The sequence below is a fragment of the Mustelus asterias genome, chromosome 8 (assembly GCF_964213995.1).
Source record: "Mustelus asterias chromosome 8, sMusAst1.hap1.1, whole genome shotgun sequence".
NCBI classification, from domain to species: Eukaryota; Metazoa; Chordata; class Chondrichthyes; order Carcharhiniformes; family Triakidae; genus Mustelus; species Mustelus asterias.
This window is the reverse complement of record NC_135808.1, coordinates 67844844-67989022: the sequence shown is the minus strand read 5'-3', so window position 1 is coordinate 67989022 and position 144179 is coordinate 67844844. Positions and strand designations below refer to the sequence as shown.

At 45.4% G+C, this 144179-nt stretch overlaps 1 protein-coding gene across 1 annotated transcript; it reads left to right on the top strand.

Moving 5' to 3' along the window:
* The first annotated feature begins 37682 nt into the window (after positions 1–37682).
* Positions 37683–99746, top strand: LOC144497218 (regulator of G-protein signaling 8-like). Its single transcript, XM_078218130.1, has 7 exons — positions 37683–37839; positions 48479–49047; positions 72752–72840; positions 86851–86961; positions 92443–92504; positions 97728–97894; positions 98956–99746. The coding sequence occupies exons 2-7, from the start codon at positions 48931–48933 to the stop codon at positions 99154–99156; spliced, it is 747 nt and encodes a 248-aa protein (XP_078074256.1). The 5' UTR covers positions 37683–37839; positions 48479–48930; the 3' UTR covers positions 99157–99746.
* The last annotated feature ends 44433 nt before the right edge of the window (positions 99747–144179 follow it).

The window sequence follows — 144179 nt, the reverse complement described above, 5'->3', positions numbered from 1 at the left end:
ATTGATTGATTAGGTACCTTGAGTACATATAAAGAGACACTTAACAGTGTGTGCTGCAGGAGCTTGAGTGATCATCAACACCTAGAACATTATTGTAATTTGGTAAGTTTCTTTTCACGATATTAATTTTCTTTACATAATATGAGTTTAATGAGAAGCAATGGGACACTGGGCATTGGTTAGGGAGGAGATAGACATTTATAATATTACATCCTAGAAATAAATCTAGTATTAAATAAAATAATTGCATCTGGCTTCCTACTTCATCATCTGACTTCAGAATGAATTAACATGGTAGCAGAGGATGATTGCCTCAAGGTGAAGATTGGAAACTAAGAATTTACTTTTGAGATAGAAAATTGTAATCTGAGTTACAATTTGTGAAGATTGGCTGAGATCACATGTAAATTCAAGGGATGATTACTTACTGATGTTCTCTGAACCTTGACCTTATGACCAGTGGAATTGGATATGTGGGCAGAGGTTACAGCATTACCAAAGAGAAAACAAAGTATGGCCTTAGTATTAAGATAAAGGCAAAATATAGTGGGTGCTGGAATCTGAAACAAAAAACAAAAAATGCTGGAAAATTTCAGCAGGTCTGACAGCATCTGTGAAGAGAGAATAGAGTCAACGTTTACTCGAAACGTTGGCTCTATTCTCTCTCCACAGAAGCTGTCAGACCTGCTGAAATTTTCCAGCATTTTCTGTTTTTGTGTTGATGGCCTTAGCATTGGTGCTTCCTAAGAAAAGTAAAATCAGAAGCAAAGGGTGGGATTTTCCAGCTGCAAGTGCCCCAAGACTGGAAGTTCCCGCTTGAGATCATTGGACCTTTAAATGTTCGGTTGAATGTTCTGTCCCACCTATTATGATTCCCATGGTGGATGGAAACAGAAAATCTCACCTAGAGTATTTTCTGCGCTGGATGCCTGACAGTTGGACACTGAGGAAGGTTTGGTTCTTCCAGTAGGTTTCATGGGTGAAATTTAGAAGAAAGATGATCTATTTGATGCCATGGAGGCACGATCAGACTTTGATAGGTTTTGAGGGATAGACTTGTCATTCTATAGAGGAATATATTGCAGAAATTCAATTGGCAATTTCTTATTCAGTGCTCACATTGAAATTACTGGATTGTGCTCTAGCTCCCTGTCTCAACTGTTGTTCAATTGTTAGAAAAGGCAGCCTTTTGGATCACATGTCTGCTGCTTGGAAAACAAACCTGAACAAGCAGTCATTTTCGGCAGCCTGGATTGTGTAAGTGGGACATTCAGTGGCGTCACAAAGGATGCAGGTTTCAGGAGAGTTTCAGACAAAAGGAATGAGGGAAAATAGCATTTTTAGCAGATCCAGCAGACAAACAGGCTTGGAGCAGTAATAATAGAACCAGGAATGGCCAGGGAACAGTTATCAAGTGCTTCAGATGTGTCTCAAAATGTCATTACGCAATGAGCTTCCACAGAGCAAAACAGAAAGATATTCAAATGATGCATGACACAAAGGCCCATAACGTCCAAACCGAATCCCGACTTGCATGTGCGTCACACATGCATGATGCACTATCAATCAAGCAAAGACTAGTTTGTATGCTAGAACAAATAGACTTTTATTCGCAAAAGACTTGGAGCACACCCATGCCGATGAACTGGTCCAGAGACTGAGGCAGGGGGGGGTGGGGAGCGGTCACCTCTATACCTGGACCGGGGGGGAGGAGTCTCAGGCAAGGCCGGCAGGGGCATGTCCAGGCATGTCACACACACACACACACACACACACACCGGCAATAAGCTACAGTGGTTTACCACAATGCACATCGGGACAATACGGAAGTCCTGACACACTGACATGCGCGATGAAAGTGCACCAAGTTCAAACCTCCGCTAGCGTTGTAAGGATTGAAGCTCTGTGCTGAAGTCCCTCAGAAAAGCGCTAATTTTGCTTACTTGCCCCGATGATAGGTGAGTATTTCTGCTTATTTATCTGCACCTTTTTCTTTCTGTTCTAGCTGCAGCAAGTAGAGGCAGCAGACATTCTTTTGATGGGTTAATGTTTTTGTAAATGTGTTCAAAATGTATGTAATGCACAGAAAGTGAAATAAAGATTAATTTTTTTACATTTGTCATGACATACTGTTAATTCAGTTTTAAGCAGTGTTGTTTATTCCAGTTTTCAGAGTCTCCCTGATGTATTGTTGATCCTTAGAAGCCTCTTAAGATATAGGGTGAAATGAGTTCTCCCTTTACTATGGGAAGTATGCAACTTGGCTATTTCAAATGCTTCAGGAAAGTGCATTCCTTAAGATGACATATGCAAGCCTCCTGTAAGCTGGTGTGAACTATCTCTCTGATAGGTATTGCAGGATTCAGTTCAGACTGGAAATCTGAAGTCCAGTTCCACTACTGCTGGATATCACACTTTTAGCTTGGCTTCTTAAATAATTGAGGCTTCGATGTAGGCGCAGAGATCATGAGAGAAGAATCAGGCTGCATGTAAAATGTACAATTAATGTGTCCTCCCCCTCCCTCCCTCCCTTACCTCCTTGTTTACAGAGACAACAGAGCCATTATGTTAAAGTTTTTTTTAAAATATTGATCGCTGTGTTAAAGAGGAAAAATATATTTTATTGCAAGAAATTTGAAAAGATGAAGCAATTTAATGAAATGTCCGAGTGCAGCTGCTGAAGTAAAACGTTTAGTTAAATGTTAATATGGTATCAAAATGTTGTACTTATAAGGTTTCTGGTGATGCATGTTTTCCATTAAACTTTGCAAAATTCTACTAATGTTTTTTATTGAAACATTACAGCAAAATATTTAAATTTGAAATTATATAAATGCTTTCTTGAAATATCAAAACACAACAGTTAAATATGAGATAGTTATAAATGAAGTAAACAAGGCAGAAGAATACTAATGATAAACACATGGTGGCTTCGATTCTCCACAGCCCAAAATGTGAACTCTCCTCATGTGATAAGATGTCCAAATCATGGTCCGAGAAGTTCTGACCTCTCTCCTGCCCGACTACATTTTCAGTTTCCATATTCTAAATTAAAACATGTGCACACTTATAAGCATGCCACACGTAAAGTTATATAATAATATAATGCAGATTTAAATAGTAGTTTCACAGATTTAAAACAAGTGATAAACCTATGTTAATTTATACATTTTAAATAATATCATCTTCAATTATAAAAATAAAAATTATGGTTTAAATGAGCCAATAATAATAGGATTAGCTACTTAAAAGCAGTAGCAAAAGAAAACCTGAAAAAGAATTCGACACCCAAAAGAGAAAATGCTTGAAATGTCAGCTCTTTTCTCTCCTTACAGATGCTGCCTGATCTGCTGAGATTTTCCAGCATTTTCTCTTTTGATTTCAGATTCCAGCATCCGCAGTAATTTGCTTTTATAAAGAATTCGACATACCTTTATAATAGCAGGGAATCCTTTTGATCCCTCTGTCCTAACTTTAAAACTGTTGTTTCAAAGCCAGACCTTAATGGGTCCAATCTGGCCCTGTGGAGGCGTGGCTAAAGTCCTCCTGAGCTGTGCTGGGACCGGCGGACATTGTCCTGCTGAAGGGCCAAAGGCTGCTGCTCCCATCAGGAGTTGGATCTGTGATTTTTCAGCACAGGTAAGTTTGCAACAAATTCAACTATTTTTGGCGGCCCATGGCTTTCCGCCCGCTGCTCGTCAGAAGTTATGGACCAATGAATTTGGAAGTTGAAGGTGATAATAATGATCAGCCTGAGGGAGTTGTCCTTGTCACTAGAAGCTTTAGATGGGAATGAGTGTATTAGCACTGATGTAGTCTCTAGTCAGGTACCTGGCAGCTGAACGAGCTTTCCATGAAAAAGGCACAAATTAAACTGGACATGAACCATGATGAAGCAATTATTTTTGGAAAGTCAGTGGACCTGCACTTCACCCAATCAGGGCATTACTGCATTCTCTTAACAAAACCTGACATTTCTAATCTGAATGTGAAAGAAGGGTTAATGGCACCAGGTGATCAGAATCCAAGAAGGAGCAAAAAAAAATTGTCTTAAAGCTACCACAATGTATAAATAACTTACAATGTATAAACATTGCATGGTTCTTCAGCTGGGTAGAATGGCTCAGAGGCCCTTCTCTGATGGTGTGCTCTCCCAACGTGTTGGCAAATAAATGATCATTTTGTACTGGGTGTCCTGAGATTATTTTGTGCAATAATCTGTTCCACAACAGTTTCTTTAAATGCTTCTCCCTGTTTGTTTATGACCATACCTTTTTGTCTATTTATCCAATCATCCATTGCCAGTTCTCCCCTCATACCTATGTAATTGGCTTTGTTTATGTTTAAGATTCGTGTTTGTGATCGGAGTATGTCACTTTCAAACTTGGCATGGAATTCAATTATATCATGATCACTCATTCCCACTGGATCATTTGCTATGAGATAACTAGTTACTCCTGCTTCATTATACAATACATGATCTAAAGTAGCTTTATCCCTCGTTGGTTCCATATTGATCTAGGAAACTGTCCTGAGAACATTCTATAAACTTATCTTCTAGACCACCTTTGCTAATTTGATTATCCCAGTTGTGACGATGGTGTAACTTATGTATGAATGATATTAATCTGTAATTTCACCCCCTGGCCAAACATACACTGAACAGATCAAAAAGGACTTTTAAAGATAAGAAAAGACATTGACTAAAAATGGCTGCCACAAGTTGCCTGACATCTGGCATTGCAGTTGACCAGTTTTCTGGCCATGAAACAAAAGCACTGTTGGTCCAACATCAGATAAACAAATACTTTCTGAAATTTTTAGGATGAGAGGGAGGTCATGTAACAGAAGTAACTATTTTGAAACCTCTTTAATACAGCATGCAAGCTTCAAACAATGAAGTCGTATGGCAAATGGCCAATGGCGCAGTAGGAGCTCCCTTCTCTCTCAAGCTAAGACTATATCTCTTATAGTTTAAAGATCCAGCAAAGAGATACTGAATTTTCCATGAAAAGGAACTTCAGATTTTACAGACTAAGAAGAAATTGACTCCCGCAATTGCAGTTGCATGAGTTTCAACTCAATTCCTGGAATCTAAAGGAACTTGGAAAGATATCTACTGCAGCCACAGTGAGACAGCCAAGGACTCACAATTTCTTTACCTCAATTTGACTAAGTAAATAATTACCTACAACATAGCTTGTTAAATTTGCATATTTGTCTGTGTGTGAATATGGCTCATGAAAGTTCGAGAAGCACAGGTTTACCTTTTTAAATATTTTGCTATCTTTACCTGGATGGGGTTTGAACTCAGTAAAAACTAACCCATTTTCGTTTTAAACCTCAATAAAGCCTGTCAAACTTGTTTCCTTGCAATCATGATGTGGAGATGCCGGCGTTAGACTGGGGTAAGCACAGTAAGAAGTCTCACAACACCAGGTTAAAGTTCAACAGGTTTATTTGGTAGCACAAGCTTTCGGAGTGTCGCTCCTTCTTCAGGTGAGTGAGACTTCTTACTGTCCTTGCAATCAATACGTGAATGGTTAAACACAGATATTGGGAATCCCTCCATCCACAACCAAAACTGTTAAGGTCAGACTGGGGGTGGTAGGACAAGGGAGTCATATTTTACTCCTCCTCATGAAGATTAAAGTTTCCCAGAACTATTAGATTATTTCAAAGCGTCAAACAGAATGGTTAAAGAGGATGGGGACTCCTGATGGTAAAAATGACAAAAATACTCCAATAAATTTGTGGTTAATGCTCTGGCCGGCAGGATGACTATTGTTAGGGAGACAATAAATACTCCCACCAACATTTTCTTACTCTTGCTGCTCATAATCATCACCCACACTGATTCTATTTCCTGATCTTCTGAGCCAAGATCCTTCCCGCTTAAGTATTTTTGTCATTTTTACTATCAAGGTTCCCTTTCCATTCTAACCATTCTATTTGACTTTTTGAAATACTGTGTGCCTTGAAATATTTATTCCCTAATCTTAGTCATCATATAACCATGTCTCTGTAATGGTGATTAGATCTAAACTATTTTGTACCACTAGTTCATCTATCTTATTGTGAATGCTTCAGACTATTTTTATTACTATTCTTCTGCATGAGTCCGACTTAGTGATATACAAATACTATTAAACTCTCTGTCCCTTCCTGTTCCATTCTGCTTCTCTTTACTCGCATCACAATTCTATTCTGTTGCCTTGACTTTCCTCCTTGGATTTCTAAATCTCATTTTCCCCCAAGGTGTCCTTAACCCTGGCACCGGACAGGCGACACAACCTTCGGAGTACTTGGCCATGGCTACGGAGAACAATGTCTATTCTCCTGACTATACTGTCCCCTCCCCTATCTGCCACATTCCTTTTTACTCCCCACCGCCCACCCCTCCCACCTGACTGGCATCCTGCACCACTGTGCCATGGGCATAGAACAGTACAGCACAGGAACAGGCCCTCTCGCCCACAATATCTTCCCATTCACCCTGCAGTCCTTCCACACAGGTTTTGAGCACCTCATACCTGTTGGTCAAAGTCTAGGGCTGAGGCTCCTCCAGTCCTATGTTTTGGATCCCCATAGCTGCCTGACTCTCAGCCACAAGGGTGACACAGTGGTTAGCACTGCTGCCTCATAGCACCAGAGACCTGGGTTCGATTCCCGGTTTTCTTCACTGTCGAGTTTGCACATTTTCCCCCTGTCTACGTGGATTTCCTCTGGGTGCTCCAGTTTCCACCCACAGTCCAAAGATGTGCGGGTTAGGTGGATTGGCCATGCTAAATTTCCCTTTAGTTTCAGGGGAACTAGCTAGGGTAAATGCATGGGGTTGTGGGGATTGGGCCTGGGTGGGATTGTGGTCAGTGCAGACTCGGTGGGCCGAATGGCCTCCTTCTGCACTGTAGGATCCTATGATACACCCCCTGTCCCTGACGATTGGCAAATTCTGAAGTTCTACCTGAACTAAGGGGTGCGACTGCCTCCTGAAACACAGTGTCCAGGTATAGCTCTCCCTCTCCCTGCTGCTCCGCAAAGTCTGCAACTCTGAGGCCAAGTTGCAGATGCATGATGCTCAACCACAGACATGGTTGTCTGGGATTGTAATGCATTCCACAGATTCCCACATACTGCAGTCACAGCACATCACCACCTCTGTCATGTCTGTCTAACCTTGTTTGTTTAATTAGTCAAGGAGTTATTAATTTACAAAGCCAAAGTAGTAACAAGTCTCCTAGCTTGGAGGCAAACGAAGAACACTCACCAGCTACTGAAGGCTGAGAGAATATAAAAAACAGGAGTTCTTTCCCCATCTTGTACCAAATTCCTGACTTAGCACCCATTCCTTGTCACACTTTTGATTTGGTTTATTATTGTCATATGTATTAGTATACAGTGAAAAGTATTGTTTCTTCCACGCTATACAGACAAAGCATACCGTTCATAGAGAAGGAAAGGATGTAGTGCAGAACGTAGTGTTACAGTCATAGCTAGGGTGTAAAGAAAGACCAACTTAATGCGAGGTAGGTCCATTCAAAAGTCTGATGGCAGCAGGGAAGAAGCTGTTCTTGAGTCGGTTACTACATGATCTCAGACTCTGTACTCCCACGCCCACGTTGATTGGGTTACTGAACAGGACCTGATATGCCATAGTAACAATTTTAGAATTGCATCTGAGGTAGGTAATGGTTGCTTCTTAGCCCAAACCAGAGACTTGAGCAGATGGTCGAGCCGAGTACTTGGCACTCCCTCAGTGCTTATGTGTCAAAGGGTGTCAGATGAGTTGTCGAATCCAATGGCCTGACTACCAGTTAAGTGGATTTCAAAAACACTATGGAAGTCCTAGTGTTGTGCTCAAAATCCCACCCTCAACCAACACCCGCACAAGGCTAGCAAGTTTTAAATCTGACTTGCTGTTTGTGGAATCTTGTGTGTGTATTTATTATGCCACATTAATGACTGGACTTTAAAAAAGAACTATGGATTTGAACAATTCTCTTCATAACTAACTTCGATGCAAATACTCTCTTCCCTCAAAGAGGAGCCATTTTTAACTGCATTCAAATCGATGGACAAACAGACTTTCCCTTCAATAGCAGGTAGTGACTCAGAACGCATTGGTTCATTGATATTATCTGAAAAAACAATATATAATTTAGCTCCATTATGTATGTTTTATGGCATGGTGGCGTAGTGGTTAGCACTGCTGCCTCACTGCGCCAGGGACCCGGGTTCAATTCCCGGCTTGGGTCACTGTCTGTGCGGAGTCTGCACGTTCTTCCCGTGTCTGCGTGGGTTTCCTCCGGGTGCTCTGGTTTCCTCCCACTGTCCGAAAGATCTGCTGGTTAGGTGCATTGGCCATGCTAAATTTTCCCTCAGCGTACCCGAACAGGCGCCGGAATGTGGCGACTAGGGGATTTACATAGTAACTTCACTGCAGAGTTAATGTAAGCCTACTTGTGACATCAATAAATATACTTTAAGCTAAACTATTTGATGAAGATAATCGTGTCACGTCAGCTTAAGAGTATGAACCCTGGCAATGCTGACATGTGTGGCAGCCGCTCCTCGGTGGCAATCTATTCCGAGTTGCACATTCCTTGATTCTTTTTTTTCCCCTTCTTCCCTTGATGGAATTAGTTTTTTCTTCTGTACACCAGAGGTGATAGGACATGAAAAATGTAATTTTATAACTGGAGTTAACGTCAAGAGTGACTCAAATGGTATTTAACTGCGCTAGAAATAGTGGAATGTGACATTTAATGGAAGTGCAGTCAGTTGAAGTGTGAATACGTCTTTTCCAGTGCATTCCATTCGAGAGAAATGGTCACCCTAAAATCCTGGTTCTGAAATATTTTTGGAATTTTTTTTAAAAAAAAGAATCGCAAGAAGATACAGACATGAGAGAATGTCGATATGGCAAGAGATTTGGAAGAAAATGCTCGCTAGAGAAGGGAAGACTAAGGGGGATCTAATAGGAGCCTTCAAAAGATTAGGGAGGACAAGCAGTGAGAGACTAGCTTCATTGCGTTTCCAGATCTGTGAGTTGGCCATCATTCTTCTACCCAAATTCATTGGGAATCTTTCAGTGTCCAGCGGGAAGGAACAGGATTTCCAGAGGCAGTGGGTCACTGCTGGAAACTTGATCAGTAGATAGGAAGGGTTCAGGAGTTCACTACTATAGGGGAAGGTCAGAAAGCCCAGAGTAAGCAAGTGCTCAAGGTTTTCTTGTGGAACACTCTTGGTTCCTCCTGGCTCACAAAGAAACCAAAAAAAAATTTTAAATAACAAATGGACTGCATCCAGGCTGGATGTAACTTCCGCATCAAACATCATGGAGGTGATTCCCCCCAAAAACTTCAATGCCGAATTTGCATGAAAATGGCAGTAATTGTTTTTTAGTGGGATTTTCAGAATGAATCTCCCACACTCTGCACACTGCAGAGTGCCCCAGCGAGATTCGTGCTGAAAATCTGAGAGTGGGGCCTATTCCCGCTGGAGAGGCCGGCAGCATAGCGCTGAGTGGGCCACGGCACATGCGCCAATCTGTCAGCGCCAAGATCGGCGCATGTGCAGTGGCCTGCACTGCCGGCCTCCCGATCGCTGGCTAACCCCGCAACCCTGCATCACTGCTACTATAATCCCCCCATCCCCACCCGATCGCTGGCGTCCCAGACCTCACCAGGTCAGCCCCAATGTCTCCCCTGCCCCCCCCCCGCCAACCCGGTCTCCCCAGTCCTCCCATCCCCCACAGGAGAGCCACCTGTTCCCCATTAGTGGGGAGCTGTTGTAAACCCCGCTGGAGTGAACCATTCCTGGCAGGGGTGGGGGGAGACAGTAGCAAACCCAGAGACTTCAGCCCCAGGCCCGCTCATGAAATGGTCATGCCAATTTGAATATTTAAATCAGCTCTGCACCGATTTCCAGCTCGGAGCTGATTACTCAAAAAAGCTTGAAGCCGGAGATGCACAGAGGCCATGGCGCACAGTGGGGAGCCCTGTAAACGGCCTCCGCTGGTGTCTCCTGGCCTGTTGTGCTGCTAGAGCAGTGCAGCAGGCTGGGAGAATCGCCCCCGCCCCCCCCCCCATCTGCTTTGATTGTGGAGGCCGATTCATGAGCATCTGTTCCTGCAACACTTGGCACTGATGAATAGTGCAGGCCCGAGGTTGACTGGTGTTTTTTCCTTCTCTTTTCCACCATCTGGTCATTTCTTTTGTCCTCTGCCATTTCCATGCCTGTTCCTGATTGCTTGTCTCCAGACCAGCAGTGAGGACTTCCACTGTATTGACTCCGACCTGGGTCAAGTTGAAGTTTCGCTTACAGGTATCTTTTTATCGCAGACTTAAGCAACCTGCTGGTCTCGTGTAGGTAGCGAATGCACCATAGAGTATGTCTTTGGTGATGTGGCCATTATCCTTTTAACTCCCATTACTGAGCCAACAGACTTACCACTAACTCATGAGGACAAACATGCTGGGGATCCCTGCATGGTGGTGTACTTCCAGCTTTGGCACTGTGTCCTGCCAGGAGATGCCCAATATTTATCTGAGGCAGCAGAGGTGGAAGCATTGAGCTACTTTTCTTGGCTGCCTAAGTTGTCGATGTCTTGTCACTGTAAAGGAAGGTGTTGAGAGCACAAGCCTGCTACAGATGGAGCTTGGAATTTTTGGTTAGTTTGCTGTTGGTCCAGATTTGGCCTCTCAACTTTACATGATGTTTGTTACTTTGGCAACACTGGTGTTGATTTCAGCATCAAGGGGCAGGTTGCTGGTAATCATTGATCCGAGGGCGTGTGAAATTGTTGACTATCGCCAGGGTGATGGAAGGTGGGGTCTCTGCATTCTGGCCCATTACTTTGGCCTTTCTGATTCTGATTGTCAGTCCAAACTCTTTGCAGGCCTGGGAGAAGCAATTTACAAGATGTTGCTCGCGAGCTTCCGTATGAGATGTCGGCACAGCATCATGAGTAAGAAGCACCTCACAAACTAGGACATGCCCCACTCTGACCTTGGCGTACAGTGTTGCCAAGTTGAACAGTTTGCCTTTGGCTCTGATATACAGCTGGACACCTTCATCTGAGTCGCTGTAAGTGCACAGAGAATAATATATCAAAGACAGTTGATGCCAGAACACAGCCTGCTTTACCCTGCTGCTGATCTGGAATGCCTTTGCTGATGCTTCATTGTAACTGACGGAACTGAGCATGTCCTCCTGGAAAAATGATGCCCAGGTGTCCGGGTGGGCAATCTATTTCCCACAGCAGTTAAAGGGTCCGCCTCTGCTGACACGGTTGAAGACATTGAGTTCAATGAGGGTAGTGTAGAGCAGTCTGCATTGCTTGTGGCAATCCTCCTGCAACTGCTAATGTGAGTAAATCACGCCAACTGTCTATCTACCAGCTCCGAAGCTGCACTGAGACCCAGAGTAAATGTATAATGCCGGGGTCTGCAATCTGGATAGAGCAACACAAGCAAAGACCTTCCCCACAATACTCAACCAGGAGATGCGTCGATAAGTGTCGCAGTCACTGCGGTTCCTTTTTTTTTATACAAGGTGACATTTTTGCATCATGCATGTCTTGAAGCACAAAGCTTTCCTTCCAGGAGGCACGCAAAGGTTCACAGTGGCTTCACAGATCCCTCATACTTCACGTCTGCAACCTCCTCCAGCCCTACACCCAGCCCAAACCTATCAGTGCTGTCTAGAGCTCGTTTAATGAAACTCCCTTAAAATCCGTCTCTCTCTATTTCTCAAAGCCAATCTTTCTGTCACCCCCCCCCACCCCAAACTCTTCCACTGAGGCTTGGTCTCCATGCCAGTGTTGGGATCTTTTCTACATAACAATGCACGATATATATGTAAGTTAAAGTTGTCCACATCAAACTGAAAATCCTGTATCAGCCTTTTAAATGGAATGACGCTGCTGCATAGCCCAATGACCTCTCAGTTTCCTGTGTTCAGGAATGAGCGAAGGCCAAGAACTGGTCTCACAAACTCAACCTTTCGAGCATTGGTGAGGAGAGGCGAGGCAATGGTGGAATTCTATCCCATTGGGAGAAAGGGAAGTCAGAGGCACCAGTCCTGAACTGCACCCTTGGGATAACAATGTTCAATTGTGTTAGCAGCACTGACCGCGCGAGCGATTAAATTCTTGCCTCCCCAGCAGCCAAGCATTAAACCCTGTCGGAATTTGAAAAACAGGAAATCGCTAAGCACAAAAGAAATTTATTTTTGTAGTTGCGCGGGGAATAGGCTCACACGGCACCAGGTTTTACTTGACTGAATATAATGTTAATGAGCCTGATGGAAAGCAGCTTCTGATTATTAAAGTTGGAACTTATAGCCAGAGAATGGGGCTGCCTTCAGTTGATAAATGAGTTGCATGTATCTTTACCACAACCCTTCCATCGACTGAGTCAATGGACAACACCTCCATCCTGAGCAAGATCCATTGCTCTGATATGTGTTTCCTGAAGGTTACCCCATCTAGTGGCCCAAGTAAGAATTGATGAAACTCCCCCACTGAACCAGTGTGAAGGAACTGTCCTCAATATAAATATATGTTGGATTGGAGATCTCCAGAAAGCTTCTGGCCAAGTTCATACAGCCAATTGCATTTGCTGAAAAAATTTGGACATTTTTTCTTTCCCATTTCTTGATCAGTCTGTTTCTCTTCAGGCCACCAGCATTTTTTTTTTTCCTATCCTTCCTTCTCATCTTTTGTCAACCAGTGCCCTTCTGCAGTCTCCCCACCTTTGCCTTTTACCTCCTGTCATGGTCTATTCCACCCCTTTGATATCTCCTACCCTGATTCTCCATCGACCCCTTTGCTTTGCATCTAGTTCTACCCTTATTTTCCAATTTCCTGCCCAGTTTCAACTTCTTCCCTCTGTTGACTGCAACCCTGCTTCCAAATCCTTCCTTTATCGGTTTCTATCTTTGTCAGTCTCCTTTCTCTGTCCATTCCAGTCCTGTTTCAATGATCCCTGCCAACATTATCCATGATGTGGAGATGCCGGCGTTGGACTGGGGTAAACACAGTAAGAAGTCTCACAACACCAGGTTAAAGTCCAACAGGTTTACTTGGTAGCACAAGCCGCTAGCTTTCGGAGCGCTGCTCCTTCATCTGGTGTGTGGGATTTCAGTTCACGGACAGGGCATGTAAAAACACAAATTTACAAAATAGTGGTTGGAATGCGAGTCTTTACAGGCAATCAAGTCTTAAAGGTACAGACAATGTGAGAGGAGAGAGGGTTAAGCACAGGTTAAAGAGACAGTTAGTGAGATTTTGCAAACCCAGGCAAGTTGTGGGGGTTACAGATAGTGTGACATGAACCCAAGATCCCGGTTGAGGCCGTCCTCATGTGTGTGGAACTTGGCTATCAGTTTCTGCTCAGCGACTCTGCGCTGTCGTGTGTCGTGAGGCCGCCTTGGAGAACTCTTACCCATCCCACATGCTCTCATCCCACGTACTCCCCGCGCTGGAGATCTCTGCTGCCTCCCGAAGATGCACAAGGCAAACACACCCGGCCGTCCCATCGTATCGGGCAATGGGACCCTGTGCGAGAACCTCTCCGGCTGCGTTGAGGGCATCCTGAAACCCATTGTACAAAGAACCCCCAGCTTTTGTCGCAACACTACGGACTTCCTATAGAAACTCAGCACACATGGAGCAGTTGAACCAGGAGCACTCCTCGTCACAATGGATGTCTCAGCACTCTACACCAGCATCCCCCACGATTATGGCATTGCTACAACGGCCTCAGTACTCAAGGCCGACAACTGCCAGTTGCAATTTTACAACTCATCCACTTCATCCTGGACCACAATGTCTTCACCTTCAACAACCAGTTCTTCATCCAGACACACGGAACAACCATGGGGACCAAATTCACACTTCAATATGCCCACATCTTCATGCAAAGATTCAAACAAGACCTCTTCACTGCACAGGACCTTCAACCGATGCTATACACCAGATACATCGATGACATTTTCTTCCTTTGGACTCATGGTGAACAATCACTGAAACAACTCTATGATGACATCAACAAGTTCTATCCCATCATCAGACTCACCATGGACTACTCTCCGGAATCGGCTGCATTCTTGGACACATGCATCTCCATCAAGGACGGTCACCTCAGCACTTCACTGTACCGCAAGCCCACGGATAACCTCTCAATGCTCACTTCTCCAGCTTCCACCCTAAACACATTAAAGAAGCCATCCCCTACGGACAAGCCCTCTGAATACACAGGATCTGCTCAGATGAGGAGGATCGCAACAGACACTTCCAGACGCTGAAAGATGCCCGGATATGGCGCTCGACTCATCGATCGACAGTTCCAATGCGCCACAGCGAAAAACCGCACCGACCACCTCAGAAGACAAACACGGGACACGGTGGACAGAGTACCCTTCGTCGTCCAGTACTTCCCCGGAGCGGAGAAGCTACGACATCTTCTCCGAAGCCTTCAACATGTCATTGATGAAGACGAACATCTCGCCAAGGCCATTCCCACACCCCCACTTCTTGCCTTCAAACAACCGCACAACCTCAAACAGACCGTTGTCCGCAGCAAACTACCCAGCCTTCAGGAGAACAGTGACCACAACACCACACAACCCTGCCACAGCAACCTCTGCAAGACGTGCTGGATCATCGACACGGATGCCATCATCTCACATGAGAACACCATTCACCAGGTACACAGTACATACACTTGCAACTCGGCAAACGTTGTCTACCAGATACGCTGCAGAAAAGGATGTCCCAAGGCATGGTACATTGGGGAGACCATGCAGACACTACGACAACAGACGAATGAACACCGCTCAACAATCACCAGGCAAGGGTGTTCTCTTCCTGTTGGGGAACACTTCAGCGGTCACAGGCATTCGGCCTTTGATCTTCGGGTAAGCGTTCTCCAAGGTGGCCTTTACGACACATGACAACGCAGAGTCCCTGAGCAGAGACTGATAGCCAAGTTCCACACACATGAGGACGGCCTCACACTATCTGTAACCCCCACGACTTGCTTGGGCTTGCAAAATCTCACTAACTGTCTTGACTGGAGACAATACATAGAACATAGAACAGTACAGCACAGTACAGGCCCTTTGGTCCTCGATGTTGTGCCGAGCTTTGTCCGAAACCAAGATCAAGCTATCCCACTCCCTATCATTCTGGTTTGCTCCATGTGCCTATCCAATAACCGCTTGAAAGTTCCTAAAGTGTCCGACTCCACTGTCACAGCAGGCAGCCCATTCCACACCCCAACCACTCTCTGAGTAAAGAACCTACCTCGGACATCCCTCCTATATCTCCCACCATGAACCTTATAGTTATGCCCCCTAGTAAAAGCTACATCCACCCAAGGAAATAGTCTCTGAACGTCCACTCTATCTATCCCCTCATCATCTTATAAACCTCTATTAAGTCGCCTCTCATCCTCCTCCACTCTAAAGAGAAAAGCCCCAGCTCCCTCAAGCTTTCCTCATAAGACCTACCCTCCATACCAGGCAGCATCCTGGTAAATCTCCTCTGCACTCTCTCCAATGCTTCCACATCCTTATTATAGTGAGGTGACCAGAACTGCACACAATATTCTAAATGTGGTCTCACCAAGGTCCTGTACAGTTGCAGCATAACGCCACGGCTCTTAAACTCAAGCCCCCTGTTAATAAACGCTAAGATGTGGAGATGCCGGCGTTGGACTGGGGTAAACACAGTAAGAAGTTTAACAACACCAGGTTAAAGTCCAACAGATTTATTTGGTAGCAAAAGCCACACAAGCTTTCGGAGCTCTAAGCCCCTTCTTCAGGTGAGTGGGAATTCTGTTCACAAACAGAGCTTACAAAGACACAGACTCAATTTACATGAATAATGGTTGGAATGCGAATACTTACAACTAATCAAGTCTTTAAGAGACGAAACAATGTGAGTGGAGAGAGCATCAAGACAGGCTAAAAAGATGTGTATTGTCTCCAGACAAGACAGCCAGTGAAACTCTGCAGGTCCACGCAACTGTGGGAGTTACAAATAGTGTGACATGAACCCAATATCCCGGTTGAGGCCGTCCTCGTGTGTGCGGAACTTGGCTATCAGTTTCTGCTCAGCGACTCTGCGCTGTCGTGTGTCGCGAAGGCCGCCTTGGAGAACGCTTACCCGAATATCAGAGGCCAAATGATATTCGGGTAAGCGTTCTCCAAGGCGGCCTTCTCAACACACGACAGCGCAGAGTCGCTGAGCAGAAACTGATAGCCAAGTTCCGCACACACGAGGACGGCCTCAACCGGGATATTGGGTTCATGTCACACTATTTGTAACTCCCACAGTTGCGTGGACCTGCAGAGTTTCACTGGCTGTCTTGTCTGGAGACAATACACATCTTTTTAGCCTGTCTTGATGCTCTCTCCACTCACATTGTTTCGTCTCTTAAAGACTTGATTAGTTGTAAGTATTCGCATTCCAACCATTATTCATGTAAATTGAGTCTGTGTCTTTATAAGCTCTGTTTGTGAACAGAATTCCCACTCACCTGAAGAAGGGGCTTAGAGCTCCGAAAGCTTGTGTGGCTTTTGCTACCAAATAAACCTGTTGGACTTTAACCTGGTGTTGTTAAACTTCTTACTGAATAAACGCTAACACACTATAGGCCTTCTTCACGGCTCTATCCAATTGAGTGGCAACCTTCAGAGATCTGTGGCTATGAACCCAAGATCTCTCTGTTCCTCCACATTCCTCAGAACCCTGCCGTTGACCCTGTAATCCGCATTCAAATTTGTCCTACCAAAATACACATCTCTTTAACCTGTGCTTAACCCGCTCTCCCCTCATATTGTCTGTACCTTTAAGACTTGATTACCTGTAAAGACTCGCATTCCAACCATTACTTTGTAAATTGAGTTTGTGTCTTTATATGCCTTGTTTGTGAACTGAAATCCCACTCACCTGATGAAGGAGCAGCACTCCGAAAGCTGGTGGCTTGTGCTACCAAATAAACCTGTTGGACTTTAACGTGGTGTTGTGAGACTTCTTACAACATTATCCATGTCAGAGCTGTAGCTTAGTGGGTAGCACTTTCTGGCCTACAAGTCACTCCAGAACACAATATTTGGTTGATTTTTAATTAAGTTTATTTATTGTTGTCACAAGTAGGCTTACATTAACACTGCAATGAAGTTACTGTGAAAATCCCCTAGTCACCACACTCTGGCGCCTGTCAAGTACACTGAGGGAAAATTTAGCATGGCCAATGCACCTAATCAGCACATCTTTCAGACTGTGGGAGGAAACCAGAGCACCCGGAGGAAACCCGGGGAGAACAGGGAGAGACAGTGACCCAAGCTGGGAATCGAACCCGGGTCCCTAGTGCTGTGAGGCAACAGTGCCACTGTGCTGCCCCATTAGCCTCTATGATGGCCTTGGAAGCCACTCTATTTTATTCAAGAAGTCAGTTCAAGGGCAATTAGTCATGGGCAATATTGGCTCTGACAGTGATGCTCCCATTATGTGAATGAAGGAATGAATAAAAGAAAAGGAAGGGAGTTCCAAGATTTTGACCCAGTGGTGAATAGTAAGTGATTTGGAGGGGAATTTGCAGGTAGTGGGTTTCCCAAGCTCTTTTCCTTGTTTCTCTTAGGTAGTAGAGGGAGTGGGTTTGGAAGGTTTGAAGAATCCTTGCTGGGTTGCTGTGGTGTATCTTGTAGACAGTAGGCATTGCAGCCATGAGAAAGCAGTGATGGAGGGAACTAAAGGTTTAGGGTGGTCATGCTTTGTCCTGGATGGTGTAATGTTTTGAGTGTTGATGGAGCTGTATTATCTAGGCAAGTGGAGAGTATTCCATCACAGTTCTGACCTGTGCCCTGTAGATGGTGGACAGGCTTTGGGGAGTCAGGAGGTGAGTTACTCACTACAGAATTCCCAGCCTCTGACCTGCTTTTGTAACCTCCGTATTTATATGGCTGGTCCAGTTCAGTTTCTGGTCAATGGCAACCCCTAAGATGTGGATGGTGGGAATTCAGCAATGGATTAAATGTCAATGGGGTTGGGGGAGGTTCGGGGGGGGGGGGGGGCGGGGCAGAGGATGATTAGATTCTCTCGTTGCAGATGGTTATGGCCTGGCATTTGTGTGGCATAAATGTTACTTGGCATTTAACAGCCTGAATGTTATTGGGGTTATGCATGTGGGAACAGAGTGCTTCAGTTTCTGAGGAGCTGCAAATGGTACTGAACATTGAATCGTACTGAGCAATCATCTGTGAACATCCTCACTTCCAACCTAATAATAGAGATGGTTGGGCTAGGACAGTACCCTGAGGAACTCCTGCTGTGATATCCTGTTGCTGAAATGACTGACCCCCAACAACCACAACCATCCTCTTTTGTGCTAGGCATGACTCCAACTAGTGGAGAGATTTCCCCCTGATTCTCATTGCCTTCAATATTGCTCCTTGATGCCACATCCAGTCAAGTGCTGCCTCGGTATCAAGAGCAATCACTCTCGCTGACATCTTGAAACCTGCTCTTTTGCCAATGTTAGAACCAAACCTGCACTGAGATCAGAAGCTGAGTGGTTCTGATGGAACCCAAATTGAGCATCGGTGAGCAGGTTACTGTTGTATAATTACCATTTTATAGCACTTCAACAACACCCTCCATCATTTTGCTAATGGTTGACAGTAGACTGATGAGGTGGTAATTGGCCATATTGGATTTGTCCTGCTTTATGTTCACAGGTCATAGCTGAGCAATTATCGACATATTTGTGTAGATGCCAATGTTGCTGTTTTATTGGAACAACTTGGCTAAGGGCATGGCTAGTTCTGGAGCAGAGGTCTTCAGCCCTTTGCTGGGATGTTGTTGGAGCCCATGCCCTTTGCTGTATTCAGTGAGCCGGGTCGTGACTTGAAATGTGGAGTGAACCAAACCGACCGAAGACATTTGGGGTCCTCAGAAGGAGGCTGAGAAGGGTCAACCACCAAACACATCTCTCTGAATATGGTGGCAAATGTTTCCACCTTTTACTTTTGTTTTGAAATGTTGGACTTCTCCATCATTGATGGTGAGAATGTTTAATTATCCACCGCCATTCATCCCTCAATATGGCAGGAGTGCAGAGCTGTTACCTAATCAGTTGATTGTAGAATCACTTAGGTCCAATTTTGCTTTCTTCTTCCATTGTTTGACATGCAAGTAGTCCTGTGTTGTAGCATCACCAGTATCATAATAATGAAGGGGAAAAAAAACTCCGAGTTACATCTAGAAAAATTGTACTTTAAATAAAACTTGAGGTTTTTTTTCAGTAGACACAAATCACCAGCTGCTGCAGGGTGATTCCCTAAGAGACAATGGACCCCCAGCTTGTTACCAGGCCAGGTACTTCTAAAAGCATCCAGAAGCTAATCACCATCTCCAGTGGAGACAAAGGAACATAATGGCCATCCCATCAAGAGAGTTCATGTGTAATCATAGAAACCCTACAGTGCAGAAGGAGGCCATTCGGCCCATCGAGCCTGCACTGACAACAATTCCACCTAGGCTCTATCCCCGTAACCCCAAATATTTACCCCACTAATCCCTGTAACCTTCGCATCCCGGGAGACTAAGGGGCATAGCCAATGCACTTAACCCACACGCCTTTGGACTGTGGGAGGAAACCGGAGCAGCCAGAGGAAACTCGCGCAGAGACGGGGAGAATGTGCAGACTCCACACAGACAGTGACCCAAGCCAGGAATTGAGCCCAGGTCCCTGGACCTGAGCGACAACAAAGAACAAAGAAAAGTACAGCACAGGAACAGGCCCATCGGCCCTCCAAGCCTGCACCGATCATGATGCTTGCCTAAACTAAAACAGTGTGCACTTACAGGGCCCGATTTTACCATTTGGAGTCTAAGGGCCGGATCCGGGCGTAATGCAGATCCGAGCCCGGAATCCTCTTTGCAGCGCACCCATACGCTTTTTGCCGGCTCCGATCCGATCCGCGCAGTGGGCGGGGCTTAGCGCTGCCGGAACGATCGGAGCTCTGAACTGCGCATGTGCAGTTTGAAAAAAAATCTGAAGCAGCGCACCCGGGCACGAAAGAAAAAAACAGCAGAGAGAGCAGAGAGGGGGGGAGGATGGACTTGGGAGAATCTTGCAAACTGAAAATAATGCAGCATCTTCTTTGTGCTGCCTAATTATCTATGGGAAAGGTAATTAAACTACAGTGTCCTAATGAGCAATTAGTGACCTGTATAATACATTTGTGATCTGTAACTGGATTGTTGATGTCCCTGTAGCCATGAGCCAGGTGCTCAAATGTTCAGAGTCATGTGGTGAACTTGGAAGAATTGTCCCCGTGGTGGAACTTGGTTGGAAATAAGATTCAAGGAGATTACTAAATCTGGGAAATCAACCATAGTGAAAAGAAGTTTGTATTGGCAACTCTTCTCTCATTCCATGGCAGATGTGCCCCTACTTATGAATGTGATTTGCATGGGCAACGTTGGGTACAGCTAATCTGCCTCTGGAGCAGCCTTGGATCCTCTTTCATCTTATTTTCATCTGAACATTGCACAGAATTAGAGGAATTCCCTTTGGAAGATACTGTCAAAATTATAATCGCAGGAACTAAAAACCTGACAGTCAAAAATTTGGGAAAATATTTCAAAATATGGATGGGGATATATATTTTTTATATATAATTCCACCTGGCTCATGGCCAGGGACATCAATAATTCTGTGCAATGTTCAGATGAAAACAAGATGGAAGAAAGGATCCAAGGCTGCTCCAGAGGCAGATTAGCTGCACCCAACGTTGCCCATGCAAATCACATTCATAAGTAGGGGCACATCTGCCATGGAATGTGAAAGAAGAGTTGCCAATACAAACTTCTTTTCACTATGGTTGATTTCCCAGATTTAGTAATCTCCTTGAATCTTATTTCCAACCAATTCCACCACAGGGACAATTCTTCCAAGTTCACCACATGACTCTGAACATTTGAGCACCTGGTTCATGGCTACAGGGACACCAACAATCCAGTTACAGATCACAAATGTATTATACAGGTCACTAATTGCTCACTAGGACTCTGTAATTTAATTATCATTCCCATAGATAATTAGACAGCACAAAGAAGATGCTACATTATTTTCAGTTTGCAAGATTCTCCCAAGTCCATCCTGCCCCCATCCTCCTCCCCCCATCCCCGCCAACCAGATATCCATCTGAGCCCGCCCCCCTCCTCCGGCGGACGCCAGCGGAAGGCCAGGAAGGTCCTGCGGGGTCTCGAAGCACTGCAGGTCGGAAGGATGGTGGAGGGAGACCAGCGATCGAGGTAGGTTGGGGGTGTGCTCTGCCGAGGGGGGCCTGCCTCCCAGGGGGGTCTGATCCCGGGGAGGGGGGGGATCTGCCGTGGGGGCCTGCCTCCCAGGGGGGTCCGATCCCGGGGGTAGGGGTCTGCCGGGGGGTGGGGGCCTGCCTCCCAGGGGGGTCTGATCCGGGGGGGGGGGGATCTGCCGGGGTGGTTAGCGGGGGGGTCTGCGAAGGATGGTCAAGGAGGATGGGCTTCGGACGTTCCCCTGCAGAATAGAAATCCGCTTTGGATTTTTATTCTGCAGGTCGCTTACATCGCGGATCCGGAACGGACCAGAAGACGGTAAAGTGGGATTTGGCGGTAGAGTTGGGCGCACGGTTCATTAAGTCGATTTAAATGCATGCTAATGCATGACTTTACCACGATTTTGCACCCAAAAACGGGCGCAAACTTTTGGTAAAATTTGGCCCACAGAGTCCATAGCCTTCCATTCTCATCCTATTCATGTGTTTCTCTAGTTGCCCCTTAAATGACGCTATCGTACCTGCTCCCACCACCTCCCCAGGCAGCGCGTTCCAGACATTCACCACCATTTGTGTAAAAAAAAAACCTGCCTCACACATCTATCTAAACTTTTTCCCACGCACCTTAAACCTATGTCCCCTAGAACTTGACTTTTCTTCCCTAGGAAAGAGCACCTGACTATCCACTCTGTCCATGCCACTCATAATCTTGTAAACCTCAATCAGGTCACCCCCTCAACCTCCGTCATTCCAGTGAAAACAAACCGAGTTTATTCAACCGCTCCTCATAGCTAATACCCTCCAGAACAGACAACATCCTGGCAAACCTCTTCTGCAACCTCTCCAAAGCATCCACATCCTTCTGGTAGTGTGGCGACCAGAACTGTACACAACATTCTAAATGAGACCTAACTAAGGTTCTGCACAGCTGCAGCATGACCTGCCAATTTTTATACTCAATGCCCTGACCGATGAAGGCAAGCATGCCCTATGGTTTCTTGACTACCTTATCCACCTGCGTTGCCACTTTCAGTGACCTGTGGACATGTACGCCTAGATCTCTCTGCCTGTCAATACTCCTAAGGGCTCTACCATTTACTGTATAATTCTTACATGCATCGGACATGCACTGCTGACCACTGTGTCACCATGCTGCCCAAATGTAATGCCCAGATGGATTTTATGGATTTGCCTTTGCATTTGGAATATGCAAGGAATGGGTTAAATGCCAGCTGAAAGCTGGTTGTCTGTCTGTGTGTGCTTTGTGAGAACAAGTGCTGGAGGTTTCAACACAAGTACAAGCCAGTAAACGCACTCACAATACCTCTACAAATAGCCATCTTGCAGGAATAGCTCTCTCTGACTGTGGAAGCCAGCCAGGACCAGAACTGAAAGGAGAACTGGAAGCTTCTCCACCGAACTACAGAACACGGGAATCATAAAGCCAGCTATTCGCCTGCCGAAGTCAACTCGATTCTAACCTTGAAACTGACTGTTCCCCTACTGAAGTCAACTGTATTGGAACCTCAAATTGCAAAGGTCACAACACTCAATCATCTATTCCTCACGTGTCAAGGACTGTTCCGTATATTTCTTTTAAATTATTTACTTACTTAGAACTCAATTCTCCCTTCTAATCTGTATGAATGTATATGAATGTGTTTTACCATTTTCTTGACTTTAGTGCTTAATAAACTACTTCTATCCTTGACTCAAGGGAGCCTAGTTAAATTGGCTCCTTTCTCAAAACATAGATATTGGGACTGGGGTAAGGCATCTGCAAAAAGGATCCCTTTTAGATATAAATTTGTTACCAAAAGGGGGATGAATAAAAACGGGAGAGCCCAATTTGGGAGTATCGCAGCCGGATGGTGACAAATTGAGTAGTCTCATCCAGATCAACATTATTGGAAAAATTTACCTGGAGTGGGTTATGACGCCAAGTTGACACTTCATTTTAAGTATGTCTGATGCTGATCCTGGCATGTTCTCCGGCACTCCTCATTAAGGTAGGGTCCGTACCTGGGCTTGGGAGAGTGAAACCCAATGTGAAATCAGGGTGGAGATGTTTGAAGAAGCCTCCTCCTTGGTTATTTGTTTAATTGTCCATCACTCACAACTGAAGGACTGCAGAGTTTTGATCTAAGCTGTTGGTTGTGAGTTCAGTTTGTTCAGTAACAAAAAAATAATTCAGATTTTAAAGTCGGGGTCAAAAATTATACTCACCCTCAATAATTTAAATAGGAGGTGAAAACTGAACTGCTCTTCTTCCTTTTGTCTTGCTATGTGTCTCAGATGGTGAAGGACAAATAGGGTGACTGTGTGATAATTTCAGTCTGAATCTCTACAATTGAACAGTGCAATCGGTGGGCCTGAAAAAAATTGCACTCACAAGGTGAGGGTGTAAATGAGAGGGAAAAAATTCTTTGTGAGCATCAGTGCTCACTCTACCTCTGCCTCGTTTCGAGGACAGTTCTGGGAAATTCCTTCCTGGCTTTCTAAGTAATCACACAATTTCCATGACACATCAGCAACTTGAGTAACCCATTCAACCTGACACACATTTTCTTCTCTCTCAGGAATTTGTCAGATTCCTTTGTCAAAGGACTGAAGCAAATTCACACATCCACTAGAAACTCGCTCCAAAGCAAATCTTTTCCCAGCATCTAACTTGATCCTTTGCTTATCATTGCAGATCCGCTTCAAATCTTTTATCCAAATCTGAGAATGAGATTGTAGGAGCAAACTCTAGAATGATCTTTTTATGACTATAGATTTAGTATGTCAGTGCTCGAAAGATATTCAGACACAGAGTTCGCGAGTGATCCATCCTCTATTGCCTTCTTATGATAAGGAGAGGAGAACTGGAGAATTCCTAAGGCTCCTTCTGTCTGCTCTGCTCAATTGTGTACAGTTAGCCTTTTTACTAGGGCATTTCTTACAACTTCTAGTAAAGATAATTGTTCCTAGTCACGCACACCGATAAATTCTTTACATATGATACAAAGAGATAGGCCTGAGACAATAGCTGCTAAATCGCATCCCATCGGTAATGTCATAATCTTAGTGTTAGATGGATGGAATGTCCGTACAGCCAATGGTCAGTTAATCATGTCTTTATTACAGTTTTGATGCTGTTAACAAGGACATTCAGCTGTGTCCTGTTGATAGATATAGTGAAACGTCCACCTTTGTCTGCACTGTCTATTTCATGTATAGTAAGGAGTCTAACAACACCAGGTTAAAGTCCAACAGGTTTATTTGGTAGCAAACGCCACTAGCTTTCGGAGCACTGCTCCTTCGTCAGGTGAGCGGGAGATCTGCTCATAAACAGCAAACAGGGCATATAAAGACACAAACTCAATTTACAGAATAATGAAAAATGATTGGAATGCGAGTCTTCACAGCTAATCAAGTCTTAAAGGTGACAATGTGAGTGGAGAGAGCATTAGCACAGGTTAAAGGGAGAGTGTGTCAGGATTTTGACCCAGCGACAGCGCCTGTGGGATCATGCTGTTTACACTTCTTGCTGCCACATTTCTTACATTACAGCAGTGACTACTCTTCACGAGAACTCAGCAGTAGCATGCTTTCAGAGGTCCTGAGGTTGTGAAAGGCGCTACACAAATGCAAAATCCTTCCTTCTCTAAAACAGGAGGACTTGATAAACCAGACTTCTGCTAACTTAAGCTGATCTGAGGCAGGCCAATGCAGGAGTGCTACATCGCACCCATGCTCCCTTTGTGAGCAAAACCCTGCAAGATTTAACAAGAGTGGAAATTCTCATCCTGTGATTAAATCACTTTGTGGCTCTGTCCCAATCTGGCTCGGCTAGCAGTACATTTGGGGTGAGTGCCAGGAGTTTCCAGGATCAAGCTTTGATTGTGATTTCCATGCCCCTAAAAGGCAGCCAGCCTGCCAAGAATTCCTATTGCGGCTATTTTAGGTGAGGTGCAAGAGGACGACTAATACTGCTGGAACTGTGCTCAGTTAAGGAGCTTTCAGTTACGGAGGAAGAAAGCTTGGTGGAAAACTGGTTTAACAAATGTGCAAATGGAAGACAATCTGATGACAGTAACCCAGGAGCAGTGTGTAATACAAAGAACACTCTCGCACCTCAGCTCAACTATTTCATCTGATTGGAAAACATGTATCTCTCCAGGCACTTGCAAGCTGTGATGTTCCTCATTTTAATATATGCAAAATAAAACTACTTGGAAGCCTAACCCACACTCCTGCCGTTGTGTGGGCACAAAGCATGGGCAACGAGCCAAACAAGCTGTTCTTTTTTTTAATCAAAGGTCCGTGCGAAAGATGAATCCTGTTCTTCCCCAAGCAAGGCTTTTGTATAGATTGACTGACATATTGAAATTTAAAAAGGAAAATTGGAGACTCATTGCAATGAATGTGGGATCATTGATCCCAAATTCCATGAAGTCTCATGGCAACGGGTCGAACATGGGCAGGGAAACCTCCTGCCGATTCCCACTTGACTCCCATCAATCAACACTCCTCCCTATTGAACACACAACTGAGGGTAACAAGAGCACTTTCCGTCCAAGAGGAGCTTGGTCACATCATGACTGATAGAGTTAGCTGCATCCTGAAAGATGTATCTGTTAGGTGGAATCTGAGGGAACCCAGCAGGAGGGAAAATCCTACATGACACCCCCCCCCCCCCGCCCCCCAACCTCATCAATCAGTCCATCATAGCAAGTACCACTACGCAGGTGAATTCCCATCTGCACACATTTCAAGGCCTCCTTCCATTGTGTTGTGCAATATTACCACCATGCTGAAAGGGACAGATTCAGACAGGATCTATCGGCTCAAGGCTCGACATCCATTGGGCACTGAGGGCCATCAGCAGCAAGATCATTGAATCCCTACAGTGCAGAAGGAGACCATTCAGCCCATTGAGTCTGCATCAACTCTCCCTCCAACAGAGCATCCAACCCCCTGCCCTATTCCAGTAACCCCACATATTTACCCCGTCAATCCCCCCCGAACTGCACGGACAAATTAGCATGACCAATCCACCTAACCTGCACATCTTTGGATTGTGGGAGGAAACCGGAGCACCCGGAAGAAACCCACATAGACAAGAGGAGAAAGTGCAAATTCCACACAGACAGTGACCCAAGGCTGGGATTGAACCCCGGTCCCTGTCGCTGTGAGGCAGCAGTGCTAACCACTGTCCAACATGCTGCAAAATCATTGTCTTTTTTCTCAGCAATTCCACAGCTTCATTGTCACTTCTATTAGACCGTTTCCAGATTATTTCAATTCTCAAGCTGCCATGTGGATTATAAATGCCCCATTGAATGTACAAATTTACAGCATGGTTGAGGCCATTTGATCCTTTACATCCATGCCAGCCCTTTGCTGGAGTGCTCCTAAATTAATTCACTGTCTTTCTCTCTCCCGCCAACCCTGCATATCTACCTCTGTTCAATGTCCCATGTGCCAACCTAGCACAGATGGTTCTGACCTCTTGTGTAAACGTTTACTGCCCTCTGAATGTTACAGCAAGGCTATTGGACATGCCACGATCTGCAATTCTCAGGCTTTTCTTTGCATGATGCTTTCTCTCCCACCTTAAAAATGACAAGGTCCTTTCCTCACAGTAGCAAAATATCCCAAATACTCACTGTGTAACAACATTTTCCTTAACACCTCTATGCATATTTTTGGTGACCAATGAATTGAAGCTTCTGTCGTGAGGAAATATTTTTGTGCTTTTCAGGAAGACAGCACGGTGGCACAGTGGATAGCACTGCTGCCTCACAGCGCTAGGGACTCGGGTTCAATTCCGGCCTCGGTCACTGTCTGTGTGGAGTTTGTACGTTCTCCCCGTGTCTGCGTGGGTTTCCTCTCACAGTCCAAAGATGTGCGGGTTAGGTTGATTGGCCATGCTAAATTGACCCTCGTGTCAGGGGGATCAGCAGGATAAATGTGTAGGGTTACGGGAATAGGGCCTTGGTGGGACTGTGGTTGGTACAGACTCAATGGGGCCGAATGGCCTCCTTCTATATTGTAGGGATTCTATGATTCACGTTCCCGTGGGTCTGGAGCCAGACCAGATAAGGTGTCAGATTTCCTTCCCTGAAGGAGAACAGTGAAACAGATGGGCTTTTACAACAATTGCTGATAGTTGCAATTGCTGAGACTAGCTTTATATTCCTAATTTATTCATTGGATTTAAATTGCACTAACTGACATGGTGGGATTTGAATCCTTGTCTGTAGAGCGTTTAACCTGCGCCGCTGGATGGCTAATCAAGTGGCAATACCACTACCCATCTCCCCCTAAATTTCAATTTTAATTGAAGTCTTGAGATTTTCAAATGGTCCAGTTTAATTTTGATCAAGTTTAATTTCTCCATTCACTTTTTTTTGTCTTTCTCATTTCAATCTTGTCCAACTTCTCTCTATTTCTCTTTCAGTACCTGATGCGCCTGTGAAATCACGAATTTACACTTCCATTTCACTCTTTGCACTGATTGGCTAAGAAGATACACAATTGCTTATCAAGTTCCCTTAAGTCCTGAACACTCGGTATTGCTCACTGCCAAGCTATCAACTCGCACTTATTCGTCACGCTAAAAACTTACGTAAATGTGTATGGGCAAGTCTAACTAATGCCATTAGATGCCCTACTGCAGTAAATTATGGTCCTCTGTGTGCTGTGACCACGGCTAAAGTTAAGTGAAAGATTATTTATTCGTCACAAGTAGGCTTACATTAACACTGCAATGAAGTTACTGTGAAGATCTCCCTAGTCGCCACACTCCGGCACTTGTTCGGGTACACAGAGAGAATTTAGCACGGCCAATCCACCTAACCAGCATGTTTTTCGGACTGTGGGAGGAAACCGGAACACCCGGAGGAAACCCACGCAGACACGAGGAAAACATGCAGATTCCACACAGGCAGTGACCCAAGCCGAGAATCGAACCCGGGTCCCTGGCGCTGTGAGGCAGCAGTGCTAACCACTGTATCACTGTGCTGCCCTACTAACATCCCTTTCAAACTTCTGACTTCTACCATGTACAAATTAGGAGCAGGAGTAGGCCATTCAGCCCTTCAAGCCTGCTCCGCCACTCAGTTAGTCCATGTCTGATCTTATTGTAACCTCAACCGCACTTAGAAGGACAAAATAGCAAACGCATGGGAACAGCACCAGCTCCAAGTCACTCACTATCCTGACTCGAAACTATCACTGTTCCTTCACTTCCACTGGGTCAAAAAGTTGGAACTCCCTCCCTAACAGCACTCTGGGTGTACCTGCACCATACAGACTGCAGTTCACTAATGTCCTTTAGGGAAGGGAATCTGCCGTCCTTACCTGATCTGGCCTACATGTGACTCCAGATCTACAGCAATGTGGTTGACTCTCAACTGCCCTCGGGCAATTGGGGATGGGCAATAAATGCTGGACAGTTGGCGATGCCCATGTCCCATGAATGAATTTTTTTTTTTAAATGGTGACTTACCAACTCCCTCTAAACAGCAGTTAAGAATGGTCAGCAAACAGCTGAATTCACAAGCGACGTCCACATCCCAGGAACAAATACAAAAAGAAAATCACCATTTCCTGCACTACATACCGCTCTCACCTCTTGGAGTATGATTGACAATTTGTATTTTCTTTTGGGGCCCACCAGGAACTGAGTTGACTTCACCCAGCCTCCCAGCAGCATGTTAACATGGAGGTAGCGGTATAATAATTTACAATGTAGTAACCAATGCTGGTCTGTGTCACTGTGAAAGGCCTGCAGAGGTACAACTATTTTTAAGATCAGCAGACAATCATGGAACAGGTGAGTTGAGTTAGTTTGAGGTTCAGGAGGAACGAATGGCACTGCGTCAAATTAAAGAATGACCTCTCAGCAAACCAGATGATTGATACAGTGAAGCAATATTTCAGCAATTAGAGTCACTTAAAATGAGTGGCTTGCTAGGCCGAGGGCTTTTAAGAGCCAACCACATTGCTGCGGGTCTGGAGTTATATGGGTAAAGATGGCAGACTTCCTTTCCCAAAAGGAGATTAATGAACCAGATGGGAATTTGCAACAATGGATGACACTTTCATTAGACTTTTAAAGACCGAGATTATTATTGAATTGCAATTTCATCCTCTGCCATGGTGCAATTCGAACCCGGTTCCCCAGAGCAATACCCAGGGGTCTCTACTAGTCCAGTGACAATACCATTATACCACCACAACCCCTCCCCCCAATGACAGCTCTTTCCCCAGTGCCACATGGCATGAACTTTAACGATTCACCTGAAAATATGATTCCTGTATAACTCCACTTTTTTAAAAAATCACTATGAGCTAACTTTTATATCTACCACAGTTGCTGAAGATACTTTGGAAAGTTCAGTTATTTAGCCTCAGCCTTGAACAGCCTCTCCCCTCCCACCCCATAGTGAGGTCCTGAGAACTGAACATGATGGTGAAAACATGGTTCTCTGCTAACCTTGAAAGTCGAAGATATCAAGGAGTTTTTAAAATATATTTATTCATGACCTTTTTTTTCACTAAATTATCTAAGGGATTATTATAAACACATGAAACATCAGAAATTGGATCAGAAAAAGGCCCCCTTGAGGGAAAGAAAGATTTTAGATCCTTGTCCTAAAGTTTTACTTTCATAATTTCAAACTGGGTGGGAGTTTGAGATGTGAAATTATTTTTAAATATATACTTTTTTTTAGGATTATGATGTATTTTGAGGAGTTTGACTCTGTCTCACAATGAGGGCCTGTGAAATTACTGACTGAATTGGATTTGCCAATCCACTGAATTACTCCTTATGCCAACTACAGGTGTTGTGACAGAATCTGTGGGCAAAGCCTTATTTTTGAGGCTCAAAATGGAAACTGAGAAAGGAAACTGACCCTCCTAATGGCTCAGGAAACTAAAACTGAAACTTAGATTGGAAACCAAAACTTTCTGTTGAAACTATACAAAAGGAGATCCAGGCAGCAAAACCTGATAGATGGCAAGTCCAGTGGTGCAGTACAGGCAGGCTGAAGAAGGCAAAGGCTAGATCAGAAGCAGAGAATAAGCAAACAGTTACAGCAAGTTGCTGTAACTGTTTCTGGCTGGGAGTTTCTGACTCCTCTGTGGTGGGACCCTGCCATGGAGGGTCCCACCATGGGGAATGAGGCAAGTTAGCCAAAAGTCCATTGAATTTCAGCAGAGCAAGAAAATCCCAGCCTCGGTTGCCTGAAGATAGTACTGGTGAATCTGTGCCATCAGATGGTTGTAAGCAAAGTTGAGGAGGTTCTGCAGATGCGTGCTGTTTTTGGTGAACCGCTATACTTGTAGAACTCGGACTGGTTGTGTGCTGCAGTCGACTGATGATCAGACTAAATCGTAGAAGAAGAGGAGCTGAAATTCTTTGTGAGGAATACATTTTTTAAAGGACTTTGTGACTGAGATTGGTGACCCAGATGTTGATTGGACTGCTGAACCAATTCGTAAGATCTGTCTTATTTATAATTTCACAATACCAGGTTAATGTCCAACAGGTTTATTTGGAATCACGAGCTCTCGGAGCGCTGCTCCTTCATCAGGTAAGTCACATGATGAAGGAGCAGTGCTCAAAAGCTCATGATTCCAAATAAACCTGTTGGACTTTAACCTGGTGTTGTGAGGCTTCTTACTGTGCCCACCCCAGTCCAACGCCGGCATCTCAACATCATTATTTATTTCTGCCAATTAATGTATAATTTATAGTTTGTAATTAACCATAAATTCCCTGTTAATTCATGTCCAACTTTGATTTGATTTATTATTGTCACCTGTATTAGTATACAATGAAAAGTATTATTTCTTGCGCGCTATGCAGACAAAGCATACCGTTCATAGAGAAGAGAGAGTGCAGAATGTAAAGTACAGTCGTAGCTAGGGTGTAGAGAAAGATCAACTTAATGCAAGGTAAGTCCATTCAAAAGTCTGACAACAGCAGGGAAGAAGCTGTTCTTGAGTCGGTTGGTATGTGACCTCGGACTTTGGTATCTTATGTTGTTTTGGGGGTTTTAGTGTGTAGGAGGTTATCTGGTGTTTGCTTTGTTTGAATATTGTATAATAAAAATAACTTTGTGGCTTCGTTCTTTCACTAAGTGGGATTTCAGATTTCCCCTTTTTCGAATAAAAAGTTACAGGTCTCAGTCTGGGATTGTAACTGTGTAAATAATGGACATTGCTGTCTCTGAATAATGGATTTAAGGCTGAATAATGGCCCAAGAAACTAGTTGATTAAAACGACTTGGGCCCTGAAGCAAGGGGAGTCAAAATGGATATTCTGGGCATGGTGCAAAACTGCTGCTGCTGTTCTTAAAGTGGAATTGTCTTCTCCTCCATGGGGAGACGGCTGCACTCTAAAGATAGATGTGTTTGAGACAGAGCGCAGCGAAGATGGTTATTTTAGCTTGGGAAGATAAACATTATCTGCCTTGTGTGTTGGCTTGGCCACGAATATTCTCAGACGCAGGGATCATTGCCTTTTATATGCATATCAAATGGATTGAAGTCAGTCAGCATCACAGGTAGTATAATACCAATGCATCTGATGTTTCTACCCCGTATTAGATACACTGTTCAAAATGTGTCTTATCATTTTATTCTTCTCTGTGGTGAGGAATACTATGAGACTATAGCTCCTCTGGGGTCCTTTTATTCATTTAATCTTCACCCAACTGTGAGACACATTGGGAATTTTGTAGGCTGCTTTTTGGGAATCTGGGGTGAAGTAGGGAGTGACCCCATCTCTGACTTGTGAGCTCTGAAGCATCCCCCCTCCTCCACCCCCCACCTTGCCCACCCACAATATTGGGCCTGGGACCTCATTTCTATTGAGCCAGCTAGCTGAGATCAGTAACAGGCAGCTCGCCAGTGAAGTGAGCTGAAGAGCAGGTCGCTGTGACACTAGCAGCAGCCCTCGGATAGGTAATGAATGGCGATGGCTGGAAAAGTGGAGATCCATGGCAAAGCATGGGAGGGAGGAGCAATGGCCTAGGTGGACTGGCTGGACAGAAGAATGCACGAAATAGGAGCAGGGGTTGACCACATGGCCCATCAAGCCTCCTCTGCCATTCAATATGATCATGGCTGATCTTGGGCTTCAACTCCATTTTCCCACCCCCTCCCTTTAATTCGATGCGAGACTAAAAAATCTATCTATCCCATCCTTAAGGGGTGGTGGTGGGTGAGTTTTGCAAAAGGCAGTGTGTTCAAGATTTCTGCTCAGCAAGCACCCTGGCCCAAGAAAGGGATTTTGACAGTGGTGGTAGGTGACAGGGTCTGAAGAGTGTGAGAGTTCATAAGTTCATAAGATATAGGAGCAGAATTAGGCCATTCGGCCCATTGAGTCTGCTGTGCCATTCGACCATGGATGAGAGTGAAAAAAGACTGTGTCATGCTCTGCAATAGACATCTGGGGCAAGATTCTGTGGTCTCCCAGCCGTGTGTTTCCCGCTGGCGGGATGTGGCACGTTGTTTGCTAACGGCGGGATTCTCTGGTCCTGCTGCTGTCATCGAGAATTCCCATTGACATCACCCACACCAGCGGGAAATCTGCGAGGTGGCGTACGATGCCATGGTAACGGAGAATCCCGCTGGTGTGAACGGCTGGAGAATTCCGGTCCGATTAATCAACGGTGCTATTAATAGTAAAAACACGACCAATAATTTGAATTAAGCAACAACACAGAAAAGTAAAATATTACAATCATAAGGTAATTGGCATAGCAGTCAATCTGGATCATTATGTTTGGCAACAAGTTGGGAATTTTGTAACTGAGCTGTTGAATATAGGAGTGGTACTGCCTGTAGCATCCTAGTACATTACATCATTTAATTACTAGGTGGTACAGAACTCAAGCATTGCTGAAAAAAGAGACTGGCTGTTGAAACCTTTTGTCTTGCACTCATTGGAACCGATTTGCAAGAATACCACATCTCAAAGGGAACAGTAATTTACTCTACTTGAGGAGAGGATGCTGATTGGTTGGCAAGTGGACTCTGAATGATAGAGGTTTTTCCATGGAGAATGCAATAGGGAACAGTTAACTGCCAAGCTTTCATTCAAAATTCAAACCAGGTAGTTAGTCTCTGATTGGGCAGGGCATTACGAAGGGGAATGAACTAGGGAATGGTTGTCATGCAAGCTTTTATTTAGTTGAAAAAGGTGCAATGTGTAGACCTGTTCTTTCTGTTGCAATGGATAGGTCCTATTTGTGAATAAATGTAGCTTCCAACCCTCATAAGTGAACCACACTGCGTGTCTGATTGATAATCTTAAATTGGTTGTCAGTATAATCCTTAGCATAGTCGAGATTGCTTAGTAAGTGTTTTCCAATTGCAGAATCACATCTAATGTTAGACACACCGTTTTTCATTTTGCAAGCATGGTCTGTTGCGGACAGCCCAAGGGACATACCTTTTGATACAAACCACCTGTTGTTGGGACGTGCAGCCTACATACCTGGCATCACACTGGCACTGAAGTTCATATACCACGTTACTCATTTGTCTGGTAGGCAGAACATGTTCTTGGCTTGACCAGAATACCAGATTTAGAATTCTTGCAAATCTGCCCCGACGGGTGCAAGACTAAAAACTTTAAGAGCACATCTCTTTTTGTTAGCAAAAATATCATTTGTATTCCTGAGATCCTAAAATTGCTAAGCGCTAAATATTCCCCGGGGAATCTAGCATAATTGTAATCGTCTTTTTTGCAATAGTATTTTGAGAATGTTGGGTTATAACTCAGCTCTTTACCTACTGAGAGGTCAGGTCGACCGATGTGCATTTATTATTTTTAATGGGCGTGACCTTTGCATCCCTTATTAAATTTGGGCCAACATTTTTATGTAAGTAATGACTGTGGGAAAACATTTTTCACTTTATGCATCCGGGTAAGTTTCTTTTTACTGTCACACTTTACAAAGCTGTGAGTGTGAGGGTCAAATCGAATGGTTTTGATTATGGTAATCTCAGAATCTTTGGCATAGCCGATGAAATCCAGCCAATCATTGCTGAACGAAACAGTTGCTTTGTAGGGTTTGAACGCACAGCAAGCATCCGGGAAATGGCTTTCCATTGACTTTCAAAGAGCCTTGTCATTCTCCTGCATATCGTCATTCTGAGAAGACGTTTTATCTATTTTATGTTTGGTTTAGGATCTGTGACAGGGAACCAAATGGAGCTTTGATGCTTGATTTTGCATAATGTGGGGGAGAGGAAGCCAAGACATCGGCCTGGAATCTCCACTCCCGTCCAGCTGGTCGGTCAAATTTTCCATCCCGCCCGTGACGAGTCCCCTTGCAGGCGAGGCGGGAAACTCCTGGTCACTGGCTGAAGAAAACGTCATGAAGGAACAGATTTGCATTAATATAACATCTTTCACAACCTCGGAGCTTTCCAAAGCACTTTATAGCCTGATTTAGAAATAATAACACCATAAGTATGATCTTGGCTGATACTTCATTGCAGTACTGAGGGAATGCTGCACTTTCAAAGGTGCCAACTTCCTAGAGGAGACATTAGCTGAGGCCCCAACTGCTCTCTCAGGTCAATGTAATATATCTCTTAGCACTTCAAAGAACAATAGGGAGGTTCTCCCCAATGTTCCGGCCAACATTTGTCCTTCCACCAACATCATTAAAATAGGTTATCTGGTCATTATCACATCGCTGTTTGCAGGATCTTGCTGTGTGCAAAATGGCTGCTGCATTTCCAACATTCCAATTGTACTTCGAAAGTACTTCATTTGCTGTAAGCTCTTTGGAATGGCTTGAAGTTGTGAAAGGTGCTATATAAAGCAAGTTCTTATTTTCTTGGAACTTGGTATTGGATCTTGTGGCTTTCTTTCTAATCTGCCCAGGCTGACAGTTTTGATTCTCAGGGATAAAGTTTATTTATTTATTAGTGTCACAAGTAGGCTTACATTAACACTGCAATGAAGTTACTGTGAAAATCCCCTAGTCTCCACACTCTGGCGCCTGTTCGGGTACACTGAGGGAGAATTTAGCATGGCCAATGCACCTAACCAGCACATCTTTCAGACTGTGGGAGGAAACCAGAGCACCTGGAGGAAACCCACGCAGACACAGGGAGAACGTGCAGATTCCACACAGACAGTGACCCGAGGCCGGAATTGAACCCGGGTCCCTTGCGCTGTGAGGCAGCAGTGCTAACCACTGTGCCACCGTGCCACTCCAATAGGAAGCTGCATGACAATATTGTAACAGCACTTTAAAACTAAATTGTCTGGATTCATAGTTCCGGAAGAGACAATATCTTTGAGAACAGGTGATGGTTGTTGTGGAGTTGTGTGTATTTCAGAACTCTGCTATGCCGATTTTACCTCTAGAATTATAGCAATTCTTTCCGAAAACACCATCCTCCATAAGGTTAAACTTGTCCAAACCCCTGCTGTCCGGATGTTAACTGGCATCAAGTCCTGTTCACCAATTACTCCCACGCTCACTGGGCAAGGTTGACTCTCGTTTTGGAAATGCCTCACTTTAAAAATTCTCATCCATGTTTTCAAGTCCCTCCAGGGCCTGACTCCCTCACAAACTCTGCAACCTCCTACAGCCCTACAACCCTGTAAAATCACTGGGCTCCTCTGACTCGGGTCCCTCACCTCTCCTCAATCTTCTAAGCTCCGCAATTGATGGGTACGCTTTGATTTGCCAATGTTCTAAGCACTAGCATTCCCTCTCTAACCCCTGCACCGTTCTCCCTCTCTAACCCCTGAACCATTCTTCCTCTCTAACCCCGAACCACTCTCCCTCTCTAACCCCTGCACCGTTCTCCCTCTCTAACCCCTGCACCGTTCTCCCTCCCTAACCCCTGCACCGTTCTCCCTCTCTAACCCCTGCACCATTCTCCCTCTCTAACCCCTGCACCATTCTCCCTCTCTAACCCCTGCACCATTCTCCCTCTCTAACCCCTGCACCATTCTCCCTCTCTAACCCCTGCACCATTCTCCTTCTCTAACCCCTGCACCATTCTCCCTCTCTAACCCCTGCACCATTCTCCCTCTCTAAACCCTGCACCATTCTATGGGCCCTATTTTACCATTTTGATTCTAAGTGCTGGGCAGACTTGAAACTGAGAGTGTTTCAGATCTGAATTTTAGAGCCATTCTCAGGCGCCCCCATAAACATTCTGCCTGCAAAAAATCAGCAATTCCGAATTGTGCTGCACAAGCCTGTGGGCGGGGCTTAATGTGTCCGAAATCCTGCAGCTCCGATCGGAGCCACATCCCCCCCAGACCGGAAAAAGCCTCCCCATGACCCACACAGACATTGCCCCACCTGCACAACATTACTGACCCCCCTTAACCCCCCAGCCCCCGCCACCTAGTCCGATCGCGGGCCCCTCCCCCTTCCCTCTCACTCATCACAGGCAGAGTGGCAGTGGACCCCCCTCCCCCCCCCACCCCCCACACTGATCTCAGGCAGAGTAGCAGCCGATCTCCCCTCCCCCCCCTCCCCCCCCACCACCGATCTCAGGCAGAGAGATCCACCCTCCTCCATCCACCCTACAGATATCAGGCAGAGTGATCTCCCTCACCCCCACCCGGGACCCTCCCACACAAGGCCCCCATCTCCTCCGGATTCTGATGGCTGTGTGACACCTCCCTCTCTCTCCCCTGTCCCCAATCATTGAGGCACTGATCCACCACCTACCACCCTGTTCCCCCCACCCCCCCCCCCCCCCCTCCCCATCAGCACACCTGCAAGTGTTCACTTGCCTTCCCCTCAATGCTAACAAGCAAACTGCGTGGAACTTGCTGGAATGCTCTGCCAAACTGCCTGCAGCTGATCTGCCCTAATGAGGGGTAGCTCCATTAAAAACTCAAGAATGGACAGGCAGACATTCCTGCACAAAATGTGCGCACAACCAGCCCCCGATTCTCTGAAGGCGACCTGGGGAAGCTGCTGGATGCAGCAGAGGTGAGGCGGGACACACTCTTCCTCCCAAGAGGACGCAGACCCAGGGGGGCTGATGGAAATGCAGCCTGGGAGGAAGTCACCGCCTTGGTCAGTGTCAGAACACTGGCCCCCTGAACCAGGAAGCAGTGCCGGAAAAAAGAGTCAATGACCTTATCCGTGCAGCAAGGGTGAGTGCTGAACCCCAACTTGCATCTTCCCCCAGATCCTCCCACCCCCAGCACCCGGCATGCTTCCAGCCCCTGACCCCCAAGCAGCTCCTTCCTATCCCCCCAAGAGCCCCACTGCGTTTGACCTCTAAGGGCCACCACCTAATATCCTGCAGGAGTCACGCCGCCATTTCTTTCATGGCTCCTTCTGTCTCCACAGGTGAAGACCGACCGCAACACCCGTGAGAGGGTGAAGACAGGGGGTGGTGAGTCAGGCCTCCAGGTTCTCACTCCCTTTGAGGAGCGGGCACTGGAGCTCTCAAGAGAAGGGGAGATGCGGGCTATCAGCTTTAACATGGTCGGGCTGCCGTCAAGACGTGAGCACCTGTCATTCCTCTACTCACTTTGAGGCAACTTCTCGGGAGCATGAGTTTCGGGTGTGAGGGGCAAGGTTTAAAAGACATGTACGAGGCGTGTTTATTTGCACAGAGAGGGTAGTGGGTGCCTGGAACTCGCTGCCGGGGGAGGTCACGGACGCAGATACGATAGTGACCTTTAAGGGCTTCTTTACAGCTATGTGAATGGGATGGGAATAGAGGCATTTGGTTCCTGGAAGGGTAGGGGGTTACAAATCAGATGGGCAGCCTGGTCGCTACAAGCTTGGAGGGCCGAAGGGCCTTTTCCCGTGATGTAATTTTCTTGGTGCTTTGTTCTATGTTCAATGGAGAAATGTGAATCACGTGTTTTGCATCCTGGATTCCTCTCCCTCCCTTGCACTTAACCTCATGTCCTGTGTTGCAGGGACACATCCCGATGCCCCGGGGCCTTCTGGACTCCAGGCCCATACTGCAGCGCCTACCCATCCTGGTCCAGACAGCTCGGATGAGTCCCTGTAGGATATGGGTGAAGGAACGTCCGAGGCCTCTGGCATGAGGGGGCCTGCTGGAGGCGAGGACTCAGCTGGCCCCAGGCTATATGCTGGGCCTCTGAGATCACTTCTCCCTCAGCTGCTGGAGATGCAGCAACAGAGCCAGGGAATGCAGGAGGGGCTGACAGCCACACTGGACCAACTGCGAGGCTGTTGGGAGGAGTCCCAAAGGTTTCAAGCAGGCCAGCCTGTCTTGCGTGCTTCCCTGGCCAACACTGCAAGGGTGATACCTGCAATGGAAAGCCTGGGACGGGGGATCCTCACCATGAGTGGCAGGCTACAAGCAATGGCCGAGTCACAGCAGGCCACAGCAGAGTCCCAGAGGGCCGCGGCTGAGTCACAGCGGGCCACAGCTGAGGGACTGAATAGGATTCTTGACCCATGGCTGAGAGGCTGGAGAGCTTGCAGGAGACCCAGCGGGGCAGCGCTGAGACACAGCAGGCTATGGCACCAGCCCTTGAGAATGTGGCCCAGTCTCAGAGGGCACTTGCTGCGGCGATTGAGAGGTGGCCTCCAACTCAAGTGGCCATCGCAGAGGGTTCGACAACCATGGGTAGGACGCAGGTGGTCCTCCAGGACTGGCAGAGTCAGGTGCGCTGGAGCTTCTGGAACTCACTGCAGAAGTGCCGCCGTCCCATGGAGTGACCCAGGGACCCACAGGAACCCCAAGGGAGGAGGAAAGGCTCGAGCCCATGCCGGGGCCTTTCACCCAGGAGACTGTGGCTGTGGCTACACCTTCTGACTCCCCCTTCCTGACACCAGGGCATCTCAGGGGCAGCGGGATGAAGAGAGTGTCATGGAAACATCCCAGACACCTGGAAGCTGGCCAGGGCCCTCAAGGTCAAGGGCCTCCAGAGGACGTACCTCATGCGCTTCACAGGAAATGGGGTGAGGTAGGCAGCTAGACCCCTCCACCTCTGATGTACATCCTGGGGAGACACTGAGATGTAGTGGTAAGGTTAGGAAGTTATAGTTGCACTGAGATGGCACGGGTGAAGGGCTGCACTAGTTAGAAAGGTAAATAAGCACCTTAATGTTTTCTGTTCACAAGTTTTTATGTCAGAATGTCTTATTTAAACACCATTATTGCAATTAAATGTTTTTTCACCACCCACCTGGGACTAATTTGTCTCGAATAGGAATCCTCTTCCAGTGATGATCGCCGGAGGGATGCTTCATGTTGATGTTAGTTGGGGAGGCCCCTCAATGCTGTGTCACTGAGAAAAGGAAGCCTTTGGTTCCCCAGAACCCACAAATGATTCCCTCCCCTCCCCCAGCCCACCCGCCCCGGAGCCCTGTATGGGGGCTTCAGGTCCCTTACCCACTACACAGACATGGGCCCAGGTGCCAGCGTGCATGCGGCGCTCAGGTAGGAATCAGACTAGTTTGCACCAGAGCATCATCATAATGGTGCTTAGTGAGTCACCATCACCCTCCTGCCTGCCATAAAACTCGCTAACGCAGAGTACCCAGGCCCACCACTCTGGTGTGACAACGTTACAGGAAATAGAATGAATTTTGGGCGGGGCGGGGAGGATGGAGCCCACAGACACAAACCCCGACTGAACCGCCTGGTGATCAGGGCCTCCCTTGCCGCCCTCACATGCCTCATTTGAGCTGCCAGCCCTCCAGCGCCTGGTTGATGTTCCTCAGCATGCTCTTCCTCTCCTTCCTCCTCCTCCTCTTCCTCCGCATCCTGCTGGTCATCCTCCCCAGTGACACCCGGCTGGTCAGCCTACACGCCCTCCTCCTCCTCCTTCAATAGGTCACCTCTCTGTAAAGCCAGACTGTGCAAAGCACAGCACACGACCACAATGCGGGAAGAGATCACAGGGCTGTATTGGAGGCCCCGCCAGATTGGTCCAGGCACTGGAATTGCATTTAGAGGAGCGCAATGCACCTCTCCACTATCGCGCGGGTGGCTACCTGGGCCTCATTATAGCGGGTCTCCGCCTCAGACACGTCATCAGCCATGTCCGAAGCAGGTAACCCATATCACCCACAAGGCACATGGGTTACCTGCTTCGGACATGGCTGATGACGTGTCTGAGGCAGAGACCCGCTATAATGAGGCCCATGTTGCCTGGGCTCCTCCTCAAATGCCTCCGGGATGTCCGAGCCCCTGACAATGAAGCTGCCGTGCACGCTGCCTGGATGTCATGCGCAGACGTGCATAATGTTCATATTATGGTCACACACTAGTTGAACATTCAGGGAGTAGAACTCCCTTTCTGTTGATGAACCTTCGCGGATTCTGTAGGGGGGCCTTGAGGGCGATGTGTGTGCAGTTGATGGTCCCCTGTACGTTAGGCATCTCCTCAATGGCTGCGAACCCTGCAGCCCGGGCTTCCTGATGGGCCTGGTCCAGGTTAAATTTGATGTACTGCCCAGCCCGGGCATAAAGGGCTTCTGTGACCTGCTTGACACAGGTGTGTACGGCTGATTGGGAGATGCCACAGGCTTCTCCGCTGGGGGTCTGGAAGCAGCCAGTCGCATAAAAGTTCAGAGCGGCTGTCAATTTGACAGCCACCGAGAGTGGGTGCCCCTCCCTTCCCCACCTCTAGGTGTCAGGTCCTGCAACAGGTGGCACAGGTGTTGCACTGTCTCCTTTTGGAGGCAGAGACATCGGCAGCACACGGTGTCCAACATCTGTTCAAATGACACTTGTGCACAGATCTGCCCTGGTCTCTGCTTCCGCCTTCTCCTGCGCAACCCCACCCCCCAGGTGAATGGCGGCCACCTCCTGTCTATGGTGGTCATCTCCCTATACTCCTGCAAGTGGTAAGGCCCGGGCCTCCTGTGCCCGTAATTCTTCCTCCAGCTCCTCCTCCTCAGCTCCAGCACCAACCAGTGCTGAGACCCGGGTCCGTGCTGCAAGTCAGACATCGGAGACCCTGCAGAGCAACAGCCCCCCCACCCCCCACACACTCGCAGAGCCGCCACCGACCCGAGAAAGAAAATGGCCGCAACAAAAGGACACCCGTGAGCAACAGAGCTGTTGGATGCTACGCACTTATCTCCTCACTAACCCTCACTGACGGAGCACCCAAATCAGACTTTTATGGAGCATGTCTGTTTCGCGCCGATTTGGGATTGGCGAACGTGGTGGTAAAGGGGAAAGTGCTGGTAAAGTTGGGTGAACAGCCCATTAATTCAATTTAAATGCATTTAAATTGCCATCGTGCCTGTTTCGGGCATGGTCCCAATCGCATCCATTTTCAGGCCTTGGTAAAGAGGGAACCGGCACGGATTGCGCTACTCGCCTCACGCCCGACTTTACCAAGTTTTCACGCCCGGAAAAGGGCACAACTTGATGATAAAATCGGGCCCTATGTCTCTAACTTCTGCACCATTCTCCCTCTCTAATCCCTACACCATTCTATCCTTCTAACCCCTGCACACCTCTACCTCTCTAACACAAGTTTTAGTGAGGAGCTGAAGGAAATCAGTATTAGTAGAGAAATGAATATAAAAGCAGCGGCACAGTGGTTAGCATTGCTGCCACACCGCACCAAGGATCCGGGTTCAATTCCGGCCTTGGGTCGCTGTGTGGAATTTGCACATTCTCCCTGTGTCTGCATGAGTTTCCTCTGGGTGCTCCGGTTTCCTCCCACACTCCAAAGATGTGGGGGTTAGGTTGATTGGCTATCCTATATTGCCCCTTAATGTCAGAGGGATTAGCAGGGTAAATACATGGGGTTACGGGGATAGGGCATGAAAGCATTAATAATGCCACCAATCAAGAAATTTGTCCTTGAAAACCAGAACACTATTGGGCACCAGGAAATAATCATGGGTGGATTCTCCGATCTCGTTCTTTCCAGCCCTGGTGTCCCTGGGTGGGATTGTTGTCAATGCAGGCCTGATGGGTCAAATGGCCTCCTTCTGTACTGTAGGGATTCTATGATCAAAATACTGCGGATGCTGGAATCTGAAACAAAGTTGTTAGCAGAGAAATGGTTTTGGGGAAATTATTGGGATTGAAGGCAGATAAATCTCCAGGTCCTGATCATTTTTATCCCAAAATACTTAAGGAAGTGGCCCCAGAAATGGTAGTTACATTGGTGGTCATTTTCCAAATGTTTTTGGGCTCTTACAGATTGAAGGAGAGTAGCTAATGTAAACCCACTATTTAAAAAAGGAGGTGGAGGGAAAACAGGGAATTATAGACCAGTGAGCCTAATGTCAGTACTGGGAAAATTGCTCGAGTCCATTATCAAGGATTTCATAACTCAGCATAAGACCATAAGACATAGGAGCGGAAGTAAGGCCATTCGGCCCATCGAGTCCACTCCACCATTCAATCATGGTTGATTTCAACTCCATTTACCCGCTCTCTCCCCATAGCCCTTAATTCCTCGAGAAATCAAGAATTTATCAATTTCTGTCTTGAAGACGCTCAACGTCTCGGCCTCCACAGCCCTCTGTGGCAATGAATTCCACAGACCCACCACTCTCTGGCTGAAGAAATTTCTCCTCATCTCTGTTCTAAAGTGACTCCCTTTTATTCTAAGGCTGTGCCCCCGCGTCCTAGTCTCCCCTGTTAATGGAAACAACTTCCCTACGTCCATCCTATCTAAGCCGTTCATTATCTTGTAAGTTTCTATCAGATCTCCCCTCAACCTCCTAAACTCCAATGAATATAATCCCACGATCCTCAGACGTTCATCGTATGTCAGGCCTACCATTCCTGGGATCATCCGTGTGAATCTCCGCTGGACCCGCTCCAGTGCCAGTATGTCCTTCCTGAGGTGTGGGGCCCAAAATTGCTCACAGTACTCCAAATGGGGCCTAACCAGTGCTTTATAAAGCCTCAGAAGTACATCCCTGCTTTTGTATTCCAAGCCTCTTGAGATAAATGACAACATTACATTTGCTTTCCTAATTACGGACTCAACCTGCAAGTTTACCTTTAGAGAATCCTGGACTAGGACTCCCAAGTCCCTTTGCACTTTAGCATTATGAATTTTGTCACCGTTTAGAAAATAGTCCATGCCTCTATTCTTTTTTCCAAAGTGTACGACCTCGCACTTGCCCACGTTGAATTTCATCAGCCACTTCTTGGACCACTCTCCTAAACTGTCTAAATCTTTCTGCAGCCTCCCCACCTCCTCAATACTACCTGCCCCTCCACCTATCTTTGTATCATCGGCAAACTTGGCCAGAATGCTCCCAGTCCCGTCATCTAGATCGTTAATATATAAAGAGAACAGCTGTGGCCCCAACACTGAACCCTGCGGGACACCACTTGTCACCGGTTGCCATTCTGAGAAAGAACCTTTTATCCCAACTCTCTGCCTTCTGTCTGACAGCCAATCGTCAATCCATGTTAGTACCTTGCCTCGAATACCATGGGCCCTTATTTTACTCAGCAGTCTCCCGTGAGGCACCTTGTCAAAGCATTTGGAAGGTAGTGGTGTAATCAGACAAAGTCAGCATGGATTTACAAAGGGGAAATCATGCTTGACAAATCTATTGTAATTCTTTGAGGATGTAACTAGTAGAGTTGACCAGGGAGAGCCAGTGGATTAGGTTTATTTAGACTTTCAGAAGGCTTTCAACAAGGTTTCACATAGCAGATTACTATGAAAAGTTAAAGCACATGGAATTGCGGATTGTGCTTTGAAATTGATAGAAAGCAGGTTAGCAGGCAGGAAGCAAAGACCTGCAATAAATGGGTGTTTTTCCGATTGGCATGCAGTGATAGTGGGATACTGTAGGGATATCTGCTGAGACCCCAACTGTTCATGTTATATATTACTGATATGGATGAGGGAATTAAATGCATTATCTCCAAATTTGCAGATGATACAAAGTTGGGTGGGAGGGTGAGCTGTGAGGCGGATACAGAGATGCTTCAGCGTGATTTGGACAAACTGAGTGAGTGGGCATATGCAAGGCAGGTGCAGATAAATGTGAGGTTATCCATTTTGGTAGCAAAAATAGGAAGACATTATTATTTGAATGGGTGTAAATTGAGAGAGGTGGGTATTCAACAAAACCTTGGTGAACATGTGCATCAGTCACTGAAAGTAAGCGCGCAGGTACAGCAGGCAGTAAAGAAGGCAAATGGTATATTGGCCTTCATAGCGAGAGGATTTGAGGATAGGGATAGGGATGTTTTACTGCAATTGCATAGGGTGTTGGTGAGGCCACACCTGGAGTATTGTGTGCAGTTTTGGGCTGGAATTCTTTGGCCATTCATACCCTGCCACTTCTACAAGCAAGGACAGAGAATTTGGTGCTCAGCCAAACCTCTGTTCACTGCAACAGGACCAGAGAATCCCACTGACATGAAAGGCCAGAGAATTCCGACCTTGATATCCTTTTCTGAGGACAGATGTCCTTGCTATAGTGGGAGTGCACCCATTACAGGGGTCGCCTTCAGTGGGACTGGAAGATCCTGCTGGCAGGAAGGGCCGTAAAATCCTGCCCAATGGCTATAGTCTTCCCGTTTCAGCTCATCCAATCAGAGAAGCAATCTGAGTGGTGAAATGTCACAAAGACTGCAGACAGGCCAAGAGATGGCCAAAGGGCAATTATTTCAATTATTCATTATTTCATTGGATGTAGGAGTCACCGGCCAGCATTTGTTCCCTTCCCTATTTGCACTGGAACTGAATGGCTTGCTTGGCCATTTAGGACATTCTTATGGATCTGAGGTCACATAGGCCAGATGTTCAAAGCAGTGCTCTGATGCAGCAGCAGCAGTGTGGGCCTTGACATGTGGAGGCGGAGAGCGGTGGCTCAGTGAGTATACCCAGCAGCTTCTCATTGGTATTCACATAGCAAACAGAAACAGATGAGGAGTTTCTTGCTCGCTGGGAAATGTAACATAGAAGACAGGAGCAGGAGGAGGCCATTTGGCCCTTTGAGCCTGCTCTGCCATTCATAACGATCATGGCTGATCGTCCAACTCAGTAGCCTAATCCTGTTTTCTCCCCATAACCTTTGATCCCATTCGCCCCAAGTGCTATATCCAGCTGCCTCTTGAATACATTCAATGTTTTGGCATCAACTACTTCCTGTGGTAATGAATTCCACAGGCTCACCACTCTTTGGGTGAAGAAATGTCTCCTCATCTCCGTCCTAAATGGTCTACCCCAAATTCTCAGATTGTGACCCCTCATTCTGGACTCCCCCACCATCGGGAACATCCTCCCTGCATCTACCCTGTCTAGTCCTGTTCGAATTTTATAAGTCTCTGTAAGATCCCCCCTCATTCATCTGAACTCCAACAAAAACAGTCCTAACCTTCAACAAGCCTGACATTGAAGTCTAGGAGCTCAAAAAAGTAATGAGCACATTTATTGAAGACCATCTCATATCTGAACCCAAACTTTTTGTGCTGTTCTGAGGGCATGGTGTAGGTTAAATGATCTAGTGAATGCGATCCACATCTCAGAAACAGTGAAGGACAAAGCTGGCCCTCACAAAGTAATCTACCCTTACGGTATTCAAAAACTTATTCAACTTAGGCCTACGTTGACTGAACTGGGTGTTTCAAAACCTGATCAGTCTAGACAAATTATAATGTTATACATGGCAGTCCTTCATTCAGTCTGACCTTTGTCCATTATGATTGTACATATTGCAAGATGCAGACCATGTAAGGATGGCAGATTTCCTTTTCTAAAGGACATTATAGTGAACCAGATGGGGTTTTATGACAATCAACAATAGTTTCATGGTCATCATTACTGAGACTAACTTTCAAGTTTAAGTTTATTTATTAGTGTCACAAGTAGACTTGCATTAACACTGAAATGAAGTTACTGTGAAAATCCCCTAGTCGCCACACTCCAGCGCCTGTTCGGGTACACTGAGGGAGAATTTAGCATGGCCAATGCACCTACTAACCAGCACATCTTTTGGACTGTGGGAGGAAACCGGAGGACCCGGAGGAAACCCACACAGACATGGGGAGAACGTGCAAACTCCACACAGACAGTGACCCAAGCCAGGAATCGAATCCAGGTCCCTGGCGCTGTGAGACAGCAGTGCTAAACATTGTGCCACCATGCTTCCCAGATTTTATTAATTGAATTAAATTCCACCAGCTGCCAAAAGCTTTACATCTGGGCCTCTGGAGTACTACTCCAGTGATATCATCTCTACGCCCCCACCTTCTCCTGTGCACAGAAGAAAAAGCAAAGCATTGAAAAGATTGTAACAGAACACTAATTCAAAATAAACCATGGCAACAGATGAGAGGCACATGTTCAAACTGGTGAAAAGCAGAGTCTGAGGTCAAGAAATTCTTGTATCACACAATTATCCTTCGCACATTCTTGCAGCAATTTGTGTCACAGGTTTGCTGATTGAAGCTAGACTTCAGGATTTAAGCACATCATTCAGGTTTACTGAACAAAATCAAGTTATTGATTACATGTGAAACCCTTGCCTGTCTGTTAAGGTGGAGGGAAAACTCCCAGGGGCACAATGCAAAATAGAGAAGAGTCCTCCCCAGTCCCCTGGCCAACATTCAACCCTCAACACCAGAGCAGACTAACTAGTGATGTAATGCTGCCAGGGAGAGGGATGGAGTCAGGAGTTTGGGAATGGAGTATGTGGTGGAGACCAAAGGAATAGTGGAAATATTCAGCCGGTCAGGCAGCATCTGAAACATGGTTAATGTTCCAGGTCGATGAGCCGTTGCCAGAAGTGGGAAAGGTTGATAGTTTCGCCAAATTAGACTTTTTCTGGGTGCTTGCGAATGAGGTTAGTGCAGCCCAGTAAATCTGGTCTGGGTGTGGATTTCTCAAGTGTTGCGAGTGGAAGGTGAGTCACTCCCTGTTAGAACTGTTTACAGGAAATGTTTAATTCATAGTTAGTGGAAGAAGTTCTCCCTCATTTTGCAGTTGGCTTTGAAGACTCCCTTTGTGGATGCATGCCACTGTAAACACAACCAGCAAATTTTGTGCCCATTGTACTTCACTGTAAACTCAACGGGTCAATTTCTGTCCTTGCTTTGAACATAGTGAGCTAGAAATTGGTCCGTGCCTATCTGTTTGGGTGTAGGGATCAGATGCCAGAAAATTTGCAACCATATGCTGTCTCCTCATTTAGCTGATTATAGTGTAGATGCAAAAGGGGACTGTGTTACAGGCTGCCTGAGTGTTCAACAAGGCTCTGAGCCACGGTTGGATTTGTACTCCATGCCCAACGGGTTAAATTTGACTTTGTACGGTAGTGTGAAGCAGCGAGAAAAATGAACATCTCTCCTGATTTTTAATATTTTATTAAATTCAGTGGAAATCAAAGTGGGGAAAGATGTAAAATGAGCCACTAACTCACTATCATGGTTTATCACAATGGCAAAAAACTGATATTATCATGAATACCCATAATCTTCCCATCTGGAGTTCTAATATTTTGAATTATTTATTAGTGTCACAAGTAGGCTTGCAAAGAAAATGAAAATTACAGCGCAGGAACAGGCCCTTTGGCCCTCCAAGCCTGCACCGAAATTAACACATTAACACTGCATTGAAGTTACTGTGAAAATCCTCTAGTCGCCACACTCCAGCACCTGTTCGGGCACACTGAGGTAGAATTTCACATGGCCAATGCTCCTAACCATCATGTCTTTCGGACTGTGGGAGGAAACCGGAGCACCCAGAGGAAACCCATGCAGACACAGGGAGAATGTGCAAATGCCACACAGACAGTGACCCAAGCCAGGAATCAAACCAGGGTCCCTGGCACTGTGAGGCACCAGTGCTCACCACTGTGCCACTGGGAATAGAGAAATTCAAACCTGAAAGAGTGAGCTCTTGTTAAGAACTTAATTTAATAAGATTGTGGTAACGTGAATTATCTACATTCATAGAGGTATAATTTTAGGTACATTAAAAGGTTTAGGTGTAACTTCTGTGTTAAGTTTATAATAATTACGAGTCTCGGTGGTACCTTTTGGCCGTAAAATTAATTGGAGTTAAATGCATAATAATAAGAATCAAGGCTCTCTGCATTTTTTGACTTTGAACCTAGTGTAGAGTTTATTGTATAGATGGGGCATACACACATGTAGCTTTCTGCCGCAGTCTAATTTATTTTTAAAAATTCTTTTATTCCTTCCACCACAGTTCCTGAAGCAGCCTGCCAACATTTTAAGAATGCTGATACTCCCACAAAAGAACCTTTCAATGCATTTCTCAGCAGGAGGCTGGGCTTTTATCTTCAGGATCAAAATACTAAAATAAGTGGCTTTACATGTCGATCTTTTCAATTCTGCCCCTCTCTTATCTCTCAGCTGCAAGCTAAACCACCTTAACACAAGCAAAAAAAAAGCCTCCCTTCCTCCGTCTTCACCCTTCCCCCTCCCGTGCCAGATGAATTTTGTATGTTTTCTGGGACTCTGAATGCATTACTGTCTCAAGCAAGGACACAGAAGGAGCTTGGTACAGACTGTGCCCTCAGAGACTGCAGGAGCCAACAATAGCGAAAGCTTGTTAGGATGCAAGGCTGGCATACAGACAGATCCCCCCAGTGAGCGCCGAATAGAGACAGAGCGAGCAATCTGGCTTCACACAATCTGATGTACCAAGAGGTACCCGACAGTTTTATTCAGAGCATTCCTGCTCCAGTGCCGACCACCGACTGCAAGAAAAGCCATTTTAGAGCTTCATTTACATTGTTTGCGAGCGGCAGAAAGGTAAGCCTTATGCATTGTTAACTGCCGTGCAGTCTGTAAGCGTGAATGAAAATGCTATATTACTGTAGGAGATAATCCTTTATTAATACAAAATAATTTATTGCAGCAAACCTTTCCAGGTCCATGCTTCTCCTCTTTCACCTTGCTACTCGAGAATGATATCTGTTTTTCAATTGAACATCAGTGAATGTTGGAATGCTGACTTTGCTTATTTCCCTTGATTTTGAATGTGTCTGTATAACGTAAAAAATTATTATTAAAAGCAAATTAATTTGTCTTTTTGAGGTGAGGGAGTCCTTTGGAGATGTTAAATCTTAAGTAAATAGCTTTCTTTAAGAAGACGAAATAAAGATTTTGCACCTGAATATTTAGTTGAACAAAATGATCTTTTGGATGCTTCACTTCATTCCGTCCCATGGCAAGAAACACACTGAAACAGATCACCTAGTGAGAAAGTGAGAAGGCTACATACACACATATTTGAAGTATTAATATTTATGGGCGGCACGGTGCCACAGTGGTTAGCACTGCTACCTCACAGAGCCAGGGACCCGGGTTTGATTCCCAACTCAGGCCACTTTCTGTGTGAAGTTTGCACATTCTCCCCGTGTCTGCATGGGTTTCCTCCAGATGCTCCGGTTTCCTCCCACAATCCAAAAGACGTGCTGGTTGGATGCATTGGTCATGCTAAATTCTCGCTCAGTGTACCTGAACAGACACCGGAGTGTGGTGACCAGGGGATTTTCATAGTAACTTAATTTCAGTGCAAACGTAACCCTACCCATGACACTAATTTAAAAAACTTTAAAGTAAACTATTAAAACTAAATATGCAGGCAAGCACTTGTCTGTCAACCGGAACTGAACAGCTGGACAGAATCGTGTAATGTTTTCTTATGGATGCTAGTCTCTGGGTAAGCAAATAATAAACTTGGTGTGCAGTGCACTGTATATCATGACTGAACGAGACTTCCATTCAGGGGGCATGATTGTCAAGATCTGCATTATATGTGCTTCAGATGCTGAAGTGTGGATATATCCTAGGTATTGCTCAGCACCCATACTCATTTTTATAGAATGTGCATAGGCTATACACAGCTAGCGACAGCCGAACCTCCGAATCGAGTCACATTTGTAGTGTCTATTAGAGGCATATACCAATGGATTTCTAGATAGCAAAGAACTTGCATTTATTCAGTCCCTTTCACAAGCTCAGGACGTCTCAAAGCACTTCACGGTAGATCCTTCATATCTGTAAGTATTGGTGTAATATAGGAAACGTGGCAGCCAATTTGTGCACAGCAAGGTCCCAGAAACAGCAATGCAGTAAAAACTTGATAATTATTATTTTTTAATTAAAATAATGTTGCTTTGAGTGAAAAGTATTGGCCTTGCCACTGGGAAAATCCCCCATTCTCTTCAAATATAGGATCTACTGCATCTAACAGACAGACATCGGTTTAACTTCTCTTCAGGGAGACAGCACCGAGGACAGTGCAGCACTCCCTCGAGATCACACTGGAGTGTCAGCTTGCATGATGTACTTAACTGCCTGTATTCGGGCTTGAAACTGTGATATAGAATCATGGAAACCCAATAGTGCTGAAGGAGACCATTCGGCCCATGGAGCCTGTACCGACAACAATCCCACCTCAGACTTATCCCTATAACCCCACATATTTACCCCGCTAATCCCTCTAACCAACACATCCAGAGACATTAAGGGACAATTTAGGATGGCCAATGTACCTAACCCGCACATCTTTGGACTGTGGGAGGAAACTGGATCACCCGGAGGAAACCTACGCAGACACAGGGAGAATGTGCAAACTCCACACAGTGACCCAAGTCAGGAATCGAACCCAGGTCCCTGGAGCTGTGAGGCAGCAGTGCTAACCACTGTGCCACTGTGCTGTTATATGAGAATGCTGCCACCTGAACCAAAGCTGACTCCTAGAAAGTGGAAACATGCAGAAACATAGCTTCACCTATCATGTCATTTAATCACATAGCTGGCAAGCTACACACTACGTCAGGACAGACAGATGCTGAAATAAGTTCCAATATGGTCCACAAAGAGCAGACCTCCTTAACACATTTTTTGAAAAGCAAATGAACAATGTTTGGAGAAATAATGGACAATTTGATAGCGAATGATATTTATCAATTGGGTAGCGTGGGGAAACAAAAAACTAAATACCAACATGGTTACAAAGTATTATTTTAACATTTGGCCCCCCCAAAAAAAATTAGAGAGCAAACCAAGTGAAATTGCTTCACAGCTAAAGTATTACCACTATGCAAAGATAGATTGTATTTGGAGGCAGCACTTTGGCAGACTGTCCGCACTGGAATAAATCCCAGTGTTTATAGCCACGGGCCTTTTTAGCATTCTTAGCTCCAGCTTTCTCAAAAGGGAAACAAATGGCTGACTTTCTGAGTGATGGAGCATATCATTGCTAAGACATCTGCGCAGCATTCCATCCTGTAGCATTTACAGAACCTTTTCAACCCAACTCTGATTGCATTCATTGCACTTGGTCCACTGCCTGTGAAATGTGCACATTACAAAGAGAGAAGGGAAGCTTTGATTAGGCTTTCCTGCAGACCATTTTTTCAAGCTGTGTTGCTTCTAGCAGAGGTCCTTTCCTCTACCTGCTTATCCCCCACTGTCTTTCCTGTCAAATTTTTCAAACATCCTACGCTTTATGCTGAAACTTAAATTGAGACAGGTATTTAGCTGGATTTATTTTGGAACCTTCAGTTTTTATTTCCATGATCTCCTCTTTAACTCACCCCTATTCCATCGAAGACCATGCACAATTCTCTGTTCTTGATGGTTCAAATGGCCTCAGTTGCAACTCTTCACCAGTGCTGCACACTGACATGATCTTTGGAACTTACGCAACATTAGTAGTGGGCGACAGACTCTCTGGCTTTTGCTCCCTCCAATGTGGGAAGAAGCTGGGCGCCTCACTTGAGTTGTCAGGAACTTTAAAGTAAGGTTTATTTATTAGTCACAAGTAGGCTTACATTAACACTGCAATGAAGTTACTGTGAAATTCCCCTAGTCGCCACTGTTCGGGTACAGTGAAGGCGAATTTAGCATAGCCAATGCACCTAACCAGCACAACTTTCAGACTGCGGGAGGAAACCCACGCAGACACGGGGAGAATGTACAGACTCCACACAGACAGTGATCCAAGCCAGGAATTGAACCCGGGTGCCTGGCACTGTAAGGCAACAGTGCTAACCACTGTGCCACCGTGCCGCTGTAACGGCAAGGAGCACACACAAGGTTTATTTACATGAAATTGAAAGGACATGCTCATCTGGAGCATCGCGTACAGGAGAATACAGCTTGGAAAAGCCTAGTGGGTGAACCTTGTGACAAGATGACGACACAAATACATTCTCTATTTCACGAGGCTGCATGAAGCCATTGTGCTGTTAAGTCAATGTTTGCCATTAATGACCTCTGCTCTGGCTCAGCCACATTCATCAGCTGGATGATGCCACAGGCCTTCAGTACAGTCAACTGGCCACTAGGCCAAGGCCTGCTGGGCATCCATACCTCCACGACGGCGCATCAGCAAGTGAGATATGAAGATGCCATCATTGACACTGACACCTAGGGGATGGTGGCTGATGGCCGTGACTTCTGGAGGCTGACTGGAGGGGCATAATTGGAAGAAGTGAGCGGGAATAGTAAGCTCAGCTTGTCGAGGAGAGGGCCCAGTGGCATCGAGGAGCCAGTGAATCCTGCGTCTTCTCAGCCCACTGTCTTCCTCTGAAACAAATATCACAGAGACTGCCTCATCAAAGTGGGGATCCTGAGTCACACCAGGCGATATTCAGCAGAGAGCTGACAATCAGGGTTCAAACAGTTGCCTTATGAGATGCCTTTTACTTTGTTAGTCATTTAGTTGAGGCAAAACTCCCCCTGCTATCAACTTAGCTGCAAACTGATTCCTCTCTGCCCCATAAGGTAGCCTGATCCAATCCTGCCCCAAAGCAAATCTAAAGCAGTTCATTATTACACCAAGTTATAAAGAATAATAAATACATCATGGGACTGAGTGCTTCTTTCAACTGTTAATGGCTGTTAATGAGTGCCAAGTCACCAAGGAACAAACTCATGAATGTGGTCATACGAAACTCTTTTGTCTGCTATCTTAGAGGCCATAATGCAAATAGCAAGCAGAGAGTTTTCAGACAAACAAGTTAACAGGGGCGATCTTACCGGCTTGCTACACCAGCCGACCTGTAGGAGGAGAGGGAAGGGGGAACTCTGCATCAGAGAGTGGGATTGGGATCGGCTGGGGCAGCAATGGGGGGAGGGTGTTTGCTGAGGATAACTGGGGCGGCGATTGAGAGGGGGCATGATGTCTGTGTGGGAGGGCGATGCCCGTGGAAGGATGTGGGGGAGGGACGGGGGATTTTCCAGTGCACTATGTACACTGTGCACACAGTGTACACAGTGCACTTGGAGATCGGGGCGCCTGCATAGTGGCACCCCTAAAGCTGGCTTCACAGCAAGAGTGGACTCCACCCACTCCCCCTGCTGGCATGAATCACATTTGGGCTCTTATTTTCTAAGTGTCATAAAATTGCCTCTGGGAGCTCACCCATAAAATGGCCGCAAATGGCCGTTTTCATGCTCATTCGGCACTTAGGATTTCTTTGGTAAGATCACCCCCCCCCCCCAACATGTTTATTATTAATATTACACGAGGTGATTTCAAACCAACTCTATCCACCAATAAAAAAATGCCTAAGTTAGGACCCAATAGTTACTGTAATCATATGGCCAATCATATCAAAACTTGTGGAACCTGTAAGCAGTGATACTATCAATGTGAATCACAAACCTGGAGCAGTTCCCTCAGCATTGGCAAGATGATATACTCCATTCTCACTGGTCATCTTGTCACACCTATCTATCACCTGTGCAACTTGATGTGCTTCTTTCTTAGAAGATGCAATCAATTACTCTCAATTAACAAATGAATACTCAACTTTAGAGTGAAATAGCATGCATGTAAATGGAACTAGTCCCAATGCTGGTGAGTAACGTCAAATGGTAATGTTTGGTCTGCTGATAACACTCCCTGGACAGAATGAGAATTCCTCTACCTGAGAGATAAGCTGCAATCGAATCATAAAGATAACTGGACAGAATGGGATACAGTAAAAACTTTGCCAGCACTGAGGAGACCAGTGATAATTTCTTTTGATAAAGCTAAGCCTCATTCCAACAATGTTGCCAACTCTCAACTCCTGGTTGCATTGATCATAGCTGCAATGTGCATGAAGTATGTGAGCGTAAGAGTGTGCGGAAATGCTCACAGGTTGATAAGATTTTAAACTTGATCCCAGTGTCACGGTTAGCCACCTTGCATTGTGTGAAAACTAATTATGCCCAGTGAGGAGATATCATTCTCGGCTTGGCAGAGAAATCCTCTCTTTTGCTTCCTCACCTTCCAAACCCACCTTGGGGATAGCAAGATAAAGGCAAAATACTGCGGATGCTCTGACAAAGGGTCGTCCTGACTCGAAACATTGCCTCTATTCTCTCTCCACAGATGCTGTCAGACCTGCTGACTTTCTCCAGCATTTTCTGCTTTTGTTGGGGATAGCAATTCTTGATAAGATTCTTGATAAGATTAACACAACTGCAATAATAGCAGGTGCCCTAGTGCTTAAACCAAATTTCCATAAAGATAATAAAAACACAGGAACAGAGAAGCTGCAGCACTTTGATATTCAAGCTAAAGGTTTGATTATTTTAAGAAAAAGTATCAGTCACAAAGTTTCACAGACCACTTGTCTGTGAAATGCTCTCTCAGACACAGTGATCAGCTGGAATTCTTTGTCGGGTTAAGCACATCTTGCCAAATCAGGATTTCAAAAGTGTATTTTAGACCATGGGAGCTGGTCAGGATTGATTGGCTAATAATATTTCCCCAAGCTGTCCTGAGACCCCAGCAAACAAAGATGTCTTTCCTCTGATGTTGCTATGTCACATGTAGCAATTTTTAAAAAAATACATTACTGAACAAAATCGAAGACTGGGAACGACGGAACAACTTTATTCTATTCCCATAATAAATTCTACAAGAAGCAGCAAGAAAGAGTGAGATAAAAAGTAGCATTCTGAAATAAAATCCATGTTTCCCATTGGCAGATGCAGTGGGTCTTTAAATTGCCGTTTACTTTGATGGGACCGTAATATCCTACTGAGAGGGAGGGTATGGAGTAATGTTCTAGAAGACGTTCTGTCTCACATTCTCTCCAATTTGCTCTACATCCAGTTACTGCTTATAATAAGTTCAGAAACAGGCCTTTCAGCCCAACTGGTCTATACTAGCATTTATGCATCATACAAGTTTTCTTCCTACTTCATCTAACCTGATCAAGGTAACGTTCTATTCTTTTCTCCCTCGTGTGCTTATCTAGCTTCTTCTTAAATGTGTCTATTAGTCTCAACTACTCCACTTCCTCACCACTCTTTGGCTAAAGAGGTTTCTCCTGAAGTTCCTATTGAGTTTAGTATTGCCTAGCTTATATTCATGACCTCTAGTTTTGGCCTTGTCCAAAAGTGGAAATGGAAACATTTTCTCTACATCGAAGCTATCAAAGCCTTCCATTATCTTAAAGGCCTCTATCAGGCCACCCTCAGCCTATTCATTTCTAGAGAAAGAGCCTTAGGCTGTTCTGCCTTTCCTGATAAATGTATCCTCTGAGATCAAATATTATTCTTCATTGCACCTTCTCTTGGTCGCTCTATAGTCTTTCCGTGACATGGCATCCAGAGCTGTGCACAGTCCTCCAAATGTACCTCCATGTTTCTGGATTAGCCTGGGCAGCACGGTGGCACAGTGGTTAGCACTGCTGCCTCACAGCGCCAGGGACCCGGGTTCAATTCTGGCCTCGGATCACTCTCTATGTGGAGTTTGCATGTTCTCCGGGTGCTCCGGTTTCCTCCCACACTCCAAAGATGTGCGGGTTTGGTTGATTGACCATGATAAATTGCCCCTTAGTGTTAGTGTCATCCTTTAGGGTAAATATGTGGGGTTACGGGGATAGGACTTGGATGGGGATTGTTGTTGGTGCAGGCTCGATGGGCCGAATGGCCTCTTTCCACACTGTAGAATCTATGATTCTACTGCAGTGTGTTGCCATGGTTATCACATCCTTCCAAACTGAGTTTTGATGACCGGGAATTGACTGCTGTGTTCTCGCCCACACTTCAAATATACCTAATTAGCTGCCAAGTACTTAGGGGCATCCTGAGGTTGTGAAAGGTATTATATCAATGAACATCTTCCTTTCTTTCTCTTTATTCTGCATGTAGAAGTTCAGCAGTTAATGCCAGCTTATCTATTTGATCTTTGCTGATTGTGGGAGCTTGATGCGTGCAAATTGGCTGCCGTGTTCCCTCCATGACAAAAGGGACTGCACTAGAAAAAGTACTTCATTGGTTGTCAATTATTTGCAAAGCCTGATGGTCAAGAAAAGCACTATATAAATGAAAGGCTTTCTTTCCCCTCCGTTCACAGCCTATTAGGTATTTTTGAAGTGTGGCCTAGAACATAATAGTCAATTCCCGGTCGTTAAAACTCCAAAAACTCAGTTTGGAAAGATAAGTTACCATGGCAACACACTGCAGTAAAATTATAGAATCTACAGTGTGGAAGGAGGCCATTCGGCCCATCGAATCCGCACCAACACTGAACCAAGCCCACCCTAGGCGATGGCCTGGTGGTATTATCGTTAGACTATTCATCCAGAAACTCAGCTAATGTTCTGGGGTCCCGGGTGCGAATCCCGCCACGGCAGATGGTGGAATTTGAATTCAATAAAGAAATATCTGGAATTAAGATGACCATGAAACCATTGTCGATTGTCAGAAAAAACCATCTGGTTCACTAATGTCCTTTAGGGAAGGAAATCTGCCGTCCTTACCTGGTCTGGCCTACATGTGACTCCAGAGCCACAGCAATGTGGTTGACTCTCATCTGCCCTCCAGGGCAACTTGGGATGGACAATAAATGCTGGCCAGCCAGCAACGTCCATGTTCCGCAAATGAATAAAAAAAACTCATGTCCTCCAGCTGTCGGGATACTGGATAACAGTCAGGAGAAGGAACGCTGGCTGATGTCCATTCTGCCGACCCTAGTGTTACTGAAACGAATTACAATTATGGATGGGAGCTGCTAGCTCCAGCGCAGACATGAGATCATATTATCCACCTTCCAGATTTGCAGCTAAAGGAATTTCAACTGTAACCATCGGCAGTGAATGTCAATAGGTTCATTGGCAGTGACAGGTATCAATATTAAGATCAATCCTGCACATTTTCATAGAATCATAGAAACCCTACAGTGCAGAAAGAGGCCATTTGGCCCTTCGAGTCTGCACCGACCACAATCCCACCCAGGACAGTCACTGAACATCAGGCTGGGGAAGAAACAATACCTGACTTAAAATTCAAATTTCATAGTAACAGTTAGAATTTAATATGGTTTAAAGTTAAAATGTATAAAAAGGGCTGGCTGACTTTCAGCATTGTCTTAAAACGCCTGAACACAAAACGTCAAAGGAACATTAATTGGAGAGGCGGAACACATAAATTTACCTCCTTTCTATGTCATACCTGCATTACAAAAAAACCAAGTGCATTTTTAATATCGTGTAAGTGGAATGACATGTGATCACTTGTGCTTCATAAAGTGTTGCAGACCCTAGGTGGGCAATAGGATTCTCCAACTGCCCTCAGACTGAGAAGGAGGATGAGGAAGGGAACAGAGGGAAAAGAAAGACACCGGGGATCGCAAAGCAATTGACAACCAATGAAATACTTTTTCTAGTGCGATCCTTTATGTCATGTAGAGAACACGGCAGCCAATTTGCACACAGCAAGCTGCCACAACAGCAATGTTGTAATGACCAGATAATCTGTGAGCCAGGTACCCAGGAATAACTTCCTTGATCTTCTTCAAAGTAATGCCAAAAGATCTTTTGTTTTGCATTTCTCTTTTTGTGTTCACACAGAGCAGGCAGATGATGCCTTGGTTTGACCTCTCATCTGAAGGACAGCATTGTCGACAATGCAGCACTCCCTCAGTACTGCATTGGACTATCGGCCTTAATTTTTTTACTTGAACCCAGTACCTTCCAATTCAAAGGCAGAAATGATATTAATTGAGCCACAGCTGGCAGAGAGAAAAAAAGGGACCACCTAAAATTATCTTCCTCTCCCACTATCCTTACCCCAAATGTTTTCCAGTATAGGAGGAGACCCTTCAGCCCAATGTTGCTATGCCTGCTCTCTGAAAGTACCATCCAATTGCCCCCACTTCCACAGAATAGCTTTGATGTGGAGGTGCTGGCATTGTACTGGGGTGGACACCATAGCCTGGTGTTGTGAGACTTCTTACAGAATGGCTCGATGGTGCTGTTCTTACAGTTAAATTATCTGTTACACTGCACAAATAAAGATAACAGCGACAAAACAAGGACATGGGCCTGGAAAATTAGAAAGAAAATCCTCAGTGTTAAATGAAAGGAATGTCTAGACTCTCGCAAACATGCCAGCAATTTGAATAAAAGATATTTTATGCTGTAGCTTCCGAAAGTCGAGCTTGTCATCTTTCTCTCTCACAAGACAGAACATTTAAGCTGCTTATTATTTTGATGGGAATGAAAGAGAGGAGTTGGAAAATTGTTAAGATGAGTAATGGTTTAACAAAGACTGGCACCATTATAGGCACACTCATCAGTTACTGAGTGATCCGGTCGCTTCATTCAGCCTCAGAAAATATGGAAGATTTATTTTTAGGGAAAGCAATTTGTTGCTGCTCAGAAACCGACGTGAACTCTGGGACATTATTTGTGGGCAGCTGCGTCAATCACGCGGTGCTGTACCATCCCATGGTGCACTGCATCAAGGCGTTTGATCTACCTTGTCCAACTGATTACCGTGATGGAGCTACATAGTGGAACAATGTGGTTGACTCTCAACTGTCTTCCAAGGGCAATTAGGGATGGTCAATAAATGCTGGTCAGCCAGCGATGTCCATGTCCCACGAATGAATTAAAAAAAACTAGGAAGACCAGCAATAAGACAACACCCGGAGCATCATTGAAACATCAGGGCATGAAAGTGACTAACAGATTGTCTGTGCATTTCATACTTTCAACATTAGAAGGTCAGGCTTAATTGGTGAGATCATTAAAGTTAACCGCTTATTTTCATATGGAAACTGCAGGAAGGGCACAGCTACTTGTACACTTCGAAATAAACACCCGGGTTAAGATAGAAGGCTGATTGCGCATTGCTGGGATGAGTTTGATGCTCAGAAATACATACATGTAGAAAAACCTCTCAAAACAGTCTTGTTCAGATCTGTGGTGCAACTGTGTGTTCATTTTTAGAGCAGGAATTCTTTCTTTCTCAATAATAACACCTATTCATCATTAGCGCAACACCACGAGAGATTATGCAAATTTTTAAAATCCCAATGGGCTTGTTAACGTGGCACATCTGCAAGATGCAATCCAACCCTCCTGGGAAGATTTATGTAATTAGTGGTGTTTGGAAATGTTCACAGATTCAGCTGCACATTCAGATTTAAACTTAGATTTAAACCGCGCTGCCTATCCGACTGTCAATGAATTAACACTCTGGGAACATTGCTGGGTCTATCGTGGCACTTCTGGTTTGCAAAACTACTGTCAACTGCAAAAAAAATCAGCTGATGTCTTGTTTTAAATCAATTTAAAGTTAGCACTTTGTATAGCAAGTTAGAACCAAGTGACAAATTACATTTCCTTCAGTCTTCACTTTCCCAGCAAGGGTTCCTTCATTACAGTGGAAATATCAGTGATATGATTCAGGGGGATATAGGATTCACGTTCCCTGCCACATGCAGCATAGCACACAAACATAGGAAGGAGAGCAACAGTAGAACAGGTCCCAAAAGTCTTATCACCATGGAAACTAACTGGACCATGTAATTCCACAAATTATGAAACAAGGTTCCATCATATTTACTGGAGAATATTAAATGAGGAGGCGCCTTGCTGGATCTGGTATTTGACAATTCTGGTTCTCAAAGCTTGGCATCTCCAGATTCCTTAGGAGGGGCAAAAGAGGCCTCAGACAGCCGAACAGATCCTACACCACCCACTTTTGCTTGCCATTGCAAAACACAATAATTAGATTAATGGAAATGACGAAAAATGTGAATATTTTTCTGATCTTCCTCTACTAAAGTGGGATATTCCAGCCCCACCATTGCAGAACCCACCACAGCGGGTGGATGGGGGGATGTGGTGGGATAGCCAAAAGACCTCCGGCAGAATTGGACAATTCCAGCAATGGGCAAGGCCAGAAAATCCCACCCTAAATGTCATTCATTTATGTGCATTCATGAAGTATCATACGTACGTTAATAATTCATGTCAGAAATAAAAGGGAAGACATTTTCATTTTGTGAACGTTAGTACTCCAAGACCATAAAGACCATAAGCTGTAGGAGCTGAACGCTCTGGCATACAGTGAGATCATGACTGATCTGATGTGATAATCCTCAACTCCACTTTCCCGCTTAATCCCCATGATCCTCGCTTCCCCTTACTGATTAAAAATCTGTCTATCCGTATTTATTTGAAACATTGTTATAAAATCATCACAATCTTCTTCTTCTGACAAACTAATCTCCCATCTACATTAATCCAGCAAAATCAATGTTAACATCAATCTTACTGATAAAAATACATTGTCATTGCTCACACTTATATCAGCTCGCACTGCTCATGGGAGCGGTCTGGTTATGTGACCTCACACGAATGCTGGGGATGTGCCTTCTGGTCCATCCTCTCGTTTGGCTCTACTTTTGCGCATTAAAGTTTAAAAGTTTATTCGTTGGTGTCACCCGTAGACTTACATTAACACTGCAATGAAGTTACTGTGAAAATCCCCTCATTGCCACACTCCAGCACCTTTTTGGGTACACTGAAGGAGAATTTAGCATGGCCAATGCACCTAACCAGCACATCCTTCGGATTGTGGGAGAAAATCAGAGCACCCGGAGGAAACCCACGCAGACACGGGGAGAACATGAAGACTCCGCACAGACAGTAACCCAAGCTGGGAATCGAACCAGGATCCTGGTGCTGTGAGGCAGCAGTGCGAACCACTGTGCCACCGTGCCACCAATTACTTGCTTTTCGGGCCAGCCGGAGGACTACTGGAGGATCCTCGCGGATCACCAGTGGTCCTGGGATCACACTTGGTGAGAAGCGCTCCTCTGCATGGGCCATGCATTGGGTAGAATCATTCCAGAGGAGGGCAGCCAGTTTAACCTCCTGTTAAACACAGAGCAAGGGTGGGGACTGATTCTATTTCCTTCAATTTGCATCGAAACAATAAGAAACAAGGTGTTCGTTGTTTGGCCATTAAGTGCACTGAAGAATAAGTCAAAACAAAGGGAGTGACTAAAGAAGGTTCAGTGGCCCTGAAGGCCTTTGATCAACTTTCTGTATCAGGCTTTTTGTCTTGCTGCTGGGTTATGCAACACACAATAAGATCATTTGTTTTGTTGAGATTAGTTATTTTACTTGTTCACAACAGCCACTCTGTCTAAGGGCTGACTTGGAAAGCGTTTCCTTTTACCTCTTTGTCAGAGGAGCACTGTTGTGTTCGGACATCAGTTTGGCAACACGCCTTCCCCTCTCTCAACAATAACTTATTGTGCTGAGCCATTTGTGGGTGCAGACTTTGCGATTGGAAACATTAAAAAAACACATACACTCTTTGAAATAATGTGTTTTTCACTGCCATGTCGGAGAGACCATTCCAAGCATTTAATCATCAGAGTCTTTAAATGTATAAGTGTTTCAAACAGTGACAGACCAATTTCGTGCAGATCAAAGGATGCCAAGTAAAATTGCTGTTTCATTTCTCGTTGAGTATCTGATTTCAGATAACATATGCTGGTTTTCCCTCTGAAGTTCAGCAGCCCTCCCCTGTGCCTGCCCAATATTATCCACTATGTTATTGCTCCATCTACAATAGGGGCCATTTTCAGTAAGTCCTCTCCTGCTCGGTGACCTGAGCTTTGGCAGTCAAGCCAGCAGTGGAGGTCAGTGCTGCACATGCACAGACTGTGGTCCTGGGGTGATCCTTTACAACCCTAGTCGCCACAGTCTGGCACCTGTTCAGGTTAATGCACCTATTCAGCACGTCTTTCAAAATGTGGGAGGAAACTGGAGCACCCGGAGGACACCCACGCAGACACAGGGAGAACGTGCAAACTCAACACAGACAGTGACCCAAATCCATATCCTCTCAGCAAGAGCACCAGAAAGAGCACACTTGCTTTAAGGAACTCAGGCTTAAGTGGAATAAAAGCAGAAAATGCTGGAAATACTCAGCAGGTTTGTCAGCCTGCGTGGAGTGAGAAACGTTAATGTATTCGGTCAATTACCTTTCATCAGAATTGGCAAATGTTAAAATGAGTAATGGGTTTTAAACAAGTGAGAGGGACGGGGTTGGTGAAAGAGCAAAAAGAAAGACCTGCGATAGCGTGGAGGGCAGGCGGGATTAGATAATAAATGGGATGACAATGCAAGGCCAATAGGGGGCAGCAATAGGACAAGTAGAGAAACAAAAGGCGTGCCCAGCGGACGTGTGAATGGTACAATGATGAACTGCTGCTGCTCGGAAGAGAAATAAAATGAAAGTTTATTTATTAGTCACAAGTAAGGCTTACATTAACACTGCAATGAAGTTACTGTGAAAATCCCCTAGTCGCCACAGTCTGGCACCTGTTCAGGTCAATGCACCTAATCAGCACGTCTTTCAGAATGTGGGAGGAAACCGGAGCACCCGGAGGAAACTCACGCAGACACAGGGAGAACGTGCAAACTCAACACAGACAGTGACCCAAGCCAGGAATCGAACCCAGGTCCCTGGCACTGTGAAGCAGCAATGCTAACCACTGTGCTACTGTGCCACCCCATGGGCGATGAGGAGAAAAAGCAAAGAAATGCAGGAAACAAAATGGGGACAGTGGTTGGCACTGCTGCCTCACAGAGCCAGGGGCCAGATTTCAATTCCCAGCTTGGGTCACTGTCTGTGCGGAATCTGCACGTTCTCCCTATGTCTGCATGGGTTTCCTCCGGGTGCTCCAGTTTCCTCCCACAGTCTTAAAGAGGTGCTGGTTAGGTGCATTGGCCATGCTAAATTCTCCCTCAGTGTACCCGAACAGGTGCTGGAGTGTAGCGACTGTAGGAATTTTGATAGTAACTTCATTACGGTGTTAATGTAAGCCTGCTTGTGTCACTAATAAATAAACAAACAAATAAATAAATGTTGAAATCAGTGTTGAGTCCAGAAGACTGTGAAGTTTCCAGTTGAGGTGCTGTTCCATGAACATTTGTTGAGCTCCAATGGGACACTACAAGAGGTCGAGAAAGCAAGGTCAGACTGGGAGCAAGCTTTAGAATTAAAATGAATGAGAGATGATCAGAAACTGAAGGATTGAACAGAAGTGTTCCACAAAGCAGTCACCAATCTGCGTTTAGTCTCTCGAGTGTAGAGGAGGCCATATTTTGAGTGGTGAATACAGTATTCTAAATTGAAAGAAGTAGAATTAAATCACTGTGTCAGCTGGAGGCAGTATTTGGGGATTTGGACAGTGAGAGGGGAAGTGTTTGAAGGTGGGTGTTGCATCTCCTATGCATACATGGAAAGATTGAATTGAATTGAACTGATTTATGATTGTCAAATGGATTGGGATGTAGTGAAAAGTATTGTTTCTTGTGCTTTACAGACAAAACATACCATTCATAGAGTACATAGGGGAGAAGGAAAGGATAGGGTGCAGAATATAGTGCCGCAGTTATCGATAGGTGAGGAAAAAGTTCAGCTTAATTTGTGGTAGGACCATTCAAAAGTCTGATGGCAGCAGGAAAGAAGCTGTTGCTGGAGCGTTGGGTGACAGAAGAGTAGACAAGGATGTTACAGAGGGAATGGCCCCTTTGGAATGCTGAAAGTGGAAGGGAAGATATGCTTGGTGGTGATGTCACTCTAAAGACAGTAGAAATGGCGGAGGGTGATTAATTGAACACAGACCAGGATGGGGGAGAGAGGGGTTTGAAGGTGAGGACAAGGGAATCCTATATGATTCAGGGAGGGAGGGGCAAAGGAAAGAGTAGAATTAATTGCTCAGAATGGGACAGACATAGTTAAGGACCCTGTCATGCATGATGTCGTGGTGGATGGTAGGGTGTTTATTTGAGAAAAAAGGAAGACATATCAGAAGTTCCAGTATAGAAGGTAGCATCATCAAAATAGATGCAATCGAGGTGGAGAAACTGGGAAAATGGATGGGAAGTGGCATGTGAGGATGTGTAGTCAATACGTGTAGTCAAACTCAGCACTCACCACCTTTTAAATCTGTGATTCAGTGCCATAACAGGCAATGGCCGGAATTCTCCAACTTTGCCTGCAGTTGGGATTTTCCGGTCCCGCTACAGTGAATGGAGATTTGGCTGAGTGCCAATTCTCGTAGGCAGCGGCAATGAGTTGTGCAAGACAGGAGAATTCTGGCCAATGACTTTCCTAACAAAGCCACGAGAGAAGAAAGGAGGAAAAGTTACATTGACTTGTTCTTGAAAACTGCCACTTAGACGTAGTCCGTAGGTAGGCTGGAAAGTTCCTGCCCTGTCTGCCGTGCAAATCGTAACAGGCAGGACAGAAAATTTGGTGGACCACTTAAAGGTCCGTTGAGCTCGGGTGGGAATTTCTGGTCTTGGGTCACGCGCAGCCGGAAAATCCCACCCAATGTTCTACTCCATTAACTCCATGCAGGATATCATCAATGTTCCACAGCTACTGGGACCAAATGTGTTCCTGCCACATCAAAGTGTTTACTATTTCACAATCTTAAACCGGCATTTCAGTCGTGACAGGAGGTGAGGTTCCAGCAATGTTACGATCTCTCCTTGAATTTTGCTGAAGTTTTATGGAAAAAGTCTCAACATTTCCCATTCAAGTGCAAATAAAAAGAAGTTGAAAGATCACCATCTTGATATAGGTTAGGATAACAAATGAAAGGAGGGCACATGGTTCCCAGTGGCACAACAGTTAGCACTGTTGCCACACAGTGCCAGGGTCCTAGGTTCGATTCCAGGCTTGGGTCACTGTCCGTGTGGAGTTTGCACGTTCTCCCCGTGTCTGTGGGGATTTCTTCTGGGTGCTCCGGTTTCCTCCCACGCTCCAAAAGACATGCTGGTTAGGTGCATTGGTCATGCTAAATTCTCCCTCCGTGTACCTGAACTGGCGCTGTAATGTGGCAACTAGGGGATTTTCACATTAACTTCATTGCAGTGTTAATATGAGCCTACTTGTGACACTGGTAAATAAGTTATTTTTAAAATCTTTACATACAAGAAATTTGATAAAGGTTTTGCAATGAAATCATGCACTTTGATGTAAGTTTCAACACTGCATCGCTCTATTTGTGGAGCATTTATGAAACATAAAGGCAAATCAATGAATTATTCAAAAACAAAAATGACCAGTACTGTCAATTCTTAGGAACATACAAAGGAGAGAATGAATCCGTGGAGTAAAATAGTCAAATTTGCACTAAAATAATAAAGAGAAATTGTTTGGTGTTCAAAAGGTCTATGATCAGCAAACTGTGATCTGAAATAGATTATCAGGTGAGTTTTTACGGGATATTAGTGAATTATTTTAGAATAACAAATACCTTGAGATGAAGTAACTTAGTAAATTTTAAAAAGTATACAGCAACTTGAGAATCTAGGAACAACTTATGAAGAAATGCAGGCTGCAGTATTTGGATGTATAGCACCCATTTTTGAGGTACTAGTGGCTTTGGAGCTCCATAATTATATCCCCTACATATATTTCTGTTGCAAATCACACAACACTCCATTATTAGGGCATTAGCATACACATGGCCAGAAGTATACAGAGTAGGGAGATTATAGCATCAATTAGTGTGTATATTACTTAGGTACGGGCTCAGTAGTACAAAGTGCAACGTATGTGCAGCAGCTGTACCTGAGCTGGTGGTTGTGAGTATGAGAACAACATGTTTCTTCAGCACGCCTGTCTTCTTGCTTTTCCATCTATTGTCTGCACACCACTTCCTGGCCAGGTTGCAGTTCTCAGGTATCTGAAAGGAGAAGGGCATGTGTGAAGTTGTGCTGAGCAGAGGGCTATGATTGAAAAGGCACATGCTTCCATAGGCTGCAGAGAGAGAGCGAGGGTGGTGGGGTGAGGGGGTGGTGGGGGAGGGGTGGGGGAGGGAGCAGAGTGGAACCTGAGAAAGAGGATACTGTCATCTTCAATGGTTTCAGCTCCATTGTTGGCCACAGCTTCAGATACAGCAGCTCTACTGATGGTGAGAACCGTCTCCCCCATGAGAGTGAGGATATGGAGTCATGCTTGCCCCCCCCCTCCAGCTTACTCCCCGCCAGTTAGGCCCTGCTGACTCCGATTGTGCACTACCTTGCCCTCAAGAGAGAGGAAATTGTGTCAGTGAGGTGTAGTGTGATCCATTTGGGTGATCTGGTTATCATGGTTGAATAGCTGGCAGTTTGTGCAAGCTGAGATGCGGGTGTGGGAATGGCAGCAGTGCCGAGTCTGTGAGGACGAGGTGAAGCCTATAAATTTTCAGATTGAACCTGATTGATCGAGATTGTTGATCGATGACTGATGGGGCTGTGGTGAATTGAGCAGTTGCTGAGGCAAATGATATTTTTGGTGGTAAATGGCATTTGAAGATGTATCCACTAATCTTTACCAATCATATGAGGTCACTGAACATCTACAGCATGCAACCAAGTTCTTGGAGCTTTAACTGACATCGAGTGAAACACCTATTGGGCCCACGCTGCCTCCTGAATGTGTGTTTGGAAGGCCTCCTGCTCCCCGGTGGAGATTACATATTTCTCCTTCTCTGCACCTCCTCGAATAAGGCCTCTAATGCAGCACTGGAACATCTTGGAGCCTGCTCTTTCCCATGTTGTGCCAATCTTAGTGCCCTATCCCAGGTCAGAATCAGCTGTGGCTTCACTTCCAGGACCTGTTTCAGCCACAATCTCACTTCCCTGTAAGAAGAGTGAGCTGATTTAATTAGTGCAGGCTCGCTTTAACTGCTGTTGACCTCTCATGAGTTTGGGCCCCTTGCTGAGGCACACCGCCACCCCAACTGCAGGCATGATAATGAGTAGGCAGCACAAAGTTGACATGTTGGCTCAATTGGAAACAACAGGCATGATCCACATGCTTATTTTTGGGGGAAGCAGTAGCACAGTGGTATTGTTACTGGATTAGTCGTCCAGAGAGTCAGAGCTAGGCCTGTGGACCTGGGTTCAAATCTCACCATGGCAGATGGTGAAATTTAAATTCAATAAAAATCTGGAATTAAAAGTTTAATGATGACCTTGAAACCATTGTTGTTTGTTGGAAAACTCCACCTGGTTCATTAATGTATGAAATCTGCCGTCCTTACCTGGGTCTGGCCTACATGTGACTCCAGAACCACAGCAATGTGCTTGACTCTCAAATGTTCTCTGAAATGGAGGGCAGTTAGGGACAGGCAATGAACGCTGGCCCAGTCAGCGACGCTCTCATCCCGTAATTGAATTTTAAAAATTCACAGGTATAGGCTGATATTTTACGACCTCGCTCGGGTGAGGCTTATAAAATCCCGCCCAAGGTCAATGGAGAATTCCGTTCTGCGAGCCGCAGTAAAATTCCGGCAATAGTGTCGAATAAATAGACCCTTCCAGAAGTCGCTCGTCTCAAAACCATCCACAGCACATTGAAAGGAAAGGAAAACGGACAGGAGTTAATCACAAAACTGAAGAATTCAGGAGCTGATGTGATAAAGGAGCATCCATTTATGGTTAAGAAGATTAGCAGAATGCTACACAGCAGTAGAGACAGGGAAGTCCTGAATTTGGGGATTTGGAGCAGAGAGGATGTTTGCTGTGGCGGGAAGAAAAAGCACACTCAGAAGTGAAATCTGGAACCACTGCTGCAAACCAAGGATGCTAGAAATTTGGAACTCTTCCCCAAAAGTCTCTGGATTCTGGGACAATTGGAGCGTCCAAGACTGAGATAGTTAGATTAGGTAAGGAGCAAAAGTGGGAAATTTGAATTAACGTACAAGTCCGCCAAGATCTAACTGAATGAGATCAAGAGGCTGACTGGGCTATTCCTTTTCCTGATATTCCTATGAAGGCATACAGGAGGTTAACTTTTATACAACAAGATATCAAGACCACCTATGTACTGTGTGTGTAAGTCGGTTTCCCCCATGGGTATTGCAATAAAATGGAAGAGCTAAATAATCCAGATGTTGTTAGCATGAACAACAGATCCAATCTAGAGATCAAAAACGTAGAGCAGAGAACAAAGTGGGAATTGACACATCAGGTTATATCAGTGTGATCTGTTCAGGAATCTCCTACAAGAGTTTGATTTCTATTAGAATTGATTCCAGATCACCAATAGTCCCTCCACACAGGTCTCCCTGGATAACTGTATCACATTCTTCTGATGGTATGGATGTCTCCCTGAACCTGGAAAAATATCCAGGAAACGAAAGCCTCTGTGTCAGAGCACATCTGGCATCTTTCTATAACTTGGAACGAAAGAAGGGGTGCGCAGAGCAGCTGGAAAGCAGTGCTGGGTGGATAGATAGAATCCCTACAGTGCAGAAGGAGGCCATATTTGGATTGGAGAATAGCCAGTGTTGTTCCTTTGTTTAAGAAGGGTACCAAGGATAATCCAGGTAATTACAGGTCGGTGAGTCTTACGTCAGTGGCAGGGAAATTATTAGAGAGGATTCTTCGAGAAATAATTTACTCCCACTTGGAAATAAGTGGACGTATTAGCGAGAGGCAACATGGTTTTGTGAAGGGGAGGTCATGTCTCACTAACTTGATCGCGTTTTTCGAGGAAGTGACAAAGATGATTGATGAGGGTAGGGCAGTGGATGTCGTCTACATGGACTTCAGTAAGGCCTTTGACAAGGTCCCTCATGGCAGACTGGTACAGAAGGCGAAGTCGCATGGGATCAGAGGTGAACTGGCAAGGTGAATAAAGTACGGGCTCGCCCATAGAAGACAGAGGATAGCAGTGGAAGGATGCATTTCTGAATAGAGAGCTTTGACATGTGGCGTTCCTCAGGGATCAGTGCTGGGACCTTTACTGTTTGTAATATATATAAATGATTTGGAGGAAAATATAACTGGTTTGATTAGTAAGTTGGCGGACGACACAAAGGTTGGTGGATTTGCAGATAGTGATGAGGACCATTAGGGGATACAGCAGGATATAGATCGGTTGGAGACTTGGGTGGAGTGATGGCAAGTGGTGTTTAATCCAGACAAATGTGAGGTAATGCATTTTGGAAGTTTAATACAGCTGGGAAATATATAGTAAATGGCAGAACCCTTAAGAGTATTGATAGGCAGAGGGATCTGGATGTACAGGTACACAGGTTACTGAAAGTGGCAATGCAGGTGGAGAAGGTAGTCAAGAAGTCATGCAGCTTGCCAGCCTTCATCAGCCGGGGTATTGAGTTCAAAAATTCGCAAGTCATTGTTGCAGCTTTACAGAACCTTAGTTAGGCCGCACTTGGAATATAGTGTTCAATTCTGGTCGCCACACTACCAGAAGGATGTGGAGGCTTTGGAGAGGGTACAAAAAGCATTTACCAGGATGTTGCCTGGTTTGGAGGGCATTAGCTATGAGGAAAGGTTGGAGAAACTTGGTTTGTTCTCACTGGAATGACGGAGGTTGAGGGGCAACCTGATCGAAGTCGACAAGATTATGAGGGGTATGGACAGAATGGATAGTCAGCTTTTTCCCAGGAAGGGAAGAGTCAATTACTAGGGGGCATAGGTTTATGGTGCAAGGGGCAAGGTTTAAAGGAGATGTACGAGGCAAGTCTTTTACACAGAGGGTGGTGGGTGTCTGGAACTCGCTGCTGGGGGAGATAGTGGAAGTAGATACAATAGAGACTTTTAAGGGGCGTCTTGATAAATACATGAATAGGATGGGAATGGAAGGGTATGGTCCCCAGAAGGGTAGGGGGTTTTAGTTCAGTTGGGCAGTATGGTCGGTGCAGGCTTTGAGGGCTGAAGGGCTGTTCCTGTGCTGTCATTTTCTTTGTTCTTTGTTCTTTCTTTTCAAATAGCACATCAAGTCTGCACCTACTTTCCGACAGAGCATCTTACCCAGGCCCTTTCCCTGTATTTCTCCACTAACCTCCCTAACCTACACACCTTGGGCAATTTTAGCATGGCCAATCCGCCTAACCTGCACATCTATGGACATGTAGAACATGACAAACATTTTTGGAGCAATTATGATATTTGTAGATAATTGTGAACATATATGGTTCATGAGCAGCAAAGGCCTCATTTTGAGTGAAACAAGGCCTTCATGCTTACAACAACAACTTGCATTTATGTAACTCCTTTAATGTCCCAAGGCGCTTCACAGGAGTGTTTTCAAACAACATCAGGCATTGAACCAGATAAGAACATATTCAGGCAGATGTCCAAAAGATTGTTCATAGGGTGGTTTTTATGAAGCATCTTAAAAGAGAGAGAGAGAGAGAGAGATTCAGGGAGGATATTCCAGAGTTTCTAGGCCTTGGCAGATGAAGGCCTCGCCAACAATAGTGGAGAAATGAACATCTGGTACATGTAAGAGGCTAGAATACCCATCCACTTGAATTATAATTCTACTCTTTGGCAGACCGCAACCCAATTTCCGTTCTTAATTGTGCCACCTAGCAAATCGTCCACCAAAATAAGTTGCCTCAGATGGACAATGTGCGTTCTTACGCACGACTACCTGACTTGTGACACTAACGTGAAATAGCAGTTCCATTAACATTAATGTTTTCTTCAGCATTGCATATTCCTTGTATTATCCGATGGTAACAAACCCAGCACAGTCTTGCTATGTTAAAAGCCCCCAGGGGGCCAATAACATTTGCAGCTCTTTGCCGAATACTTGCTACTGGTGCCCCTGAGTGCTAGCTGCAAGTCATTTTCCATCAAATCTTGCGTGCGTTATTCAGGACACTCTCTTTCAAATTGAGCTTTGAGGCTGGGCTATATTTAGCCTGTGTTTTAATCTCACTGCTTTAGCCTTCAGGGAACCATGACGTGAAGGTTGACTTTTGCTTAATTAAGAACCTACTCCCCACTGCCCCTGTTTCTATCGCTGATGAAATTCCACAATAAGTGGCATTATCCTGTCTCTGATATGAATCCCTGCAAAGGGCGCAAAATGGTCTCAAACTAATAAAGCGATATTTTATTTCTGAAACAGGACACAGAGTGTTCTTGCTTTGAATACCAAAGGAAAATAAGCTTTCTATTTTGGCTTGCATGTGAGATAGAATCCATAGACCATAGAATCCCTACAGTGCAGAAGAAGACCATTCGGCCCATCGAACCTGCACCGCCAACAATCCCACCCAGGCTCTATCCCCGTAACCCCACATATTTACCCTGCTAATCTCCTGTGATGCCAAGGGGTAATTTAGCATGACCAATCTACCTAACTTGCACATCTTTGGACTGTGGGAGGAAACCGGAGCACCCGGAGGAAACCCACACAGACACGTGGAGAATGTGCAAACTCCACACAGGCAGTGACCCGAGGCTACAATTGAACCTGGGTCCCTGGCAGCAATGCTAACCACTGTGCCAACAGCTAGATTAGGTAAGGAGCAAAAGTGGGAAAATGGAATTAGCGTACAGGGCCGCCAAAATCTAACTGAATGGGATCAAGAGGCTGACTGGGTTATTCCTTTTCCCTCGGTAAACAAGAGGTTAGCTTTTATACACTACAGAAACACTCTAGAATCATAGAACATCTCTCTGCAGAAGGAGGCCATTCACCCATCGAGTCTGTACCGAACACAATCTCACCCAGGCCTTATTCTCATAACTCCACATATTTACCCTGCCAATCCCCTGACACTAGGGTCAATTTATCATGGCCAATCAACCTAACCCACATATCTTTGGACTGTGGGAGGAAGCCGGAGCACCCAGAGGAAGTCCACGCAGACACAGGGAGAATGTGTAAACTTCACACAGACAGTGACCGAGGCCGGAATTGAACCCAGGTCCTTGACGCTATGAGGCAGCAGTGCTAACCACTGTGCCATCATGCTGCCTACCATAACTAACTTCTTGGAATCTGGTGAGAAAAGAAAGCAAAATATTCATTGTTCAAGTTCAATTCTGTTCATCCCGAGAACACTGATCTAAACAAATTATTCTCATCCCAGCTACTGTCAACATGGCTGACAGCCTCCAGTCATCTTCAGCAATAATAGAGGCTCACAATAAATAAAAGATGATGATGTTCCCTAGCTGCACAGTTTCCACCAGCTGTAAGTAAAAATAACAAAGTTGTTGGAATGGTTAATGGAGTGGAGGGGAGGTGGGGGGGATGAGAAATATTATTGTCTTCAAGACAACAAGGGTGCCTTCCTTTTGTCAGTTGAAATTGTTGTCGAGCAGAAAGCACTTAAATAAGAGTTCCACAAGAAATCGTATGTCGATGGGCAAACTAGCTTGCGAGTAATCACACAGCCTTACTTCTCCTGTCTCCACAGCTCAGCTTGTCACAGCTTCACGCAGACAGCTTATCCGACTGCAGAATTGACAAAGAGAAACCCGTCGAGAAAAGGACCGGCACCACACAGTGAGTCTGTTTCATTTTCGCTTCCGGGCTGCCCTTTCACACACATCAGTCTCAGGTGCTGCTTAGGTTGGACCTGCTGCCCCATCTCGATCATTTCTCCCCCAGCCAGGAAAAAGGGAAAGCCTTGCAACAGGAACTGGCATAGGCGTGACTCTGAAATGGGATTCCAAACCTGGCTGTATTCCCTCATTGCCACTCTACTAGCATTAGATTGATATTAGGGATCCAGTGGGAGACATATTCCTAACTCTGCCTTTTTCAAAACTATCATTATCTGGAAGGTTTGATGACTAAATGGCCAGAGAGAACTGAACTCACAGGAAAATAGGAAAGTGCACAAACTAATCACTTTAATTTTACATGCATCTGGCAAAATCTTTGTGTAAGTCTTGCATAGCGGGAGGCAGTGGTATAGTGGATTGCTGGACTAATAATCCAGAGAGTCAGGGGAATGGACTGGGGCCTGGGTTTCAAATCGCACCCTGGCGGATGGTGAAATTTGAATTCAATAAAAATATGGAATTAAAAGTCAAACGATGACCATGAAATCATTGTCGATTATCCTAAAAACCCATCTGGTTCATTAATATCCTTTAGGGAAGGAAATCTGCCGTCCTTACCTGGTCTGGCCTGCATGTGACTCCAGATCCACAGCAATGTGGTTGACTCTTAAATGTCCTCAGGGATGGGCAATAAATGTTGGCCCAGCCAGCGACGCCCGCATCCACATTGCAACTGAATCAAATAGCAAGGAGGGTTTGAGCCCCAGTTTGAGCTGTTAACAGCTAGGGTGACAGTCAGGGTACTTCAGTTGCCTCAGCACTTTGGGACCAGGGGCAACAGCGGGGATAAATATCCAAACCCATACTCTTCACAATCGTAATCTTGTGACTCGTGCTGTAGTGTCTACATGTGGAGGAGAACAGAATTGGGCTCAGTCACGATGCCTCCAGGTCAGATACCTGCTGGCGCTCAAAAGAGTGGTATGATGGCACAGTGGTTAGCACCGTTGCCTTACAGCGCCAAGCACCCGGGTTCGATTCCTGGCTTGGGTCACTATCTGTGCGGAGTCTGCACATTCTCCCCGTGTCTGCGTAAGTTTCCTCCCACAGTCCAAAAAGCATGCTGGTTAGGTGCATTGACCATGCTAAATTCTCCCTCAGTGTACATGAACAGGCACCGGAGTGTGGCGACAAGGGGATTTTCACAGTGACTTCATTGCAATGTTAATGTTAGCCTATTTGTGACACTAATAAATAAACTAATAAAAAACTTATAAGATTGATACATGAGGAACAGTCAGTGAAATATGATGTTAGTTGATAAGTGATACTGTTGGAAATGCCTCTGACTAAGACCCCATTCAGTCAAGCCACGATCGGGAAACAAATGTCTTGCTAGAATTTCAAATACGAACTCATCAGAGATTATTGGAGATAATTAAGGGATATGGATTAGAAGAAAACAGCAAACTGGATATAAAATTGGCCAAAAAGGAACATATAGAATGCAGGTGCTGAAGGCACTTTTTTCAGAGTGATTGAAAGTAGGGAAGCAATCCTGAATTCTGTCCTGTGACTGTTTCTGTTCACTCTGTGAATCAGTCACCTGGATAATAGGTTGACGCGCTGCCCAAATTTGCAGATGGTGCTAACATAGGAGGCACAGTAATTCATTCCAAGGACCAACAAAATTGCAGGGGATATTGATGATTTGATTTGATTTATTACTGTCACATGTATTGATTCTTGCAGACAAAACATACCATTCATAGAGTACATGGAGGAAAAGGAAAGGAAAGGGAAAGGAAAGGAAAGGGTGCAGAATATAGTGCTGCAGTTACAGATAGGGTGAAGAGAAAGATCAGCTTGACTATAATCCATTCAAAAGCCAGATGGCAGCAGGGAAAAAGTTGCCCTTGAGTCGATTGGTACATGTTCCCAGGCTTTTGTAGGTGGAAGAGAGAATGTCCGGGGTGCGTGTGGTCGTTGCTTATGCTGGCTGCTTTTCCAAGGCAGCGGGAAGTGTAGACAGAGTCAATGGAGAGAGGCTGGTTTGCGTGATGGACTGGGTTTCGTTCACATCCCTTTGTAGTTTCTTGCAGTCTTGGTCAGAGCAGGAGCCACACCAAGTTGTGATACAACCAGAAAGAATGCTTTCTACGGTGCATCTATAAAGGTTGGTGAGAGTCGTAGCTAACATGCCAAATTTCCTTAGCCTTCTGAAAAAGTAGAGGCATCAGTGGGATAAGGTAAATAATTAGGCAAAAAAAGACAGAATTCCATGTTAGTCAATTTGAGATGGTACATTATGATAAAAACAATAACAGAAATAATTAGATCTTCAGTGTAGGAAGGCTGAGTGAGATGGAAGATCAGAGGGATGTGAGAGTTTAAGTTCACAAACTGTTAAAAGCATCACCTCAGTGGATGAGGCTGAAAAAGTGGATAATGGAATGTTGGATTTTATAGCAAGAAGCATAGAATATAAAATCGGAACTGTAACACTGAATTTATATAAATCCTTAGTGAAACCACATTAGGAGTGCTATGTTGATGTTTAGAATCTCTGGTGTGGGAAAGATGTTGAGAAGATCGAGGGAGGGTGCAGCATAGATTCATTAGTATGCTGTCTGTCGTGAGGCAATACAGATGCAAAGAAAAATTGTGGCTGCTTTCATCTTCAGCTTAAAATTACATGGTGAAATTGATGGCACCATTAGGCTGCGACTTTTGAATGTTAAGTAGATTTCTGCCTGCATGGAATAGGAGCCTTGTCAATGGCCTGAATCACAATCATACAAAACACAAACAGGGTACACACGCACTGTATGGGAGAAATTGTCTTCGTCATGGCCATCCCAGAAAATAATACAAATGATTCATTTCTCCATCTTAGGAAAATGCTACATTATTGCAATTCATTTTAATTAAAGCTGACAAGTTTTTGCTGCTAAAAATCTGGTTCCAAGACAGCAAAGCAACAGTGTTTTTCGCCATGCATAACAGGCACTTCTTTGAATATTAAAGCCATTTTCCCCATTTTACAATGTCTTCCCTAACTTTGAGGTGGAGATGCCGGCATTGGGCTGGGATGGGCACAGTAAGAAGTCTCACAATACCAGGTTAAAGTCCAACAGGTTTATTTGGAATCACGAGCTTTCGGAGCGCTGCTCCTTCATCAGGTGAATCAGATAAAGGAGTAGCATTCCGAAAGCTCCACGATTCCAAATAAACCTGTTGGACTCTAACCTGGTGTTGTAAGACTTCTTACCGTTCCTTAACTTTATTAATGAAGCCTTCTTGGACATTCAGGGCTGAATGGTCCTGATCCCGTGATAGTGAATGTAGAGTTGGACGTGTGGTGATAGCTGGCGGGGTGGTGTGGCGTGGGAACTCACTATCTTTTTGTCTATGTTAGCACAAGCTTGATAATTCTCTTGGCTAATTCAGCTGCTCTGAAGTCATAACCATGCCACTTGTCTCTACACCTACTTATAAACTGATCAATGGCCTCAGTGGGTTGTGACCTGTAAGACATGAATTCCAGATGGTTCAATTGGAAGTTGAGTTTCACTCGTAATTGATCTTTGAGTGGATTTGGATATTTAGTTTGGATTTTGAAGATGGTTGTCGGACATCCCTGATATATTTACTCTGTGGAGATCTTCACTGCCTGGAGCAATTTTAATTTTTATGGCTTGTTTATCTGGTCTGGAATATTGAGGTCCAGAAAATATGGCTTAATGAATTGTTGGAACAAAGTACATTCAGATAGCAAGGCTGTTGCCTTTCAATTGAGCGTTGGACGTTTTGTGGTCATCTTTTAGCTTTATGCAAGATTTTTGTGCTATTTGCAACCTTTTACAGCTATTGGGTTTCCTCCTGTACTTCTGGAGTTAATTTGACTCTGAGTTACAAGACCTTTAGGCCACAGCCTTGGCTGGTTACTGACTTTTCCCACATTTACTCTCCGCTCTGCTACAAAGCAGTGATTTAGGTGGAAAAATGGCTGCATTTTTTCAGACTTCTTGAGGCTGCAAGGAGTTTTCACTGGATAAATTGGTCTTAGGCCTGTCTGCAGTATTTTAACTTCCCCAGAAATAGCAATCATGTCTTTGAGTTTTGCTTACACTGAGACATTCCAGACTCTGTTATTTAATTGCTTTTCCCGCTTAAACTTTGTAGCAGATAAACTTTACTACCTAAATTTGAACAGTTTTATCAGGACCTAATGTCTGCTAGCTGGAGTAAGGTGAGATCTCAGAGCAGAGGTGCGATGTGTAGGATCCCTATAAAGCTGCAGGATCCTTACACACAGTGCATATCGATAGTTGTTTCTCTTTAACACCAGCTCTTTTCTTCTGTTGTGTGTGAAGGGTTGAGGCTGTTGCAGAATGTGCTGGATTACAATTCTAGCAAGAAAGAGCCAGAGACATATTATGGTATCTACTTCATTTAGGTTTTTTTGGGTGTTTAAAACCTCTCCCCGATGCACACTATCGTTTTAACAACATGAAGCTACCTCTTTAACTATTCTCATGACCTTTTATATTTAAACTACTTATACTACTGACTCCTCCTCCCCCACACCACAGGAGTCCCTGGAGAACATTATTGTGCGTGTAGTCTAACTGCCATCTACCAATGCCATGGGGTGGACTTCCCGCTGCCTTTTATTTAACTGCGTAAGATTCACACAGAACGGGACATGACCATTGGGCTTAGGAATGGTGACCAGGCTGGACCACCAGCAGGTTGGTTGTGTGACGGGGAAAATATGCGGTCAAGTTCCTCCTTATCCTCCTGCAACTGGGGGTACGGCAACCTCCTAGATGTGAACAGACAGACCGACATGGCCTCTGGGAGCAGAGAAATATAGTATTCCATCTTCAGCTTCCCCAGTCCTGGAAAACGTGTGGAAATTCTTGACAGGAAGCGATCCAATGGAAGAGCCTCATCGAACTTTTGTACGATGCCTAACTAGACACACATTTTCCCGTGCAGTATGGAAGTGGCTTGGGTGCAGATGACATAAAGGATCTCTGTGATCTATGGGTCTTATGGCAAGTGTTGTGGGAATCTGACCCTCAATACGTAGGTTTGTTTGACCCCCCACCCCTCCAGTTTCATATATGAAGGCTGAAGACGAATATTTGCAGCGCTATGCAAAGAAATCGGCCAGTAGAGAGAGATACCAAGGCACATGTGACAAGTTTTAGTTATGTTGGGAACCCTCTAATCTCTGAATTGATGGATCGGAAGTCCTGGAAATGCTGGTGAATTTCACCTAGAAGCATAAGAAAGGCATTCATTTTTGGTGGTGTCGTTATTTGCCCCATTTGTTGGAAACTCTAACTGAGAAGAAACACTGAAAATGTCCTGTTCTGTCACATCTGAAGCACTGCTAGGCAATCCTGCCATTTGTGCTGTTGCCTTGGGCCACAGAGCAGATTTCCAAAATGGCAGCAAACTGATTTCCCGCCTTTTGTAGTGTTTTGGTTGGATTCACCAAGTTTGGTACTGGCGTGGTCAGGGATGAATGAATGGCCTGTCTGAGAGGCAGGAGATATGGGTATTGATCTGATTCTCATCCGGCCTCACAAAACAAAGAATCAATTTGGATTGGTTGACAAAGTTTTTCACAGCAAGTCCTCAAGCAGCAATCTCAGTGGGGTAGGGGCCATGATTGTTCTTGCAATGTGCCATTGCTACCCATCTATAGTGAGTGTACCACTGGGATGCTTGATGAGGCACACTGAACTGTGGGTGCTGGTCATAAAGCGCCAACAATGGACCAAACTGATTCCTCTACCACATGTTGTAGAATGTGCTGGGCAAGGATTCTAGCAAGGTAAAGAACTGTAGGTGCATCAGAGTATCTACTTAAAAACTAGTTTATTTAAACCATTTACAGTGTGTCCATAGTGAATCATAGGGAAGGCACATCTCTATTCAGTACTGCCTGCCTGCTCCCTACAGTACCGCGCACCTGGCTACCTGATGTCAGTGTCACATTATTATGGAATCATAGAATCCCTACAGTGCAGAAGGAGGCCATTCAGCCCATCAAATCAAACAATGACAACAAATCATGTGCCCAATAGATTACTATACCTGCTAACCCTTTGAACTATAAAGGTTTGCATGTTTTGCAGTCAAATCTTCCAAAACCCTGCTGCCAGTAACTGCCACCATGTTACTGAGCAGTGGCCTAGTGGTATTATTGCTGGACTATTAGTCAGAAAGTCAGCTAATGTTCTGGGGACCCAGGTTTGAATCCCACTATGGCAGGTGATGGAATTTGAATTTAATAAAAATAATTGGAATTAAGAATCTTTTGATGACCATGAAACCATTGGTGATTATTGGTAAAACCCATCTGGTTCACTAAAGTCCTTTACGGAAGGAAATCTGCTGTCCTTAGCTGGTCTGGCCTACATGAGACCCCAGAGTCACAGTAATGTGGTTGACTCTCAACTGCCCTCTGAAATGGCCAAGCAAGCCACTCAGCAGGGGAAACTAGGAATGGGCAATAAATGCTGGCCAGCCGGCGCTACCCACGTCCCATGAATGAACTAAAAAAGACATCTTGTCAAGGTGTGAATTGATTGACATGAGTGCCCTTAAAGGTGCATGCACATCATATTACGACAGAGATGGAGATTTCCTGAATATTCAACAAATGTAAGAACTGGGACAGAATGCAACACTGGCAGCGTCATGTGGGCCAGTCAAGCCAGAAGTTTAATATCAATTCACCCGCATCGGCAGCAAGGAAAAATTAGTCCATCAGTTACACTTTTATCTACATAGCATATAATGTATTAAGCATTTCTCATTAGCTCACTATTTCATTGTCCCTGTGTATGCCTTAAAGGGGTATTTTTTTTTCAACCTTCTTCTTTCTGGCTGGGATTCTCAGCACTTGCTAGCACCAATGGAGAATCCTGTTACATGCCGTGTACCGGTTTTCCAACCATTATTTTAAATGGCCAGGAAATCACGTACGTACACTCCTGAACTCCCAGTATGTGCTGCCCGTGGGGACAAGGCTCGTCACTAAAACGTTATCCCAGCTCTAAGCTCCGCGATCCCATCCGCAAACCTCACCGTTATGCTTCTACCTCTCTCCTCTCTTAAGGCAATCTTTAAAACGTACCTTTTTGTCCAAGGTTTTAATCACTGGTCCTAATATTTTCTTACATTGGAACAGTGGTGAATTTTTTTTAAAAACACTCCCGTCAAATGAGTTTTACAATCTTAAAAGGCACCATTTACATTGTAATTGTCACAGTTGGACAATGGCCCCTTAGATAAGAGTCAATTATACTGAAAGCTAATATTACCCTGATAAGAAATGTAAGAGAAAGGACAAAGTTCCACCTTCATTGCAATCTGTTTTTTAACTTCATTATTGGACATCAGCACACTGCTTTATGCAGCCCATGTACTGCTCTATTCATCTCCAGTTGGACATTTTAGTTTGGCCAGCACGCTATCCCTATTTTCCAATCCAATGATGTCAAATAACTGGTGACCTGTGTGGCCAAGTTCCAGCATAGCCACTCGGAATGGTTTTCTCAGTCTCTGAAATGTCCTCCCTGCTGCCAGCAGTTAACTGTCTAGGTCCCCAGTCTTCTCTTTCTACTTAGCACCCCCAGTTTCTTAGTGGTGTAATTTTAACCTAACTTGCAGGGTGGGAAGCCCTCGGGATCAGGTGGAATATTGGTTTTATAGCCCACCCAATACCGTGGTCACAACCCATCTCATTAGGTTCCTGACTGATAAGTTAGGTTAAAATTGGCTCCTTGGTGTCTGACAAATGAGAGGATCATGCTCCCCAGCACTCCTCGAGGCTGGCTCAATGCACATGTGGCCCAGCTGCCCTTAAGGCTCTGCCTTTGATGGTAACTGCAATGCACTTGGTATCTGAATGCCTTGAGTTCTCTGCTTCTCACTCTTTTGGCTTTTGCATTTTCTTATCCTTCTCTGATGCTCTCAGCCTCTCTATCTCTCTCTTTCCCCAGTTTTATTTTGTGTACTTTTTTGCTCTGGCTTGCCTCACCACTTCTTCCCCTGCTCTTCCTACAGCTGGGCAGATCCACTGTTTGACATGAGACGCCAGAGAGATGTGGGGAGAATATGTTGCCTCACTGTACTGCAGCAATGGGCAGCTGGGGATGTGCTCATGCCTGGGCGGTTCTCATAAATAAAGTTCTAGTAACGACCATATGTTATGAGGTACTGAGACCAAGGCAGTTTGCATTCTCCTGTCAAAGACTGCCTTAATAAAGCAACATTGGCAGAACCCTCAGAGCTTCTTGATTGGGAGATGTACATGGCAAATGGGGGAAAAGGCAGAAAGGGGGAAAATGGTGCAATGTTAAGAAAACAACAAAAATATTCCCAACATTTGTTTTCCAACACTGAAGAGCTAACATATAATAGCTACTGTTTTTTTTAATTGCTAAGAGGAAATGATATGTTACATAAGGCATGACAGGATACGCACCACATGAAGTACATTAATGAAGGGGAACCTGGGCCAACTAATCTAAAAAAGGGAATGTTAACCGAATTCAATCTGTGGTGTAAACAGTGTTTCATTGTTCAACTGTCTTCACAGTCTCTCCAAAGATTTGTTTTTACGTTACATAATCACGCTTGTCACAAGCTTTATCAAGTTCCATTATTTTCCATGTGAATTCTCAGCCACCTTGATTCCTCAAGGCGGGGCTGAGGGCGGGGCTAAGAAAATACACAGAGTTCACGGAGAGGCCGGCCATTATCTCCAGAATGGAGATATGAGTCCTTTGCGTATTTGCCATTTTTACTCTTCCCTGTTTCTGAGCAAGGCACAACCAATTTGAAAATGCAGCTTCCACCCACATTGCTGCTCCGCTGACACTTCGATATATAATTAAGTGACTATCTCTTTTACATTACGTCCCACATGCGGTTCATTAGTCTTTCCAGCGTTCACATTTCTCATCCACCTCTGTCATTTAGCCAGGCTTTTGTTTTCCCTTCGCTTTCCCATATTGTGCTGAATCTGATTTCTTAAAGTGTTAGCACATATTTAAAACAGCTCCGTACCGCCTGTATTTCTGGCGCAATGGGTGCCATTTTGATCGCATAATGGCAGCCTGTGCAGGACACCATTATGCTGAGGTTATTAGTGCCGGTGTTAGGAAGATGCGCTGGAAGTATGCAGTGGAGGGAGGTTGTGACGTCAGTCAGCATGTAACACTAATTTAACACCACAGCTGCCCTCCTCACACAACTGAACATGTGTTCAGCAGCAGAAATGACCCACCACCAGCATTATTAAATAGGGACCATCAATTGTTTTCCGTTTAGCTGCAGATTTATTTCTATTGCCTCTGTCTAATTTTGTAAAGCTATTGAGAACTTTCTCTTTCTGTTTAACGTGGGTGAGGTTGACAGGGAATGGTGTGGCATGTGGCGAAAGTGAAAGTCTTGGTTATGACTTTAAGGATTCTGTCCAGTCATGGGTTCTGTTGTTTCCATCTCCCCTGGCCTGCTCTGTGACAAATAGATCAAATTAAGGCAATGCAGAGAAGCTGCTTGAAGAGGGAGGAGAGACAGAGAGAGCAGGGCTCTCAATCCAACGCCATATCCACCCAGGATCTTCCATAAGCATTTGTCTAACCACAATCTCACCAAGAAACATTGTGCACGGCATCTCTATTTTATGAAGGAGGTACTGACTAAAATCTGTTTTCTCTCACTCACAGACCTGCATATTTTGGACAGGTCAAAGACACAGTTTTCACTGGCTGTGAGTGTGATGTGTCCCTGAGCTTCAATAAGTCAGGATCCTGTCAAGCTGGAGCACGTCACATCTCTAACATCTTACAGTTTGCTGACCACTGCTCTGTAAGGGAAGAGACTGACTCTCTGTAGGTACCAGGAGACCAGAACTAAGTGGAGAGTGCACGAGACTTCACCAGGATAGTGGGCCTCCCCCTTTGTGTCTTGGCAGGAACCTACTTGATTCTGCTGTCTTACCGCGTGCAGGTCCCAACTCCATGCTGCTACTCATACAGATAGATGCAGTTCCAATATCTGAGATAGTGGCTGTGAGTGTGAAAATGAGTGATGGTGTTTCACCATCAATCAATTTTTCCTCTTGTACTGCATACTCCTGAACCACTGCCTGGACAGGTGGCACTTCCTGGGTATCTGAAAGTGTTACAATCAAGGAATGTGGGGGCAGTGGAGCAGGGGAAGACAAGAGGTGCATGTAAGTCAGCAGAGATTATGAAGTGAGGGAGAAGTGGGATGTGATAATATGTAATTAGTAGGACCATAATATCACCTTCAGTGGTTGCTGTCCCACTGCTAGTAACAGCCTCGATCCTGTCACCTCCAATGATGGTGAGCACGTTCTCCTCCATTAAGACATGCAGCCATTGTCCCCTGCCAGTTAGGTACAGCTACCTCCAGGTCTGTTCCATGTTAGCCTGCAAGAGAAAATAAAGTATCTCAGTAAGTCTGTGGCTATGTTTTTGGGTAAGATGGCTGTCATGTTTGAATGGCAGGCAGTGTGTGAAAAATGCAGCAGTGCTAGGTATGCGAGAGAGAGGCGCAGCTATGAGTGTGATGTCTGAGCTGTGACTGATAGTGATTGTTGGGTGAGTGAAGGGGGTATGGCTGATGGGTGATTTGTAAGGATGTAGTATTGGGAGCTGCATTCACTAACCCTGGCCACCAGGTGAGAGAACATTAAACGTTTTGCAGTACTACATCCAGGCCTTCGAAGTTAGACCACTGGCATTGACCACCCAGTTATCAGGCTCTCATTGCCTTTCTGGAGGACCTCCTGGCTACCTGTAGCCAAAGGACCACTCTCATCCTCTGTACCTCTTGAACCAAGGCTTCCAATCTGAGAACGTTGGAGCCCACTCTCTGCAATGTTGCACTATTAGTCAATGTTCTTCCTGTTCAATAAGTTTTTTCCCAATCACTCCAATGCCTGTACCAGCAGGCTGTGGTGCCCTTTAAGAAGTGGAGTCTGGCCTTAAGTAGCAGTCACATGGTCTTTGTCCCCCTTGAAGGAGTTCAGCCACTTGACAACATGTTTGGTGCTAAGATTTTGAAATGTTTGCATTCTCCGCCCCTCTATTGACATGTTAATGTAGGGCAGTAATCCATTGTGCAAATTGCTATCTTTATTTTTTTGTAGTTCATTTTAAAGCTTTATTTCAGTCCCCGTTGGTCATGTTCTTTTAATTCACTAAACCTAACTTCGACACAAGGCCCTAAAATACTGGCAGCCAGTTCCCACAACACAGGAAGTGGAGAGAGAATGGGGATGTGTTACTGATCTCACTGTGGATTGACCATATCCATGTTTCAAGATGGCGCCAGAGCGTGGCGACTCTTTACGAGCTATGGTGGTTGGTACAGACTCGATGGGCTGAATGGCCTCCTTCTGCACGGTAGGGATTCTAGGATTCTATGTATGGTGTGATTTGTATGGATAACATGTAAAACGATACTTTTCACTGTATCTCGGTACATGTCACAATAATAAATCAAATCAAAGTTGCATGCTGCTATCATTTAAATTAGCAGGCAGCACAGAGGTTTCATGCTTTCTGCATCAGCAGGAACAGGCACAAGTTAATCATGATCTCTGCACCCAATTTTGGTCTTTACCCAATCACCCCTGCTCCCCCCCCCCTTATCTATTTAGAAAATTTATCCTCAATATCTCTTAAGTTAATTACTTTAAGTGTTATGGCACAGTGGGTAGCGTCCCTGCCTCTGAGCCAGAAGCTCTGGGTTTGAGTCCCACCCCAGGACTTGATGGCCAAGGAAGGAGCATTCATAACACAGCCAAACAGGTTGTGTATCACTGACAGATGGAAAGAGCAGGAGGGACTCTTGGTCAGCCATGTTTGATGCAGAGTGGTGTCCCTCGAGCTATAAGCCTCTAGTGACAGGCTAATGACCTGCTCCAGGAAAGACTAGCGATGCAGACATGTAAAAGTTTGCCTCGCGCACCACTAGGTGCGGGAAGAGAAACAACAAACAAACAATTACATTGACTCAGGAAGACAAGTAGGAAAATACTTATTCCTTCTTAAAATGTACTTCAGAATGGATAACTCCCATTATTTTCATACTTCATCTAATCAATCAATCCAGTTCTTTTCTGTGTTTAATTTTAAATTAGAACTAAAGATTTCACTGCAGCAACTTTAATTTAATAGGTGCCTTAAAATGGTGCAACGAATGTCTACAGTTGACCCATTTTTTATGTATGCAGCAGCTTATGTAAATCTTCACGCGGAATATACGCTTACACATCTCTTCAAAGCAGTATAGGTATTATTTTTAAAGGGAAATTATTTCTATCCAACTCCCCCTCCCACCAAAAAAAGCCAGCTGTTGAAACAGATGTTGTCAAACATCAACACGCGCCTTGTTTCGTCCCCCAACACTGTTTTCACACACTCATTCCTGTGACACTCGCAAAAATTCAGGCACCCTGGCGTAAAATGTGTTTGAGTGAACTAATGCATATTAATCATTCAATTAAGTGATATGGAGCCTGAGATGAACTGAGCAAATTCAAACCGCTTAAAGGTATTTTCAGGCACTGCGCGTCCCAGAGTCACTATTGAACAATGAGGTCCTGCATCAAGAGGCAGAAAATCTATTGACAATTATGATGTTGATTTAGTCTCTCAATCCAGTTAGTAACTTTACTGACTACCAGGCAGTATAATCTAAGAGCCATAAAACCAAGTATCACTCTCGTGATAGTTTTTAAAAATTCATTCAAGGAATGTGGGATTCGCTGGCTGGGCCAGCATGTTTTGCTCATCCCTAATTGCCCTTGAATTGAGTGATTTGCTAGGCAACCACATTGCTGTGGAATGGTTTACCAGGCTATTTCAGAGTCAACCTCGTTGCTATGGATCTGGAGTCACATGTAGGCCAGACCAAGTAAGAACAGGCCTTCCCTAAGTGAACCGGAATAGTGAACCAGATGGGTTTTTATGACAATTGTTTCATGGGCGTCATTAGTCCAGATTTCTATATTGAATTTAAATTCAAATGGTAGGATTTGAACCCAGGTCCCCAGAGCATTACCCTGGGTCTCTGGATCATTTGTCCAGCGATATTGCCACTATGCCACCTCCTCCCAATACACCTTTAACTTTATCTTTATTATGTTTATGAACATTGACCACATTACAACACTTGATTTTAGATAATGATTCTTTTGTTCATAATGTATCTGTGTGTTCCGTTGCTGATTTAAATGCTATTTCTGGCCAACTTGAGCAGGGGTAGATCGTGACTTTGCAGAATAGCAGAAAATGACAGCCTGTTTTACCTTTTTTTTCCTTTGCCGTCAGCGGAAATTAAAACATCGGGGCAGATGTAAAATAAGCTGCCAACTGGCTCTCATCTGTTTCATGCAATGGCACAAAGTCAAAAGCTACCCCAACATATTCATGACTTGATAATAATTCAGGATCAACAATGTTCTCAAGTAGGGGAGTAGTGGCATAGTGCAATTGTCACTGGATTAGTAATCCAGAGACCCAGCGGAATGCTACCTGGTCCCTGGAATTTAAATTCAATAAAATAATCCGGAACTAAAAGTCAAACAATGACCACGAAGCCATTGTCGATTGTTGAAAAAACCCACCTGGTTCACTAATGTCCTTGAGGGGAGAAAATCTACCATTCTTATCTATCTGGCCAACATGTGACTCCAGATCCACATCCAGTGTGGTTAAGTCTTAAATGCCCTCTGACATGGTCTAGCAAGCCACTCAGTCCAAGGACAATTAAGGGATGGGCAATAAATGCTGGCCCAGCCAGCGATGTCTACATTCCATGTAAGAATAAAGAAAAGTAATCCTCACGGTGAACCTTGCAAATGCATTTGCTCACTGAAGATATCACATTGTACAGCATCGGGAATACCTTTTAAGGACAGATTGTTGCCATCTTTCTACAGGGCCAGAGCAATGAAAACCCGACTGGGCTGCCTCTCACAGAAATCTGACTCCTACAGCGACTTCAGCACTTTTCTCCCCAATAAACACGAGAAGCCAATTAGGTGCATGAAGTAAGTGATTTGTTTTCCTGAGGGGAAGGGGGGAGCAGAGGGAATGGCAGAATAAATTGACAGCTCTCGGTCTTTAAAGGGGTATGGCATTCAAGAAGCTTTTATTTTGCCAAACAGCAGAGAGAATCAAGCATAATTTTCAGTGCACTATTATGTACTAGTGATGGCAGAAGACCATCCAACCTGCTTTTATCATTGCACCACTTGTTTGTAAACAGAACAAGAAAAGACTTGCCAGACAGTTATATAGTGGCTAAGTGACTCAAACCCAGTAATTTATAGTCGTTCCTTAACCACTTCTAATTTATTATAGGAAAGCTGGTCTCTTCACTTCAATCAGAAGCTGGTCATTTTATTTGGCATTAAAACTGTTCAGCAGGGAAACCTTCAACTCCCTCTCCCAAAAATGACACGGTGGCACGGTGGTTAGCACTGCTGCCTCACAGCGCCAGGGATCCGGGTTAGATTCCTGGCTTGGGTCACTGTCTGTGTGGGTTTCTCCCTGTGTCTGCGTGGGTTTCTTCTGTGTGCTCCGGTTTCCTCCCACAGTCCAAAGATGTGCAGATTAGGTAGATTGGCCATGCTAAATTATCCCATAGTCTCCCAAGATATATAGGTTAGGGGAATTAGTGGGGTTACGGGGATAAGGCCTGGGTAAGATGCTCTATCGAAGAGTCAGTGCAGATTCAATGGGCTGAATGACCTTCTTCTGCACTGTAGGGTTTCTATGATTCTATGAAAAGGCTGCAAATTCTTGGTCAATTGAAATTTTCAAGGCTCAGGGCAATAGACATTCGTTAGGTAAGGCTGCCAGGGGGGGATTGGGTTTTAGGAGGATAAATGAACTTAAGTTACGGATCAGCCATGGGTCAGATTAAATAGTTGAAGAGGTATGAGGGTCTGAATGGCTTACTCTTCTTTCTATCTTATTCATCTTTGGAGTGCATGAGGATGGGAGGGGAAGAATGATAAGTTAATAAAATCAGTCTGATTGCAGGTAATTGCTGTTGAATCTGATCTTTCAGAATGGACGCTTATTCTGTTCCATCAATCGTCACTGTCCTCGATGAAAGACAGAATTGTACAAAATTAGTCAAATGGGTGTCATTTTTCCTTCAGAGAGCAGTAACAGATGTACAGGCAGAGATAATATATAACAATTCCCACTCGTTAGCCCTTCCAGCAACAGCACAAAATGCAGACCTCCATCTGGCTGACCACACACTTTATAACGTTAGATGTGAAAGATGGTGGGATAACAGGTTAATGGTTAACTTCACTGGGTCAAGTGTACTGGAGGAGAATGGAGTGATGCAGACTCAATTCCACATTCCACGTCATTCCTAACCATTGACATACCTCCCATGAGGAGGTTTGTGGGAGAGGAAGGAACAGGAGGCCACTTAGGCTGTCAAGCCCGTTCCATGTCACTAACTGAGATCCTGGCTGATCTGATAGAAGTCTACAAGATTATGAGAGGCATGGACAGAGTGGATAGTCAGTAGATATTTCCCAGGGTGGAAGAGTCAATTACTAGGAGGCATAGGTTTAAGGTGCGAGGGGCAAGGTTGAAAGGAGATGTACGAGGCGAGTTTTTTACACAGAGGGTGGTGGGTGCCTGGAACTTGCTGCCGGGAGAGGTAGCGGAAGCGGATACAATAGTGACTTTTAAGGGGCATCTTGACAAATACATGAATAGGATGGGAATCTAGGGATATGGTCCCCAGAAGGGTAGGGGATTTTAGTTAAGTCGGGCAGCATGGTCGGTGTAGGCTTGGAGGGCTGAAGGACCTGTTCCTGTGCTGTAATTTTCTTTGTTCTTTGTTCTGTGACCTAACTCTATATATCAACCTTTCCCTGTATCCCTTAACCTCTTTTCCTCCAACAAAAATCCATCAATCTCATTTCAAAATTAACAACTGATCCATTTTCAGGAGAGAATTCCAAGCATCTACCGTTCTTTGCATGTAGAATTGTTTCCCATTAGGCCTGGCTCTACATTTTAAGCTATGTCCCCTCGTCTTAGACTCCCCTACGAGGGGAAATAGTTTTTCTCTATCAATCCCATCAATTCCCCTTAAATATCTTGAACATTTCAATCAAATCAACCCATAACATTCTAAATTCAAGCAAATATAACCCTAGTTTATATAATCTATTATAATTTAAACCTTGGAGTCCAAGGATCGTTCCAGTTTGTCGACACTGCGCTGGCACTCCAAGGTTATTGTATCCTTCCTAAGATGTGGTGCCCAGAACTGTTCACAATACTCCAGGTGCAATCTAACTAATACTTTGTATAGCGGCAGCATTAGCCTTCTATTCCAGCCCTCTAGATATAAAGGCTATCACTCCATTATCCTTTCGATTATTTTCTGTAATTGTTCATGACATTTTAATGATCTGTGTACTTGGATTCCCAGTCTCTTTTACGGCTCCACTGTTTTTCACTATTTAGAACACACTCCTATCTATCCTTTTTTGGGTCCAAACGGCATGACCTCATGCTTGCTCAGATTGAAACCCCTTTGCCATGGTATCGCCTATTCACTTAATCTATCAATACCTCTTTGTAATTTTTGGCTTCAATATGCGCTGCTTATGACGCTACCCATCTTTGTGTCATTGGTAAATTTGCATGTATGGCTTTTGAGGTGATCATTTAAGACATTAATAAAGGCAGTGAATAATTACAGCTCCAACATAGATCTTTGTTGAATATCATAAGCCATCCTGGCAATCCCCTGACCATCATCCCTATATTAGGACCAGGATTTTAACCCTTCTGTCCATGGTGGAAGGGTTTTTAAAATGGTGGGCAGGACCCAATTTGAGGATTCCTTTCCCCTTTCCCTTTCCAGTCATTTTTGGCAGCACAGCATAAGCGAGTGGGAGACAAGCCCACATAAGGGCTGGAATTTTCCAGTCGTCCACCCCCTGCTGCTGCTGCAAGCAAGGACAGAGATTTTGGCGCTCAGCCAAATCTCCGTTCACTGCAGCGGGACCAGAAAATGCCGCTGTTGTGAATGGCCGGATAATTCCAGCTAGAGTATTCCTGCTCTTGCCAGCTCCATTGCAGACGTGGGTATTTTAAATGCCCACAGCTTTGACAGAGTTGAGTCATTTTTTGCAGGAGACATGATTCACGGATTCTCAGTGGAATTGTGAACCATGGGAGATCCCCAGTCTAGAACCGGGAACAAAGAAAGAATCGGACATTCAACATCCCCTTTGAAAATCAATGCCCTTCTTACCCTCTCACAATGCTGCCAATTAAACATAGGCAGTGAAAGTGCCATTGAGGAAACCATTATTGCACTTCACGCCACTTACTCTTGTCCAAATAAACATGCAGGCATTGAAAATCCACTTCAAAGAAAGATCATGTTATTACCCTTCATAATTGTGCAAACAAACTCCTGGCAGGCTGAGTCCATTAGTCATCTTTGGAGATCATTCCAGCATGGGCCAATGTCCCAGTAAATGGAGGCAGGACTTCTAATTTGCTGGCCTCATGATCTGCCTGCCTTTGTCTCACAACAGGGCTGCCTCTGGAGATGGCGGGCCAGTCTCCAGCCCATGTCCACATCCCCCACTTGAAAGTAGGATATGTGGGCTCATAGAGTCATAGATTTATTGGAGAGGCCCTTCCACCCCTATTGAGGCACCAACAAAACTATATTAACCCCACTTTCCAGCACTTGGCCCATAGCCTTGAATGTTATGACATTTCAAGTGCTCATCCACATATTTTTAAAGGTTGTGAGGTTTCCTCCCTCAACTACCCTCCCAGGCAGTGTAGTCTAGACTCACACCACCATCTGGATGAAAACATTTTTCCTCAAATCGCCTCTAAACTTCCTACCCCTCAACTTAAAATTATGCCTCCTCGTTATTGACGCTTCAACTAAGGGGAACAGCTGCTTCCTATCCACCCTGTCCAAATCCTCATAATCTTATGCATCTCAATCAGGCTCCTCCAGGATTGAGATGAGATTGCAAGTCCGTGAATGTTACTGACTCCTGACACCCATCTCTTTGACAAGTATCCGGCCCTCTCTGTCTCCTGCCACTCAACCAATTTGCAAACCTGGTCAATGATTTGCCATCAATTCCATGAGCTTCAATATAGCCTATGTCTTCTGGGGGCTTCATCAAACGTTTCCTGCTCATACGTTATGTACAACATCCATACATCACTAACATCCATAGGCTTTCCCCTGCCCACTGCTTTCATTTCCTCTTTGAAAGGAATAAACAGTGAATAAGTTGCTACCACCAGGACACTGCCAACGTTCTCTTAACAACTGATGGAGTGTGAAATGTGACATATAAAAATGCACAGACATCCCAGCAGCCAGCGTGTGAACAGGAAATGTTCTTTAGAAAGATAGAAATTGAGCCAAATAATTAAAAATCACAAAATACATTCAAAGATTTGTCTGATGCATACCATAGTTCCAAGAATGTACTGGAACTATAAATAACTGGAGATTATTGCCAATAAATATTATTAACAACAATGAACAGGGGATACGCTTTTCCTTGCAATAATCCAAACAGACAATCTATGTTCAGAGAGGGCACAACAGTGAGGAGAGGAGGGGTGCGGAGCGGCAGGGGGCCAAAGAGACCAGCAAATCGCCCTGCTCAGGCCTCAGGCCGGAAGGAGAAGTGGGGGAGGGAGGTGGGGGTGGTGGGGGAGGTGTCTCCTTTGCACGTTGGGCAAATCCCCAACCCAAATTCTGCCCCTCCACGGGTGTTCCCTCCTCACCTGGTCTGGCCTCTACATAAAACCTACACCCCTCTCTCATCATCTCTCCCGGCCCCACCTCCCCCATCCGGCCACACGGCGGAATTTTCCTGTCCCGTGCTCTCCGCCACGGGAATCATCGCGGTGTGTGGCATGGTGGCACAGTGCTTAGCACTGCTGCCTCACAACGCCAGGGACCCGGGTTCAATTCCAGCCTCAGGTCCCTGTCTGTGTGGAGTCTGCACGTTCTCCCCGTGTCTGCATGGGTTTCCTCCGGATGCTTCGGTTTCCTCCCACATTTCAAAGATGTGCGGGTTAGGTAGTTTGGCCATGCTAAATTGCCCTTTAGTGCCAGGGGGACTAGCTATGGTAAATGCATGGGGTTGTGGGGATAGGGCCTGGGTGGGATAGTTCTCGGTGCAGACTCGATGGGCCAAATGGCCTCCTTTTGCACTGTAGGATTCTACGATCTATGAGGACATGGACCATGCAAAGGTCTGTTGACCTCAGGCGGGACTTTTTGGCTTTGGGACGAGCGCGGCCGTAAAATCCCACCCAGGAAGTTTGAACCTGGGCGCTGCTTTACGGTTCCAGTCCTGGCTGCTGCTGCCAATGGGACTACAGGGCTGCAGTCAATCAGATTGGCCAACAGCTCTCTGAGGCAGGACTTCCTCCCGAGTGACTTTCCGGGATGATAATAATAATGATTATTCTCTGGATTTTCAAAGGCTGTCTACAGAGGAAGTTGTGCAATGGACCGAATCATTCAGTGTACTTCTGGCTAGTAAGTGTAAGTACAATAAATACTTTCATATATCAACTGGAATCAGTACAAAGGCAGTAATGATGATCAAAGAATCTTTCTAGAAATGCAGTGCGATGGAAAGGAAATAAGAGCTCAAACGGGAAAATATCACACCTCAACACATTTAGTAATTTAATTGTGCATTCCGGATAGAAATTATAGTAATTTATAAAAGTAATATATTACTGTTAATTCTTTGTTATCTTATTCAATGTGGCCCACTTAACTGTTCTGAGTGAATGTTAATATCCAGCGGGGAGAGAGGGTTAAATCTAAAACCTGGCTGAAACCAGGCACAAATTTGCATCAATTTCCTGTTAAACTTGGGTGGGGGCCGGTGTTGGGAGAATAATCTGTTCTCAAGAGTCAAGTCAGGAATTTTAATATGTTAACGAGGCTTCGAATTTAACACCCATGGCTGCACGTTTGCCGGGGCTCAGGAGTCGAGCCAAGATCACCCTTGGGAGGGAAAGCTGCAATCGCTGGTGTTCCTCTCTCATTGCCATTCCCCTTCCCCCATCCAGTGATTTCACATCATGTCCCCAATGACAAAAAGTCCCAGGCTGAAACCACCCCACAACAGCTCATCTCATCCCCACCCCATCTACTTCCCAACCTCACCCCCGACTGTATAGCATGTAAGAAACAATACTTTTACATGTGACAATGATAAATTGAATTAAATCAAATCAGTTTCGGAACGAGAGAGGCTGTAAAATCCCGCCCCATATCTCTCCTCCTCAGCGGCACGGAGTCACAGTGGTTAACACTGCTGCTTCACAGCTCCAGGGACCCAAGTTCATTTCCGGCCTTGGGTGACTGTCTGTGTGGAGTTTGCACGTTCTCTGTGTGGGTGTGCTCCGGTTTCCTCCCACAGCCTGAAGATGTGCAGGTTAGATGGATCAGCCATGCTAAATTGCCCCTTAGTGTCCAAAGATATGTAGGTTATGGGGATTGGTCATGGTAAATATGTGGGGTTGATGCACTATCAATCAAGGCTTCGAAGCACTTCAGCCAGTGATTAAAGCTGTTGGCGGCTCCCACAGCTTGCGGATCCAGGTTTAAAGTATCGGGCTTTAGAAGTTGCTCCATTCTGTTTTTTTTCCTCTTTGTGAATAAAATTGATGCATTATCAATCATGATACGAGGACTCCAGTGAGTGAGTGAATTAACAGGCTTTTATTCACAAAGAACTGGAGCACACCCTTGTAGCTGACCTGGCCTAGACTGAGGCGAGGAGGAGGAACCATCACCTTTATACCTCGCTCTGGTGGAAAGGGAGGAGTCTCAGGCCAGGTGCAGCATGGGTGTGTCCAGGCATATACATGTAGTTACAGTGGTTCACCACAGGGGTTACGGGAATAAGGCGGAAGATGGTCTGGGCAAGTTACTCTGTCAGAGAGTCAGTGCAGACCCGATGGACTGAATGGCTTCTTCTGCTCAATAGGGATTCTATGATTCCACAATTCTCTCTACCTCCTCCGTCAAGGCCTCCAGTGCAGTGTCAGAGAAAGTTGGAACCCGCTCTCTCCCATGCTGTGATCTCATTGAGCATTTCCCAGCTCAGAAGCAGCTGTAGAATGATTTTCAGCAGTTACTTTGGTCGGAGTGCATTTCCCCTTTAAGAGGCTGTCAGCAGTGCTGGTGAGCTCTAACCTCTCCTGACTTTGCCTGCTGAGGCATGCAGCTACTTCCAGCGTGCTGGGCACTGGCTGCACATGCTGCAATTATAACCAGCAGGCAGCACGGAGAAGGTGCTCAGCGAGCATGGAGAAGGTTCAACCTGAAATCGCACTGCTCTCTGCCACTCTCAGTGTCATGATGTGGAGATTCTCAGTGTCTATCAGCTGCTGCCCTGAAAACTGTCTCTGAAATCGTGCCATTTGTTCTTTAACACCTCGATGAAAGAGAAGGCAATCTGTTAAATCCTGGGGAAGATACTTCCCTTCTCACCAACCTGAGCCCCTCACACACTATGGACAGCTGCTCTTTCTTGTGCCAGCTGTGGGGGTTAAGTACACTAGGCATATCTTGAAACTGTGCAGCACAATAAGGTACCATTATTGCACTCCAATATTTTATTTTCCCTGATGGGGAAACCTGTATTTCTCAACCAAGCTATCAATAGTTCAACACAATTCTAGATGACACACCAATTTTCATCCAAAAACAACTCCACAGGATACACATTTGTGAAAAATATATGGAGGTTTGCCCCCGTTTACTGAGTAGTGCGACGTTCCCAGCACAAAATGAGGAATGACTATGTTAAAAGCTCAAGTCTGTTGAAAGGATAGTTTACAGTGCAAGATCTTTAGGTCAGAAAGTATTATGGTAGAACGTGCAGCCAAGTCCTCAAAAATCCAAATATCTTAAAGCCAGCTGGATAATATAAACAGAAGCAGATTTGCAGGGAGGTTTGTGAAAGACAGAGATGTTTTGAGTCACTGGGGTCTCTGTACCATTGCCCTCAAGTCCCAAAGCATAGTTCAGGGACAGGGTCAAAGCGAGGTTGTGTTGCCAGGATGAGGCCATGGGAAAAGTACTCTTGCCATGTGCTCTGTCACGTTTCTCATGACTGCATCTTCTCATGCCTCTCAAATAGTCTCTATGCGATCATTATTTGAAGGCGGATTTTTTAAAAAAAAGTCATACTCAGAAGGAATATCGAACACCCAGGCTGAAACTTTCTGCCAGTTCAGCAGAGCCCTTAGTGAGCAATCCAAGTAGGAGGTAGCCACACAAAGCAATTGGCCGAGACATTCTGGTGTCAACACATGTTGTCCTGGTGCTGGTTGGCCCTCTATGCCTCCAATATGGCAGACAAGAATTGCACGCTTACTATGAAACAGATGCTTGATTCTTTGAATACGCAAATGTCAAGAGGCCCATCAGATCCCCACTCTGCAAGATTGCCTTGCCCTAAGCCCTCAATTGCACCCAGGAAAATCAGGTCAAATTTGCTCAAAAAGGCAGGTCCCCCTCCCCCCATCCCCTCCATTCAAAGAATGGGAGCTGTTGCTGTTCTCTGTTCTCCCCCCCTTCCCATCACCACTAGTACCCTCAACTTCCTCCCACTACCACTGCCATTCTGACCTAATAGTCCCCCATTCCCAATCCATGATCCTTAACCCCCCCCTCCTCCCCCAGCCCCACCCCCCACAAACCTCTCAGTCACTAAATGAATCCCAAATCCCAGTATCAGGTGCGACCAAGCCGGGTCTGGCAAGGCAGGTACAGCAAATCCTGTTTCCTGAATTTCTAATCCATTCACTTTTACACGATTCAGTCAAAACAATTTCAAAGAAGAATTAAATAGAGTATTCAAATCTGAACAATATCATTGTTACTATAAAATTTCTGATTCATTAAAGATTTAGATTTGATTTGCTTGCAATATAGGACAGCCCAAATTTAAAGCCTAAAATGTAGGAGGAGATTCCAATGGATGGAAGGGACAATTGGACATTTACTAAATTGCAAGAGTTAAAGGAAAATGTTTCTTCTTTGGCAAAACTAACGAAAGGTTGCCACATGTATGATCAGTTTATATGCAAGATTGGCATCATTTTCTTTTGCACATCACCCAACACGAGAGCAATTTTTAAAACACTCTTTTAATAAAAAGCAACAAACTACATCACAAATCCTGACCACTCAGTTTGAGTTTTGGAAAATGGTTTTGGCATCTCTAGTCATATCATAAAATCCCTACAGTGCAGAAAGAGCTCATTCGGCCCATCGAGTCTGCACTGACTCTCCGAAAGAGCATCCCACCTTGGCCCTCCTCCCTGCCCTATCCCCATAGCCCCACGCATTTAGCATTGCTAATCCATCTAACCTATACATCTTGGGACACTAAGGGGCAATTTAGAATGGCCAATCCACCTAACCTGCATATCTTTGGACTGTGGGAGGAAACCAGAGCACTCGGAGGATACCCATGCAGACTCAGGGAGAACGTGCAAACTCCACTCAGTTACCCAAAGCCCTGAATCCCTGGCGCTATGAAGCAGCAATGCTAAACGCTGTGCCACCGTGCTGGCTGCTAAATAACTTTGGCACTGTTTTTGCCTGATTTCGCACCTTTGCTTGTTAGGTGAATATGATAACCACTACACTACAGAAACACTCTAGAATCATAGAATTCCTACAGTGCAAAAGGAGGCCATTCAGCCCAACAAGTCTGCACCAACCACAATCCCACCCAGGCCCTATCCCCATAACCCCACATATTTACCCTGCTAATCCCCAGGCACGAGGGTCAATTTATCATGGCCACGCAACCTAACCCGCACATCTTTGGACTGTGGTAGGAAACCGGAGCACCCGGAGGAAACCCACGCAGACACGGGGAGAATGTGAAAACTTCCCACAGACAGTGACCCGAAGCCGGAATTGAACCCGGGTCCCTAGCACTGTGGGGCAGCAGTGCTAACCACTGTGCCACCCTCAGAAAAACCTACAGTCATGGAACTTGGTAGGGCCCCATCAGGGAATTGAACCCTGGTCTCCCGCATGACCACAGTAAGAGTTTTAACAACACCAGGTTAAAGTCCAACAGGTTTATTTGGTAGCAAATACCATTAGCTTTCGGAGCGCTGCTCCTTCGTCAGATGGAGTGGAAATGTGCTCTCAAACAGTGCACAGAGACACAAAATCAAGTTACAGAATACTGATTAGAATGCGAATCCCTACAGCCAACCAGATCTTAAAGATACAGACAATGTGAGTGGGGGGAGCATTAAGCACAGGTTAAAGAGATGTGTATTGTCTCCAGACAGGACAGCCCGCAAGTCCAGGAGGCAAGCTGTGGGGGTTACTGATAATGTGACATAAAATACATCCCGGTTTAGGCCGTCCTCATGTGTGTGGAACTCAGGGCAGGGATGCTAGCCATTATACTAACAAAGACCTGAGAAGGCAAGTCACGTTAGAGAATCTCATTGTCAAACTAATAGTGTTCTCATGCAGCCATTACTATTTCCACTTTCCCCTGCAGACTTTCAGCACACAAGGCAGAAATTCCTGACAAATTGCCCATTTAAAATGTTACTGAGCACAGAAACTTACATTTACAGTTTGTTATAGGAGGAATTTTTAACATGAAGCATTTAGATAATATTGATCCTAGCAACAGAAACAACAAACAGAAAAAAGAAAATGTTTAAACTATGGTAACCATTTGGCGTCTCTTCCCCTCGCCAGATGGTCTGGTTGCCTTCAGAGCGTTCCTCCGCTCGGAGTACAGTGAGGAAAACATTGAATTCTGGCTGGCTTGTGAGGACTACAAGAAAACCAAGTCACCTGCAAAACTGGCTTCGAAGGCAAAGAAGATCTACTCAGAATTTATAGATGTTCAAGCTCCAAAAGAAGTAAGTATTTGATTTTTTAAAAATAAAACCACAAGACTAGAGTGACATAAAGTTTTTTAAATTCTTTGAATTGCAGACGAGGCTGATCTAAGGGACTTGTCAAATTTCAGCGTCCCAAACAAGTGTCCAACTCTATTCCCACAAACCAGGCACTATGCAAAAAAATGCATCACCCTGAGACAGTTATTGGAAAGGCATGTACTCATCACCTCGAATGAGCTTAAAATAAATCTTACTTGCTTGTTGTATATTCACAGAAAAAGGTAGCTGGTTTGTCAGTGGACCATGATGGTGACATGACTTGAATGAAAATACTCCATAGACATCTACAGAGCAGAAAGAGGCCATTCATCAGGTCCACAGGCAGACACTTCTCTATCCAACCTAATCCCACTGTTGACCCTTAGGTTATGGCACTTCAAGTGCTGATCCAGGGATTTTATAAATGTTATGAGGGTTTCTGCCCCTACCACTGACTCAGGCAGTAAAATCCAGACCTCCACCATCTTCTGGGTGAAAGAATATCCCCTCTAATCCTCATACCTGATACCCTAAATCGATGCGGGTGGTGATTTACCCCTCAGACATGAATAGGTCCTTCTTATCCACACTATCTAGACCCCTCATAATCGTATACCTTAATTAATTCTTTCCTCAGCCTCCTCTGTCCCAAAGACAGCAGCCCTAGTCTATCCAAACTTGCTTCCTAACTAAAATTATTCAGTCCACACGACATCCTTGTTAATAACTTCTATATCCTCTCTAATTCAATCACACCCTTCCAATAATACAAAGGCCAGAATAGCATGCAGGTGACTGCTTGGTTGCAATCTCATGGTGACAAGACATAGACTGAAAGTCTCGTATTTGTATATCACCTTTCACCATCTCAGGTCATCTCAAAGTGTTTCACAAACCATGACTCTTTTCTCGCTGCAGCCCCCTTACAAATTCTCAGTCCATCTTGGGACTAAAACCTATCTCCCTGGAATGTGTTTTTGCCCAATGTCAGAGCATGTCCAAGGCAGCCAGTGTAATCTTGAGTTGGTTCCTGTTCTCAGGTAAACCTCGATTTCCAAACACGGGAGCTGACCAGGAAGAATCTGCTGGAGCCAACCCACACCTGCTTTAATGATGCGCAGAAGCGAATCTACAGCCTGATGGAAAGGGACTCTTACCCTCGGTTCCTGAGGTCAAAGATTTACTTGGATGTGCTAAACCAGACACAGAGCAACAGCCAGACACAACGGAGGTTCAGCTAAGAAAGGCTACACTGTACACGCAGAGTCCCCTCATATTGCATTGTCTGCACCATTCCACTCATGAATTTTACTCTGCTGGTGTACATTATTGTTGCGCTGAAGATGGAATAGATGGAAAACTTTCCTCATGGTGCTCTCTTGTCCTTGGTTTCCAGCCACTCCATGGAATGCAGTCTTGTTTGACAGCAAGTCTTTACCCAAATGGGCATGTCTCAGTGCCAGTTTCCTGTGCCCCAATGTACCTTTGCCATAAAATTATTTCATAATATTTAGGATAACACTTCTGTTTTGTCACCAACCAAGGCATGTCGAAGCAGCTTTTCCTACCCTTATATCTTTGAGCTGTAAAGGCGCTAGAAGATCAAATATACAACGTTTTAGTGCACATGTATTAAAGTGTTCAACGTGAAAATAGTTGTAATGAATCAAGTGTTTGTGATACAATGGACATTTGTTGATTGAACACTGTGTATGTGAGGAAGACACACATCTTTATTAAGTGCATTTCCATTTGTATATTTATCATCCCCAGTCCCTTCAGTCTGAGTGTATTTATTAAATGCGATATTGAATAAACTGTGTTTGTGAGGAAGAATGATTGTCTTCAGTAGGATAACTATGTTCCTGGATACTTATCATTTCAGTGTAAATCTTTGAACAGAAAAAAATATTAATTCCAATTGCAGAAGGTGACTGACAACAACATTAATACATTTGACATTGCAAAGTCATGGGATATAATAAATTCATTATCTGAATGGTCGCCTTATTCTCTAATTCAGTAATATAGTCAGTACAGAAATATAGCAAATTAGAAGTTTCTACTTTTTTTTTGTATTACATTTGACTGAAAATGATGTCTAATTATATTATCACATGTTCCCATTGCCCCCTTCAATTTCAGAAAGTGTCACCTGGTACAGATGTGATGCCTCAGGTATTTTAACCCTGTCCTAATACCAGACTCAAGCAGCCATTCTTCACTGCTGTAAACCTAACCAATTCACATCCCAGAGATTCCATTAACAGGTCTGATTTTTTTTTGTCTAAAGTCCACATGCCCTTACTTCCCAAAGGCAATCATAGAATCATAGAGTCCCTACAGTACAGAAGAAGGTCATTCAGCCCATCAAGTCTGTACCAACCACAATCCCACCCAGGCCCTACTCCCGTAACCCCACGTATTTACCCTGCTAATCCCCCTGACACTAAGTGTCAATTTATCATGGGCAATCAACCTAACCCGCACATCTTTGGACTGTGGAAGGAAACCAGAGCTCCCGGAGGAAACTCACGCAGACACGGGGAGAAAGTGCAAACTCCACACAGACAGTGACCTGAGACCAGAATTGAACCTGGGTCCCTGGCGCTGTGAGGCAGCAGTGTTAACCACTGCGCAAGGCTTTTCTTCTTCCCTAGCCCAGGGATGCCAGATCATTTGCAGCATCCAATTCTGCTACCCTAGCTGAGGTCAATTATTCAATCATAGCCCAAGGTTGGATCCGAGCTCTCTCCATGTCTCTATCGCCTCGTGCCACCCTGAGTTGTGCCCATTCCCACCAGGCTATCTATTTTATGGGGGCATGCAAAGAAGGGCCACTGAAATTGGACCGTATTTACACAGAAAACGTTTTCATCATCTGTTTACAACACAGGGATCTGTTTTGTTTATAGCAATGTACTGCATCTTCCTTCCCCCTTGCCTTGTATTTACAGGACATCACGTTCTCTCTTTCAATAACATGACTCTGCAAGAAAACATACTCTTATCTCTCCTCGGGGAGAGGTCTTGCTTGCCAGATGGTTGATGTCATTAGGAGTCAAGAGCACAAGTCCAGTGTCTGAGGCAATATTGTCCTGACAGACCAGTCTGATTTTCTCACTGTGCAGTTATTCTGATTACCCATCACTCTCTTCTCACAAGGGGCAAAAGGGTGAAAACAAGCAAGGTTTCATTCCCATGCTGTCCGCCTTCAATCAGAAGCTTTGAGTCGCAGCGTTGTGCAATCAGATCACCGTTGTGCGGTGCCACTTTATTTACGAGGTCTAGTCCTGCAGTTTAACAGAGTTGTTGGTTAGTTTTATATCTGGAGGGAGCTGCAATCCAACCGGTGGGACACCACATAGATAATAAGGAGCCTCTTAATCCCCTCCCTCTCCCCATCCACCACTTACACAGCGCACACTTAGCACAGGTACCTGTCCAGATCAGGCAAATAATGCTCAATGGTTGGCACTGTCTTATGCATTACTTACAAAAGTGCCACTTTTAGCATATTAAGCTAGTCAACAGTTTCTGGAAGTTCATCATCAAAAAAATTTAAAAAGCTCTGTCAATTGAAACCCGCCCATCCTGGACCTACAGAATAAGGGAATATTACACAACATTAACCCATTGCTACTTAGGGTATGAAGCATATGCAATTTGAGAATTGCAGATTCTCAAACACGTTAAATCAAATGTTCTCATTTTGTTAAAGTGCAATCATTTTAGAATCGAGATTGTGGATGCAATTGGTGGCACAGTGGTTAGCACTGCTGCCTCACAGCGCCAGGGACCCGGGTTCAATTCTGGCCTCAGCTCACTGTCTGTGTGGAGTTTGCACGTTCTCCCCATGTCTGCATGGGTTTCCTCCGGGTGCTCCAGTTTCCTCCCACATTCCAAAGGTGTGTGGGTTAGGTTGATTGGCCATGCTAAATTGACCCTAGTGTCAGGGGATTAGCAGGGGTAAATATGTTGGGTTACGGGAATAGGGCCTGGGTGGGATTGTGGTCAGTGCAGACTTGATGGGCTGAATGGCCTCCTTCTGCACTATCGGGATTCTATGAATTACTGTCAGTTAGGAGAGGCAGATGCTATATGAGATTTCCTGTGATTTCCTTTTAAGTAAGTTGGTGAAACCTTTATAGTTTTACCATCCACTACTTATATGAGGCAAATTGTGTTGATACTAACAGATCAGCTACACATTGTGGGTCTATCTTGTGAACATTGATGTAATTTAGGAATAACATGTAAAATTAATTAAAAAGGTGAAATTCAGATTTTAAAATGACCGGAGATTAATTTAAAACACATTTTTAGACAGAGGATGTTAAATTATCACTAAAAGCCATTTTACTTCTGCGCACAAATATTTGTTTAAATGGTTAAAAAACATAATTAGGGTCCCTGGGATAAGGCGATTGTACTATGATGAGACTAAATTGGGTCCATTTTCTCTGGAGTTTAGAAGAATGAGAAGCGATCTCATTGAAACATACAAAATTCTGAAGGGGCTTGATAATTTGGACGCTGAGAGATTGTTTCCGCTGGTTGGAGGCACAGTCTCAGGATAAGAGGCTGAGCATTTAGGACTGAAATTAATTCACTCAAAGGCTGTGAATCTTTGGAATGTTCTATCACAGAGGTGAGAGGTTACACAACACCAGCACCTGATGAAGGAGCAGCTCTCCAAAAGCTTGTGATTTCAAATGAACCTGTTGGACTATAACCTGGTGTCATGTGACCTCTCATTTTGTCCATCCAAGTCCAACACCGGCATCTCCACATCATGTCTACCACAGAGGGTTGTGGATGATCCATCATTTAATACATTTAAGGCTGGGATAGGCAGAGTTTTGATCTCTTAGGGAATCAAGGGGGAGTGGACAAGAAAGTGGAGATGAAGCCATGATCGCATTGAATGGGCTTGATGGACCATGTGATCTACTCCTGGTCCTGTTTTTTGTGTCCTTGTGTTTGAGTAATATAATTGCAGTTAAACATTGTAAGGTCACTAAAGTTGATTTAAAAATTTGTAGCAAATTTCAACAAACACTGGATTGAATTACATCAAATTTACAGCATAGAAACAGACTATTGGATCCAATTGCTTTATGCTGGTGTTTAATCTTCACATAAGCCTTCACCCACACTACTTCAACTGACACCATCAATATGCCGACAGCAACATCAACTTGCATTGATACAGTACCTTAGTATAGTAACACATCGAAAGACACTTCACCGAAGTGTTATCAAACAAAAATTAATCCCAAGCCTTATAAAGAGATATTAGGGCAGGTAAAATAAAGCTTGGTCAAAGAGGTAGGTTTTGAAGAGTATCTTAAAGGAGGAGGGGGAGACATGCAGAGAGGTTTCAAGAGGAAATTCCAGAGCTTAGGACCTGTGTAGTTAACAGCTTTATCCCTCTCTCTCTGCAGTGTGTCTAGATTCCTCTTACATGCATCTATACTATTTACCTCACCTACTCCCTGTGTGAGTGCCACATTTTAACCACTGTTTGGGTAAAAAAAACTTTTCCCTGAATTTTATGTTGGATTTAATAGTGACTATTTTATATTTACAGCCATAGTTTTGGTTTCCCATTTGGAAATACCTCCTCTCATTTCAAACATCTTCTTAACCTTACAGACCTCTGTCATCCATCAGCTTTCACTTTCTGAGACCAAGGAGTTCCAGTTTGATTGGTTTAGCCTCTCAGTTCCAGTTGTAAGTCTAGTTCACACCACCACCAATGCCTCTAAGTTCTTTTAAAATATAGAGACCAGAATTTGGCTCAATGCTCCAAATGTGGTCTAACCAAATTTGATACAAGTTTTAAACAAGTTCTCTGCATTTCAGTTCTATCCCTCTTGAAGTGAATCCCAGTTCTTTGTTTGTTTTTAAAAAAAATGTGGCTTTAATTAACCTTTGTTTGTTCTTTTAATGATTTGGGTATCTATTCCACTAGATTCTTTTCAGTTAGACTCATTGGGCAGGATCTTATCAGATTTGGGGAGGTGACTTCGGAGACGGGAGGAAGGGAATTTCAGAAAACCATGCACGGGGCATCACCCAAGGAATTCGCCATGTGGTCAGAAGATCACCAGTGTAACTGCAGAAGATGGAGGGGCTCTCCTTCCAAAATGGTGGCCTAACAGCTGTGGCCACACATGTTTATGCTGATTTCTGAAATCATCAGCATAATAAGCATCCAATACCAATGAACGTTAGATAGTATTGGACCTTGCCAATGAACATTAGACAGAATAAGGCCATGCCAATGACCATTCGATAGAATGGCATCTTGCCAATGACCATGTGATCAGCATTACAGTGCACTTAATAGCGGTAAATATTATCAGGTAGTATAGAATGCACATACAGACCTGTGTAGCACCACAAATGATTGCACTCTTCAGACTTATGCATATGAAGGAGTTGACTTCAACAGGTAAGACAAGATTAACTCATTTATATAGTTTTGCTTATTGGAAAGGACACTTTGGGAGCTCAGAAAGATGACCAATGGTATTTCAGGCATTAACAACTCTAAACATTGCCTCTCTTAAAGATTGAAATCTCATTGAATGGTGGATGCAGATATTGCTGTTTGGTGATGATTCTGCAGTGAAGTGAAGAGCAGGGTCAACTAGAATGAAAGGTATAAGCAGGGCAACGTAGATCAAGGCAACAAAGTGCGTCAATTCTGCTTCATCTCTGCCCTAAAACTGCAAAAAGGTATAGAGTAAATTTGGCCAGGGTAAGTGAGTATACACGCAACAACTTTTCAAATCCGCTGTTTTGCCAAGCTTGGCTATTGATCATAAAACTTGGAACAGGATCAATGCTGACCAGGCCACGCTGACGTACAGCTTATATTACTCATTACATGGGTCAAATATCAGACAGCAAAGTCTTGTGGCATCACAAGATTCCTGGCAGCTCAGAAACTCACCGAGGCTGCTGCTGCTCTGCTACCCGATTGCAACTGAATTCACACAATCCTCTCTCACACACAACACTCTCACTCTCACACACAACCCTCTCTCTCACACAATCCATCCTCTCACATAATCTGCACTCTCACATAATCCACGTTCTCACATAATCCGCACTCTCATATATATTCATTTCATATCTGCTTGTAGGGGTCTGCGCAAAATGTAAGGCAGCACCTTTGCAGACATGAGGATTGGGTAGGAGAACCAAAACTCTGAACCTTGATTTCTAATGAGGGGTCTCGCAAGATTATGGGCACTGAGTCAATAAAAGGGGTGGGGAGTGAATTCAGAATGTTCCTTCATGGTTCATACCCCTTGTTTCCTGTTATGACTGATCTCCTTATTCATTTTATTCTCACCTCCTGCTCAGGGATTATTACATTAGGAATTAGGTGAGCTACCCCATACGCACACACTCCAATCCCGAGCCATATGGCCAGCCCAGTCTCCAGCAACATAAAGCATGAATTTCCTCTGCGTCCCCCATTAGGAGGAGCCAGTCCTGCCAAGTGTACAACCTTAACCCAACACCTCGGGGGGGAGGGATCTTGCAAAGTTGCCCACTCTTACAGTGGCAGGCACTCGCATTGATAGAGTCATAGAGTCATAGAGATATACAGCACGACAACAGGCCCTTCAACCCAATTTGTCCATGCTGACCAGGTTTCCTAAACTGAACTAGTCCCATTTGCCTGCGTTTGGCCCATGGCCCTCTAAACCTTTCCTATCCATATACCTGTCCAAATGTCTTTTAAATGATATAATTGTACCCGCCTCTACCACCTTCTCTGGCAGTTCATTCCATATACGCACCACCCTCTGTGTGAAAAAACTGCCCCTCAGGTCCATTTTAAATCTTTCCCCTCTCATTTTAAACCTATGCCCTCTAGTTTTGGAGTCCCCTAGACTGGGGAAAAGACCTCAGCTATTCACCTTATCTGTGTCTCTCATGATTTTATAAACCTCTAGAAGGTCGCTCCCTCATCCTCCTACGCTCCAGAGAAAAAAGTCCCAGCCAATCTAGCCTCTCCTTATAATTCAAACCTTCCAATCTCGGTAAAACCTTGTATGTATCCGCTCTAGGTGGCTCTGGTGGTAAGTTGCAGGAAGACCACTTCATGGAGCACTAAACACAAGAAAAGTAAAGTAGGTGGCTTTCCAGGTGATGCAAATTGCTGACCAGACGGCCAGTGATGGGACACCTTATGCCCAGAGATTTAGTCCACACATGCCAGGTCTACTTTGGGTCATTTGCGATTGCGTCATGTAATCTGTACAGCATATGGGCTTTCATATCTCTCCATCTATTCCCAACACATTCAATTTAAAGTTCTCATCCTTCCTTTTCCCTTTATTGATCCTGGGTTTTTTATCTTTTTTCCAACTTGTCCCAGGTGAGTTGTTACAACCATCCCCTGGGTGAGGTTCCCAAAGTTGTCAAGCTTGGCGAGATCCCTCGATTAGTCACCGTCTGGCTGGGATACCCCCAAACTGTTACAAACCCGGGTGCGGAGGAATGAATCAACTCCCTGTCTTTATTCAATCGCCTCTATTGGCTGTAACAAGACTTAATGGAACAAGGACCTCTTTTCTTGGTATAATGTTTCCCATTCTCAATGGTTATGCTTTAAAAGGTGCCAATTTAACCAGACTTTCTTGAGTTAAGATAGAGTGAGTTCATTAACAACTGAAAAGGCAAGAAGGAAAATGGCAAAACACACTCATATGCATTCATGCAGATTAGAAGTGAGAATTGAGACCAAAGGAAATTTAAAAAGTATACAGAACAGTCCTAGGCTTGTGAGAAATGGAGAATGAAGCATGCAGATGTTACAATTTGAGATTTCAGTAGAATTGACTTCGGTAGGCGAATAGTTTCGAGGTCCTAGTAGGGTTGACTTCAACAGGCGAATAGTTTGTTCTTCAATTCGAGTGTTCTGTGGTTTAATAGACAAAGAGAAAGATACCTACAAAAATGATTATTTTGCCGGGGCACTGCTTGATCTGCTTTGGTGTGTCCTGGTAATAGTTTCTCTCATCTCTTGCCATTGCCTTGTAATTTTCCTTGTAGTTCTTTTGTGACAGTCTCACAAACACAGTGTGAAAAACTCCAGCTGCTTATTCTCACAGAGCACCCACAGCGAGGCAATGGGACAGTTTTCTTAATATATTCCAAGTGGATGGATGAATCCACAATTCCATCTGGAGATTACTCACAAGATTTCTTGAGATGCAATAGCCATTATGTCCCATTGTCTTTACTGGCGATGGTAATCAGTCTCTGGATGCGTTTAGAAGTACCTTGTCTGGAAACAGGGAGGGGTTCCATTGACCCTTAGAGAATCACCTTGCAATACAAGTCAGTGGCTTGTGTGTACATTCTCAGTCATCTTTGGGTTTGTGCTATTTTTAAAAAAAAATAAAACTCAGGTCTTCTTGTAATATTTCCATGAGTAATTCCATGTTCTTTTCTCCATCATCATAACAGATTGCACGGACATGAGGTGATTGAGGAAGGAAAGAAGGTGCGTAGTTATAATGTCCCGGCCATCATGAGTGTGGAACAGGCTTAACGGCCTATCTAGTCTTGTCCTGCTCTTCAATATCGTAGGTTTGTATTTTATCAAAAACATTTCTGATAATCTATTTCCACCTTATCTCTACAATCTCCCCTAGTTCTGTATTCCCCTCCTGAATTGTTCCATTCCTTTAATTCCAAATTTTTTGTGCATAACCCTCCCTCCACACCATCAGCACCAGTGACAGAGTATTCAGGCACCTAAATCTAACTTTCTGGAATTCCCTTGCCAAATGCCTCCAGTCATTAACATCTACCCCTCTCTACCTTCTTTAAGCACTAAATAAAAGTGTTAAAAAAAAATTAAGGGTGGCACGGTGGCACAGTGGTTAGCATTGCTGCCTCACAGCACCAGGGACTCTGGTTCGATTCTGGCCTCGGGTTACTGTCTGTGTAGAGTTTGCATGGTCTCCCCATGTCTATGTGGGTTTCCTCCGGGTGCTCCAGTTTCCTCCCACACTCCAAAGATATGTGGGTTAGGTGGAATGGCCATTCTCAATTGCCCCTTGGTGTCAGGGTACTAGCTAGGATAAATACATAGGGTTATGGGGTTGGTGCCTGGGTGGGATTGTGGTCGGTGCAGACTTGATGGGCCAAATGGCCTCCTTCTACACTGTAGGATTCTATGATTCTATGAAGTGAATGTTAATTGCTTCTCCTAACCTCTAGCTTCAATGCCTATTTCTTTACTTCAATCTGTTGTGGGTTATTTCATTATGCTAAAACCAAGAGAAAAAAACAACTGTTTGAAGTTCTCTTATCATTTGTTTTGTTTCTCGCAACTCAAGGTCTTCAATATTTATATTCGTACAAGGGTAAAATTGTACTTCAGAATTCAACACATGTGAATTTTTTTAACTGGAATAAAGTCAGTGAATAACTATGAGAAACACAATGGCAGGAATGAAATGCATGACAGAGCATTGGCTGTCCGAAAATTCAAATTGATCCTGACTTTGAAGGTATGATCTGAAAGCCTGTCCACCATCTACAAGCACAAGTCAGGAGTGTGACAGAATACTCTCCAATTGCCTGGATGAGTACAGCTCCAACAACACTCAAGAAGCTCGGCCTTTTGGCTAAGATCAAGTGTAGTATGGTCGGCAGCCCATGGTCGGCCGCACTTGGTTGAGGTCATTAGGTTACGCTGAGGCTTCATATGTTTCATATGAAGCAATTTTTTAAAGCGGCATCTCGGCCTTTTGGCTAAGATGCAAATGACCTCAAGTCTTGGAGGAGGAACCTCCCCCTTCTCCAATCAGCTTGGCTCATGTAGATCAGGCCCAGGACAGGGTGGTTTGGTCGCTCGCCCTGTCTTGTCAGCCTGGATCGGAAATGTCTCAACTTGTTGAGACTCTGAATTGGATTTGATTTGATTGAATTGGAAAACACTCAAGAAGCTCAACATCACCCAGGACAAAGCAGCCCACTTGATTGCTGTCCCTTCCACAAACATTCAATCCCACCATCACCAATGAACAGTGGCAGTTGTTTGTACCATTTACAGGGTACACTGCAAGAACTTGCCAAGGTTCCTTCGGGAGCAACTTCCAGACTCACAACTACCATCACCTAGAAGGACAAGAGCAGCAGATACCTGGGAACACCACCACCTGGAAGTTCCCTCCCAAGCCACTCACCATCCCGACTTGGAAATATATCGCCGTTCCTTCACTGTTACTGGGTCCAAGTCCTGGAATTCATTCCCTAACAAGACTGTGGATGCACCTTCGCCTCAGGAACCGCAGCAGCTCAAGAAGGCAGCTCACCACTACCCTCTTAAGGGAACTAGGGATGGGCAATAAATGCTGGCCTAGCCAGCAATACCCACATCCCATAAATGAATTTTTAGAAAGTCAGGACTTTGGCAGGACCATGCTGAATGATGCCAAAAGATCCCACCCAATGTACGTGAAAAAGGCAGAATACTGATCCAACACTTACCAACATTCAACTGAAACTTACAATAACTGTGTTCATGAGGTAGTTAGCGATCTTCTCAACAGATGCTGACATATAGAGGGGAACACCAACACAAACCTGTGTGTTGGTAATGTCACTCAACTAGTCATCCAGAGGCCCAGGCTGATGCTCTGGAGGCTATCAAATCCCATCATGGCAGCTGGAATAAATTAACAAAATATGGCATTAAAAGCTAGTCTCAGTAATGGTCTGAAAACCCATTTGTTTTACGAATGTCCTTTAGGGAAGGAAATCCACTGTCCTTGTCAGGCCTACATGTGACTCTGTACCCCACAGTAATGGTTGACTCTGAAGTGGCCTAGCAAGCCACTCAGTTCAAGAGCAATTCGCAATGGGCAACAAACACAGGCCTTGCCAGCGAGGCCCGCATTTCATGAAAGAAAAGGAGGAGCTTTTTTTAACAGGATGGATATTTTCCAGGAGTGACACAAGGTAATGTTTTTTTAAACTATTTCTCCTTAGGATTGGCAACTTTTTGTCAAGGATGCAATGAGGCATAGGAAAGGACTGGTTCCAGTTGTGAGGTTTGATCTGCTGATCACAAACATTGGGCAAAGCTTCAGCAGTGAATGCAGCTGTTTGGAAATGATAATGTACACCAGGAGACTTCCTTTTGAAAAACAGACTGCTCTATCCTGAACTGGATTGTCCCTCTCCCACCATGAACCATCCTGAAAAGCAAAAGGACAAATCATAGAATTCCTACAGTGCAGAAAGAGGCCATTCAGCCCAGTGCCTGCACCAACAGCATTCCCACTCAGGCCCTATCCCTGTGACCCGACATATTTACCCTGCTAATCTCCCTGACACTAAGGACTAATTTAGTATGGTTTATCAACCTAACCTGTGCATCTTTGGAGCGTGGGAGGAAACCGGAGCACCTGAAGGAAACCCACGCAGACACGGGGAGAACATGCAAACTCCACACAGACAGTGACCCAAGCCGGGAATTGAACCCAGGTCCCTGTGGCGCTGTGAGGCAGCAGTGCTAACCACAATGCCTGGGCCTTAATTTCAAGCTGGTGGACCTGCCACTGAGGCAGAGAGAGCTTTCAGGCAAGGAAGAGCTTTAAGGAGCGTGAGAAGAGGGCAAAAGAGGGATGTGCAACAGAAAAAAGGAAAAGAAAAGAGCAAAGAGAAACAGAATGAGAAAGAAAGAGAAAAGGATAAAGGCTGGATGTTTCTAACCCTGGCAGCCAGTGCAATCTTCCAGACCCGGCAAAGTCAACAAATTTAGGCTGGCTCTCTGCATCCACTGTGGGGGAACCTGTCAGAATGGGGCTGGCAAATTCAGGCCAAAGAAAGCAAGGGCAAGACTTTATGGGTGGTGGGTTTCCCACCCCATGGCCGCAAAAGTCGCTATAAAACTCGGCCCTATTCCAAAGTATTTTAGTGGACTTCCCTCCAATTGTAAGAGGGAACCTCTGTAAAGGCGCCCACCCGACTCTCCCACCCAAGGCCTGAGTAGGCTTTCCTGATGGGCTTCCCAAATGTCGCTGACCTCTTCCCACCCACTGGAAAATTAGAGCTGGTCACAAATTGGCCTTTAACTTGCCATCAGTTGGCTAGAGTTACCACCCAACTTCTTGCCCACCACCCATTACAGGTGGGATCCTTCAATCCACAATGCCTCCCCCCTCCCCCCACTCCCCGCATCCCCACCCCCAACACGGCAGCAGAAGTGATTCACCTTTGGCCACCAGCAAGATCTTCCAGTCCCGTCGATATGGCACTTTTCGTGGCTCACCTGTCCCACCACCAGGCCGTCCTCATGTGTGCGGAACTTGGCTATCAGTTTCTGCTCAGCGACTCTGCGCTGTCGTATGTCGTGAAGGCCGCCTTGGAGAACGCTTACCCGAAGATCAGAGGCTGAATGCCCGTGCCCAGTTGGCTTTATGTCACATTATCAGTAACCCCCAAGCTTGCCTCCTGGACTTGCTGGCTGAACTGTCTGGAGACAATACACATCTCTTTAACCTGTGCTGAATGCTCCGAGCCTCCACTCACATTGTCTGTATCTTTAAGAACTGGTTGGCTGTCGAGATTTGCATTCTAATCAGTGTTCTGTAACTTGATTTTGTGTCTCTGTGCACTGTTTGAGAGCACATTTCCACTCCATCTGACGAAGGAGCAGCGCTCCGAAAGCTAATGGTATTTGCTACCAAATAAACCTGTTGGACTTTAACCTGGTGTTGTTAAAACTGTTACTGTGTTTACCCCAGTCCAACGCCGGCATCTCCACATCGTGTCCTTCATTCCCAGGCTTTTTATTGAAGCTCTTTGAGATCCCTTTTGGATTAACTCATTGATGTCAACACGCGTCTATGTGAGCATGAGCCTTTCACAATTGAGTATCAAGCAGAGATAGAAATATAGAATCCCTACAGTGCAGAAGGAGGCCATTCAGCCCATCGAGTCTGCACCGACAACAATCCCACCTAGACCCTATCCCCGTAATCCCAGCTATTTACCCCACTAATTACCCATACTAATTTAGTATGGTTAATCAACCTAACCTGTGCATCTTTGGAGTGTGCGAGGAAACCGGAGTACCCGAAGGAAACCCACGCAGACACGGGGAGAACGTGCAAACTCCACACAGACAGTCACCCAATGCCAGAATCGAACTCAGGTCCCTGGAGCTGTGAGACAACAGGTCTAATCACTGTGCCACCATGCCACCCCCAAAGAGATATTTTATGAGTGCATTATTTGTTCTTTCATTGGATGTGGGTGTCACTGGCTCCTTCTGTTCTGAAGAAGAGTAATATTGGACTCGAAAAGCTAACTCGATTTCTCTCTCCACGGATGATGCCAGATCTGTTGAGTTTTTCCAGTACTTTCTGTATATACGATGCAGTGTCTGATTGCTGATGGCTCAACTTCAAGTGCAGCACAAGCCAAAGCACTGTGCTGCAGTGAGCATTCAGACCAAGGTCATGTGGCTCAAGGTTGGTAAGCTCAGAATGCTGCTATCATGGCTGCAGCTACCAGTGCGCAAAGGGTTTTGCAGGCCCTCACAGGAATCCAGCAATTTGCTCTCCGACAAATTATTAATCTTGCTGAGGCATTTGCCCCATGGGTGTGACAGGGGCTCCATGGAACATTAACCTGCTGTCTCCCTCAGGATGACAGTGTTTGTGCTCCTACTCCCACTCAACTAAGTGCCCTTGCTGTTCCTTCTCAGCTAGCCAGCCCATGCCAATGTGGTTGAGTCCAAAGCCAGGCCCTCAAGGCCCAAAGCCATGAAAGGTCGACAATCTGCAATGTCTCCCACTGAAAGTCAGTAGCCTTCCATCAGTCATGCTGCAGGTACTGGGGTAACACTGTGTAGGAGCACCAGGACAGGCAAAGATGCCTGTCAGGCAGGTAATAAGTGAAAGCACAAGGGTGACTAGTTGAATATTGAATGTATTATTGTGTTTGTGGTGATTTCCTTCAGGATTTGGGCCAAGAGGATGTTGCGATGGAAGACAGTAGATGGATTGAGAGGTGAGGGAGGGTGTGTGGAGTGGCGATGATCTGGGGATTTGTTCATGGGAGCCGGAGTCCAACAAGAGACTCACGGACACCCTGAATGGAATGATGATATCCCAGATGCCTCCTCTCTTACATCTACTCTTAACTGAGCCAGTATGAACCCTTTGGGAAGCAGCAAGGTTAAATGTTTGAAATGGTTGAGCTAAGTCTGATTCAGAGAAGGAAAAGCATCTCTTTTGTTATGAAATAATGCTTTAGCACAAGAACGACAAAGATTTGAAATCATAGAAATCATAGAAACCCTACAGTACAGAAAGAGGCCATTCGGCCCATCAAGTCTGCACCGACCACAATCCCACCCAGGCCCTACCCCCATATCCCTACATATTTTACCCACTAATCCCTCTAACCTACGCATCTCAGGACACTAAGGGGCAATTTTAGCATGGCCAATCAACCTAACCCGCACATCTTTGGGGGGGAATTTTCCCGTCTCGTCTGCCGCGGGAATTGTAGCGGGCGGGAGGGCGGGGGTTTGGGCCATGCAAAAATCCATTTACCTCGGGCTGGATTTTCCAGTTTCGGGGCGAGCGCGGCTGGAAAATCCGGCCCTTTGTGTGTATTTTTATTCTCAGCACAGTGGCTCTGGCCAGCATTCAATCCATTATTATGAAGGATGGAAATTTCCACAACTGGTGGCAAGGAGAGGGTAACCAGATACCAATTTCCAAACAGTACTTCAAGCTGAAAATCAGCAACTTCACTGCTCTGAATCACAACACTGACAATAAATCACAATTACCCAATGCCACCGCACATTATTGGGCTGAAATGGAATTTTCCATACCCTGCAAGCACTTTGTAAGGTAACGGATTCACAGTTACAGTGCACCCAGTGTGTAAATAATACTCGTGCTTTTTGATCTGCTTGCCTTCCCTATCGTTGGTACATTAACATTATGTACATATTTTACAAAAACAGTCTCATTGTCCTGTATTTATAGACCAGATAAATGTCAGGGTTTCACCATCTGTCAATGATGCGTTTCCCAGGAGCTTTCACTGAGGCTTAAAGTTTAAGGTTAATGAGACAATAAAACAGCCATTTCAATTGTTTACGCAGCTTTTACTGTCCAGCAAAGCCCTGATTTAAGGGCTGGATTTTAAAAGGATCAAGTGTGTAAATGGTGATATATCTCTCTCCCTATCCTGTCCCAGATACACTGAAAATTGCATGTTTTTATAAATTTCAGAATGGACAGGTTGTTTTCTTGTAGTTTTCCACTTTGAAAAGTCACCAATTCATTGTGTGTAAGAGAGGGAGAGAGAGGTGGAGGGAGAGAAAATAAGGAAAAAAGCTTTGGACAGCTAAAGAATTAGTTAATTTGTAGGAAAAAAATCACTTTGGTTCACGATAGATTGACAAAGATGTGTTTACACTCACATAGTGACCTGAACATTTTGTTTTCTCCAGATGCATTTACCAATGATAGCTAATGAATATCAGCAACCATCACAAGTAACAATAATACTAATTTTGCACTTAATCAAACCTTATCCTCATCTCCTGAATGCTGCCATGTGTCAGATGGTTTACCACTTTGCCTGAGGTTTATCAATAGACAACAACATCAGCTTGCATTTATATAGCGCCTTTTCATGGAAAACATCTCAAGATGCTTCCCCAGAGTCATATCAGCCACAGATTGACACCACAGGACAATACTCAGGACTCCTAATCGATTAGCTGCTGTGTTCAGGGGGGTGCAATATTCAGGGCTCCCATTCAAGAGAGGGAATGCTCGCAAGCTGGGGTTGTGCATGTCAACGCACAACGCTAGTTCTCTGCAGGGCAGTAGCGAGGTCAGTATGTTCAGGGGATGGAGGGATGGGATACCTGCGCTATCCAGATCCATGGGGCACGGGGTGAGTGGGCAGCCATGTCTGTGTGTGAGGGGAGAATTGGGGGCGGGCCAGTGACAAGGCCAGCGATGTCTGTATGGGGAGGAGGGGCAACAATGTCCGTTGAGGGGGGTAGCAATGTCTGTATGGGGAGGGTGGCAGCGATGTCAGTATGGGGAGGGGGGGGGGCAACCATGTCTGTATGGGGGACAGCAATGTCTGTATGGGGAGGGAGGGCAACAATGTCTGTTTGGGGGGGCAGCAATGTCTGTATGGGGAGGGAGGGCAACAATGTCTGTATGGGGGGGGAGGCAGCGATGTCTCTATGGGGAGGGAGGCAGTGATGAGGCCAGCGATGTGTATGGGGGAGGGGTGGGGGGTTGTCGGGGCCAGCGATGAGGCCAGCAATGTCTGTCGGTGTTTGAGGGCAGTGATCTGGATGATGGGAGGTCTTTTCCGCGATCTCCGAGCGATGTGCGCGTGCGCGGGTTCCTGCCCATCCTGCTGATTTCAGGCTCTTTGGTGCGAGTAGGCCCCGCCCCCCTGGGTTTTTAATGATATTCACAATTGTGACCTCTGCATTGCACAAAGTGCAGAGATTCGAGTCTGAACTCCCACTGAAAAAACAGTCGTGATCTGGAACAGTTTTCCCGCCAATTCAGCGCTTTTGGGAGAATGGCCCAGGGAATATGTGAGTTCAGGAGCCAGGCAGCTGGATGCACAGCAGCCAATGGTGAGATGATAGAAGGGGAGGCGGGTGGGTGAGGGTTGTGTGTGCGTGGTGGGATTAGGGTCAAGGGGTGGCAGATGGGTGGAGGGCGTGTTAAGGTAGAAGGGGAGACGGGTGGGTGGGGGTTGTGTTAAGGTAGAAGGGGAGGTGGATGGGTGGGGTTTGTGTTAAGGTAGAAGGAGAGGTGGGTGCGTGGGGGTTATGTGTGCGTGGTGGGGTTAAGGTCATGGAAAGATTTGAAAAGAAGGGTGCGAATCCTTCTAAGTTGAGGCATTGCCACATTTGGAGTGTAGGTTAGCAAGGTGATGATGAATGAGCAGTTGCACTGAGTGCAATTACCATTAACTGTTAATTGCCGATTCATTTCAACATTGATAAGTGTGAGGTAAGTTACGTGGTAGGACGCAGAAGGTGACTGCATATGGCTTGGATAATATCTACTTTGGAGCCAAGCAGCTTGGAATAGAGCTACATGAATCACACAAAGTAGTGAGGCAGGTTAATAAAAACATTTTTTTTTTAAAAAGCAGATCAAGCACCTGATTCATTTCCAGAGGGACAACATTGAAAAGCAGAGAAGTTATGTTAAACTTGGAAGGAACCTTGGTTAGACCATACTGGTGTGCACAGTTCTGGTCTCCATGTCAGCATTAGAGAAGGTGCAAAAACTGACTCAGAAGAATGGCACCAAAACTCAGAGGTTGTAACTATCAGGACACATTGAACAAGCTGGGCCTCATTTCTTGAGAAAATAAAAGACTGAGGGGTTAACCTGATAGAGGTGTTCTTAATGTAATGAAAGGGTTTGACAGGATGGACACAAATAAGGAGGGAATTTTGCCGTTCTGCCTGACACAGGAATCGTAGTGGGCTCCAAATCTTTCCATGCAAAGATCCGCTGACCTCGGGCAGGATTTTCCAGTTTTACGGCGAGCACGGCTGGAAAAGCCCGCCCAAGGTCTTTCGATTTGTGGGGGAGACCAAAACTCAAGGCGATAAATATTAGATAGCTATTAATAAATCCAAGAAGGAATTCAGGAGAAACCTCTTTACCCAGAGAGTGATACAAATTTAGAAAAATGCTTCTATGAAGAGCAGTTGAGACAAATAGCATGGAAGGAGTTAAGGGGAAATAACAGAGGGTTATGTTGTTAGGGTCAGATAAGGATGGGTGGGAGGAAGCTTGTGTGAAGGATAAATAATCAGCCTAAACCAGCAGGGCTGAATCACCTGTCTCTGTGCTGTGGACTGGATGTATAATTTATTAGAAGTCTTGGATCTGCACACATCTCTCGTCAACCTTTCAATTATAACTTGTTACATATTGCTATCTTTATCCTCAAAAAAACAACCCTTGAACTCCTTGCAAACTATCGTCCCGCCTCCAGCCTCCCTTTCCTCTCCAAAGTCCTTGAACATGTTGTCACGTCTCAAATCATCCCAGCTTTTCCAGAACTCCATTCTGGAATCCTTCCAATCAGGTTTCCATCCCTAGCTGGAATACCCAAACTGCTCTTATCAAAATGACAAATGACATCCGAAGTGATGAAGGTACATTTCACCTCCTCATCCTTATTGACCTTAGATATGGTTGATTGTCCTCTATCACCTCTTCGCTCTGGGTGGGACAGCCCTCACTTGGTTCTATTCCTATCTATCGACTCATAGGCAAAGTATCACTTGCAATGGCTTCCCTTCTTGCCCCTGCATGATTAGCCCTGGTATATCCCAAGGATCTATCCTTGTCCCCCTCACATTTCTCATCTATTTGCTGTCCCTCCGTAAGATCATCTGAAGGATCAGTGTTAGTGTTTACATATACGCTGATGATACCCAGCTCCAACTCATCATCACCACTCTTGACTTTTCCGCCATTGTTAAATTATCACATTGTTTATCTGACATCCAGCACTGATTGAGCAGAAATTTCCCCCAGTTAAATATTGGGAAGACGGAAGCCATTGTTTGTGGGTCCCACTCCAAGTTCCTTTCCCTAAAAGGATCTCTTCCAAGATGGCGCCGGAGCGAGGCGACTTCTTGAAAGCTGTGCCAGCATACCTTCTAATTCTATCTTTTACTCTCGTTCTATGCTTCTAAAACTTCATTCCAACTCTTTTAAATTCTCTAACAATGCATTAAGTTGATCTTTCTCTGCACCCTAGCTATGACTGTAACACTACATTCTGCATTACATCCTTTCCTTCTCTATGAACGGTATGCTTTGTCTGTATAGCATGCAAGAAACAATACTTTTCACTTAATACTAATACGGGTGACAATAATAAATCAAATCAAATCTTTCCGCACTGTCCGTACCTCTCCATGGCAACAGTTTGAGATTAAGCCCATCTGTTTGAACCTTGGTGACATATTTGATCCTGAGATGAGCCTCAAACGTCACATTCATGCCAACACCAAAAGTCTTTATTTCCACCTCCCTAATATTTCCCAACTTTTCCCCATCACACCTTGTCTTCTGTTGAAACCATCAAAGAACAAAGAACAAAGAAAAGTACAGCACAGGAACAGGCCCTTCGACCCACCAAGCCTGTGCCGTTCATGATGCCCTAATTTTTAAAAAAACCTTCTGCCCTTACTCGTCCATATCCCTCTATTTCCTCCCTATTCATGCACCTATCCAGATGCCTCTTAAATGTTGCTAATGTGCCCAATTCCACCACATCCTCTGTCCACCCTTGGAAAAAGCCTCTGACTATCCACCCTGTCAATGCTGTCATAATTTTGTATATCTCTATCAGGTCTCCCCTCAGCCTCCGTGTTTCCAATGAAAACAATCCTAGTTCATTCAACCTCTCTTCATAGCCAACACCCTCGAGCCCAGGCAACATGTTGGCAAACCTTCTTTGCACTTTCTCCAAAGCCTCCGCGTCCTTCTGATAATGTGGTGACTAGAACTTCACGCAGTACTCCAAATGCGGCCTAATCAAGGTTTCATATAGCTGCAACATGATTTCCCAATTTCTTTACTCAGTGCCCTGGCTGATGAAGGCAAGCATGCCCTATGTCTTCTTAATCACCTTGAAATTACACAGGCGGCCTGTGTTGTCACGTTTAGGGAACTGTGGACCTGCATGCCCAGATCCCTCTGTATGTTAATGTTCTTAAGTGTTCTGCCATTTACAGTATAATTCATACTTAAATTTGATCCTCCAAAATGCATCACCTCGCATTTGTCCGGATTAAACTCCATTTGCCATTTCTGTGCCTAAGTTTCCAATCTATCCAAATCCCTGTTGTATCCTCTGACAATCCTCGGCACTATCAACAACTCTGCCAATCTTGGTGTCATCCACAAACTTACAAATCAGGCTACCCACATCCCATGAATTAATTTTAAAAAAGGGTGGTGGAAGCAGATCCAATCCTAGCCTTTGAAAAATAATTGGATAAGTACCTGAGAGAAGAGCAAACAAATGGGGAATGGTACTAACTCCATTTCTCTTGCAGAGAGCTAGCACAAGCACGATGGGCTGAAATGCCTCTTACTGTGCTGTAATCATTCTATGACCAAGCAACACAAGATATGCAAGCTGCCTGCATCACCTTGACTGGGCGCGAGCGCATCGCAAACCCTGGGTGGGATTTTACGGCCTTGTTCGTCCCGAAACTGTAAAATCCCGCCCGAGGTCAACAGAACTTCCCATTGTCCACCCCTCGCCCACTCCGATTCCCGTGGCGGTGGGAGGGGGAGGATGGGCGGTAAAATTTCAGCGCCTGTGTCTGAAAACCTGCATTGTCAAAATATTTCCCCATGGAGTTCTCAGCTGCAGCTTCAGGAACTGGTTAGCTCAAAATTCAGTTTGCTTTTAGCTTTTTTTACATTTTTAGCTAGTCAGGTTTGGAGTGAGAGCTTTATACTGACTGAAAGTATACACCCAGCTTCAACAGGCATAATTACCTCCTATTATTCTGTGACAACTATTGGCTTTTGCTTTCTGGTTATTCAGAAGCTAAACCGAAGATTTAATGTGAACTTGGTGCTTTAACATTATAGCAATTCTAACTTAATGATGTGCCTAGTCTTCATTGTCATTGAGTTCTTTGGCACATTAAGTGGAAAAAACTGTTCTGTATTAATCCAAAAAAGAATATTTCCTATCAAATACCACTTGCTGGGCCATTCTTATAATAATAGGAGACTTGACAAAGTTATCGTTTATTTAAAGATCAAGGTAATTTTGGAAATTGCAGTTTACATGTGCCAGAATATAATTTTAACAAAGAATTACAATCCAAGTTTAATCATACTAAAACATCCGTGCAGAAAACTCAAAACCTAGGGTAGGATTTTCCACCCTTGCCTCAGTACCGCACGAAAATTGCCAGCCAAGATTTTGTGCTCAAAACATTGGGGTAGGACGGGAACATTCTCAAAGTTTCCAGAGCTGCCAACTGAGCCATGGCTAAAAGGGTGGTACAAAGTGTGAGCTCCAGAGAACTATCTTATTTAGCAATGTCGCCACTTCAGCAGCTCAAAGCCAGGGGGGAAAATGTTACTGACTTTCAGAGTCATGTTTGCACCTAGAGTTCTCCCTTCCTTCATCATTATACTGGGCCGTAACTCCCTCAGAGTGGCAATCACTCCATACTTACTTACCTATACCAAATTCCTTTCAGGTCTGCCTTACCTCACCTTCCCGATTCAGGCCGGATGAGATTCAGGCAGTTCAGGGATCACTGGCGTTCACCGTTGAAGTCTAAAAGGGCCGGAGCCAAGGAGGGCACGTCCCTTTTTTACGGCACCAGCTGCCGTAAAGCAGGTAAATTTAAATGTCCCATTAAAAATGACAGGCCAGAGAGAAGGTGAGTGCCTAAGGTAAGTGGGTGGGATTTGTGAGATTGGATGTGGGGTGGAAGTCAGATATGGAGGTGTGGGGGGGGGGGGGCGGGGGGGCGGGGGGGCGGGGGTGCATGGAGAGGTTCAGACATTGGGTGGGTTGAGGGAGATTGGATATCGGGGGCTGGAAGTTGGGGGAGATGGGGGTTAAGCCAGGTTGGAGGGGGTTCGGGATGGGTCGGGGGGGTGTGTCCAGCAAGTGGGTTGGAGGGTAGAGTCATGGATGGGGCTCAGGTCGGGTCGGGGTGAGTCAGGGTCAGAGAGGGGGTCCAGCCGTTTTGAGCCGTGGGTCAGGTTGGAGGGGGGAGTCCTGTTGGGCGGGGTGTCAAGGATCAGGGGGTGCTTCGTGCGGAGTAGGGGTGGGGAGTGGGGTGAGGGGGTGGAGGAGTCCCCTGTGGGTTTGGGAGTGTGGGGGTATCCCATGCGGGATTGGTCAGGGTATTTAAGATAGTTACCCTGAAGTTAGAAATGGTTTTATTTCTTCTAACATTTTCAGCGTGACTATTTGCATAACACTGGCACCAAAGTTAATGATTTAAATCACTTTGTTGGATGTTTCCCAGCGCAGCAATATTGTCATGGGGAAGTTAGCACTCTTAGACAATTGCGGTACATAAGTTTTCCTGGGAACGTCAGAGAGGGATGACAGTTCCTCAATTGGCCCCATCTTTCCAAATCTCACTTGTACCTAATTGTCAACTCACACCAATAGTGTGTGGCCTGAACATGTGAAGTTATGTGCATTTTTGATGATTCAGTGGCCCCCAGGTACACCTGCTGCAAATAGTTCTCTTCACTTGTACAATGTACTTCAGCCTTCTTGGAAACACTAGCCACACAATGTGTTATCATTTGTTGCTTGACTCCTGAAACCCAATGAAGTATGAGAAACCCACCGAGTCTTCGGCTCACCACCTATATTACCAACAGTGCCAAACAGGAGCGGGTTTCACTGCTGGTACCGCAGATAGGCCAAGGAGATGGCATAATGTGATGGACCTGGAGATCGAACATAATTGTTGATCTTTCCTGGACCAGGCTGACAGGCTCCTGCGAGGGGGAGTAATTGTAGGGGGCATGTTGGATTGAGCGGAGTGGGAGGTTGGACATGAGGAGTCAAAACTGTGGGAAGGGACCTCCAATTGACACAGGGGGCCTGGGAAGTTTACATGCCCCTTTCACTGACCAGCAACCTGTAGGGTTAAACCTGTTGGGGTACATGTTGGGCTCCGACCTCTCTTGTTATCTATTATATAGGAGTGACGGCAGGTTGAGGCCCTTAACTGCCCACTTAAGGATCACAATTGGGCCTGGACGAAATGCTTTGTCAAATAGTTGGTGCGGAGTCGATGGGCCGATTGGTCTCCTTCTGCACTGTAGGGATTCTATTATTCTATGATACTGGAGACATTGATTTGGAAACTAAAGGGTTATGCTCTTTTATCTCCCTGTTACATGGAAAAGGAGAGAAGGCACTTGTTCTTTGGGTTGTGAGTTGATCATTCACTTCCATCTCGCCACTTACTCCATCTACCAGCTCTCCCGGTCAATAATTCCACCTCACAAAGCTATTTTGGATGATTCAAGCTGTTTAACGTTTACATCTGATGTACGCGTTTCGGAGGGGCCCACTGCTTGTGAACAATTCAACAGCCTGCACGACGTAAATGCAAGTTCCCTCATCAATCATAGAGCCATGAAGTATTGTGATAGAACTGACATTGTCGTGATTTTTCTTCACAAATCCAACATGCCTCCCTTCATTCTTTGTGGCTGGATATAGCTCAGCAGTTTAAGAGAGAGCAAAAAAGTGAATTTTAATTGCTTACAGTTATTAACCAATTGGCAGAGATGATAGAATTAAGAAGCTGGCAAACCACATTCACATTTGTACAGTGTCCATAAAAGCAGCAAAATCTTTCGTCGAGAAAAATAATATTTTTTATTGCCCCTTGCACAGGCATAAATGAAGGATATAATATTTTTCCAAACTGCCAAATGAAGCATTTTAAATAATGACGCATTACAGTATGCACTTCCCTCGTGATAAAACAGGGTGTTGCTACCAATATGATTTGGTGTTTACTGCATGAAAGTCTTTACACAAGAGATCCACTGCGTTCTGCCAGAGGAATAAACCATTTTCTTCTGAGGAATTAAGCTGAGGGCAAATAAAAAAAGGGGCAACTGGAAATTCCAAATTGTAATTGGGCAATATAGAAAGTTGCAACGGGTTGAATGCCCAAAAGCGGGCTTGATATTCCCAAGCAAAAGCACATTAACATCATAGGGCAGTGCGGTGGCAAGCACTGCTGCCTCACAGTGTCAGGGACCTGGGTTCGATTCCCTGCTTGGGTGACTGTGTGGACTCCCGTTGTTTGCTCCGGTTTCCTCCCACAGTCCAAAAGACGTGCTGGTTAGGTGCGTTGGCCATGCTGAATTCTCCCTCAGTGTACCCGAACAGGCGACAGAGCGTGGCGATTAGGGGATTTTCACTGTATCTTCATTGCAGTGTTAATGTAAACCTACTTATAACACTAATAAATAAATAATTGAAGTGAAATACTGTGGATGCTGGAATCTGAAACCAAAACAGAAAGTGCTGAAAAGACTCAGCAGGTCTGGCAGCATCTGCAGGGAGAGAAAACAGAGTTAACATTGTGAGTCCGTAAGGCTCTCCTTGAGAGATGAACAACATGGTGCACAGTTGTTTATTTTGAATGGTCTCTGCCACAGTGACGCTCTCCCAGCATCTCTGCACAAAGACATCTCACCTCTCCTCTCACTTCCAGACAATTGAACTTGATGATCCCTCCCAACTGACTCCACAAGCAGAGGAAGTAATTATTCCCCATTCTGTCAAAACCTTCAGAACACAGATTTCGTAACTGAAAGAAAGTCAAATGTTGTGAAAATTGTGACTGTTGTCCATTTCCAGCTCATACCTCTGGCCTTTCATTCTCGCATCTTGAAAGCTTCTATGAGCCACCTTACCTCAGAATTTTGTCTGTGTGTTCTTGAATTTAATTTTTATCCCATTGGTTATAAATGGGATGTCCCAAATATATCTTCATTCAGCTGCCCTCAAAACCTTTAAACAGACAAACTATCATAAATAGATTGAGGGTGACTCGATGTGGCTTGATTCAACAAAGGCTTTAGTGCCAACAATAAATTATATGTATACGACAAAGTCAGACTGAATTACAATGCGTGTGTTTGACTTGGCTCCCTCCTCCCACTGCAAGACCTTCCTCGACCTGTGGTACATACCCTCCTGCAGATTGGCTCAGCTTCCTGCCATGACAATCCATAGGGTCATGTGGCTCTCGGGAAACACCGTCCCCTCCCCCCCCCCCCCCACCCCCCATCTTAAAGGGCCATGGTACCACAGTTATGTTCCAAAAAAGGACTTCCAATACTCAAACTACTTAATAGTATCAGAAGGGAAATTACTTGCAGTCTTATGAGTGCACACCAATGCGTGACCGATATATACAATGTGTCCTGTACAGTAGAGCAATTTGACTCCATTGCATTTTAAATTGGGGAATCAATCAGTTGTTTAGCCTCTGCTCAGAATTTTTCTTCTAAATATCAGTCATAATAATAACTATTTATTAGTCACAAAATAACTATTAGAAAAACGAACAGTCCGTAATCTCCAGAAAACAATCCCTTTTTATATGGTCAACGAAACTCAATCTAATTTTAAGACAATAAAATCCATCCAACAACCTGGTTTATTCTATTAAACTGATCACAACACACAAAAAAATACATTTTTTGTAAAACACATAAAATGTGTGACATCCATTGTTGAAACATGTGCAACCATTAACTGACAGGGATTGGTGGTTGTGACTTGTTGTTCCCAGATATTAGATTAACAGACTAATTAGCAATTCCCACACCCACAAGCTGCACCATCACGGTAGCACAGTGGTTAGCACTGCTGCTTCACAGCTCCAGGGTCCTGGGTTCGATTTCCGGCTCGGGTCACTGTCTGTGTGGAGTTTGCACATTCTCCTCGTGTCTGCGTGGGTTTCCTCCGGGTGCTCCGGTTTCCTCCCACAGTCCAAAGATGTGCGGGTTAGGTTGATTGGCCAGGTTAAAAATTGCCCCTGAGAGTCCTGAGATTCGTAGGTTAGTGGGTGATGCACCTCAATGAGCACCCGGAAACAAGGCTTTAGAACTGAAGGCTTTAATACATTAACAATGAAACTACTAACACAAATTCACCCGTTCAGACTGAAGGGGTCCTGCCGGAGCAGGGGGTCTTATACCCTGCCACCGGAGGCGGGACCCCACTGGAGTGTGCCATGATAACACTTAGGACAGGTAAACACCCTATCCCAACAACATAGTACAACCCCCATAACAACAACACCCTAGCCCAACAGTAACACAATAACAACCCCAGTGGTGAACCAACGATGGTTCACCACATTCACCCCTCCTTTAGGAACCAAAGGTGGCGGGGTGGATGAAAACAGACAATGACAAAAAAAAATAACAGGATTCACAAGTCCAGACGGTCTGGAGGACCACACCGACGCTGCGATCTTCTCAACACCGGTTGCGAAACCGGAGCAGGTGCTTGCGGTGGCTCTCTCAAAACAACATCTGGCTGTCCCCTCAAAGACTCCCGGGCCGGCCGGCCCTGATGAGGCGATGGTGTAGGGGATCCTGGAACGTTTGGTGGTGGTGGTGGTGGTGGTGGTGATGATGGTGGCGCCGATCTCCGAGTCTCAGGCAAGCTGTACATGGGAGTAAAAGTGTTATGCACTGGTCCCGGTGCTGACCGCGCCACGTCTGGGGAAGTAATGAGGAGTAGTGGATCTGTGACTGGGGGAATAGGAGCGACAGGAGTTGCTACGTCCCCTGCGGGCGCCAGGTCTCTAATGGAGACAGTGTCCTCTCGCCCGTCAGGATATGCCACATAGGCATACTGAGGGTTGGCGTGGAGGAGTTGGACCGGTTCGACCAAGGGGTCGGACTTGCGAGCCCTCACATGGCGCCGCAGAAGGACGGATCCTGGGTACGTCAACCAGGCTGGCAATGAGGTCCCCGAGGACGACTTCCGAGGGAATGAGAACATCCTCTCGTGGGGAGTAGCATTGGTTGCCGTACACAGGAGGGAGCGGATAGAATGGAGCGCAGTTGGAAGGACCTCCTGCCACCGGGAGACTGGAAGGCCCTTGGATTTCAGTGCCAGTAGGACAGCCTTCCAGACTGTAGCATTCTCCCTTTCCACCTGTCCGTTACCCCTAGGGTTGTAGCTCGTGGTTCTACTAGAGGCAATCCCGAATGAGAGCAGGAATTGCCTCAAGTCGTTGCTCATGAACGACGAGCCCCTGTCGCTATGAATATAGCAGGGGTACCCGAACAGGGTAAAAAGCTCACTGAATGCCTTGATGACGGTGGCAGTCGACGTGTCCGCACAGGGGAAAACAAACGGAAACCGGGAAAATTCGTCTATTATGTTAAGAAAATAGACATTCCGATCCGTTGAGGGAAGGGGGCCATTAAAATCTACACTCAGCCTCTCAAAAGGGCGAGTGGCCTTGACCAAATGTGCCCGGTCTGGTCGATAAAAGTGTGGTTTGCATTCTGCGCAAATCCGACAACTTCTAGTAACTGACCTGACCTCCTCCACCGAGTAGGGTAGGTTGCGGGCTTTTATGAAGTGGTAGAGTCTGGTGACTCCAGGATGACACAGATCATTGTGGAGAGCCTTCAAGCGGTCCTCCTGCATGATGGCGCATGTTCCGCGCGAGAGGGCATCCGAGGGCTCATTGAGCTTCCCTGGACGATACATAATATCGTAATTATAGGTGGAGAGCTCAATTCTCCACCGCAAGATCTTATCGTTCTTGATCTTGCCCCTCTGCGTGTTACTGAACATAAACGCCACGGATCGTTGATCCGTGATCAGGGTGAACCGCTTACCTGCCAGGTAATGGCGCCAGTGTCTGACTGCCTCCACAATGGCCTGAGCCTCCTTTTCCACCGCTGAGTGCCGAATCTCTGGGCCTTGAAGGGTGCGGGAAAAAAACGCGACGGGCCTGCCTGCCTGGTTTAGTGTGGCGGCTAGGGCGAAGTCCGATGCATCACTCTCCACCTGGAAAGGGATGGATTCATCCACCGCGTGCATCGTGGCTTTCGAGATGTCGCTTTTCAAAACCTTGAAGGCCAATTGGGCCTCCGGCGTAAGTGGGAAGGTCGTGGACTTAATGAGCGGACGAGCTTTGTCCGCGTAGTTGGGGACCCACTGTGCATAATACGAAAAGAACCCGAGGCATCTCCTCAGTGCTTTCGTGCTAGCGGGCAAGGGAAGTTCAGTGAGTGGGCGCATACGGTCTGGATCAGGGCCAATGACCCCGTTTTCCACCACGTATCCGAGGATGGCTAACCTATGCGTACGGAATACGCACTTCTCCCTGTTATAGGTCAGATTCAGGCGAGATGCAGTGCGTAGAAAGTGTTGGAGATTCGTGTCGTGGTCCTGCTGGTCATGGCCGCAGATAGTGACGTTATCCAGGTACGGGAAGGTAGCCCGCAACCCGTTCTGGTCCACCATTCGGTCCATAGCACGCTGGAAGACCGAGACCCCATTGGTGACACCAAATGGAACCCTGAGGAATTGGTATAGACGACCATCCGCCTCAAAAGCCGTATATTGTCGGTCCTCTGGGCGGATGGGGAGTTGATGGTAGGCGGACTTAAGGTCTATGGTAGAAAACACTCGGTACTGCGCAATCTGATTGACCATATCAGAAATGCGCGGGAGAGGATATGCATCCAGCTGCGTGTATCTATTAATGGTCTGACTATAGTCGATGACCATCCGAGGTTTGTTCCCGCTTTTGACTACCACGACCTGCGCTCTCCACGGACTAGCACTGGCCTGTATGATCCCTTCCTTGAGGAGCCGCTGAACCTCAGATCTAATAAAGATCCGGTCCTCAGCGCTGTAACGCCTACTTTTAGTAGCGATGGGCTTGCAGCCAGGTACCAGATTTTTAAAAAGGGATGGTGTCGTGATCTTCAGGGTGGATAGATTGCACGCGGGGCGCTTTGGGCAATTTGGAGGCTGCGGCTGGTTCCCTACTGCCAGTGAAGGGAGTGGCCCACCGTACTGTAGGATCACACTCCTCATGTGGGCCATAAAGTTTAGTCCGAGGAGAATTGGCGCGCAAAGGTGAGGTAGCACAAGGAGCCTGTATTGCTCGTAAACTGTGCCCTGTACCTCAAGAGTTACCATACATTGTCCTTGGATCGGTACAGACCGGGACTGTGATGCCATGGAAATTGTCTGTTTGGCAGGGAGAACCCGGAGTCCACACCTTTTAGCAGTTTCAGGGTGTATGAAACTTTCGGTGCTCCCACTGTCAAACAGACAATTTACAGTTCTGCCACTAACCTTTACCTCCATCATGGAATGTTCCAGTCTGTAATGCCTGGTCTGATCCAGAGAGATCGACGCCACCGTTGGCCCCTGGGCGTCACTGCATGCTGCCGATGTGGATGCTGAGGACCCCTGCTGGTCGCTGCTGCATGCTGCCGATGTGGATGCTGAGGACCCCTGCTGGTTGCTCCTAGTCGTCGTGGACCATGATGGCCGCCCCCATGAATCGCATGTGGCCGAGGGCTCCAAGCGCAGCGACTCCTGGTGGTCTTCCTCCTCCTCTGTCTGCCACGATGGCGCCGTCCTGAGATCGCACGTGGTCGGACCTCGTGGGTACTGCGACGCCGAAGGAGATTGTCTCCGTTCTGGAGGGTTACAAGCTGCACTGCCGTTTTTAGGTTTGGACCTGCAGACTTTGCCGTAGTGGCCTTTTTTACCGCACTGGCTGCAGATTGCCGTTCTTGCCGGACACTGTTGCCGTGGATGCTTGGCCCCACCGCAAAAATAGCATCGCTGGCCACCTGGAGCTGCCGCCGTCGTCGAATCGATCTGGGAGCGCGGGTTCGCGGGGCGAGGAGGGAGCAGAGCTTGCTCCAACCACGTTGACTGCACGTGGTCCTCGGGGTACAGCGCCAAGCTCTTCGACGCCGCCTCCAACCTCACGGCCATCCCCATTGCCTGGGTCAAGTTGAGTTTCCCCTTTTCTAATAATTTAAGTCTGATGTACGAGGACCCTACCCCTGCTACGAACGCGTCTCGGGCGAGGTCTTGCATGTACTGCTCGGCGGAGACATCCTTACAGTCACAAGCCCTGGCAAGCTGCAGGAGTTCATTGGCGTAGTCTTCTATGGTCTCGCCCGACTGCCGACGTCGTGTAGCGAGGAGATAACGAGCGTGAATCTCGTTGGGTGGCGTAATGTACCTATTCTTTAGGAGCTCGACGGCACCCTGGTAAGTGGAAGCTGCACGAATGGCTAGGTAAATCGTGTCGCTTACCCTTGCGTGGAGGACCTGGAGTCTATCACTGTCTGTAGTGATAGCTACCGAGGCTGCCAGGTAGTCCTCGAAGCACTTCCACCAATGTTCGAACGTGTTAGCTGCACCGACCGCACGTGGGTCCAGTGTCAGACGATCCGGTTTTAGGATCTGTTCCATATTCTCAGTTAATGTATTAAATTGATGCACCTCAATGAGCACCCGGAAACAAGGCTTTAGAACTGAAGGCTTTAATACATTAACAATGAAACTACTAACACAAATTCACCCATTCAGACTGAAGGGGTCCTGCCGGAGCAGGGGGTCTTATACCCTGCCACCGGAGGCGGGACCCCACTGGAGTGTGCCATGATAACACTTAGGACAGGTAAACACCCTATCCCAACAACATAGTACAACCCCCATAACAACAACACCCTAGCCCAACAGTAACACAATAACAACCCCAGTGGTGAACCAACGATGGTTCACCACAGTGGGATTAGCGGGTAAAATATGTGGGGGTAGGGCCTGGGTGGGATTGTGGTCGGTGCAGACTCGATGGGCCGAATGGCCTCCTTCTGCACTGTAGGGTTTCTATGATCAAGAAGGTCAGGAGTAGCTGACACAGACGGAAACACCATCACCTCCAAACACCCAGCTGAGTCAGGCGGCACAGTGGCACAGTAGTTAGCACTCCTGCCTCACAATGCCAGGGATCCAGGTTCAATCCCTGGGCTTGGTTCACTGTCAATGCAGACTCTGCACGTTCTCTCCATGTGGGTTTCCTCTGGGTGCTCTGGTTTCCTCCCACAGTCTGAAAGACCTTTAGCATTAGGCATGCTAAATTCTCCCTCAGTGTAACCAAACAGATGCCAGAGTGCAGCGACTAGGGGATTTTCACAGTAACTTCATTGCAGTGTTAATGTAAGCCTACTTGTGACACCAATAAATAAACTTTTAAGTCACACACCATTCTTGGCCATATATCATCACTGCTTCATTATCGTCCCTGGATCAAAATCCTGGAACTCTCTCCCAAACAGCGCTGTGGGAGCAGCTTCACTGTTCACAGAGGTTCACTGACACCTTCTTAAGGGCAACTAAGAATGGGTAACAAACGCCGCCTTCTTAGCAACACCTGCATCCCAGGAATTATTCTTTCCTTTAAAAAAGACAGAAACCCTTTGCTCGGAAGTGAAATTGTTTTTAGTTTCGTTGGGAGCAAAATTTGACACCCCTCCATTCAGCCCGTCAATTCTGCACTGACTCTCTGACAGAACATCCTACCCAGGCCCTATCCCCATGATCCCACATATTTGCCCTACTAATTCCTCTAGCCTACATATCCTGGGGAACTGAGGGACAATTCAGCATGGCCAATCGGCATGACCTGCACATGTTTGTGACTGTGGGAGGAAAATGGAGCACCCGGAGGAACCCCACGCAGGAACGTGCAAACTCCCACAGTCAGTCACCCAAGGCCGGAACCAAACCTGCCGTTGTTCATAGAATCCTACAGTACAGAAGGAAGCTATTCAGCCCACTGAGTCTGCACCAACCACAATTCCACCCAGGCCCTATCCCCATTACCCCATACATTTACCCTAGCTACCCTGACACTAAGGGACAATTTAACATGGCCAATCCACCTAACCCACACATCTTTGGACTGTGGGAGGAAACCGGAGCACCCGGAGGAAATCCAGGCAAGCATGGGGAGAATGAGAAAACTCCACACAGACAGTGACCCAAGCTGGGAATTGAACCCGGGTCCCTGGCACTGTGAGGCAGCAGTGCTAACCACTGTGCCACTGTGCCGCTTCCAGCCTGCTACATCAGCAGAAGATATGGCCAGTAAATGCTTCCACCAACTACCTCTCTCTGATGAAGCTGATATTGATCAATGCTTTATTATCTGTTTGATGGCTACTTTGTACAACTGGTGTTTACCTGACTTGGCTGTTAAAGGACTGGCAATGTTTTGAGCACTTATTTCCACCTCTCTCCTCCACACGGGAGTCAATATTGTAAACCCCAAACAAGGCTGCTCAGTCACCTGGGAGTCCAGCAAAGGAGGCCACAGAGTGAAACATCCAACACCAATGTCGGAACTCTACCGCCTCGCCCGCCACGGAATCGGAGTGAGTGAAGGGTGGACAACGGAAATGTCCACTGACCTTGGGCAGGAATTTCTAGTCCTGCTCGAGTGAGGCCATAAAATCCCACCCTTGAGTCCCAGGACTGCCAACATAGTGTCTAAGCTGCCAGAGTCTCCATAACTGCACCACCATGTCCCCCTTCCCACCACGCACATGTACACGCACACATACACACACACACACACAGGCATACGCGCACGCATGCACACACGCACACACCACCCCCACTGTCACCACAGAACTTCAATCTCATCAGAGAAAAGGTTGCACGGGGATTGAAATAAAAAGTAGCTTCGTAGCTGCTGCAGAGTGCTAAAAGGTCAACGCTGAATGAGGTGGGGGCAGAAAAGGCAAGCTGTGCTTTAAAAGGTTGACTGAGTTGAAGGAGGTTACTTTGCTGTTGGCTTTCCCAAGGAGAAGCTCTTTTGTTTCATCCCATCTAAATCAAGGCACATGTCCATCACTTAATATCATTCCAGACTTTCTGTTCTTTCAACAATCAGAGAAATATACAAGAGAAACAGCCATTGCAATGAAAAATCTGAAACATGGGAACAAACTAGATCAGAATAGGAACTTGCAGTATTATAAATAACCAATAGAACCATCCCTTGTGTTTGTAATAGTGATATGGTATAAAGTCATACTGACCTTTCCTGTGATATTGTAGAAATCTGCAGTAAATATAGACTGGTTTGAGGTGACACGGTGGCACAGTGATTAGCACTGCTGCCTCACAGCGCCAGGGACCCAGGTTCAATTCCCAGATTCAGTCACTGTCTGTGTGGAGTTTGCACATTCTCCCCGTGTCTGCGTGGGTTTCCTTCGGTTTCCTCACACAGTACAAAAGACGTGCTGGTTAGGTGCATTGGCCATGCTAAATTCTCCCTCAGTATGCCTGAACAGGCACCGGAATGTGGCGACTAGGGGTTTTTCACAATAACTTCATTGCAGAGTTAAGGTAAGCCTACTTGTGACACTAATAAATAAAACTTAAGAAAATAAATCCTACATTTGTCATCCACTATGTGTAATGCAATTTACCTCATGTCTTGCAATTTGCAGTGAGGGTCGTGGGAAAGACAAAAATGCAAGTTTCTGAGCGCGTCTGAGTGGTGACACTGCGACACATCAATTCCCACACTATGTGATCATTGTAAAACCAAAACTGTGTGCCACGGAGGGGCTCCAACTTCGTCCTTACCCCTCGGAGACATGAGAGGTAGATTTATAGCAGGTAGAAAACTGGTTTCGCAGATCAGCTGATTTTCATTTTGCAATGGAATCAATTACTCCCTGATTAAAAGAACAGGGTTAGGCCCAACGGGAAGGTCATTCCGCCCTCGTGAGTGGGTAGGGTCCAAAGCAATTTCAAATGTTCTGAGACTGACAGCATTTGATTAACATTGCAAGGACCTCAGTAGGAATATATTAACCTCACTACCAAACTCCAAAAATCTCTGTTAGGCCAATATTAGAAACTATCAATCATTTCTGTTACACCGATATCAAGTGACTATGGGTCTAAGTTTCTGTGGTGTAAATCTACCCCAGTGCATTATTTGCAAACTGCAGGAGTCTCGGGCGAGTTGGACTTTGGGCAGAGCTATAAAGTAAGTAAGCTGAAGAAAGGTCCTGAATGTGAAGTACTTTGTGAGCAAACATAGGGTAAATAAGTTACACATGAATTTGTTTGAGTGGGAAGGGGGTGGAAGGGGGGAGGTGAGGAGTGGGAAGGGGGGAGGTGAGGAGTGGGAAGGGGGTGTGAAGGGGGAGGTGAGGAGCGGGAAGGGTGTGGGAGGAGGGAGATGAGGAGGAGGGAGAGGGGATGGGGAGCTGCAGGTGGGAGAGACAGGCTAAGGGATTGAGAGTAGGAGAAGGTAATGGTGGAGTGTCACCACAGCACCGTTCTATCACTGAAGTGATATGGTGAAAAGACATTTTGTGATATATACCTTTGACAAAGAACACTGACAATTGGCACACAAACAATACCAAAGGGTTTGTACCATAACCGTACCATTAATGCCTCACTTATTGTTAATATGAGTGAGGTATTAATGGAATTATTAAGGGTTTGATTATGCGGTTGACTATCTATAAAACAATACGGAACTATATTAATGAAACCTGTGAGACAATGGTTGGGGAATGGCAGAATATAAACGGGGGAAATAGTCATTACAAGTGAGCTGAAATATCACTTATTCTTGCACAATTTATTTTTAAATCCCTAATGGGTTCTGGAAAACCTTTCTGGAATGTACTGCATGAAGAAATCTGGGTTTCAACTCAATGGGGTAGATTTTGGTCTTGGCCTATTCTCAGGTCCAGAGAAGCTGGGGGATAGATGAAAATGAGTGCTCAAGCCTCATAAACATTCATCAAACAGGTAAGTCTTGGGCCACTAATCTCACCAGCAATGGTCTTCAGGTAAGGCTCAGGGGAGGGAGTTGGATTAGTCAATAATAATAGATAGGTAAATCAGTATGTAAGATCCTGAATGCTCTTGATAAGATGGATGTGGAAATAATGGGGGCGATTCTCCCAAAAGTGCTGAATTGGTGGGAAAACTGTTGTAGATCACGACTGTTTCCTTAGTTCAACTTCACACTTGAATCTCCCCACTCTGTGCAATGCAGAGTCCCAGGTGGGAATCTCTTCAAAAACCCAGGGGGCGGAGTCTATTCGCGCCGGAGTCTGAAAATTCTGGAAATCTGAGCATGCGCAGTGGTCCCGATCTGGCTGACCAGCCCGGGACCCTCGCAGTGCTGCCCCTTCCATGGCCCAATCGTGGCCCCCACAACAATTCCCGGGCCAGCCTTCACCTCCCCCAGCAGTGGTGATCCCCCCAGCCCTCACCCCGGCAGACAACCGCCCCCCCCCCCAAGCCCACCCCAATCACTGCCCTCCCTCCTGTCCAGACCAATCTCCATGCAGTGTGGCAGCGGGACCTCCCCCCACCCCCACCGATCACCCCTAGGCCCTGCCCACAATAGGCCCCACCCCCTTGGCACTGCCCGATGCACGGTGGGCAGTGCCAAGATGCCCCCTGGGCATGGGCACTTTGCCCCTTGGGCAGTGCCAGGGGGCACAGGCTGGCACTGCCAGGATGCCCATGCCCAGGGGGCACCACCCCCCGATTGCACCCCCTTCATTCCAGCAGGGTCACCCGTTAGTTCCCCAAACGTGGGAAGCTACTCTAAACCCCGTCGGAATGAAGTACCGCTGGCTGGGTGGGAGATTCAATCGGGACCGGCAAGTTCCCAATAATGACATTTAAAACATATTTAAAATGCATTAAAAACAGGTTTAAATTACTTACCTGTCTTCCCGCCGGTTTCCAGCGTGGTCTGCTCTCCAACTGTTCGCCGGCTCTGGGAGAGGCGCATGCGTTCCCACTGCATACACAAATCCCGGAACAAGGCCGGCAACGAGCATCTCCCACCCCAACCCGCCAGAAAGGTTGCGGTTCGGGAGGGGAGAATCTCCCCCAATGTTTCCTCTTGTGGGTGAGTCCAAAACTAGGGAGAATTGTGTTAAAATTAGGGGTCGTCCTTTCAAGACAGAGATAAGGAGATTATTTTTCCCTCAGAGGGTTGTGTGATTTTGGAACTCTTTGCCTTAGAAGGCAGTGGAACAGAGGTTATTAATATTTTTAAGGCAGAGGTAGCTAGATTCTTGTTTGGCAGGGGAATCAAGGGTCATTGGGAGCAGATGGGAATGTGGAATTTGAAATACATCAGACCCCCACAGATCTTCCTTAAAGAGTTCAGTATGCCTGTAAGTGGTTGGGGAAGCTGTAGCGCACTTTCATGAGAGTAGGAGAAAGTGTCATGATCTTATCAAAAGGCGAAGAAGGCTGGAGGGCCTGAATGGCCTATCGTTGCTCCTATTTCATATGTTCATCTGGTTGGTTAGATTTTAATTTTAATTTTAATGAAAAGCTTTTACTGCTTGGATCCTGTCTGGCCCTTAAAGAAGGTATTAATAAAAAGATGTCTACCAAAGGTCTGGGCCGATGGAGGCAGGGATAGTGGTGAGCAGGGTATAAGTTCACGCTGCCAGTTCACCCCCAAGCTATTCTCAGGAAGGACAGATTGGATGCGGAATGCCTCCCCAACTATGGGTATTCTCTCTCAGGGAATTAAAAGACCAATAAAGGCCATTTATCAGGGATTGACTGACACTTTCAAGTTAGCCTTGCCCCACCATGCAGCATGGAGAGCACGGCGGCTGCCTGGAGGCGGACTCCTGGTGATGGACTGGTCTGCAATCCACAGTGACTTTGAGGCCACCGTATAGCTGGCCACCACAGCGGCCACAGGCCACCCTGTGGAAGGGCTCTTTCTAGACAATGATGGTACACTAGCTGAAGGCAATTTTACTTCCAAAAATTTAAAATTGCAGAGAGGGGCACCTCATGATGGAAGCTCCCTTTCTCACCTTTGCTTCCAATGGCAGCCTGCAGCTCCTTCACTGCTGGGGGGTCTCTTATTGTCCTTCCGAAATTGGACTGTATGGGCTTCCTCTGCCACTAATGGGCCAAACTTGCCAAAGTGGATGTCAAGTAACTGTTCTTGACATGGGCCCGCATTTGACCCAAAATGAAAAATCGCTCCTCAGACTGCTGGTGGAAAGTGGATCGGGGTGAACCAACACAGACAAGATTCTCATTCTCAGATTCTAATCCTGATGGAAATCGGGTTTTAATCTAGGCTTGAAAGCCTGATAATAATGCCATATAAATGTTCTGAATTTTATAATTCATTGCAAAGCCAAAGAGATAGATTTAGTTGACTGATGTTTATGTCCAGATTAAAGTGAGCTACGGATCACTTTAATACATTTATTTTACTTTAACCTCTCAATCCTGATGTTGAAGCAGAATCCACAAATTCTATGTAATTCAAGTGAATTATATTGCTCTGCTTGATGTAGGGTTTGGGAAGGGAGAGAGATTGTAATAGGTGTCTTATGTGGAGAAAAACATCAGCACATTTTTAATGAGCTAAATGACTTGACAGCCGGGAGATCCATTAGCACATTCAGAAAACGGTCTCCAAGGTCAAACATTTCACATCATGACTGATTGAATCCTACAAACAGACAGAGGGCTCGTGTGCCTCTGAAATGGGTTTAACCTGCCATTTTTTAGTGGGTCTCATTATCCAGTACTTACAACAATTTTATCGGGTTTGAACTGACCTGGGCTTGTTGACCACAAGCTCTTGTCTGTCTGAAAAGCCAAATTTGAATCTGCTTTGAGTTTAAATTCACTTTACTGCACACTCCCATTGAGTCCTGAATGTTAATACCTACCATTTACTGAAAATCATTGCGTATTCTACATTGGCATGTGATAACAAACTAAAATATTTGTTAATCATTCTTAATGAATGCCATTATGGTGCTGAACATTTTTAAATGCTATATTAATTCTACAATATCCCTCAAATGTAATGCTTTCAAGCAGCCATAAACCACATTTCAAATACATTCAGGAATTTTTTGTACTTGCTATAAAGTATGTCAAGCTTGGGTTTGGACATTGTGGTCGGGATTTTCCAGTGGTGGAGGTGACTCACCATTGACCACCAGTGGGATTTTCTGACCCTGCTGATGACCCCCCCTCCCCCTCCCCCTCCGCTGCCACCAGGGAACTGCCCGCCGCAGGGGGTCACTTTCCACTGGGCCAGAAAATCCACCCTTTGTTTTTCTGATGCCGACCTCCCCACTCTCCCTAGTGTCATGAAAGTGCACTACAGCTTCCCCAACTACCTACAGGTATATTGAACTTCTTAAGGAAGACATATGGGGACTTTTTTTTAAAGAAATACGTAAAGACACTGACCAAAAGGTGGCTGATACTGCAAAGTGGCTGCTTTCTGAAAAAAAGTCCCTGGTGGATTATATTAATTGACCTTCCTGGGAGGACATAGAATTTCATACCTGAAGAGGTGGCAATGTCCACTTCAAACAGAGACACTTGAACGAAAGGTATGGAAAATACAAAAGACGGGACTAATCATCTGGATTTATGAGGACATTGGAGACTATTTCATGCACCTCATCAGAAACACCCAAAAACACCCATCTCCCATTGATTTATCTCTCAGAATGTGTAGAAGTTATGAGGTGTTTGCAAGACATGACTAGTTCCCCTCCTGGGAATATACAGGGAAAATGGGTTAAAAGTTGGCTGATGACCAGTGAGAAGTAGAAGAACAAAGGAGCAAGAAGGATCTCTCTCTCTGTCTTGCTGGAGGCAAGTTGTCTAGAAGACACAAGCAGCAAGAAACAGGACAGCCTCTTCAGTTAACATTGCAGAGACAACAAGGTCATCTCTCCCACCAGCCAATAAATGCTTCCAACAGACTACAAATCTGCCAAAGTCACCTCTACTGGAATCATTCAATTTACCGGCTGCAATGTTCCACCACATACACTGCATAGACATGCCAAGGACTAATTTGCTTTTTAAAAAACTTTTATTTGCACTTCTCTTTTCTGACGTGTGTGCGTGCATGTGCGCATGATGCCTTTATTATTTTTCCTGGGGTTTTAGTAACTAATAAATTTACTCTTTCTTTGACTCAAGAAAACTTGGTTAAATTGATTCCTTATAAAAGCTAAATATTTTTGGATTGAGGAAAAAGTATCCACATGGAAAGGATTTTAAACAAACTTTTGTTGCAACCAACCATGGTGGCTTGAAAAAAGGGAAAGCAGCTCATTCCTCCTTACCCATTTGTAACAAAATTGGGGGAATCTCATCCAGCATCGTAACACTAGATTCAGCTCCTGTGATTTGCAGCGACTAATGACAGACAGACACAGCGGCCACGAGGAACAAACACATGACTGATCTTCTCAATTTAAAACCATAAGCAATTAAAATGTAAACATGTATGTGAGGAACTACAGATCAGAAGATCCACTGTTGTCCAAAAAAAGCATTCGTAGTTTGCAAATAGAAGAATGCACAAAGATGAAATGTGATAACCAATTTAGTCAATGACACACATTTAGTGGCACTGTCAGCAGTGTCGATAGAAGCATCAAATTACTTAGAGGGATGAATGGAATAACTAAATAGGAAAGACTGTGGTAAATGAATTTCAGTGGAAGGCAAGTCTAAGATCATTCACTTTGGATCAATGAAGAATAGATCGGAGTGCTTTCTGAATGGTGAGAAGCTAAGAGCAGTGGATGTCCAAGGAGACTTAGGATACATGCACATGGATCATTAAAATGTACCGAGCAAGTACAGAAAATAATCATCAGGATGAACAGAATGCTGGCATTTATATTTAGAGGACTGAAATATGAGGGCACAGGGTTGCGGGGGGGGGGGGGGGGGGGGGGGGAGGGGCGTGGCGGGGTAGGGGGGGCCGTGGCGGGGTAGGGGCGCGGGGTTGTGGTGGTGGAAGTGGGGGTTGGCAGTTATGCTTTTGATCTGGTCACCACACCTTCGAAAAGATGTATTGGCCTGAATGGATTTCCCACATTGATACCTCTGATACTGGGAGTTATCCAACACTCTAATTTAAATTGGTTTGGCTGGTTCCAACTTTGTCAGTAGAATAGATATTCAGGAAAACGTTAGAAGGATTAAACTCACTTCTAACTCCTGGTAACAATGATACGGGCCAACCCATCTCTCACCAATCCCCCCTGGACTCCCTTCCTACCCTCCCAACTGCCCTTCCCCCCACCCAACTCGGCTACCTCTAACCACTATACTGACCAATCCCCAACCTGCAACTATAAACTGATTCCCAAACTACCCACCAAAACCACCCCCAGGCCTAACCCCCCCAACTACCTCCATCCTCCCGACTAGCCTCCCATTTCCCGACTATCCCCCACCCACTCAACGACCCAAACTACTCCCCTGACTTCTACCCCCATGACTTTTACCCAACCTCCAAATTACCCACCCCACTCCCTTCGACTAAACCCCACAACTACTCCCCCCATACTCCTGACTAGCCCCTATCCCCCCAAAACCCCCTGACTGATAGCTTTTTAATGGTAACAGTTTAAATGTACATTGTATACAATTATCTCACATCTCGAGATCCCCTCTAACCTGATATACAGGTTGCAAGTTTGCAAATATGTTATATTACAAAACCAATTTATACATCAGACAAGGTTCATGGGTATCATATCTTTTGATGAACAACTAATGGCACAATTCCACACCTTTTCCATTGTATCCATGACTACACTACCACATACTATTGTACTTTTACAGTGGTTGAATCTCATAAATATAAGACTGTTGGAACAACCATCTATGTAAACAAGCTACAACATAGAATCATGTTAGTTTCTTGATGTTCATTTAAAATTCTGTTTCACTTCTCTTTTTCCAAAGGTGTGTGGGATAGATTGATAGACCATGCTAAATTGACCCTTAGTGTCAGGGGGATTGGCAGGGAAAATATGTGGGATTACAGGAAGAAGGCCTGGGTGGGATTGTGGTCAGTGCAGACTCGATGGGCCGAATGGTCTCCTTCTGTACTGTAGGGATTCTGTGATTCTATGATATTGTTTTGTTCTTTAAAAATAAGTATGAATAAAGAACTGGCCAGTAAGTATATACTTAACCAGCTCCTTTCTTCAAACGTAATAAATCATGTCGAGATTCCGCACATCCAGTCATCTGACCCCCTCAGTCATTCGATTGTTCTTCATTTTGAAGTCTAGATTTTGAGCATTAGCAAGATTTTTTGGCCGTATTGTTGTTATTTAGTTGATTCCATTATGAGGCTAGGCTGGAGAGGTTGGGGCCGAGGTTGGAGAGGAGAACTGAGAGGAGATTTGATAGAGCTATTCAAAATCAAAAGCAGATAGGGAGAAACTGTTCCCCCTTGTAAAAGGATCAAGAACAAGAGGGCAGAAATTTAGGGTGATTTGCAAAAGAAGCAAATGTGATGTGAGAAAATACTTTTTCACAGAATGAGTGGTTTGGGACTGGAATGTTTTGTTTGGAAGTAGAGGTGGATTCAACTGAGGCATTCAGCAGGACATTAGATGATGAGTTGAATGGGAACAACGTGCAGGAGTATGGGGAAAGGGCAGGGGAACAGCACTAAGCCAAAATGCTTAGACAGGTTAGATGCAGGGAGGATGTTCCCGATGGTGGGGGGGGGGGGGGGGGGGGGGGGTGTCCAGAACTAGAGGTCACAGACCGAGGATACAAGGTAGACCATTTAGGATCCAAAGAGAGGTGTGCCTGTGGAATTCATTACCATAGGCAAGAGGCGGCTAGATAAAGCACTTGGGGCGAATGGGATCAAAGGTTATGGGGAGAAAGCAGGTTTAGGCTACTGAGTTGGACGATCAGCCATGATCGTGATGAATGGCGGAGCAGGCTCGAAGGGCCCAATAGATTCCTCCTGCACCTATCTTCTATGTTTCTATGCTCCTTTGGAGAGCTGGCGCAGACACGATGGGTTAAATGGCCTCTTTCTGCACCTTAACAATTCTGTGATTCCTCACTTGGCATCGGCACGTATTCTTTCCCTGCAGGAGTAAATGAAGAGCAGAAGGAAAATCCTGGTTGATCTTTCCACTCTTCCACAACAACCACTCACACTGAAATAGTGATTTTAAACAGAGGAAAATGCCACAATATGCTTCACAGGAGTGGAATCAGACAAAGGAGTTTCCAGTCCAGTGGCAAACATCAGCACTGGCGGGAGAGCAGACAAAAGTACCTCACCCGCCATAATGCCCATCACTGGCGGGGACAGATGTTCTAGACGAGGAATTGGATTCCAATTTGTAATTGGCCCAGGTCGGATCAACTAATTCAACACAGACCACTCCTCCTCCTCTGAGGGATTTACAGAATTATTTTCATTACAGAACAGGAGACCATTCGGCCCTTCTCATCTGTGCTGGCACTCAATTGTGGCAATTTACCTCGTGCCACTCCTTCCCATAGGCCCTGCCCATTCTTCCTTTTTGGATAACAATCCAATTCTCTCTGGTCTACATTGATAGACCTTTGCTTTCCCCACACTCTCAGCCAAATTTAAAGAATGTGTTACTCCAGGAAAATTAGTCTTTAACTGCCTGTGTTTTTTCCATTCCAGGATTCCTGGTAAAATGAGGTGCCATTTCAAATTGCTGATCTATTATTTTGCACCTTAAGCTGAGGGGTTGACAGTTGAGAACACAGGATAGGGGGGCGGGGGGGCGGGGCGGGGGGGTGGTGCTGTGTGGGGAGAAGCATCCCAATGAAGCCCCACACTCACCCAATGTTCTCCATGATGCTGAGTGAACCAATCAGCAGTTGCTAAGGGACACCTTTTTGCAGGCTGCTCAAAAGGATGTCTTAGGAAATTTATCATTTTAGTTCCGTGTGAAGCTAGGAGTTTTCCACTTGGTTCCACAAGAAGATACCACGGGCTGGCTGCAGACACACCAGTTTTACCCTCCCCCCACTCCCTGCCAGCCTGCCCAGCATGAGATCCGACCAAAAACTGGTGATCTGCAGCTCACATGGTTCCTGGCAGAGGCAGTTAGAATGAACTTTGGACAGATGGTACAATAGGCTGCACTCGCCAATTCAGGTGGAGTTAACAACTGCCCCCCACGCCGGCCTCTGGCAATAATACCATCGTAAGAAGTTTAACAACACCAGGTTAAAGTCCAACAGGTTTATTTGGTAGCAAAAGCCACACAAGCTTTCGAGGCTCTGAGCCCCTTCTTCAGGTGAGTGGGAATTCTGTTCACAAACAGAACTTATAAGACACAGACTCAATTTACATGAATAATGGTTGGAATGCGAATACTTACAACTAATCCAGTCTTTAAGAAACAAAACAATGGGAGTGGAGAGAGCATCAAGACAGGCTAAAAAGATGTGTATTGTCTCCAGACAAGACAGCCAGTGAAACTCTGCAGGTCCACGCAACTGTGGGAGTTACAAATAGTGTGACATAAATTCTGATTCTAGGATCGCATGATAAAGACTCAGGAGGAAAAAAGCAGAAATATTTATGTGAAATAGTGTGACATAAACCCAATATCCCGGTTGAGGCCGTCCTTGTGTGTGCGGAACCTGGCTATCAGTTTCTGCTCCGCGACTCTGCGCTGTCGTGTGTCGCGAAGGCCGCCTTGGAGAACGCTTACCCGAATATCAGAGGCCGAATGCCCGTGACCGCTGAAGTGCTCCCCAACAGGAAGAGAACAGTCTTGCCTGGTGATTGTCGAGCGGTGTTCATTCATCCGTTGTCGCAGCGTCTGCATAGGTTCCCCAATGTACCATGCCTCGGGACATCCTTTCTTGCAGCGTATCAGGTAGACAACGTTGGCCGAGTTGCAAGAGTATGTACCGTGTACCTGGTGGATGGTGTTCTCACGTGAGATGATGGCATCTGTGTCGATGATCCGGCACGTCTTGCAGAGGTTGCTGTGGCAGGGTTGTGTGGTGTCTTGGTCACTGTTCTCCATCAATAATACCATCGTACAGACATACAAAATAGAAACAGAAGTAAGCCATTTGGCCACCAAGCCTGCTCCTCCATTCAATAAGGTCATAGTTGATCTGTTTATGTCCACATTCCCGTCGATAAATTTTGATTCCCTTGCCTAACGAGAATCTATCGACCTCCACCTTAAAAATATCCAATGACCCCCACCTCCACCGCTTTCTGAGGTAGAGAGTTCCAAAATGGCACAACCGTCTGTCCTAAAAGAGTGACCCCCAATTTTAAAATGGTGGGTGCCCTTAAGATTATTCAACTCATTTTTATTTATTGTCCCTGATGTTTTGCAGCATCAAAGCTGGGTGATCGGCAGGATATAGGTGAAATAGGTGGAATAGCTGACTAAAGTTCAAATGGTGGGCAGCACGGTGGCACAGTGGTCAGACGGCACAGTGGCACAGTGGTTAGCACCGCTACCTCACAGCTCCAGGGACCCGGGTTCAATTTCAGCCTCTGGTCACTGTCTGTGTGGAGTTTGCACATTCTCCCCGTGCCTGCGTGAGTTTAGTCTGGGTGCTCCGGTTTCCTCCCACAGTTCAAAGATGTGTGGGTTAGGTTGATTGACATGTTGTAGAGATGCCAGCGTTGGACTGGGGTAAACACAGTAAAAAATCTCACCAGACCAGGTTAAAGTCCAACACGTTTATTATTAGGTTGATTGGCCATGCTAAATTGTCCCTGGTATCGGGGGGATTAATAGTGTAAATATGTGGGGTTATGGGAATAGGGCCTGGAAGATTTGTGGTCAGTGCAGACTCGATGGGCTGAATGGCCTCCTTCTGCACTGTAGGAGTCTATGATTCTACTCCTTCAAATGATGGATTCCCTTAGCAAACACTGATGAGGAGTTGCTAATCGGTGCTTTCATTGAGATGCGAATGGATGCAGAATTCATCAAGAATGTGGTCTGTTTGAAATGCAAGGGAGCGAGTGAACTGCTACAGACAATCTTTCCATTGCCTAACTAACTGTGAAGATGGTTCACATTGAGCTTGATTGCTTCAAAGAAATGGCTTCAGATTAAAGATAACAGGATTGCCGGCTCAACAAAACAACATGACACATAGAATCCCCACAGTGCAGAAGGAGATCATTCAGCCGACCGAGGCTGCACAGACTCTCTCTGTAAGAGTTTTAACAACACCAGGTTAAAGTCCAACAGGTTTATTTGGTAGCAAATGCCATTAGCTTTCGGAGCACTGCTCCTTTGTCAGATGGAGTGGATATCTGCAGATATTGGTGTTTTTAAAACTCTTACTGTGTTTACCCCAGTCCAATGCCGGCATCTCCACATCAGACTCTCTCTGACAGAGTACCCCACCCAGGCCCTCTGCCTACAACACCACGGCTAATCCATCTAACCTACACATCTTGGGACACTAAGGGGCAATCTAACATGGCTAATCAACCTAAGCTGCACATCTTTGAACTGTGGGAGGAAACCGGAGCACCCGGAGGAAACCCACGCAAACACGGGGAGAATGAGCAAACTCCACACACTCACCCAAAGCGGGAATTGAACCCGGGTTTCTGGCACTATGAGGCAGCAGTGCTGATCACTGTGCCACAGTTTCCATACCTCATTTGAAATGATAAACCTCAAGGCTGTATTTTGTCCAATAAAGCCATCCAAAATAACTACATCAAAACCGTGCTGCCGTTTTT

Bases quoted from the DNA above. Each gene is read 5' to 3' on its own strand.
- LOC144497218 (XM_078218130.1), top strand. From the start codon at position 48,931: ATGTACCAAGAGGTACCCGACAGTTTTATTCAGAGCATTCCTGCTCCA. The intron at 72,841-86,850 runs GTGAGTCTGTTT...ATCTTTCTACAG, and splicing joins AAAAGGACCGGCACCACACA to GGCCAGAGCAATGAAAACCC. The intron at 86,962-92,442 runs GTAAGTGATTTG...GGATTTTCAAAG, and splicing joins AAGCCAATTAGGTGCATGAA to GCTGTCTACAGAGGAAGTTG.